Source organism: Sus scrofa, chromosome 6 (assembly GCF_000003025.6).
Source record: "Sus scrofa isolate TJ Tabasco breed Duroc chromosome 6, Sscrofa11.1, whole genome shotgun sequence".
Classification (NCBI taxonomy): Eukaryota; Metazoa; Chordata; class Mammalia; order Artiodactyla; family Suidae; genus Sus; species Sus scrofa.
The window spans coordinates 164,155,185-164,270,903 of NC_010448.4; the positions used below are offsets into that span (position 1 = coordinate 164,155,185).

A 115,719-nucleotide genomic window follows, 5' to 3' on the forward strand; every position below is an offset into this window, starting at 1 on the left:
GACAGGCAGACCTGGGTTAGAATTAGAATTTTACCTCTGTGAGAACTAGCAGTCACAAACACAGTAAACATTCAGTTAACGGAACTATAATGATTGTTTTTATTCATTCTGGCGTTTCAGTTCAGCTCTCACTCCCTCTCTAAATGTTTTCCTGACTCCCCACCTCGCTCTTCTGGAAGGCTCATCTCACCCCCCTCGCACTCTGTACTCGGTGGACGAGCACATGCTTCCTGCTGTGCTGGTTACAGGCCCTCCCCAGACTGCTAACTCGCTGAGGGCAGAAATCTTGTCCGTTCGGAACCTGTCACGGCCCCTGCGGTGAAGAAGGAGCTCTGAGAATGTTTATGGAGGAGAAGCACAGAGGGACTCTCTAGACCCAAGGCAGAGGGCTGCTCGGGGAGGGGGGAATTCTGCTTCTAGGGTGGCTACCTGTCAGGGATTGACTTCAGGACATCTGGGTTCTTTCTGCCTTTGCTGTGTTTTGAAGCTGGGATTTGTTTCAGAAAAGCACACAAAAAGCTGGGAGGTGGGTGCTAGATGGGGGAGAGGCCTTTCCAGATGGGGTCAGTTGAAGAGACAGAGTCAGGTGTCCAGCTGGGCCTTAACTCGTTCGTTCAGTTATTTTAACATGCACTGTTAACTTCACGGTTCTGCACCGGGAGAAGCTGAAGACTTGAGAAATAGGTGGGATTTTGACAGCTGAGCAGGGGACTCTGAAGCATGTGTTCAGCTTGGAGGGAGTAGGGCTGCAGACCTGTGCTCGTTTCAGTGGTTTGAGACAGGGAAAAGGGGAGAATGAATAGAGTGGGCCCTACAAGGTTGAAGCTGGGAGCAAGGAGCTCTCAGCTCTGTTCAGGGACCCGGAACAGGAAGGTGCAGGTCTGTGGGGACAGAAACAACAGACAGGCTGATAGAAACAGCAAAAAAGTGGATGGAAGATGGATCCTGGGCGCCCCTTGGTGGCCACACTGAATAACTACACCTGATACCACCCAGGAACAGCCAGTGCCCAGCTGAGTACCTCCCTTACCTTCTGGACCAGGAGAACCCACTCACCCACCTAGAAAGCCTTGTTGTGTCTGTGTGTGGGGTTGTGTGTCTATGTGTTTGTGTTGCCCAACGATGCAGGTATACAAGTATACGAGCGCATCCATGTGCCTTTGTCTGTGTCTGAGAGTATGTGTATTGGTGCCCGAGACTGGACACATGCGTTTGAGTTGTACGTGCAAGTATGTACTAGGTGCTAGTACCCTAGCATGCATTTGTGTGCACTGGTGCCAGAATGCGCATCTGTATATGTGTGTGTGTATCTGCTGTATGGACTGCGTGTGTCTGAGCGCATGTGTGTGTGTTAGTGTAACTTTTGGGGCCTTGGCTTTCTTTTCTGTTACACATTGAAATAGTTAAGCTCTATAATCTTATTGTTTGTTTAAAGTTTGCTCTTGGATGCAGGCCTGTTCCAGAATAACTAGCAGATGCGAAAAGCATCCATTATGTATTTTTGCAATTAGCCGAAAACCCAGAAACTTTTCTTAAATAACAGACACAATTCTGTGGGTTGCTTATTGCTAAGAGCCACCTCCTCTCCCGGGCTTGCCTGAGCCGGCCCTGGGCCCAGTCTCAGCCCAGGCCAAGCCAAGGAGGGTTTGCAAACTGTCCCTAGTGAGACGGAAAAACCATTAAGAGTTCAGAATAGAACTCAGGGGACAGCTTACAGTGAGGAGGAGAAAGAGGAGGGGTGAGGGGAGGAAGAGCGTGGCCTCCAAAACTGAGAAGCCTTTGTCGCACTGGCTCACCCAACCCAGCAGTCATCCAGCATTCTGGTCTGGACCCAGCTAAACAGACACAGGACAAATCCCCATTCTTTTACTTGTCGCTAAGGTCTGTCCATCGTATTTCCCCACCTTATCTGTGTAAACTCCTGCCTCTGTCTGGTTCCTGTTCTCCCCTCAAGCACTCTCACTGCCCCCTTTGCTCTCGCTGCTTCCCTCTCCTGGAACACACTGCTCCTTCCCCCAGGGCAAGGCGGGCCCCTCTCCACCACCAGCAGCCTTACCAACAGCATGGCTTCGGCTTCGTTGACTACCTATCTCAGGCACTGGGGAGGGGACCTGGGAGGCGGAAACAAAAGCTTGGGGAGATTTCTCAGTATTTGAGGGTTTTTTTGTTTTTTTTTTTTTTGGCTTTTGTCTTTTTTAGGGCCGCACCCACAGCATATGGAGGCTCCCAGGCTAGAGGTCCAATCGGAGCTGTAGCTGCCAGCCTGCACCACAGCCAAGCCACGGGGGATCCGAGCTGCGTCTTCGACCTACACGACAGCTCACGCAACACCAGATCCTTAACCCAGTGAGTGAGGCCAGGGATCGAACCTGCAACCTCATGGTTTCTAGTCAGATTCATTTCCGCTGAGCCACAACGGGAACCCCAGTATTTGAGTTTTCATGTGAAGGCACAGACTCTCATCATGCTCCTGTCTTTCCTTCCCACTTCTAAGGACAGAAAACTGTTCTCTGTAGAGGGTTTCAGGAGGATCCAGAGAATGCGGCTGGGTTCCAGGTGGACTTCAGACTGAGGTAACTACTACTTGAACAGGATGGTCCACGAATAAGAGAATCTCGGGGCTAGAAGACTCTAGCGCCTCGTGCTAAGTAAGCTTCCAGGTTCTGTTTCCTCCAGGGAGGGGGGAACTCATCAGGTCCTTGAGCTGCTCTATTCACTGCTGAGTGGTGCTGACTTTCAGGTCTTCTTGCATTGCCTCTGCTGCCCTTGCTCTGCCCCCAAGCCCACACTGAACACAAGTCCATCTTTCTTCAGAAATCTGGAGAAAGTGGCAGTGGCCCCCTGGGCTTGCCTTAACCTTTTAAGACAGTGGCAGCTGCGAAGTGAGATGAAAACAGCTCTACTATGTCAAGTTGACAACTATTTGACTTCTTTAGTCAGGGGACATTTGCGATTTTCTCAAAGTACTTCTCTTCCCCAAACACATGAGCTTCAGGGATGGCAGGCTAGGCAACTGTTTGATTTGTGAGCTTTCATTAAGGTTGTTATCAATTTGTCAATTCATCATGCACTGAGTATCTATGCTATGCTAGGCACTGTGGATACAAAGACAAAGAAAACATTGGTCCTTTTCCCATAAAGATGCAAGGCTGGGAGTTCCCGTCGTGGCGCAGTGGTTAACGAATCCGACTAGGAACCATGAGGTTGTGGGTTCAATCCCTGGCCTTACTTAGCAGGTTAAGGATCCGGCGTTGCCAGGAGCTGTGGTGTAGGTCACAGACGTGGCTCGGATCCCATGTTGCTGTAGCTCTGGCACAGGCTGGCAGCTTCAGCTCTGATAAGACCCCTAGCCTGGGAACCTCCATATGCCATGGGTGCAGCCCTAGAAAAGCCAAAAAAAAAAAAAAAAAAAAAAGACGCAAGGCTGGGAGTTTTCAATACTGGTTCTGTCCACTCTTAAAAGAATCAATATCAGCATCACCTGAAAATTTAAAAGAAATGCAAATTCTCAGACTGTACCCCAGATCTACTGAACCAGAAACCCTGGGTGTGGGCACAGCAATCTGGGTTTAGCAAGCCCTCCCAATGATTCTGATACACTTGAAAGTTTGAGAACCACTGGTTTAGATTCTCCTGCAGAGCCTTTAAAATCAAATCAGGGAGTTCCCGTGGTGGCTCAGCAGTAATGAACCTGACTAGTATCCATAAGGATATGGGTTCAATCCATGGCCTCTCTCAGTGGGTTAAGAATCCTGCACTGCTGTGAGCTGTCGTCTAGGTCAGACTTGGCTCAGATCCCACGTTGCTGCGGCAGTGGTATGGCCAGCAGCTGCAGCTCTGAATTGATCCCCAGCCTGGGAACTTCCATATGCTGCAGGTGCAGCTCTAAGAAGACAAAAATAAATAAATAAATAATAAATAATTAAATCTGGGGTGGGGCCTGAGGCACTATTTTCTTAAAAATGGTTTAGGAGTTCCCTTCATGGCTCAGCGGTTAACAAACCTGACTAGGATCCATGAGGATGTGGGTTCGATCCCTGGCCTTGCTCAGTGGGTTAAGGATCCAGCACTGCTGTGAGCTGTGGTAAAGGTGAAAGATATGGCTCAAATCTGGCACTGCTGTGGCTGTGGTGTAGGCCGGTGGCTACAGCTCCGACTGGACCCCTAGCCTAAAAATGCCGTCTTTTTATGGCCCTAAAAAGCCAAAAAAAAAAAAAAAAAAAAAAAAAAAGAAAGAAAGAAAGAAAAGAGGGAGAGAGAGAAAGAAAATGCATCTCTATAAAACCAGTATATAACCTAGGGTGACTTGCGCACAACAGCTTTATGCTTTTCACTGCTAACTGCTGGACTGATTCAACATCTTTCCCCTTGGGCTTGGGAAGCCTCTGGAGCCAGGTGGCTGTGAGAGGCCAGTGCCACACACAGCCCTCAAAGGGCTGCAAGGATTTACCAACCAGCAAGGAGACTGATCCAATTCAGGAGCTTTCTTGGAAGTCCATCCTGAGCCTACGGTAGCAACCCTCCCCCCTTCATTTCATAGAAGCTGCTACTAAAAAATCTATTTCTTCCAGGAATCCATCGACAGTGAATTACGTGAGCACTCCCAAAGCTCACACACACAGTTTTTGAATTTTCTCTTTTTAAATGTGGCTATTCAACGAGAGAATACATGTGCTATTTATGCTTGCTTTCACTGTCCAGAAGACTGCTCTATAAGTTTCTTGGGACTGTCTACCACTAGGATTGGGGTGTAGTAAACAACCTCTGCAGATGCTTTTCCTCTGGCTGGTTAGGGCATCAACTGGCAGTGTTAGGAAGTTACATAAAGTTACTTCAAAATATATCACAAAATAAAAAGCAATTGCAGCTGCAAAAACTCACCACCTAGAGAAATGCTGACTTATTACCCTTGTCTCTCTAAATAGTACCAAGTAATTAAGCCCTCTTCTCTCATGCCTGGGTCTTAAGAGGACAAAGTTATGAAAGAAAACCCTCTTTGGATGGCAAGGATCCCAGAAAAGTCTGAGCCCTGGTGACTGCCTGGAGCTGGTATGGCTGAAACAGGTATACATCATAGCCGGAAATTCAGCTTCATCCTTCAGCTCTTCCCAGGATAGGAAAGATGGTGACCTTTGGAACTTAGCTAAGGTCCACAATTAGCATTACATTAAAAAAAAAACCCCTACACCAGAGTTCCCATTGTGGCTCAGTGGGTTAAGGACCTGACATTGTCTCTGTGAGGATATGGGTTCAATCCCTGGCCTCACTCCGTGGGTTAAGGATCCAGCATTGTTGCAGCTGTGGCGCAGGCCTCAGCTGCAGCTCTGATTTGATCCTTAGTCCAGGAAATTCCATATGCTGCAAGTGTGGCCATAAAAAGAAAAAACAAGAAACAACAACAAAAACACTACCACCACAGCAAAAAACAAAACCAAATAACCACACCTTTTCAAAAGAAAGCAGACTTGCATCCAAGAGAGTACTTACACTGAAGTCAGGGATGAAGAAATAAAGGGATGAGTAATTAGGACCAAAGGTAAGTTTTACCTTTTCCTTTGGTACACAATAAATGAACTTTCTTTCACTAAAAAAGACAAAAATAAAAACAAAAAACGCTTACAATTCAGGACTCTTAAGCCGAAGGATGCAGGTGGGCTAGGGAGAAGTGCGACAGCCTCCAGAAGAATGACTAAAGTTAGCCAATGGAGACAACGGAAGGTGCATCCATACTGGAGTGCTGGTTTTAGATAGAATACTTTTGGAAGGCAGAGTATGTGTTCGTAGCACTATGGCTTATACAATTAGTACGTGTTTGCAGATAGGATCAAACCTGTAGGGAAAAAGTGATGACCATGTCTAGCCAATGCTGTCAACCACTATTATTGCCAGCGACCACTGGAATGTCAGACAACCACTTAACTTACATGGACAGAGCCACAAGCCCACCAAAAAACCCCGCTTCCTGAGACACACTGCCTGCTACCAACTTCCCTCTCAAAGAGACAAGAAATTGATGCTGCAGGCTAGTAATGAATTAGGCTACTTGTGTCTCAATCCAGATTTCTTCTTGGAAGAATAGGGTAAAGTCATGCTTTCGGCTTAATTCAAGATGCATAAACATAATACACAGAGCAGAAAATTTTCCTGGATCCTGAAATCCGCCTTTGCCCTGTGAGGACCTACAAGTTAAATATAATGCTTTTTGACTTTCAAGATGCTTGAGAGAATAGAAATCTGAACCAGCAAACAGCAAAGGCCACAGCACGAAATTTATTGGGATTACTTACTATCATACACATCCAACATCACTGAATGAAAATAGTATTACTAGTTTTAAATGAGCAAGCTTCCATTGTGGTCTTTAAAATCAAAAACTTCTTGACGAGCGTATCTTTAATAAGTGGAATGACCAAAAGAGTAAAGTTAGATGTATCTCATCTCAATCAACTCCTAAATTCAATATTGCCAACATGTTTTTCTACTTAAAAAGCAAACAAAAAGCAAAGCCTCATGATTTAGTAATTACTATGTTTCTGGCCTTTTTGCTCTCAAACGCCACGGAAAGATATTTGTTGAAAGGATGCAAAGTACCCAGTTTCAGCAGTCTTCTTAAAAACCTTAAGGTTGCTTTCACAGTATCAGTACAAATATTTAGATTCCCACTGGATGGATTTCTCCACTTATATGAGTAGGAATGTTCTCAAAATCTTAATCCTTGCCCGTGCTTCATGCTACGTACAGCTGTTTGACTGAACTACCAGTAAAAGCCCTCAGTGCTGGCTACATTAAATCACTAGGTAAGAAGTCATTACAACCTCTTCTAAGAAACCAAGACAATCTTAACACGAATTTTAGTGACTGATACGTTACAGCATTTATGGATACTTTGTCTCCTATGGCAAGTACGTTGAAAATTCATAATAAGTGAATTTCATAACACATGTAGGAATAAATGTATTACAAAATAAGAACATCCACAAATTGTCCTCACTATTCCCAGTGACTTTAAGTATAAAATCTAATTATACAAAGTTAAAATTCCTTGCCCAATCTAACCCTGTATACCAAAACAGTGTAAGTGCTGAAAATGAGGAATATTTTAATAAATCTCTTATTAAGAACTTTGGATACCACTTTGTATTAGTAATGGCAGAAAAAGCTAAGAAAGGAAAAAAAAAAAATTCCTCAGAGATTTTTAAAGGAAGAATGTATTTAAGAGAGAATTTCTTTAGACTCTGTAATTTTTCTTTTTTTAAAATTCTGTACCTTTCGATGCTTCAACCTGATGCCAAAAAAAGAATTTACTGAATAAAAGCAGTCAGGAAGGGAATTAAACATTTATAAGATAAATTTATTATTTTTCTGACCAAAGTGCAATGATTTTTAAATCTTAAACAACTATGAAAAAAAAATTCAAGAAAAATAATATACAAATGGGAAATTTAGCCATTAGATTTCTTCTGCTTTGTACTAACCCTATCCTTAGTCTAGAAAACAAACAAACAAAAAAAACCTTTGAAGTATTACCAAAACACTAACCGAATCATTTTACCATCAATCTAATAGGTACATGCATTTCAAGGTTCCCCTGATAGGAATTTTGCTAAGATCAGTGTAATCATTAAGAACACAACACAACAGAGCATAAGGAACACCGATCACCAGATGTGATCTTTGCCCCTCACCCTCAGGTTTATGTCAGAATAAAGCTGACGATTCCTCCAGGCTCTGAACCCCCAGTGCCTCCATCCCAATCCCTGGGAGCAAAGACTATGCCCTGTCACACGGCTTTGTACAGGTTGTAGTAAAACAAAGCCTGCAAGTTTTCTTACTTTTCTGTAGCAAATGGTCAGTCATTTGATAAATACTAAAAACATTTCTAGAAATTCACTTTGTGAGTTTGTTTATCAAACACACTGTGCGAGAACTGACTACACAAGAAGTCGTCCTTGGGAATTTGGTCCACAAATTCACTTTAACAGGTTGGAAATTTAAAACCTGCAAGAGGAAGAAGACGTGGGGAATCCCTAATCCAAACATGTTGTGATTACTAAAGGGATAGACACACATACTAAAAAGTTATGCTCACAGAAGGCACAAACTATGAAAGGGATATTCTTTTTGAATAAAAACAAAGAACTAGCTAATAGTCGTCTTTGTTTAGTGAGCACCATAGCTACGATGAAGTTAGACTTGAATTCACTATCTACTCCTGTGACCAAAATAAAATAAAATAAAACAAAATAAAAACCCTTGACGATAAAAAATTTAATTTGTCTTACTACATACTTTCCAGCCGTTAATTGAGATGTAATTACGAAAGATTAAAATTGCCTTAAAAAGGGATTGTGATAGCAGCTATCAAAGCAATATTCAAGCATGATTTCGAGGATGCTTTCAGATATAGAGTTAGCCTTCTTTGTCAAAAATCTTCACAACTTCATCAAAAACCTGTAAGGGAAAAAAATAAGAATAATACTTTAAAAAGAAGACACTGTTAAAACACCATTTGGATACGTTCCTGTTAAAATTAGTCAATTTTATGTTAAGTTTCAAAATGGATCATTAAAAACCACATTACACTTTCTCAGTTTCATCTATTTTACTTTAGACAATAATATAATATAAATAATACATGTAAAATTATGGACATGTTGCTTCAATATTATTAGTGTTTTTAGGACAAAGCAAACTTCTTGATAGGCTACCAATGATATGATAAAAAGTAAACTGAAGTGGCTTATCTTCCTAGTTCTGCTTCTAAAACACCAGGTTTTCTGGGAGTTCCTGTCATGGTGCAACGGAAATGAATCTGACTAGGAACCATGAGGTTGTGGGTTCGATCCCTGGCCTCGCTCAGTGGGTTAAGGATCCGGCATTGCCGTGAGCTGTGGTGTAGGTCTCAGACGCAGCTCTGATCTGGCATTGCTGTGGCTGTGGTGTAGGCCAGCAGCTACAGCTCTGATTAGACCCCTAGCCTGGGAACCTCCATATGCGTGCGTGCGGCCCTGAAAAGACAAAAGACGTCCCCCACCCTCCAAAATAAATAAATAAAACACTAGGTTTTCTGATGTATTACTTTACCTCTATTGCAAGTGACTATGGATAAAAAACCAAAAATGATTATATGATAAAAAAGGTCCAGAGGGAGATAATTAAGGGAATCGGGGAAAGATAAGGTGAATTTAAAAGACACGAGAAATAGTTGCTGGGCAGTGAGGGCTTGCAAACCACACTACAGAGGCCACTGATCCATGAAGGAAGAGACAAGCACTGAGGCGTGGAAACCCTGCGCCTCTGGAGCGACACACTCTGTGACGAAGTGATGAAAGCAGCCTGGGGCTCTTCAGCTAGATAATCTGCCATTCACATTACAGATTTTTTTTTTTTTTTAAAATGACCATGGTCCAAATCACAGTTCTGAAAATGCCAATTTTCCAGTGCTCAAAAAAAGAAGTTTAGAATTAATAAACCACCCACTTCTGAGAGCTCCCGTCGTGGCTCAGCAGTAACAAATCCAACTAGCATCCAGGAGGATGAAGTGTTCAGTTCCTGGCCTCGTTCAGTGGGTTAAGGATCTGGCACTGCTGTGAGCTGTGGTGTAGGTTGCAGACGCCGCTCTGATCTGGTGTTGCTGTGGCTGCAGTCTAGGCCAGCAGCTCCAGCTCCAATTCAACCCCTAGCCTGGGAACTTCCATATTCCACAGGTTTGGTCCTAAAAAAAAAGCCATTAAAAAAAAAAAAAAAAAAAAAAAAAAAAAAAAAAAACCCACCCACTTCTTAGAAAGAACAAGTCTAAAGTTGTAAAACCCATTTTAGACTCCATTCAAAATGGAGAAGTATACCTGAAACTAATGCAATTCTGTAAATCAACTATATTTCAATTGAAAAAAAAGAGAAAAAAAAGCCTAATTTATCATTCAGTCTCCAGTGCTTTGAGCGTCTTAAAAAGCAACCAACTGGTCATAGTATTTCTTTTTTTTTCTTGCATACCACCCCCCTCCCTACCCAAATCACATTAAAAATTTTTTTAAAGTATAGTTGTTTTAAAATGTTGTGTCCCAAGGTCACATTTTTACTTTACGTTTAGGCAGGCTAGAGAAACTCACTTCATCAACAGATTTAGAAGCATCTATTTTCTTGACTTTCCCCATTTCTTCATATAAGTCAATAATTGGCTTTGTTGACTGAAGATAGGTTTGAATTCTGCAAAAGAAGCAAATATTCCAAGGTTCTAAGTATACTTCTCTCCCTCATGATAGGACAGATCAGGGGACAATATAGAATATGACCCAACCCTTATCACCTTTTTAGACCCAAGCCATCTACATACTTAAGCAGGACATTTTCTTTTGCGGAGCAAAACGGGGCAGGTGTGTAAGCTGCTACTCAAGTTCTAAACTGAGACTGAGGTGGCTAAGAGTAAACACTGCAAAGTACCTCTTTTCCAAGCTCTCTCTGTTGTCATCACTCCTACCACTACTCTTTCCCCTCTCAAGACATCGTTCAATACAGATCTAAAAAGAAATACATCAAAAGTTATTTTAAAAACGACAGGAATTTGCCAGTCTTTTAAACCTTTAAAGAGAATAAACTTTAAAGTGATTAGCAACAAAACCCTGCATTAAACCCAATGTGTCTAACTCACTGATCAACATGCAGAGTTGAAACATGTGGTTCAATTTATATCAACTAGGTTAAATCAGCACAGAGCATTATAAGAATTCATTCATGACTCAGTTTTTCCTGCGTATTTTTTTCAAACCGCAATAAAAAGATGATTTCTATGTGTATGGTTCCATCTAGGATATATTATTAACTTATTAGGTATGAATTATGGGCCTCAAATTTTGTTCCATTTCTGCTTACTTTCTGATAATTCCATAAATATCCAAGTACTTCAGAGTCAACATATTTGCATCTGAATAAAGTATCCCTTGTTAATCATGAATAAACATTCCTTAGTTATAAAGCTGTGGTAACATTCTAAAATTAACTTTGAAGAATAAGTGAAAACATATTTTTGGGGGTTGGAAGAAGAGAGTTACATTTTCAAACAACTCAAGGGCTGCAGCAAGTCTCTCCACCACAAGCACATTTGCAATTCAACCTAGAATAGTCAATTTCCTTCCAGGCAGTACTGGAGATTCTTATTCCTTCAGGCTGTTGGCATTAATTTAATAAAGTTTATATTACAGCTGTCAAACAGAGTCAGGCCTTTTAATTAAATGATTCCGAGGGGAAAAAAAAGATTCAGAGAAATTCATTCAGTTTTCAAAAGTATGTCTGGTGATGTTATGAGAAGTGCCAGAAAGAAGAAGAATGCTTCCTGTTTTTTCAAGATCATCTCACTCTTAGAAGACAAATCAACCATCTTACATGTTTCTTCAAAACAGAAAGTTTTTGGGAGTTCCCCTCATGGCTCGGTGGCAACAAACCTGACTAGGATCCATGAGGACGTGGGTTCGATCCCCAGCCTTGCTCAGTGGGTTAAGGATCCGGCGTTGCCATGAGCTGTGGTGTAGGTAACAGATGCGGCCCAGATCTGGCACTGCTGTGGCTGTGATGTAGGCCGGCAGCTGCAGCTCCAATCTGACCCCTAGTCTGGGAACTCCCATGTGCCACAGGTACGGTCCTGAAAAGTAAATAAAATAAAATGAAATAAAATAGAATGTTTTCCCAACTTCTCAGAATATGTGTTTCTTTTCCAGTCAACAAATCTAAGGCAAGATACTGATTAATAGTGCCTACTTCAGAAGTAACAGTGTAGCTTCATTACTTAACATTACTTATGAGGGAGTTCCCATCATGGCGCAGTGGTTAACGACTCCGACTAGGAACCATGAGGTTGCGGGTTCGGTCCCTGCCCTTGCTCAGTGGGTTAACGGTCCGGCGTTGCCGTGAACTGTGGTGTAGGTCGCAGACGCGGCTCGGATCCTGTGTTGCTGTGGCTCTAGTGTAGGCCGGTGGCTACAGCTCCGATTCAACCCCTAGCCTGGGAACCTCCATATGCCGCGGGAGCGGCCCAAGAAATAGCAAAAAGACAAAAAAAAAAAAAAAAAAAAAAAAAAATTACTTATGAGCTAATTCAAAACAAAACAAATTCTTTTTATTTTGAAAATAAAGCAAATTTTAGGCCTACAAGGTTGCTGATACCAAAGAGCTTTTAATAATTCAACAGTAAGATAGTGCTGTTCTATCCATGCAACTTATCAATTCAAAAAACACTGTTGCCAATATGAAATGTAAATATAAAATAAATCACTTTTTCTCTAATAGTTCACCATCAGCTGTTTGAAGCCCATGTAGGCAGGTGAAGATTTTCATTACCTCATTATTACAGTCAAAAAACAAAACGAAAGATACATCAGCTTTCCCATCCATGGTCTTGTTCCAACCTTGAAGGTTGTCTTGATTTCTTGGAAACCCATCAATTAAGAATTTATTCTTCTGAGCATTGGCCGCCATTGTCTGATCCATTTCCTAAAGAAAAAGGAAGACTTAGGTTCAATACTGCATTAATAAAATGCAATTTTCTTAAGCAGGGTAGTAGCCATATGGTTGTGTTTTATCATTATTCTTTACATCATAAGAATGGAGGGAAAAAAAAAGGAAAGGAAATAATCTCAAATACTAACATGGTTGCCTCAAGCTGGCAGAGCTATGGGTATGTTCCCTTCCCCCATTTTATACACATATACACATAATTTATTTTCTGTAATTTCTAGATTTCCTATAGTAAGCATATATTATTCTGACAAAGTTATAAACAGCAAAAAGAGAAAAATAAGCCTCAACCAATGTCTTTGCTCCAGCCACTCGAGACCCTATCTTGCCTTCCTGTTCCTCCTCCTGAGTCATTCTGCTATGGTAGGAAGTATGCCGCTTCTATAGGTACTCAGTACTCATATTCTCTGCAATGATTCAAGTCCAAGTGCAAAAAAATTTGGACATATGACGACACTGCTAGCATTAACTATTAGTGCAGGAGTCAATACCTTTTTTTTGGTCCTTTCAGGGACGCACCTGCAGCATATGGAAGTTCCCAGGCTAGGGGTTGAATTGGAGCTGAAGCTGCTCACCTACGCCACAATCACAGCACATCTGAGCCTCATCTTTCGACCTACAACACAGCTCATGGCAATGCCAGATCCTCAACCCACTGAGCAGGGACAGGGATCAAACCTGCATCCTCATGGATACTAGTTAGGTTCGTTACTGCTGAGTCACAATGGGAACTCTTTTTTTTTTTTTAATTGAAGCTAATTTAAACCTAAATGCCACTGGCTACCCCCAAACATAGCAAAGAAAACAATACATTCAGAAAGATAGCAAGAGTTGCACATCTCACCGTCCTCTTCCAAAGTCTGAATTTAGGCAGAATGTGGAAATATGTGAATGGGAGATGCGGCTCTCTAACCTCCAAATCCTTGCCACTATCAACCACGTAAGACAAGGGCAGATGCGTAACTCTCTGACAAACTCCAGAGGAGCCTTCATTCCAAACTGACATCCAGTTCCCTCAGACTTTTCTGGTTCTTCAAGAAGAGTAATAGCTGCCAGGACTTCTAATTCCTTTATCTGTGGGCTGGCTTTATCCCAGTATCTAGCCTCTCTGATATGCACAAAACCTTCACAGAATGCTTTTTGGACCCCTGCTATAACACTTCTAACCCAATTATGGTAGCAGAAGATACCTGAAGAGGTGCATGGATATTCTACTCAGTCAACATATATTCATTCAAGGCTATCAGGGAACATGAAGAGCAAGGCCATGGCCCCTTGACCATGTGGGCAACAAAATGTGCTAAGTTCTATATTGAGGTACGCAAGGTTGCTATAATAAAACAAAGCAAGCACAAACTACCTGGGAAACTGCCAGAAAGGGCTTTACCAAAGAGGGGGCTGTAGAGCTGAATCCTGAATAATGAAATGGCAGGCAGAAAGGGATCAAGGTACCCCAAATGGTGCATAAAGGCTCAGAAATGAGGAAACATAACGGAAATAAGTTGGTAGAGGTGAATCTTAGGATGTGTGAAGAGAGTGGTAGGAGACATGATTAAAAAGGAAGTAGGGCCAAAACTAATGAAGAACGTGTTGTAGTTCTTGGGATTTGGTTCTTATTCTACAAGCAACACAGGACCACAGAAATTTTAAGCAATAAGAAGAACCTGTTCACGTCACCTTTAGGAAAAAAAATCACTCTGACTGCACCATGAAGGATGAACTAGGAGGGAACAAAGATGGATTAAAGGCAAAAGACTAATGATAGGGCTCTAGTGAGGGTCCAAGTAAGAAAAAAGAGAATCTGAACTAAGATGAGAGTGGAAGGAAGAGAGGGAGAAAAAGACTAAAGAGAAAGATAAAGAAAGATAACTGAAATGATCTGCTCACTGAACGGACTTGGGAAAATGAAGACGGGGTGGAAAAGCGAGGACGGCACCCTTACTTCTGGCTTGGGCAGCTGGGTAGATGGCAGAACCTTTAACCAGGACAGGAAATAAAGAACGACTACATTTTAGATGATACAGTCAGCCTCTGACTTGTTGATTTGGAGACACTTGTGAGACATTCAGATGGTTGCCTAATAGTGATAAATACAGGTCTGGAGGTAAGAAAAAAAAATTTTGTGTGCTAGAGATTTTGGCATCAATAGCCAAGTGAAAGCCTTGGGCATGGCTAAAACCATCCAGCAAGAAATGTATAAAATAAGAGGAGAACCAAGGATGAAACCCTGAGAAGCATCACTGTTTAAGAAACTTGCATAAGAAGTTATCAAAAGAGGAATAGCAGTCACTGGAGTTCCCGGGCAGCAGAGCGAGTTGGGATCTAGGGTTGTTACTGCTGTGGCAAGGGTTGCTGCTGTGGTGAGAGTTCAAACCCTGGCCTGGGAACTTGTGCGTGCCACAGGCATGGCCAGAAAGAAAGAAAGAGAAGAAAAGAGAGGAAAGAAAGAAGAGAGAGCAGTCATTGAAGAAGGAGAGAATGGAGAGAAATGGTGTCACAGAGAACAAAAGAGCAATGAGTTTCAAAAAGACAGTAAGTTAAATGCTACCAAAAAATGACTGAAAATTACCCCCTAGATTTGACAGAGATCACTGGTAACATCAGCAAGAACAGTTTCAGTGAAGATGGAAATATAATCTCAGTGCAAAGAGCTGAAGATTAGAAAATGAAAAAGTAAAAAAATATAGACTATTCTTTCACAATTAAGCATAAATGGAGAAAGGGCACTAAATCCAGAGAATAAGGAGAAAAGACTTATTTACTCTGAATGGAAGCAGGTTACTCCACTCTCTGAGATGAGAGCTCAGAATGTGTGTGAAGGAGCCATGCTTCATCCTCCCATTTTCTGGTCCCATTCAGAAGCTCTTACCTCTTTTCCATCAGGCTTCAACTATTTCTTGCTATTTCCACACTTGTGTTTCTCCTTCACATTTTTTATATGAGAAAATACCTATTAATGACTATAATCTTGGGGAGTTATCATGCAGATGCAATGAATCTGGGTTTTAGATGGGACCTATTTTAGTTTGACAGCTGTTAGTCTCAGCATTTCACACTGAAGGTAGTGGGCAGCACCAGAAAAGCAACATCAAGACAGAGAACGGCAGAGATTCTGTTGTGGCGCAGCGGAAACGAATCCGCCTAGGAACCATGAGGCTGGGGTTCGATCCCTGGCTCCCGCAGTGGGTTGAGGATCGGTGTTGCCATGAGCGATGGTGTAGGTCGGCTGGGATCCCATGTTGCTGTGGCTCTGGTATGGGCCAACGGCTACAGCTCCAATTGGATCCCTAGCCTGGGAACCTCCATGTGCCGTGGGTGTGGCCCTAAAAAGATAAAAAATAAAATAAAAAAATTAAAAAAAAAAAGACAGAGAATGGCAGCAATGGAGGGAGGGTCACTGGAGGGCGAGAGGGAGGGAGGGGAGAAGGAAGAAAAGAAGAAAGTTTGGAAGAAAACAGAAAAGGGAAAACAAGAGGGGGAGGAAGAGGAGGAGGAGAGGGAGGAGAAAAAGAAGAAACAGAAATAGAAGGAGGGGAGTTCCCGGGTGGCTGGTGGCAACAAATCCAATTAGTGTCCATAAGGACTTGGGTTCGATCCCTGGCCTCGCTCAGTGGGTTAAGGATCTGGCGTTGCCCTGAGCTGTGGTGTAGGTTGCAGACATGGCTCAGACCTGGCGTTGCTGTGGCTGTGGTGTAGGCCGGGGCCCCAGCTCTGATTGGACCCCGAGCCTGGGAACCTCCATGTACTGCTGGTGCAGCCCTAAGAAGGAAAATCAAGAACAGAAATGGAGGGAGGAGGGATTGTCTGCATGTTGGGAAGGGTCAGGTGCACACATTCGAATGTGGAGTCGTAGCTGATCCTAGACCAAGGCAGAGAATGCTTGCTACTTTCCAATCTCTTCCCAGGTGAACGCGGAATTTCCAGTTCCGCCATTCTCAAACACCGTGACCACCTTCCACAGGCAAGAAATTCAACACTCTGATTTTTTTTTATTATTATTATTATTTTATTTTTATTTTTGTCTTTTTGCTATTTCTTGGGCCGCTCCCGCGGCATATGGAGGTTCCCAGGCTAAGGGTCGAATCAGAGCTGTAGCCACCGGCCTACGCCAGAGCCACAGCAACGCGGGATCCGAGCCGTGTCTGCAACCTACACCACAGCTCACGGCAACGCGGGATCCTTAACCCACTGAGCAAGGGCAAGGACCGAACCCGCAACCTCATGGTTCCTAGTCGGGTTCTTAACCATTGCGCCACGACGGGAAGTCCGACACTCTGATTTTTATCATTGCTCACAGGAAAGGGAGAATTAGCATCTCATCTCCTTGTTGGTTGAGATCAGTTGGCATGTACACTCCTTACCCTCCTTAACAAACTGATGGTTATCTCAACTGGCACGATCTTTCCATCTTTAATGTACTTTTCAATCAGTTCGCCATACTGTGAATCGGGGTTCTTCCTTTCATCACGAAGAAGTTCTCCGGCAGAAAGGTGTGTGTAGCCATATTTCTGAAAGAAACAACATATAGGGAAAAAAAATCAACATACATTCAACCCAGTAATAGGACTGTTTTTTTTCCCTTCGTGGTTATTTCTATATTCTAATTTTTCTATGATAAACAAGCTTTGTTTGTATATTAAATAAATAATAAAGAAAAACAGAAAGATTTCATACAATCCAGTCTGCTTAAAAAATGCCGTTAATCTCCATAGGGCATGGTAGCTATAATGTTCACAAATCATGCAATCATTCCAAAACGTATTTAACTATTCAAGGCATTAACAGCTCATTATATTCCTTCACAAACACAAAGTTTAAATATCATTAATAACGGTCAAATAAAAGTCTAACAAAAATCTATGTAATTTAAGATAACCCCCCATCTTACCACGGTTGGCTGTATCCACCTTCCATAGAAACCTTTCCTTCCCTTCCTTACACTCAACGCATGTAAGTAGAACTCATCAGCATTTACACAAGCCCATTCATCTGTTTTGTTCCCTTTCTCACTAAACAGTACAAGTCCTACCCTCTCCATGAAACTAGCCTTCCTGGCCACTCTGGAGAGTGGACACATAATCAAATAGTGTCTTCGACCACTGGTGTCCCTGACGGCTCAGTGGGCTAAGGATCGGGTCACTGCTGTGGCACAGGTTTGTGGCCTGGCCTAGGAACTTCTGCGTGGCAAGGGCAGGGCCAAAAAAAAAATCAAAATGAAAAGAATATCTGTCTCTCAATCTAGGCCAGTGTCTTCCTTACCACTCTCAAAAGTCCATTTCCTACCTCTCTAGCTGTGACTAGGGTGGTCTCATCTGTAAAATGAGAAGAGATACCTATTTTATCATTTAGTCGTGATGATTACATGAGATAATGTATATACATTGCCTACCGAAGAGGCTGAAACATAATAGGGAAAGACATCAATTACTTCCTTGCCATCATGAAGATACTTCTGTAATAATAATCTGGAAGCATTTTTTTTTTTCTTTTTAGGGCCGCACAGCAGCATATGGAAGTTTCCAGGCTAGGGGTCAAATAAGGGCTAAAGCCACAGCCACAGACACAGCCACATGGGATCTGAGCCGCATCTGCAGCCTACGCCACAGCTTGCAGCAACGCCAGATTCTTAACCCACTGAGCAAGGCCAGGGATCAAACCCGAATCCTCATGGATACTAATCAGGTTCCTAACCCACTGAACCACAAGAGGAACTCCTTGGAAGCATTTTTGTGTTATACATACACCATTTTTATTATAAGTGTGTGTGCATATTTCCCTTTAAAAGTTTTGATAGGTCAATCAAAGGGCGTAAGTGAGATCACAGGTACGAGCATACTGTGAAGGTCAGTAGTCTTATGATTATGACGATCATTTTTATTAAGGATTTACAAATGATGTATCAGGCCAGGGCACAGAATAATAGCTGGGCTAAGCCACATAAGATGCGATAGTGTTGTCCTGCCATTTCCCTAGGGCTGCAGTGAGAAAACAATACAGATCTAAGAGACAATTCTGAATACTAAAAAGCTTCTTCCTCCACATGAACTTGCATGTTCCTTTTTATTACATCAAAAGAACTATAAAATCTATTTTCAAAATGCTTTTACTCTCAAATATCAGGGTACTGAGATCTATATTCAATCTTCAGTTACAACAACCATCTCATATCAAATTTTTAAGACTCCCTAAGTGGGTTTTTATTTCATCCACAGTAAGAGTACAATAAATATTTGATAACTTAAGTTTTATCTTTAATTTCAACGTTAGAATTGGAGGTAGCCCACACCCTGCCCCCTCCTTCTAAAACAGAATGTTTCAAGTGTACATTTTATGAAAATTAACTCTCTCAATTACTCAGGCTTTACTGATTTCTCTTTTTTGGATTGTAAAAGCCATGCTTTACCCCTTTTCTATCTTCAAAAATTGTTGGCTAAACTTGTTCTTGTTAATTATAGTAAGCTAAAGTAAGGTAGTCTGCAAAGGAAAACACACTCTAAATAGTTTATTTGCTGACTAAAATTGGATATACAGTTTGACGAGAATAAACAAAAACCATAGTATCGTTCATGTCTCTGTTAGGCACACAGCCCCTTCTATTAGAAGTGATCAAAAGTATTTGGCTGTTGTAACAGGCTTTTAAAAACACTCCCATTATGTACAGAAAATGAAAATACAAAAGTATTTAATCACTTTAATTGTTATTTTAAAATTATTTTCACATCACACCATTTTTAAATGTCTACTTTGATCAACAAGTGTAAGCAAACATTTGAAAAATGGGTGTGGAAAAGACTTTATAAAAAATGAGGTGTGACCGACTTTCCCATTTACCATGTACAATTTTCAAAATACATTTTGCAACTACTGTCCACAAAATTTTATAGCAGCCTCATCTCCCACTGCTTACTTTGGCTCCTGCTTGGAAGTCTATGCTTGCCGGATGCTCTCATCTGGTTCAGAGATTACAGCATATGGTAGTATTGAATAAATGCAGAGACAAACAGTACTAAACAATGGCAAATGCTCAGTCGAACACCAACAACACAGACTGCCTTGGCTGTATGAACATACACATTTAGAAGCCCAGCTAGTGATTTAGAAATTAGTATACACTGTTTCCTGACACTGAAGAGCTCGAATCTGTAAGCTTATGTTACATTAAAATGGGTTTTGGCATACTACTTTTTTTAAAAAAGACTAGTTGCAAACTGTAGACACGTATAGCTGCTATACATTTCTAAAATGACAGTCAAAAAGAGAGAAAACAATCTCATCTGCAAAGTCCAAGGAGACAAAGCACTTAAATAAATATAATCGCATCAAATCTATTCATCTGTCTTTTTCTCCTCCACATTTCATTTTTAAAAATCCTGTATTCACCAGTTACCTTTTTTATACTATAAAGGATCTTGCTGAAGCTTTCCACTTACCACAGAGTTCTTACAACAACAACAAAAATACAACTACCACTTACATACTAGTTACTGTGGTATTTAATACTAGCTAGACTTTAAAGAGCATGTTTTCAAAGCATTCTGCTATCATTAAGTAGTCACTGATGCCAACTGTGAGGAAAGCAAGAATAGATATTTCCCAGGCTTCACCAAATGTTTTCACTTTCTCTGAAATTTCCTAGCAATTAAAATCTAGTGGGTCACTAACTACAGTCTTAAGAGCAACATTCAAACCACAGCAGGTTATAAATACTATAAACTATAATAACTACAATTACAAGCTACTCTTCAACTAAAAATAGTTTTCTAGTGACTAACGCATAAATCCAATTCATTTGCAGTAACTGCCTAAATATCTTACTTTCATTTTCGCCATTAAGAAGTTAAAAAACAACTCAATAACGTCTATGAATCACACACTAAGATTTGGAGGGAGAAAAAAATACACCGTGTTCTCAACAAGTACAGAAGAGCACTCCATGTTACTACAACTAGGCGAATGTTCATAATTTTATGGTCTCAAATCTCAAATCATCTTGATCAACTTTTCTCCCTTCTTAGCAATTTTCTTTCCTTTTTTCTAAATTTAAGTAATGTGGTTCTATGTGGATGAAAACAACAAAAACCATCGAAACCAACACAAAAGCCAAAAAAGAGTTCAAGGTACAAATGATGCATAAACGGCAGGAAGAGATCCAGATGCCAGGCACCTCCTCCTGTGAGTATGGTAATTAGAAAGCAGCTTTCGGACTGCTACTGAGCCTTGCGTTACAGCAGAGATGGCAGATATAAATATATTTTTAAAGCAACTGAGTTAAAACTATTGGATATCCGTTAAATAGTCGGCACATTTACAAAGCATCAAAGACAGTTTATTTTGCATTCTCTGTAAGATTAGTGAATATTAAAAAGAAAATTCTAGAGTTTCCTGGTCGCTCAGCAGGTTAAGGATCCAGCATTGTCACTGCTGTGGCTCAGGTTGCTGCTATGGCCTGGGTTCAATGCCTGGCCTGGGAACCTTTATTTATTTATTTATGGCCACACCCATGCATATGAAATTTCCCAGGCCAGTGACTGAATCTGAGCCGAAGCTATAGCAACACCAGATCCTTTAACCCACTGTGCCAGGCTGGGGATTGAACCTGTGCCTCCGTAGCAACCAGAGCCACGCAGTTGGATTCTTTTTTTTTTTGTCTTTTTGCCATTTCTTGGGCCGATCCCATGGCATATGGAGGTTCCCAGGCTAGGGGTCGAATCAGAGCTGTAGCCACCGGCCTACGCCAGAGCCACAGCAACGCGGGATCTGAGCCACATCTGCAACCTACACCACAGCTCACGGCAACGCCAGTTCCTCAACCCACCGAGCAAGGCCAGGGATTGAACCCGCAACCTCATGGTTCCTAGCCGGATTCGTTAACCACTGAGCCACCGGGCAAGGCCAGGGATCGAACCCGCAACCTCATGGTTCCTAGTTGGATTCGTTAACCACTGAGCCACGTCGGGAACTCTTGCAGTTGGATTCTTAACCCACTGTGCCACAGCATGGCCCCAGGAACTTCTGCATACTGTGGACACAGCCAAAAAAAAAATCTAAATTCTACTTATGTACTGTCAACAATGCACCTTCAGTATAACATCTGGAAATGCTATCCAGAGCCATCCAAACTCATCAATTTGGCACTTGTTGCAAAACAATAGTTTTAGAGCTTATAGCATCCCAGCAACACTTCGTATAAGGTTATCATCTATTTCAAAGGCATTCCCAATAGAACTTTTCCAATTACTGAGATGTCTGATAAGCACTTTGCAGTAACAATAACTTCCAGGCCTAGAGAAATTACTTTTCTTTGACTGTAGAACTGTTACACACTGCCCAGAGGCCTAGAACTGGGCAGCTGTTCAGTGTTCCTTGCCGTTTTACCCACAGAGGGTCAGGAAAAGGGTTTCTCTTCTAACCACCACTATACAGAGGTTAGGAAAGAAAGAAAGGTAGGGAAGAAGGGCGGCAGCCAGGGATGAAGGGAGAGGGGAGGGAAGAGAGGGAGATGGACTATTCAGCGAGGGAAAGACTGAGTAGAATATCTGACAAATTGCTACCGGATTTTCAGTCTCGTTTTTAGCCTGCCCTCTCTCTGATCCAAGTGTGTACGTCACATTTGACCACGCCTATTTAATTACAAATTTACATATTAACTATAAACTATGAAAGTTATAAACTAAGCTAAATCTTTTCTTAGGCAAGAAGCTTTAGCAGACAGACTCCAGATTAACCTGAAGCATATTTCTTTCTCTAATTAAAGAGCGCTATTTTGAAAGGTTACATACAACAAAGGAGAAGATGGATATGATCCATTCAACTGCATATAATTACAGTACTATTTCATTTTCCTCAATGTTTTGCACTTCATAAAAGAAAACCTTAACTCAGGCACTACGTGGAACTTATTTTAAATCCATAAACATTCATTGAGTCTCTGCGAAGTGCCAGGTCATGTGCTAAATCAGGCGAGATAAATAAATAAATCAGGTTATATTCACAAAGCATGCAATAGCGACTTGCATCAAGTCACTTGAGCCCTACTATTAACTACGTCAATTCTTCATATCCGCACTAATTTTTCCCAAGGAATTCAGTCTTTACCAGCACTGTATGCTTGACAAGGAAGTTGATTCCTCAGAGGCAGTGGCAAGAAGGTAGAACAATAAATAAAACTTAAGGAAAGGGTGAGTGGGAAGCCATGAAAAAGACCATTTCTTCATTTGCGTAGGTCTCAATATCCCGCTAACATTTTGCAGAAGCCTTCTCAGAATGCTGAGGATTCTGGCAAGTGATTCATGTACCAAATGGCCCCAATAGCAACTGTGAATTGGAATTTTCACATTCCAATTTTATTCCAGTTTGTCATTTCCAGTATTTTTATTTCTTTTAAGTCACCTCAGCCATTCTGAAACAAGCTGCATTCCCTATACTAGGAAGAGATGGAAGATAGTCAAAGGGGAAGATGAGGCTCAGAAACTTCCAGGGATTCCAGGAGCTGACTGGCAATAATTTGATATTTTCCAACATTAATGGATAGGCACAGAGGTCTCGCTAATCTTAACAAACACGCTTCTGGGAGTTCCAGTTGTGACTCAGTGGATTAAGAACCCAACTTGTATGAGGATGCAGGTTCAATCCCTGGCCTCGCTCAGTGAATTAAAGCTCTGGCATTGCTGTGAGCTGCAGTGTAGATCACAGAGGCAGCTCTGATCCTGCATTGCTATGGCTGTGGCTGTGGCTTAGGCCAGCAGCTGCAGCTCCAATTTGACCCCTAGCCTGAGAACTTTCATATGCCACAGGTGCAGCCATTAAAAAAAAGCCAAAAAAAAAAGAAAAAAAAAAAAAAGAAAAGAAAAAGAAAAACACACATCTGATCTTGTTAATTAAGTGATCAATTCTCATAGTCACCACAGAGCCTATAAGCAAAACACGCTCATGATATTGTTGCAGGTGGTCTAAGAGCCTAGAATTCAGTTAACTCAGTTCCTGTGGGAACACTCAGAGGCTATACATCAAAGCACTCAAATGAAGCCCTAGGCTCTATTTCACCTTATGAAAGAGAGGTTTCTTAGACACTATAAGCAGGTCCAACTGTACTTGTCTCCTATTTTTTACAAAAAGGTAAATAATATTAAAATGAGACTATCATTTACCCAGGGAATATCAAAAGTCATTAAGTCAATAAGCAGTATTACTTGAGAGTGCAATTTGTAAAGAACTTCACTACAAAATAATAATAGCTTAGGTTCTCTTTAAAAACTAGAATTTTTTGGATTTGCCCATCAACACTTGAGAAAAATGGGCAAAGGATACCAAACTCTGAATTCAATAATATATGCAAACATAGCATTTGAGCATCTGCAACATTATCAAACAAATGGAGGTCACATTTAGAGGAACAGAGGATTCAGCAAGGATCAGAACATAAGGAACTTACTAAAGCCACATACTTAGAACACTGAACTAGAAGCTGAGATATAACTAAACTAATCCAGTGTGACTCTAGGAAATTTAGTTATTTAACCTTTCTTAGATCTCAGTTTCTTCATTTGTAAAACAGCAATGTCTATACTACCAGAAATAGTATCTATACTATACTACACCATCGGCCACAGCCAAATATCATTAACTGCTAAAACTGGAAGTGTCTCCCGAAGAACATATTCACACACTCCTAGAAATATGGTCTCCGCTACTAGATTCAAGACCCACCACGAGAACACTCAGACAGGTCAGGGAGAAGTTAGACAAACTCACAGAGGTCTTTCCGGGAGCCAAGCCCAAGCTAATTAGTGGCTAAACTGCAAATAACATACCAATAAAGGAGCAAAGTCAAAGAATAATGACAGAACAATACATGAAAATCTAATTCATTATGCAAATAGCCCCAAAAACACAGGCTCCAAAATTTGGCATCACAGATGTATTTGAGTATACTAAAAAATTTAGGAAACCAAGAATTTATTATCATGCTTACTATTTTCTTACAAACAAAAAGATCAATAGCTTTCCAACCAACCATCAATGGCTAATGAGAAAATACACATTTTTAAATGTCCTATTAAAGTCAAGTACACCTCAATTTTTAAAATCCTATTCAAAACAGTAATAAAAACTTAGGAGTTCCTGTCGTGGCACAGTGGTTAACGAATCTGACTAGGATCCATGAGAATGCAGGTTCGATCCCTGGCCTTACTCAGTGAGTTAAGGATCTGGCATTGCTGTGAGCTGTGGTATAGGTCACAGAGGTGGCTCAGATCTGGTGGTGTTGTGGTTGTGGCATAGGCTGGCGGCTAGAGCTCCAATTCGAGTCCTAGCCCGGGGAACTTGCATATGCCACAGGTGTGGCCCTAAAAAGACAAAAGACAAAAACAAAACAAAACAAAACAAAAAACACCACACAAACCCACAGTAATAAAAACTTAAATATAGGGAGAAATCTAAAACTATTACATAAGAATTATATGCAGAAACTAGAAATACTTAGAATCAACACCATGAAAAGAAAGATTCAATACTGTATATATTTAGGTTTTTTAATTAAAAAAAAATTTTTTTTGGAGGGGTCTTTTTTAGGGCTGCACCCACACCATATGGAAGTTCCCAGGCTAGGGGTCAAATTGGAGCTGCAGCTGCTGGTCTATGCCACGGCCACAGCAACAGAGGATCTGAGCCATGTCTGTGACCTACACTGCATCTCATGGAAATACGGGATCCTTAACCCACTGAGTGGGGCCAGGAATTGAAACCATGTCCTTATGGATACTAGTCGGGTTTGTTACCACTGAGCCACCAAGGGAACTCCTCAATACTGAAAATATTTAAATTTTTTGCAAATTAATCTATAAATTGACTGCAACCTCAATCAAAATTTGACTGGGATTATTCATGTTTTAATGAAACTTGATGAGTTGATTTTCAAGTTTATCAGAAAGAGTAAATATGAGAGAATAGCCAAACTTAAAAATAAAATTAAAAACTACAAATGGGAACTTGTCTTAACAAGTGGCATAAAATATTATGAAGCTATAGTAGTTAAAGCAGTGTGATACTGTACAGACAAATGAAACAATGAAACTCAGCAGAATCTAAAAACAGACCCACCATATAAATTATAATTCAATGAGTAAAAGAGTTATCTAAAAAAAAAAAAATCAATGGGGAAAAGATGAGCTATTTAATAAATGATACTAAACAACTGGCTACCCATCTGGGGAAAAATTAGCCTCTTGCATTATATCATAGACAAAACTTAATTCCACATAAACTAAAGATCTAAAGCAACACAATACAAGGAAACAAACAAACAAAAACCAAACAAAAAAACCCTAGGATAGTACTAAGGAAAAATAATCTTGAAATAGAGAAAAGGCATTTCAAAACAAGAACCAAAACAGCTAAGATTTATGTTTGACCACATAAACAATAAAAACTTCTGAACAAAGAAAGATACCATAAATATTATCAAATGACAAGCAACAGCCTGGGAGAAAATATTTTCACTATACAAAGGTGACAGGATAATATACATTGTATACTAAGAGACCCTTTATTTGTTAATAAAGAAAAAAAGCTCAAAACAAAAATGGGCAAAGGATAAGATCAGAGAAAAGGAAAAAAGAACAGATGCTCAACCTTACTGGCAATCATGAAAATGCAAATTAAAGTGATTTCATTTTTCATCCATCAGATTGATTATAATAAAAAGACTCATATCTGGGTATGGCAAGGATGGGGGTTGGTAAAGGCTGGGTGGTGGGGGAAGACCAGCATCCTGATAGTTTGTGGGAATGTAAATTGGTTCAGACTTTCTTTTTTTTAATGGGCTCACCCGCAGCTATGGAAGTTCCTGGGCCAAGGACTGAATCCCGGCACAGCTGCAGCAATGGTGTATCCACTATGCTGGGCCAGGGATCAAACCCATACCTTCGTAGCCACCCAAGCTGCTGCAGTTGGATTCTTAACCCACTGTGCCACAGCAGAAACTCCCTTCAGACTTTTTAGAGGGCTATTTGACAGTCTATCAGAATTGAAGTTTGCATACCCTTTGGCTCAATAATTCCATTTTTAGGAGTTGTGCTACTGAAACAGTTGCACATATGCACAAAGACATGTACGTGAATGCTTACATCAGTATCATTTGTAAACAGGAAATCTAAATGTCCACCGATACATGAATGGCTGAATAGATTATTGTAATATAATGAATGGAGTAGAGCTATCTCTACGTTCTGATATGGAAAGCTATCCAAGATACACTGTTAAGCAAAAATAAATAAATAAATAAATAAATAAATGGCACAAAACAATAGGCAACGTTCGTTCGCATGCATCTGTGCATGAATTATAAAACGCATCCAGAAAGGACCAGAAAGCCACACATTAAAAAGTTGGTGATTACATAAGAAGCATAGGCTAAGGGTTTTTTTGGTTTTTTTACTTTTGCCTTTTCTAGGGCCACTCCTGCAGCATATGGAGGTTCCCAGGCTAGGGGTCTAATCAGAACTGAAGCCACTGGCCTATGCCAGAGCCACAGCAACACCAGATCCGAGTCTTGTCTTCGACCTACACCACAGCTCAGAGCAACACCAGATCCTTAACCCACTGAGCAAGGCCAGGGATCGAACCTGCAACCTCATGGTTCCTAGTCGGATTTGTTAACCACTGCTCCACGACGGGAACTCCTAGGCTAAGGCTGATTAAAGAAAACTTTCACTTTTTCCTTTACGTACTTTCAAATTATTTGAATGTCGATGTACATGTATACATATAAACATTTTAAAGTTTTAATTTAAAGAAAGCATATATACTGTCTGTATATACATCTCTAAAGGGCAAATATCACAAAGTAAGATTGATGATTTAAGTGTTTTACTAATATTAAATCCTAAGAGAACAGCAAAATAAACAGCTTTACATTAAGAGTAAAAAATCCCTGCATGAAAGACATCATCTGATTTCAAGAAAAAAGGGAAAACAGTACCTGCACAATCACAAACTTATTTAAAATTTAAAGCTAAATCACTGAAGAGAATAGCAGCAAAGATCAGTTCAAATGTTTGGATAAAAATTTCTCTGGAAAGTGATCCATTCCTTAAACAAAGGAGAAACAAAAGTATAAAATAGCAACACAGAGACACACTGCATGGGCATGAAGTCAAGAGTTATAGAAGGAGACAGAAAACAGTCCAGTTTTATAGCCTAGAAACAGATGGAAATTTAGAGACACACTAAGTTGAGAGGATCCAAAAGGCACAGCAGCAAAAGTTTAAAAATAAACATATTTCAGTGAGGCCTTACTCTAGACACTAGAATTCAAAATTACATGCAAGATGTTCTGGAAGTGACACATCCATGGCAGACAATGTACCCAAACTACTTCCAGTCTCCAGAATGACCCCTTGGAGCACCTTCAGCACTTTATTGTGCCAACCTCTCTAAATCAATTTTTTAAGAGGAAATTAATCTTGCTTAGGAAACAGTCGTCTTTATTTTCAGTTCAGTTACCTGTGCTAACAAGAAAAAGTGTGAGGAAAATCAATATTTGCTATAAAAAGCAATATATTTCAAAAAAAACTGGTATAAGATTTACCTTCATGATTATATTTTGTTCAACCTAAAATTAAAGTCAGTCTAGGAATATAAATTTTTGATGGTAAAGCCATTAAATCCTAGGCCAGCCTGGGATTTAATGTTGACCATAGACCACTGTACCTACGTACACAGCGTAGAACAGATTAGAAGGGACTCGTGGTTCTTGATTAGAGTCTAACTTCTTCATACAAAGGAAACATCCTAGAAAGTGGTAAGCTTAAGGGAAATTTTTATGGAAAACTTTCTCTCCTGCCATGACTACTCAACAGGAAGAACGCTGAGGCTGGAAATCATTTTGCAAAATGGGCACCTTCTTCCACCCCACTAGCCTGACTAAATTGGACGCAGTTACGCCCTGGAATCAGTCAAGGAAGTAACAGGAATTTGCTACTCCCGCTCTTTGCTCCCGTCTACCATTATCCTCTCTTCCAGCTCAGCTCTCAGTCCCAGGCATAACACAGACACCAGTTAGACCTCTTTTACAGTTTTGGCCTCACCTTATCAATCTTTCAATCACTGTACCATAGGCAAGAGAAAGCACACTGCATGTTCTAAAGTTCAAGATATTAGACTTCATCACAATTAAAAACCTCTGTGGTTCCAAGGACACTACCAAGAAAATGAAGACAACCCAAGGACAGGAGAAAAATCTCTGTAAATCATTTATCTGGATAAGGGACTTGTTCCAAAAATATACATTAAAAAATGTTACCGCTCAGTAATAAAAAGATAAATAACCCAATTTCTAAAATTACAAAAGAAAATTTTTACAATGCAGTATTCTGGGGGTGCGGAGCATGGAACATCCAAATAGACATTTCTCCAAAGAAGATATACATGTCCAGTAAGTATGGGAAAGTTGCTCAACATCCTTAATCATCAGGGAAATGCAAATCAAAACCACCCATTAGGATGGCTATTTTGAAAAAAATGGCCAATGAGTGAGTACATGAAAGAGGCTCACAGCATTCATTAGTCATTAGGGAAATGCAAATCAAAACCAGATACCAGGAGTCCCCTTCGTGGCTCAGCAATTAATGAATCCAACTAGGATCCTGAGATGTGGGTTCAATCCCTGCCCTTGCTCAGTGGGTTAAGGATCTGGCATTACCGTTAGCTGTGCTGTAGGTCGCAGATGTGGCTCGGATCCCATGTTGCTGTGGCTCTGGTGTAGACCAGCAGCTGTAGCTATGATTCAACCCCTAGCCTGGGAACCTCCATATGCTGCAGGTGCGGCCCTGAAATAGCAAAAAAAAAAAAAAAAAAAAAAAACCCAGATAGCACTGCATACCTAGTAGGGTGGTTAAAATCAAACACAGAATGAGAAGTGCAGGTGAGGATAAAGAAACCACATACTGCTGTGGTTTCACACCGCTGGTAGGAATGTAAAACGGCACAGCTGCTGTGCAAAACAGTTCCTCAACAACTTAAACAGAATTATCATAAGATCCAGCAATTCCACTCCTGGCTATTTACCCCAAAGACTCAAAACAGATGCTGGTACACCAATGGTAACCGCAGCATTACTCACAATAGTGGAAAGATGGAAGCAGCCAGAATCCAACAACAGATGAATGGATAAACAAAATGCAATATATACATACAATGAAACATTATTCAGCCATAAAAAGGAATGAAGTTCTGATACATTTTAACATGGATGAAACTTGAAAACACCCTGAGTGAAAGAGGCTGTACCAAAAGGACAAATATTGCATGATTCCACTTATGTAATGTATTTAAAATAGGCAAATTCAGAGGCACAAAGTAGTTACTAGGGCATGGGAGAAGGGAAGAGCGGGAAATTATTGCCTAATGGTACAGAATTTCTGTTTGGGGTGATGAAGAAGTTTTAGAAAGGTGATGGTTACACAACACTGTGAATGCAATTTATGCTACTGAACTGTACACTTAAAGTGGTCAAAATGGTAAATTTCATGATATATTTACCACAATTTTAAAAAAATAATGTAACATGCAAAGACCACTGAATTATACATTTTATTTATTTATTTATTTACGGGGCTGCACCCGAGGCACACGGAGGTTCCCAGGCTAGGGGTCGAATTGGAGCTACAGCTGCCGGCCTACACCACAGCCACAGCAACGTGGGATCTGAGCCACGTCTGTAACCTACACCACACTCACGGCAATGCTGGATCACTGACCCGCTAAGTGAGGCCAGGGATCAAAGCTGCATCCTTATGGATACTGACGGATTCGTTTCCACAATGGGAACTCCGAATTACACATTTTAAATGGGTAAGTTGTATGGCATATACATTCTTTTTTAAAAAATTCTTTATTTTTTATTTTTTTGTGTCTTTTTAGGACCACATCTGCGGCATATGGAAGTTCCCACACTAGAGGTCGAGTCAAAGCTGTAGCTGCCAGCCTGAGCCATAGCAACGCCAGAGAGACAGACAGACAGACAGACAGACAGGCACACACACACACACACACACACTGGGAACTCCGAATTACACATTTTAAATGGGTAAGTTGTATGGCATATACATTCTTTTTTAAAAAATTTTTTATTTTTTATTTTTTTGTGTCTTTTTAGGACCACATCTGCGGCATATGGAAGTTCCCACTCTAGAGGTCGAGTCAAAGCTGTAGCTGCCAGCCTGAGCCATAGCAACGCCAGAGAGACAGAGAGACAGACAGACAGGCGCGCGCGCACACACACACACACACACACACACACACACACACACACACCCCGGCTCAGGAATTTCCGCATGCCACAGGTGCTGCCAAAAAAAAGAAATGCAATTCCTTGGAGCTCCCATTCACACGACATAGAATGGTAAAGAATGCGCACACATTCACAGTGACTAGGATAATTTACCTCTTGAATGTGACGACATAAGTATACAGTATATTACATCCTATCTAACACAAGTCTCAGGATTCAGATCTGTTTTAGGGCTGGCAAAACCACCTACTTTCAAACCCTCATTTCACCAAAGGGGAAACTAAGATAAGCTGACTTGCCAGTAGCAGAGAGGGAACTGGCTCTTGAACCCAGGTCTCCTGACTCTCAATGACTACTATTCCACAGTGGACCTCTGGGGTAATTCCTAAGTGATAGACATCGAAGTAAACATTCAGCCAGCCTGACTGTCATTGCTTTGTTTGCTTCATTTTTGCCTTTCTCCACTTCTGAAACCATTTCCATTTTCCACTTGCCTCACCCAAAAGTCAAATAAGTAACAAAAGTTTCCGGTTTAAAAACCTAAACTAGGTGTTCCTGTTGTGGCTCAGAGAGTTAAGAAACCCACTAGAATCCATGAGGACATGGGTTCTATCCCTGGCCTTGCTCAGTGGGTTAAGGATCTGGCATTGCCATGAGCTGTGGTGTAGATCACAGATGCAGCTTGGATCCTGCGTTGCTGTGGCTGTGGTGTAGGCTGGCAGCTACAGCTCCGATTCAACCTCTAGCCTGAGAACCTCCATATGCCGAGCAAGGCTGTGGCCCTAAAAAGACAAAAACAAAAACAAAAAAACAACGCCACAAAAAACCCCTAAACTAACCATCAAGTCAATTCCCAATTACATAATAACACCCCAACGTTCGTCACAGCACTATTTATAATAGCCAAGACATGAAAGCAACCTAAATGCCTATCGACAGAAGAATGGATAAAGATGTGGCATACAAAAATATATACAACATAATATTACTCAGCCATAAAAAAAGAATGAAATAATGCCATTTGCAGCAACATGGCTGGACCCAGAGATTATCATACTAAGGGAAATATAAGTCAGAGAAAGACAAGTATTTGATGTCCCTTATACAAAATAACTTATTTACATAAAAAAGAGAATCACAGATTTCAAAATCAAACTTATGGTTACCAAAGGGGAAATGTGGAGGGGAGGGATAAATTAGAAATCTAGGATTAACATATACACACTACCACACATAAAATAGACAATAAGGACCTACTGTATATACAGCAGAGGGAAATCGACTCCATATTGTCATAACCTATATGGGAAAAGAATCCGAGAAAGAATGGATATATATATTCAGATAACTGATTCACTCTTCTGTTCACCAGAAACTAACACAACATTGTAAGTCAACTATACTCCAATACACTTTCTCTTAATTCCCTGAGTTCTCCTGTGACACAGTGGGTTAAGGATCTGACACTGATACGGCAGTAGCTGGGGTGGCTGCTGTGGCATGAATTCCATCCCTGGCCAGGGAATTTCCACATGCTGCAAGAGCAGCCAAAAAAAGAAAAAAAAAAAAAAAAACCCAGTTACATAATAAAACATCTTCTGGGTTGCATCTCTACTTCCAGGAGACCAACAGAAATTCATGTTATTATCTACCTCATCTTTACTTAATTATAAAGGTGAGTCCTATAGGTTAAACACACAGTTTTCCAATGGCAAACACCAATGACCTATGGTCATGGAAGTTCCAAACAGAAAGTGAGCAGGGAAGCAGTCTTCTGTGGACCCCCAAATTAGCCGTATTTAACTGCTTATTGGTATAGGATACCCTAATGATAAATGGGAACCAACTTACGTGTCTTCTGGAGATGACGGATGGAAACCAACCACGAACATATGTTTTGGGGGACTTTCAAAGCAAAAGTTTCAGAGAATGGTAGGTAACAACTGAGGCTTCTTCCTTTACCAAAGTGCTGTTTTGTTGCTTTGTTCACCAGGCAGCATAAAACTCTTGGCAAACAATACATCCAGTCACACCTGTTCTCTATTGAGTTCAAAATGCTCTTATCGCATGTTTAGTCTGTAAAAATGTTCTTAATTTGTCATGTTCAAGTAACTGAAATGTTAGAGTAAATACATTTTCACATGGTAACCGGGCTAAAAAATATTAGCTTTAAAGTTAACAAGAGTGAGTGCGTGTGATCAGGCTAACACGACACAAAGAATAAGATGGTTATTCCTTATCTCCACCCTTCCTCACCTGGTCTAAAAGTCCCTCTACTGGAGTGGCTTTTCTGAAATGCTCTGAATTTCAATTCAGAAAGACAACCGTTAAGATACTGTACTCCTACGGGCCTTTAGGAGGTCTTCAGCGACTGCAATCCTCGCCTAGTAGCATCTTAACTACTGCCTGGTGTTCAGATCAATTACTGTCACAGAATCTTCAACCCAAAGGATGTAAATCAAGTAGATTTCAATGCGAGTAAGGAGAAGAGGAAGAACTGATATTGAAGAGGGATTTTGAGGTAGAGCAGACTTGAGAAGAGGCATCTCGCTTTTTTTTTAATGGCCACACCTGTGACATGTGGCAGTTCCTAAGCCAAGGACTGAATCTGAGCCTCAGCTGCAGCAACATCAGATCCTTTAACCCACAGAGCCAGGGCAGGAATTGAATCCATGGTTCAGCAGCAGTGACCCAAGCTGCTGTAGCTGGATTCTTTTGGCGGGGGGGGGGGGGGGGGGGGGGGTTGTGTCTTTTTTAGGGCCACACCCGCAACATATGGAAGTTCCCAGGCTAGGGGTCAAATCAGAGCTATAGCTGCCGGCCTGCCCCACAGCCACAGCAACGCTGGATCTGAGCCACATTTGCGACCTACACCACAGCTCATGGCAACGCCAGATCCTTAACCCACCAAATGAGGCCAGGTGGAGTCCTCATGGATACTAGCAGGGTTCTTAACCCGCTGAGCCAAGTTGGGAATTCCTACCTCAACCTGCAACTTGAGATTTTTTTTCCCTTCTTCCTACTTTGGAAGCCATACAGTCTGTTTTTAGCGGTTACCCTAGAAATTTAAAACACACACATTAGTTAAGTTTAATGCTATTTTTACTCTCCCCTCATAGAGTACAAATGCCTTAACACACTTAATTCTGTTTTCTATTCAGTTCTGTGTTTTTAGGATTTTAATTCTATATTGACTTTTTTTTTAATCCCCACAAATGACGTGCCAATGTTTCATAACAAATGTTTGTTTAGAATAGTTTGCACACATACCAGTTTCTTTACTAACCATTTATTTTTGTACCTCAGATCTTCCTTCTGAGATCATTTTCCTTCTTGAAGTATATCTTTTAGAAGTTTCTTTAATTAGTATGGGCTTGTGGTTAGGAAATTCTGCTGTTTTCTCTACATGCTGGGTTCTTTTTGTCGGTTCAGGCACCCAGGGTATCATCCTTCAGGAGTTCTGACTTTATGCAGAGCTCACTGATCTGACCCCCAATCCTATTAAGGCCTCAGTCTTTTGCCTCTTTGCCCCACTCTGTGGCCCATGAAATCCCTGGCTCTATAGTCATTTGTGATTTGGGGGCGGAGAAAGTCCCCAGGCAGCCACACCTCTAGCACTCTCTTTCTCCTCTGAATTTGTGCTTTCTTGATTTATCTGAATTTGAGTTACTCCTTTCATTTTTGGCCAGTTCAGTCATGCATCAAAAAACAAGAATAAGAAGAAGTTCCCGTCGTGGCTCAGTGGAAACAAATCTAACTAGTATCCATGAGGACACGGTTTCAATCCATGGCCTCGCTCAGTGGGTTATGGCTCTGGCATTGCCATGAGCTGTGGTGGAGGTTGCAGACGCGGTTCAGATCCAGGGTGGCTATGGCTGTGGAGTAGGCTGGCAGCTACAGCTCTGATTTGATCCCTAGCCTAGGAACTTTCATATGCTGTGGATGTGGCCTTGAAAGACAACAACAACAACAGCAAAACCCTGTTAACTATTATAAAGGACAAAAGCAATACAAACTAATAGGAGCTCCCTTGTGGTACAGTGGGTTAAGGACCTGCCACTGACACTGCGGCAGCTTGGGTCTCTGCTGTGGCATGAGTTCGATCCCTGACCCAAGAACGTCCAGAGGCCAAGGGTGCAGCCAAAAAAAAAAAAAAAAAAAAAAAGAATTACAAACTAGAAGATGTTTTGAAGTGCTCTGAGAGCCCATGATAGAAAAATCTGAACTAAAAAAAATGTGAGGGCTAGTTCTGCTGAGGAAATAATACTTTCACCTCATGGTTCCCCCACTGCATACCCAAGCACTTTGGAGCACAAAAGTACCCTTGGGAACAGAGCAGGTCTTGACAACTCTTAGATACCATGTGGACTATCAGCTCAGGGCCATTTACAATTTCAACTTCAGATCACAGCAGATTCTTTTTGAAGACACATCCTTGTGATGCTGACTTTGTGGTGTGCAGTTGCCATGATAAAAATAAGCACATAAAAATTAACATGGAAAAGGAAATGAGGCTGGAAGTATCCAATCTGATTCCAAGGTGTAAGAAACTGTGCAGCGCCCAGCAGGCATTTATATCCCAATAGTAAGTGACTGTGGTTTCTTGAAATAAAGATGTTCCTTTTTCTTTGACCTTATATGTATTGTTTCCTTACATAGCTAACTAAGTTGTTGAAAAATGCTTGTATTGTTTGGTTCTAATTACTTATATTAGATACTTATTTTGGACTAGGGTGTTTGTGAAAAAAAATTGCTAAAACACCGAGGGCACCATGAATTGGAATGTCTAGGAATCTCTGTACTAAGCCAAGACTGAAAGTTAAGTAGGCATTTCAAACAGCACGCAGTAGAAAGAGCAGCAGCGAAAGACAGCATCCCCACCCTTGAACACATACAGTCTAGTGAGGGAGGCAAAACTAAAAGATAAGCAGTTTCAAAAACAATTTAATGTAAACTTCATAATGTTTGCAAAAATACTTCCTCTTGTCTTGTGAAATTCTATTAACTATGTATCTACCTCCACCCTAAATTGAGAGCCCTTGGAAGCCAGTATCCCCCACAAATAGAACATTTAGGATGCGTTTTCGGGGTCAATCTCACTTACATCGCTTTACTCTCCTTAAGCTTTCCTCAGAACTGAAATCTGTAGAGTCCCCTCTGCAATGGTAACTCTGCCCTAAGTGTTCCCTACCCCTCTACACCTCCTGGCAGCTGCTTCCTTCCTACTGTCCTTCAAACCTGAGCTCCTACCTATCACCACCCCCCAGGAAGCCTTCCCTGACCCACTGAACTGTAAATGTCTTATCTAAATGGTCTATTTGGTCTATTTATGTCATAGGACTCACCATTCTGTCCTGTAGTATAGTCACTGATTAACTCCCACATCTTTCCATTCACTGTAAACTTTTGACAACACAATTGTGTCTTATTTACGTCAACTATCATAGTGCCTAGTTCTCACAAGGTGTTTTCTGAATAAATAACAAGTATGGTGAAACTTTTAGGTCTAATTATACCACTTCACCTTAGTAGACTTCTTGGAAAAAATGAGGACTTTTCTCACAAAAACTTTGAAGAGATTGACAAATCTGCAAAAATTAAAATGACTGATAACCACCCAGCCCTAGTAAAAAATCACATAACTACTGATAGAAATGCAATTAAGTATAATGTTTTTGAAAAGTAATCTGAAAATTATCATGCAAATGAAAAATGCTGGAGTTCCCATTAAGCCTCAGGACATAGCTGAAGCTCCAATTCAGCCCCAAGCCCAGGAACTTTCAAAAAAAAAGCACATTATCTTCTGACCCAGCTATCTCACTTCTAAGAATCTTCCTTGCAAAAATAAAGGCATCCATATGCAATGCTATATTTGTAATGAAGTTTATTGAAAATCCCTGGAAACTACCCTGAATGTCCACTAATAGCAGGCAATGGTTAAAACCATGCTAGGATAACATCCATATTATGGACTATTCTGCAGCTACTAATACAAATGAATTCAGTCTATATGTGTAACAATCTGAGAGGACAGCCATGAGAGTCAATAACAACAGCAAAAAAACCCCAGAATAATCCAGAGTTCCCATAGTGGCTCAGCAGTAAATAACTTGACTAGTATCCATGAGGATTCGGGTTCAATCCCTGGCCTCACTCAGTGCATTAAGGATCCGGTGTTGCTGTGAGCTGTGGTGTAGGTGGCAGACATGGCTTGGATCTGTTGTTGCTGTGGCTGTGGTGTAGGCTGGCAGCTGCAGCTCCGATTCAAGCCCTAGCCGGGGAACTTCCATGTGCTGTGGGTGTGGCTCTAAAAAGACTGGAAACAAAACAAAACAAAACAAACCCAGAATAATTCCATTGAGAAAGGGTTAATACCAGACAGTTAATCCTTGTGACCTCAGGATTAGAGAAGAATAGCATTTCCCAATAATATATATTACTATTGTAACTTGAAATAGAAAGAAAAAAATGAAGTTTTCAAAAGTAAGGATAGTAAATAATCTGAATGTACTCTCCCCTCCTTCAGATCCTTAACAGCAGCAGCAAAACCCCACATTATAATTACATTTAATGAAAGGGTGGTGCTTCAGAAGAGTCAAGAATTCTGTGGACTCTCTTTCACATACAATTTAAACTTTCCTTTAAAAACCAGACCAAACCTCTTACTCCAGTCTATCCCATCAAAAGGACATCCCATCTTTTCTTGGCTGCACCTGCGCATGTAGAAGTTCCTGGGCCAGGGACTGAACCTGTGCCACAGCAGTGGCCCAAGCCACTGCAGTGACAATGCTGGATCCTTAAACCACTATGCCACAAGAGAACTCCCAGAAAGGCTTATTCTTAAGCAAGCTTCATACCCAATGGGTCTTCCTATCTGTTGCTTTGGGGATTTGTAATCAGGAGACTGAAATTTTTAGAATGCTCAGTACATTTTTACAACTATACTAATTATTCACTGAGAGTAAACTGAAGTGTTACATGGGAAATCCGAGTAAGACAAGTTCAGTCTCATTCAGTCACTTCTGGTCCTGAAATTAGGAGCACTAACTGCTACTTGGGCGCCCCCTAGGGACTTAATTTTTTTAAAAATTGTACATCTTCAGGACAAACTGGTGTCTTAGATAAATAAAAGAATATTTATTAATCACCTATCATGTGCCAAGCACAATGTTCAACACTGGAGACAGAAAGATAAACAAAATCAAGTTTCTGATTTCTACATACTTAAAGTCAAACTTTCTAAGGACAGCAGGTAGGATACAAAGTATAAGTTACTCATACAGCTCCTGGAAGAAGTTTTAACACAGAAGATGTTTTTTCTGTGGCTGCTACAGAAAGCAATTTGGCATGGATATAAGCTTCAGCATACTTTGTTCATGTAAGCAAAATGTTCGCCGTCTTTAAAAGGGTAGGTTTAAACATCCCAGCGACAATTGTGGTTGTTATTTTCAGATAAGTTTAGGTCTTGGCACCATAATTTTTCTTGGGCCAAAACAATACAAATATAGCTTAACTTAAAAAATTCAAAAATTGGAGTTCCCGTTATGGCTCAGCGGGTTACAAACCCAACTAGCATCCATGATGATTCGGGTTTAATCCCTGGCCTCGCTCAGTGGGTTACGGATCCGGCATTGCCAGGAGCTGCAGTGTAGGTGGCATATGGCTCAGATCCTGCAGTTTCTGTGGCTGTGGTGTAGACCAGCAGCTGCAGCTCTGATTTGACCCCTAGCCTGAGAACTTCCATATGCTTCAGGTGCGGCCCTAAAAAGCAAAAAAATAAAACAAAAAAATTCAAAATTCAAAAATGACAAGGTATCCCCATCACGATTTTACTAACAAGTTACTTCACAATAACTCTACTCTGAGCATTTAACTCTTTATTTATTGCCCTGATTTAGAAAATGGCTAATTTTCAAAAACAAACGGAGTATGAGAGGACACAGATTTAAAAGAAATTAGCTGGAAAATAAATAAAACTGATAAAGATCAGTTCAAATACATAGACTAAATTCAACTTCAAAGCCTCCCTCAAACCTCTCAAACCTTTCCTTCCCAGTTTACAACACTTTCCGAAGATACTGCATCAACTCGTCTTTCTTCTTTTTTTTTTTTGGTCTTTTTTTGCTATATCTTGGGCCGCTCCCGCGGCATATGGAGATTCCCAGGCTGGGGTCTAATCCGAGCCGTAGCCACCGGCCTACACCAGAGCCACAGCCACTCGGGATCCGAGCCGCGTCTGCAACCTACACCACAGCTCACGGCAACGCCGGATCGTTAACCCACTGAGCAAGGGCAGGGACCGAACCCGCAACCTCATGGTTCCTAGTCGGATTCGTTAACCACTGCGCCACGACGGGAACTCCTTGTCTTTCTTTCTTAAGGTCTGGGAGAACAAGAAGCAGAGGAAGAATTCAGTCAGAAAAAAACAGAAACAAAAACAAGCACCACTTCCCTCTGGTGACACCCTCATCCATAAATGCAATGTCCCAGGACATTAAAGGACCAGATATCTTGGGCTCTGTAGGAGGGCCCAAAGAAGTACTTCTGGCAGCCTGAGCTGGAAATCAATGTGACCTTTTCAAAGAAACAATTCTATTTCAGCCACATTTCAGGTATGCTGTGAGCTAAATTAGCAGGGGTACGATAGTTGGGGAATTATATTGAATTATATTGACTTATATAACTTTTTCCCTACAGAAAAAGATTTAGTTCCAAAAATTACAATCTTTTGGGATTCGGCTTACATTTGCTGGTATAATAAAATGCAAAGAGACTCACAAAGAGGAAAAAAAAACAACCATCTAAGCTTAACTGACCACAAATAGTCCATTGTTTTGTCAGCTAGGAGACAGCAACTACTGAATTATTTACAATTTCAAACTGAGAGATAACAGTTTAAAACAGTTTAAGCTCATATAATTGTTGAAATTTTAAGAACAAGATAAAACATTATAGGATTTCTCATCATGGAAATCTTATAATTGTTAATTAGCAGGTTTAAAATGTTATCAGCCATTATTGAACAAAGTAAAGAATAAACACTACAGAATGTGTAGATTATTTTTAATCCGGTGGAGTAATAGGTATCATTATTATTATTACTATTTTTGTCGTTTTAGGGCCGTACCCACAGCATATGGAGGTTCCCAGGCTAGGGGTCAAATTGGAGCTGCCTATGTCAGAGCCACAGCAACTTGGAATCCCTTGACCTACACCACAGCTCACAGCAACACCAGATCCTTCACCCACTGATCGAGGCCAGGGATCGAACACTCGTCCTCATGGATCCTAGTCGGGTTCGTTAACCGCTGAGCCACGAAGGGAACTCCAGTGATAGGTATTGTTAGTTTGGGTGTGGATGTTTTAAAGTCATGTTATGATTCAGAAATACAATATTTAAGTGCATTCAAATACATCAGCCATAAACCAATTTTTAAAAAGTAATACTACAGTGTACTTCAAAGTAAAAATAACCCGTTTCATAAATTAAGAAAAGTCTAAAATAGAGGAAGAAATCACTTTGGTCTATGTACGTCAGATATTTTACCTCATTTAACATTCACAAATACCATACTAGATAGGTACAATTTCTCCCTTTTAAGAGAGGAACCCAAGCTAAAAGTAACAACTTCTCTGGAACTAAAACGATAGTAAATGGAACAGTCAGGGTTTGAACCCTTATCTGTTTGACTCTAAAGTCTCTTCTCCTTACCCTATTTACATGTAAGAGTTATTAGAATAAAACCCTGAAATCACCCAATTGTCATTTTTCTTTTTAAATGAAAAGAACCAACAAATATGAGGAGAAAAAATATTTATGTTTTTTGGTTGAATTAATTCCACTTATATTCCTAAAAATGTTTAACAATTATAAATACAGCTGTATAACATATGATCAAGTAGATGTTACCATCTGCCTTTTTCTTAATGCTCTTTAGAGAAAAAATATAGGACAAGGATGGATTGTACCAACCTGGGAGAGGAGTAAAATCCCAAAGCTAATAAAAAGTCATATCGTGGAACAGAGGAGGAAATTATTTTAAAAGTTCTGGGTCAAAACTTCTGTTGGTCACGGAGCTCAGAATGATTTTTTGGTATGTTACAAATCACTGGTCACCTCTTGCTTCTAGATACCTTCTGTTTTCCTTCTCTCCCAAACATTGCCCAGGTTCTTCAATAAGCCTTTCATCCATACTGCAGCTAACCGTGTATCTGTTCAAAAATTGTTAACAATTGAACCGGAAACTTTATTATGCTTTGGAGTGGAAAAAAAAAAAAAAGTAACACCATTTTAGAGTTTTGAGAGGCATTTCATATTGAGTTTAAATCTGTGTGCACAGCCTCCATTGTTTTGGAGGGGACAACTAGGACTAGGAGAGAGGAAGTGACCTGGCCACGGACTACGTGTGAGTTGGCAGCCGGGCCAAAGGTTGAAGTTTGATCTCATACTCTACGGCTTTTCCAACTACACGAACCTCTCTACACGAACCTCTACAACTACCTGAGCCTCGGGGCTGCTAGTGATGGGTTCAGAAAGTGCTACAAGCAGCAGATCGAAGAACACCTAACGTAACGCCGTGTCCTCCGGGGCTCCTGTCCAGGGTAAAGACCAGTTAGTTGACGATTAGGACTTTAGAGGGCCTGCGGGAAGGGGTGGGGTGGAAAAACCAGTCTCCGTTTCAGGTAACGCCGGGCGCACCCGGCCTCGAAGCCACATCGACGCTGGTGCCGCCTCCACCCATCCCACAACCGGCGACACACTGACCTCTGCGCGCTCGGGGTCCCTCGAAGCGGACCCTCCCGGGATCCCTCTCCCAGACCATTCTCGAGATGAATCTAGTCCCCAAAATGTAAGGAAAGAGGGCGCAGGAACAAAGCGACCCCAAACGGACCCCCTCCATTCTAGCCGCCCCCAGGCTGGCGGATGCGGACTACCAGTCCCGACATGCCGCGCGCCGGCGGACCCTCGACCACCGCCACGCCGGCGCTGCGCAGGTCACCGGGACTCGTAGTCCGCGGCTCAGGGGAGGTCAGACGGCCGCGCGCAGCGGTACTGACCGGCCCGGCGTCCGGTCAAGCCCAGGGACCCCGCCGGCTGTCCGGGCCTCACCTCGACGATACGGGCGCACTGGGTCCCCTTGCCGGCGCCGGGACCTCCGAGGACGAACACGACCTTCGGCCTCATGAGGCGGTGCGGACAGAGGAAAAGCGGCCGGCGGGTCAGGAGCGGGAAGCTAAGGCCTAGGACGTGCAGCAGCCGGCAGCCGCAGCGGCTCAGCATGCACCTCGGCTTGGTGGCACGCCGAGGGAGCTGACAGCAGCCCGGCAGGCGTAGACGCGGGGCGGGGCGCGGAGAAGGGGGCGGGCTGAGCCGGCGCCCGCCGAGGCCCCGCCGCCGTGGCTGCGCGGCGTCCGCGCCGCGGCCGGAAGGGGCGGGGCTTCCGCTATGCGTCCGTGGGCCGCCCCGCGGCGCCCAGCATTCCCGTCAGCCCGCGTTCTCCCCGCCCCTCTGCTGGCTGATTGGTGCGCTCAGTCCGCGGGCCGTTTGTCCTGCGCCTGGTTGTGTCTGGCCTGAGTTGGCTTCCGGGACGTCACCCACGGGGAGGTAAGATCCATTGTCCCAGCTCGAAGTTGAATTTCCACGGGGCAAGCAGTCATCACATGAATCAGTAAATAAATACAAATAGAAGTATCGGCTTTGAAGGAACAAAACGGAGGAATAACGAGATGATTGCAGTCTGAAGAGGTGATATATGAGCCAAGACTTGAGGATGGGAAGGAGCAGAGCTAGGCAAAGACGGAACTGAGTGTCTCACAGAGAGAGAAGAGGCGTGTGCCAAACCCCTAAAGAAACTCTTAAGAAAGGCCAGTACCCGGCTGATGGCAGATCAGGCCCTTTGATGACTGCAAGAAGTCTGGATTATGTTCTCTTGGCTATGGGAAGCCCTTTGAACTATAACTCCACTTCCCTGCCCCGTGCATTCGGGGAAAAGAAAAGGAGTCCAAGAAATGAGTCTTAGTGACTAGATCTTTAAAAGAGGAGAAGGAGCCTTCTTCAGGAGTCTGGAAAGCAGAGCCGGAAAGATCAGAGGAAAACCAGAAGCATGTGGTTCTTGCTGGACCTGGGGATTGTAGTGGTGTAGACTCCAGTTCACATAGTGAACATTGTTTTAAAAGCAGGTAAGTACGGGGAGTTCCCTTTGTGGCGCAGAAACGAATCCTACTCGTATCCATGAAGATGTGGGTTCAATCCCTGGTCTCCACCAATGGGTTAAGTAAACGATGTTGTCATTAGCCATGGTGTATGTTGCAGATGCGGCTTGGATCCCGAGTTCCCTAGTTGTTGTGGCTGTGGTCTGATTCTACCCCTAGCCTGGGAACTTCCATAATGCGCAGGTGCGGCCCTAAAAAGCAGAGAGAGAGAGAGAGAGAGAGAGAGCAGGTGAGTATGGATAACTTGGATTTGGCAACAAAGAGACTTTGGACTTAGGAACTCTGCATTTTTGTCCAAAGCAGATCATACACTATGTCTATCTAATTTGAAGCCCTATTGAAAATGGAAGCGATAGGAGACGAGAAAATGAAAACAAGAGAGTAAGAATCAAGGCAAAGTTTTATTTAGGATGGGAGAAGGAGCCATGCTGTCTCATGTGGTAGGCCCTAGCCACATGTGGCTATTTAAATTAATTACATTTAAAACAAACATTCAGTTCTTCAGTCACACTAACAGCATTTCAAGCGTTCAGTGGTCACATGTGGAAATTGTATGGGACGGTGCACCTGCAGAACTTTTCTTTCATCACAAAAAGTTGTGTTGGTCAATGCTGTACTGGAGCTTGTGTTTAAGCTGCTAGGGATGATGTGATACAAAGGGAGAGAGGTAACTCCTTGAGAAGAAAAATCAGATGAGCAGATCCAAAGGGCACATGGAGGGCCTGAGATCTTGTACAAGGTCGTACAGAGGAAGACGTTCATTTGTAACAGGAATTACAAGAAGGGCAGAGTTACAGGAAGTTTTGAAGGTAGGAAGGGTTTTCCTATCTGATAACTTTATTTTCTCAGTAAAGAAAGGGAACTATCACCTTAGGAGAAGAGGAAGGGAGGACACCGGGCAATCCCTTGGAGCCAAGCCAGGGAGGCCAGGATTCATCAGAAACACCATGCTACACTGATGCTCAAACATTTAATCCCTCTGCTTGTCTGTGGTGAAAGGCCTGACTCCTAGCATCTTGGTCCGAATTTGTCCCCAAAGAATTAACTTTGCTTTGGCCTCATTTTAGTGCTCCTACTCCTTGAAGGTGACAGAAAAGCCATGAGTTCCACCAAGATGCAAACAATCAGACTTTCAGTATGTCTCAATAAATATGTATTGAATAAATAGCTGTCATCTAGTAGAGGGCCACTCCCTACCTAAACCCATAGATGGATTCCATAGTGAATAAATTTGATTAGCACCTAGTGAATATCCTCTGTGTGCCAAGCATTTAACTTACATTACTTATTTCTTGGACGATAGTCAAAGTTTTAAATAATTAGAACAATGAGAATATTTGTAGAGATTTCTGAGCCAGTATTTGTTGTGTGGGGCATCAATCCTGTTAATTGCTGGGTCATGAAGACGTCCTAGGTGTCCCAGAAGAGAGGAAAAGGACACCCAGAGTTCTCAGGGGAGTAACTATCCAACTCATGTGGAAATAATTCACTTTTCTCCACCAATACAACCTTACCAGTTGTGTGTTGGCTGAACATCAGCCTTGCCTTATAAAATCCTCATAATGCTCTGAAGTTAGTACTCTCATTTTCAGATGGGAAAACAGCCAGGAAGTGAAAGTACTTTGTTCAAGGCCACATAAACAGTAGGTAGCAAAGTCAAATTCAAACTTAGCATGCATAATTTCAAAACATGCTTTCTTTCTATACAGTACTAATCCTTTTCTGAGTTTAAATTAAAGTTCCATACTCATAAATCCCTTCAAAGTAAGTTCTGTTACAGACTAGAAGACTGATCTCAGAAAGATATATAACAAGAGCTATCCTCAAAATCCACTCCTACCCATGTGTGTTTATTTCTCAAGTACATTAGATCTTTGGGGCATGTATTCAATGTATTCCCAGAGTATACCTATCTATGTCCCTTGTGAAATCTCCAGGGGCCTAAGAAGTAGGGCCTTGTCACCATTTATCTGTCCTCTTTATCATAAATTGCCCTTTAGAGCCAGATATCTGTTCCCATACTTTCATTCCCCCCCCCCCTTTTTTTTTTGGGTCTTTTTGCCTGTTCTAGGGCCGCTCCTGTGGCATATGGAGGTTCTCAAGCTTGGGGTTGAATCGGAGCTGTTGCCGCCGGCCTATACCAGAGCCACAGCAATATGGGATCCGAACTATGTCTGCAAGCTACACCACAGCTCACGGCAACGCCAGATCCTTAACCCACTGAGCAAGGCCAGGGATCAAACCCACAACCTCATGGTTCCTAGTCGGATTCGCTAACCACCGCGCCACGATAGGCACTCCCATTTTCCCATTCTTGGCCGCACCTCTTTGCTGGTATATGCTGTTCATTTTTCAGGATTCAGCTCAGATTTCAACTCCTCTGGGAAGCTCTCTAAATTCCCAAGACTGGGTTAAGTGCCCCTCTTTATTCCTCTACACCCACTACCACCACCGTTCCTCTACACCCTCTTACTCCTTACTGGGTCCCCTGTTTACTTCTCTTGTAGCACTGTGGAATATTGTGTATTTCCATAGTGGATTTAGAGCTCCTTGAGGGAACAGACAAAGTCTGATTACTCTTTATCCAGAATAACTATGTGTTACTGTTACATGACTTACTCTCTGAAGGGAACTCCAGGGTCCTTGGAAGATTTAGAATATAATATATGACTGGGAGTTCCCTTCGTGGCTCAGTGGTTAACGAACCTGACTAGGATCCATGAGAATGCGGGTTCAATCCCTGGATTCACTCAGTGCGTTAAGTATCAGTTGCGGTGAGCTGTGGTGTAGGCCGCAGACGTGGTGTGGATCCCACGTGGCTGTGGTGTAGGCTGGTGGCTGCAGCTTTGATTTGACCCCTAGCCTGGGAACCTCCATATGCTGTGGGTGCACCCCTAAGAAGCAAAACAAAACAAAACAAAACAGAATATATAACTGGGTTGCTGCCACTCAAGTTCTATCTACAATGGTCTTTGGCAACTGCTCCATTGTAATTCCAGAAATATCTTTCTTGAGTATACCTAGGAAATGGTTTCTAGGGTCAGTTGGGTGCTGTAGCAAAGACAGGGGGCATGCAGGTGGCATAGGTGGGTGGGGAGCAGGTCATATGCTTTGCATTCAAGTGTTCACAGGTGTCTATTATATTGTTGTCTATTTCCGGAAGGGAATGTTTAGCCCATTACATAACCTCATGCTTAATGGAGTTTCTGAGATGAAGAGTCCTGTTACTTAGATTTGCATGGTTATTGCCATAATGCTTTATCAAAGGACCTTTTATCAAAATTCAAAGAGCATTGGTTAAAGGAAACATAGTCTTTTCAAAGCTGATGTACCAAATCTGGCAACAGACAATACACCTACCCTCCTGGGAGTGACTCTGGCAGCTGAGCTTACTCCATACAACAGAATAGCAGGCTGACCAGTGAAAGGAGCTTCCAGCATCTTTGCCTATTAACTTTGCAGGCCTAGGTAGTTTAGTCATACCTACAGTTTCCTTGTTTGCAAAATCAGGATGACGGTAAAAAAAAAAAAAAACCAGCTTAGCCAGTACTTACAGAGAATTTACCAATGTGTCTTATTTGATTGTTCTACTCTTTACTCCATACGATCCAAGCTCTAAAAAAATAAGTAAAAAAAATAAGTCAACATGACACATAAATTGTATTGTTACCTCTCCCAAGAGGTTTGAGTCTCAAAGGAATTTTGCATAAATTGACAGAGTAACAATCCCCCTTAAAAATATGATGTTCCCTAAAAGCAAAGCTGCATTGTTTTTAAAAAGCAGCAGTCCAGCTTAGCTTAGAAGTGTAAACAGAGAAAAGGAAAGTTTCGTGTTTGGAGAAATTTAGTAAATAAGGGCAGAACTGGTAACTGATTCCAACTTCCCTGTTCCTGGTGATAACAGTAGTTCTTTAGTTCACATGACTGGCCTATTAGCAGGCAATTCAGGGTTTATAACACTGAACACTTACCAGGTTTAATCATAAACACCATGTCACATGGTCAGGGACTAAAAGGGAATAAGGAAAAATGAAAACAACTGATGTGTTAGGATGTAGAATTTTGGTTTAATTTTTCCCTTTACATTTTTTTTCTTTGTAGCCTGTTTGTGCAAGAAATTCATACTTTTTTAAAAAATGTGACATACTAGAAATGGCCCTCTGTGAAGCAAATTAAAGTGCTTAGAAATTTGAAAAATAAGGAGTTCCTGTTGAGGCTCAGTGGGTTAGTAACCTGACTAGTACCCATGAGGACGTGGGTTTGATCCCTGCCCCCACTCAGTGGGTTAAGAATCCGAAGTTGCCGTGAGCTAGGGCACAGGTTGCAGACATGGCTCAGATCTGGTGTTGCTGTGGCTGTGGCCAGCAGCTGTAGCTCCAATTCGACCCCTAGCCTGGGAACTTCCATATCCCGCACCTACAGCCCTAAAAATTAGAAAGAAGGAGAGAGTGGGAGGGAGGAAGGAAGAAAGAAAAAAGAAATTTGAAAAATAAGACTGGCAGCTTTTCTCTGTAGGGGTCGATATCTATAGCAATTCCATGGTGTGTTGAAATGACAAATATATATAAACAGGGGTCAAAGAATAGCACAGTATATATTCAATATCTATAGCAATTCCATGGTGTGTTGAAATGACAAATATATATAAACAGGGGTCAAAGAATAGCACAGTATATATTCAATATCTATAGCAATTCCATGGTGTGTTGAAATGACAAATATATATAAACAGGGGTCAAAGAATAGCACAGTATATATTCAGTCTATTTAAACTGGTCTACAATCTAACAGTAATTCATATTTGCTTTGGATAATTACTTCTTATTACCCCACCTATAAAAGTGTGCCTTCCTCATTTTATGCTTGTCATGTCCTTCAAATTCCCCACACTATCTAGCACAAAGCTTAATGTGTAGTAGGTCCTTTGTAGATTTTATTTCACTAAGCTTATTTTCTTTCTCTCTCTCTCTCTTTTTTTTGCTTTCTAGGACCGTACCCATGGCATATTGGCACATGGAGGTTTCCAGGCTAGGGGCTGAATCAAAGCTATAGCTGCCGGCCTACCCCACAGCCACAGCAACGCAGGATCTGAGCCGCGTCTGCGACCTACACCACAGCTCACGGCAATACCAGATCCTTAACCCACTGAGCAAGGCCAGGGATCAAACCCACATCCTCATGGTTCTTGGTCGGATTCCTTTCCGCTGCACCATGATGGAAACTCCAAGCTTATTCTCTTCTTAATTTAACAAATCATGCCCTTGATCTTGATGTACGTACACTTTATTACAGCAGTGCGTTGCCCATTTATTAGCACTGCCAATGTGCTGATAATATAAGGGCAGTCTTTTAACTTTCACACTCATTATGCATTAACTTTTTTTAATGATAACGTGAAACATGCCAAGGAGGAAAATCAATCTTAGGGAGTTTAAATGGCAGAACTGGGGTGTTCCTGTCATGGCTTGGCACGTTAAGAACTCAGCTAGTATCCATGAAGATGAGAGTTTCATCCCTGGCCTCACTCAGTCTGTTATGGATCCAGTGTTGCTGTGAGCTGTGGTGTAGGTTGTAGATGTGGCTTGGATCTGGCATTGCTGTGGCTCTGGGGTAGGCTGGCAGCTCCAATTCGACCCCAGCCTGGGAAATTCCATATGCCGCAGGTACGGCCCTGAAAAGAAAAACAAAGGATTTAAATGGCAGAATTGGGGCCAGATCCCCAAAGCCAATGCTTGTTATGTTATACTATAATTAAAAAAAATTTTTTTAATATCTAAGGAAAAGCACTTCAGACTTCTCTCGGTTTCCTCCCTCCCTCCCTTCCCCTTCTTTCTTCCTTCCTTTCTTTCACCTTGGATTGGGAACATTTTATTCATGCAACTATTTAGGGAAAATAATGCCTGGGGCCCAACCATCTTGGTTACATCAGATGCTATTACTATTTATGATAAATCTATTCAGCATAATATCTAACCAGCTTTAACCTAGCATCATTTTCAGCATCACTACTCCCCATTTTAGCATAAATACATTTTCATATTACTATTAGACTAGGACTAAATGTTCCATAACTCAGCAAGTAATCTTGCTTATTGTTTTGATGCTTGGCTTTCCCTCCCCCTCCACTCCAGTAATAGGTTTGTCCACTTTGCTCTCACCTCCATTAATATGTAGTATCCTGGGCAAAGGCAAGTTTTCCCATATCCCCCATTCTTGTCAAAACCAAGGCATCTTCATTAAAAACCTTATTAAAGATTTTCCCACAATAGTTAGTAAAAACCTTCACTCAGTTATAATTATCATGATGCCTTTTAAATTCAAACAGGTTATAATGAAAGGCAATTCATTCAAAATTATTTAATTACAAGACTGGATAATTGAAAAAGAATTCTCCACGAATACTTAGTTTGAGCTAGGAAGTAATATTCTGGTTAACAAGTTATGGCTCTAGGACAATGACATGATTAAACAGAACTGGCTTGAATCTTATAGGTGCATTAATCTATATTTGATGTTGGTTCAGAAGTCTGTTTACAAATCAATTTCAAAATTAAATATAATCCTTCCTGATTTTTCTTTCCATGTCCATAAAATGAAGTGCTTTTCCTTATCACCAGTTTTTCTCACAACAGACCAGTAAATCTCACGCACTAGCCCTTAGGAACGTCACAGCAATCTGGCCTCTCAGAAAAGCCAAGTTTTCTTAAATATGAGTCTGAGTCATTCCAATCCAAAAATGGAGCCAGTGGAGTTCCCACTGTGGCTCAGCAGGTTAAGGACCTGACCTTGTCTCTGTGAGGATGCAGGTTTGATCCCTGGCCTTGCTCCAGTTAAGGATCTGGCATTTCTGCAAGTTGCACTGTAGGTCCCAGATGTGGCTTGGATCAGGTGTTGCCATGGCTGTAGCATAGCCCACAGCTGCAGCTCCAGTTCATCCGCTGGCATGGGACCTTCTATATGCTGCAGGTGCGGCCGTAAAAAGGAAAACAAAAAACAAAAAAGGAATCAGAAGTTATTTTTCATTCAATTCAAAAAATACCTACTCAGTGCATAGCATTTAATGTATATCCTGCTTAGAAATCTACTACTAATAAAATGCTTAATTGAAGTCTGGTATTTGAATTATTATTAACCAAAAAGGAGGTATTTTATCTTGTTATTGTTCAAAAAATTAGCACATGCTTCAACTCTCCACTTACCCTTTCCTTTCTTCTTTTTAACAGACTTCGTTCTTAGGAACCATTTTATATTAGCAGAAAAATTGAGAATATAGTACAGAGTTCCCTTATAACCCCCCCCCAGTTTCACCTATTTTTAACATTTATTATGGTACATTGGTTACAATTAACTATCCAATATTGGTCATTATCATTAAAGTGTATAGCTTTTTGTTTGGTTTGTTTGTTTGTTTTAGATTTTCTCAGTTTTTAACAAAGGCTCAGTCTTCTGTTCCATGATCCCAAGCATGATACCACATTACATTTAGTTGACATCTCTCTTCAGGCTTCTCCTAGCTAGTTTCTCAGACTTTCCTTGTTCTGATAACCTTGACAGCTCTGACAAGTACAATTCAGGTATTTAATAAGATTCCCCACTATTGAAATGTGTGTGATGTTTTTCTCAGGGTAAGTCTGGGTTTATAGGTTATTGGAAGGAAGACCACAGAGGTGAAGTGCCATTTTCATCACAGCATATGAATTATATATACTATCAGGATGACTTTTAACGTTGGCTTTGATCACCTGGCTGAAGTACTGTTGGTCAGCTTTCTCCACTGCAAAGTTACTCTTTCTCCCGCTCCTTTACATACTAAACACTTTGGGAGGATGTCATTATATCCAGCCTCCACTTAAGGAGTAGAGAGTTTTGTGTTAGACCTGCCCCTTCCTTTTTTTTCTTAATTTATATCATCTTACATTACTCTTTCAGATATTTTAAAATAGTTCTTAAAAAACCCATAAGTCATGAGGGGCCCATGCAAAGTCCTTTTCTTTTACCTCCTAAATTCAATGTGTAATCAAATCCTGTTGAGTTTGCCCTCAACATGCATAAAGAATCCAACTACCTCTTACCACTTCCATTGCTACATTCTGGTTCAAGTCATCAATCTCTCCCTTAGGTTATTGCAGCAACCTTCTAACTGGTCTTGTTGCTGCCTTTGCCCCCTGCAATTTTATTCTCTATCTGGCAACCATAGTGATCCTTTTAAAATCAAAAATCGTATCTTGTCAGTTCCCTACTTAAAATCTTCCAGTGGCTTCCTATATAGCTCAAGAGTGCAGCTAAGGAGTTCCCATTGTGGTTCAGCAATAATGAACCCGACTAGTATCAATGAGGACAGTTTGATCCCTGGCCTTGCTCAGTGGGTTAAGGAACCGGCATTGCCATGTAGGTTGCAGATACCACTCAGATCTGGCACGGCAGTGGCTGTGGCACAGGCCGGCAGCTGCCACTCCGATTTGACCCCTAGCCTGGGAACTTGCATGTGCCCCCGATGCAGCCCTAAAAAAGACCCCCAGAAAAGAGTGCAGCTAAGTCTTGTAATGCCCTATGTGATCTGCCAACACCTCTCCTCAACCTCTGTCAACCTGACATTCTTATAACTCATTTTGCTCAGCACATACTGGCCTCCTGCTCTTCCTTGAAGATGCCAGGAAACTCCCACCCCAAGGCCTTTGCACTTAATGTAAACTTTGGCAGCCATCAAAGTGTGCCACTTGGATCTCTCTCCAGAAGGAACTTGCCAATTAGCTGCAGAGTACACTTGGCTGACAGCCTCTTAGGACCTTCCAAATCTGCCTTAACTTTGGCACCTGCTCTTTGTGGGAAGCCCCAGGCAATGACAGAGGAGCAAGAGTTCTAGCCATTTCTGCCTAATGTGGGACTCCTCTAATGGACCCTCTTTGCTCCAGAGTTCCCCACTGGCTCAGCCAACTTTGTCAGACATGCATCACTGTCTGAGGCTCTTCTTGCTCTCACACCAGAACTGAGGACTCACTATCATTTCTCTTAAACTGTGTGCCTTAGAGTCTAGGAATTTTTCCAGGAAAGCAGAGAATGACACTATGGAGCATATATTTCTTGGCTGGTTTGATACATTTTTCAGGATGGTATTTTCACTCTATCAAAAGGATGGACACATTCAGAACAAGACAGCCTGCAAATGCAGCTCAGACTTGAAGATAGTTCCATATTGCTCAGGAAACTAACAAAATCTAGAGAAAAGTAAGTGACATTTTGTATCTGGACTCTGCACTTAGTAGCTGTGTGATATTTTACTTCCTCTCCCTTGTTCAATAGGGGTAGTAATACCTATTTTGGCTGTTAGGACCGTCATATAAGATAATGGTGGCAGAGAAGGCTCAATTACAAATAATACTTCTGGAGACAACTATAAATAATCACACTAATATTAATGCAATATGCCATATATATAATACTAATACCATCTATAATCCCAATATTAGTTGTAGAGATAGGTATAAATGGCTTAAGTCACGTTTTCTTCTGCTCGAACAGGAAGAAATTATTTTAAAATCTTATGTTATTGAGAGGACCCTTCATAGGAAAGGAACTGGGAGAAATCTACCTCCCGGCTCTTTCTGTCCGTTCAAAGGGTTTGGTTCGCTTCTAGTAGCCTAGTGACGGTCGGGGGAGCAGGCACTTCCGGCTTCCTCTGCCATACTCATCAGCTAAGCTGGACTTTTCAGTGCGCGTGCGCACGACCCGCCCCACCCCGGAACTTAACCGTTGGCGTAATTGAACTGTTTAAATCCTCGGGAACCTGCTCCTGGGGAGCGGGAGGCGCACTCATTTCTCCACGGAGGCTTGGGATTGGTCGGGAGCGCACCGATACGGAGCGCTGATTGGCTGGCGCATAAGAACGTCCCGGCGACCACGCGTGACGCTTCCAGCACCGCCTCTGCTCACTGACGGGTGGGTTTCTGACCAGTGAGCAGGCGTGGCGCGGTCTTCGGTTTCACGAGATTGTGTTTGCCGCCCTGGTTCCCGCGACCCCAACGTCCCAGAGGCGGGGCGAAGTCGGCGGAGGCACTTCTTGGAGCCGACGTCTGTTCTGGCCCAACAAACAAACCTCGACTCCGCGGAGGTTGTGGTGAGTGGGGCTTTGTGCTTCGCTTCCCCCGAGGGGCGGCGGCGGGTCTGGGGAAGAAGGGTGGGCAACATTCAGGGCCTTGGAGTAGATTCCGCCCTCTGGGAACCTGGACTGCTGCAGTGAAGGGAAACAAGTGGGAGAAATAAATTAAGCGGACCACGAATTCCTTGGGAATCGTTTGTACTTAGGTGTGTGAACGAGGTTTGTAGTTGATACCGTGCCATTTAAAGTTTTTACTGTGAAAACTTGATGGAAGCCCTGTACACTTGGACAGCTATATAGTGAGTAATCAGTGAACGTTTGAATTCAAGTTCGTGGTCTACTGGAGGTAACCTATAAACAAGAAAGTGTGAAAGTTCTGTGTATGTGAACACAGGCGGTAGTAACTCCACCGTGGTGTCTAGGAGATGGTTTCACAGGGGAGTTGACATTCGGGTTGGATTGTGAAGGACGGTGGAGATTTACCAGGGCATTCCGAGTAAAGGGGACCTCCAGCGTGCGAAGATGCTCAAACTCTGAAACTGCGAGCCGTTCACTTTGTAGTGGCAGGATGAATAAGGGATAAGGTTGGAGTAATAGGATGGGGCCATGTCGTGAAAGTCATTTATTCTACATATAAAGAAGAGTTCTTTTTAAGCAGGAGAATAACTTGATCAGATTTATATGGAGGTACCCTTCTACCCGTACTGTGGTGACATTTAAGAAAATCTGGTGGGACCTGATGAAGTCAAGAACCAAGGTGGTGGGGGTGTAAAGACAGAATCTGTATGGGTGAAGAGGGAAGAAGGAGAGTTAAGGATGACTTAATGGTTTTCATTTGATACACAGTGATGCCATTATCCAGGGAGAATATGTTTTGCTAGGTATGGGTGTTGTGTGGGTTTGTTTTTTTTGTTTGTTTTGTTTTTTTGCCATTTATCTTTTTTATTTAACAAGGGTGTTATGTGGTTTTAGTTTCACTAGCTTTAACTGCTTGTGCATTACTCTCAAAATAAACTATCTCATATGGATTTTTTATTTTTATTTTTTTTTGTCTTTTTTTTTTTTGCTATTTCTTGGACCGCTCCCGCGGCATATGGAGGTTCCCAGGCTAGGGGTCTAATCGGAGCTGTAGCTACTGGCCTACGCCAGAGCCACAGCAACGTGGGATCCGAGCCGTGTCTGCAACCTACACCACAGCTCACGGCAACGCCGGATCGTTAACCCACTGAGCAAGGGCAGGGACCGAACCCGCAACCTCATGGTTCCTAGTCGGATTCGTTAACCACTGCGCCACGACGGGAACTCCTCATATGGATTTTTTAAAATAAGAAATAGATCAACATTCTTTAATGCGTAAAGGAAGAATAGACAAATATGTGTTTTAAGGCTCTTGTTTAATGAAGAAAAATGGCACTTATTACCCCCTAGGATTACAAATGTCAATCTGAATATTGTTATCCATGACCACCAAGTGGCACAGAAGATCTTTTGAGTTTAAAACATGCATTCTGTAAAAACCAGGTGAAGTCCAGATACCTCCAAGAGGGAGTTTTTGTTTTTGTTTTTTATTATAGTTGATTTACAATGTTCTGCCATATTCTGCTGTACAGCAAAGTGACCTGATTATACATATATATACATTCTTTTTCTCATGTTTTCTTCCATCATGTTCCATCACAAGTAATTGAATATAGTTCCCTGTGCTATACACCTCATTAGGACTTCATTGCTTATCCACTCCAAATACAATAATTTGCATGCCAAGAGGGAGTTTTTAAGTCAGCCTAATAAAAGGCACTTTCAATAGGATTTTGTTCTTGTAAATATTTCTAGCTTTTGAGTTTTAACTTAAAAAATTCTTCTAAATGACTTATGTACTGGGATGAGTAACTCTTTCCTTCCTTATCTGGCTTCAAACTATTCTTTTTTGCTAGAATTGAAATAGAATGTACAGGGCCTAAGGATTAACTCTAAGATTTAATAAAAGAACATAAATACTGAAACTGTGAAGAAAGGGCTTTGAGGTCTGAATTTTGCCGGAGTATTATTTAGATGGAGGTGGATAGTGGGCATTTAGAAATATGGGCTTGAAACTCAGAGGAGAGACGGAAGCTGAAAGTTTGCTATATACGGATAGGTGTGGAAGCAATGGGAGTGGAAGAGATTCCCTGGGGAGGGCACATGGAGCCAAAAAAAGAACACTGACTTTTCACTGATACAGGTAAGTTTGTGGGGAAATAGGTATGTGTCTTCCATCTCCACGGGATTGAAGATTTGTTGGCTTTATTATAGACCCAATAAGTATCTAGCCAAATTGTCCTATTTGCTGTTTTGTGGTCTTCTATTATGAGGCTTTTGGTTAAAATCTCATGTAATAAATACAGCTTTCCCTACCCAGCTCACTAAGTTAACACAAGGATCTTAGGGGCAGAATCTGTGCTTTCCTTGGTGAATAGATATATTGGTAGGTTTTGCTGCCCAGAATAAACATTAATTTATAGGCCGAGTAAAGTATAGAAATGATCAGAATCCACAAACACTTTATCTTATTAATCTGTGGGTGAAGACACTTCGTGTAAATACCCTAATTTTGCCTATTTTTTTGTTGATATGTGGTTTAATCATCTTTTTATTTTTTGTTTTCTATCACTCATTAATAATATTCTCTTTACTTCTTTAGGATCCTGAGCATATGAAATTGAATAAATCCTTCACTAATCATCATGGAGCCTACATATCCTCTTGCCGGACCCCAGATGAATAACAGGTATGGAAATATTTTTACAAATTTTTTTTCACAGCTACTCACATAACTCAGGAAGGTAGGTTGAAATAGAGGGAAGAAATCATCTTTAGAATCAGGAAAATCTGGGTCCATATTCCAGCTCTACCACTTATTAGGTAGATGACCTTGATCACGTTAATAAAGTGCTCAAAGCCTCATTTTCCTCATCTGTAAATTGGGGATAGTACTCTGTCTTATTTATTTATTTTTTTTTCAGTTTTATTGGAATATAGTTGATTTACAAAGTTATGTTAATTTCAAGCATACAGCAAAGTAAATCGGTTATATATCTATCCATTCCTTCTCAGATTCTTTTCCCATATAGGTTATTACACAGTATTGATAAATTTCCCTGTGCTGTACAGTAGGTCCTTGTTACCTATCTTTTTTTTTTTTTTTTTGTCTTTTTTTGCCATTTCTTGGGCCCCTCCCACGGCATATGGAGGTTCCCAGACTAGGGGTCCAATTGGAGCTGCAGCTGCCGGCCTACGCCAGAGCCACAGCAACGCGGGATCCGAGCCGCGTCTGCAACCTACACCACAGCTCACGGCAACGCCGGATCGTTAACCCACTGAGCAAGGGCAGGGACCGAACCCGCCACCTCATGGTTCCTAGTCGGATTCGTTAACCACTGTGCCACGACGGGAACTCCCCTATCTATTTTATATATAGTGTATATATATCAGTCCCAACCCCCTGATGTATCCCTCCCCCCAACATTTCCCCTTTGGTAAACCTGAGTTTGGTTTTGAAATCTTTCAGTCAGTTTATGTTTTGTAAGTTCTATAATATCATTTTTATTAGCCTCCACGTACTAGTGATCTCATATGATATTTGTCTTTGTCTGACTTACCTCACTTAATGTGATAATTTCTAGGTCCATCCATGTTGCTGCAAAAGGCAGTATTTCATGCTTTTTTATGACTGAGTAATAATCCATTGTATATATGTACCGTATCTTCTTTATCCAATCCTCTATTGATAGACATTTAGGTTGCTTCCACGTCTTGACTATTGTAAATAGTGCTGCAGTGAACAGTGGGGTGCATTTATCTTTTTGAATTATGGTTTTCTCCAGATATATGCCCAAGAGTGGGATTGGTGGATCACATGGTAGTTTTATATTTAGTTTTTAAGGAACCTCCATGCTGTTCTCCATTGTGGGTTGCACCAGCTTATGTTCCCACCAATAGTGTAGGAGGGTTCCCTTTTCTCCACACCCTCTCCAGCATTTGTTGTTGGTTGACTTTTTGATGATGGCCATTCTGACTGATGAGAGTTGATACTTCATTGTAATTTTGATTTGCATTTCTCTAATCATTGGCAATGTTGAGCGCCTGTTCATGTGCTTTTTGGCCGTCTGTTTTCTTTGAAGAAATATCTGTTTAAATCTTCTGACCAATTTTTAATTGGATTGTTTGCTTTTTTGATGTACGAGATGTTTGCTGTATGAGATGTTTGTATATTTTGGAGATTAATCCCATGTTAGTCGCTTCGTCTGCAAAGATTTTCTTCCCATTCTGTAGGTTGTTTTTTCGTTTTGTTAATGGATTCATGGTAAACTCTATCTAACAGAAGATTATTGTCAAGGGATTACTAAACTGGAGAATTCCCTTGTGGTGCAGCAGATTAAGAATCTGGTATTGTCACTGCAGCAGCTTTGTTGCTTTGTTTCATTCCCTACGCTGGGAACTTCCACATGCTGCAGACGAGGCCCAAAGATAAGTAAAGAAATAAACAGACAAATAAATAAATAAATAAAAAGAAAGAAATTGGATGAGTTTAAGCTGTGGCACAGTGAGTTAAGGATCTGGCATTGTCTCTGGAGTCTGTGGCTGCATGGTTTCAATCCCTGGCTCAGTGTAGTGGGTTAAGGATCTGTTGTTGCTGCAGCTGCGGCTCTAATTCTATCCCTGACCTGGGAACTTCCACATGCCCTGAATGCAGAAAGGGAGGGAGGAGGGAGGGAAGGAAGGAAAGAAAGAAAGAAAGGAGAGAAAATAAACTTAAAGAAGATTCTGTACCTGGCCTGGGAACTTCCATATGCTGTGAATGCAGCCATAAAGAAAGAAAGGAAGGAGGGAGGAAGAAAAAGAAAGAGAAGAAAAGAAACTTTAAAAAAAAAAAAAAAAAAAAAGGAGTTCCCGTCGTGGTGCAGTGGTTAACGAATCCGACTAGGAACCATGAGGTTGCGGGTTCGGTCCCTGCCCTTGCTCAGTGGGTTAACGATCTGGCGTTGCCGTGAGCTGTGGTGTAGGTCGCAGACGCGGCTCGGATCCCGCGTTGCTGTGGCTCTGGCGTAGGCCGGTGGCTACAGCTCCGATTCAACCCCTAGCCTGGGAACCTCCATATGCCGCGGGAGCAGCCCAAGAAATAGCAACAACAGCAACGACAACAACAACAGACAAAAAGACAAAAAAGACAAAAAAAAAAAAAAAAAAAAAGATTACTAAAGGGTTTGGAACATAGTAGGTACTCAGTAAATATTAGGCTCATTTCCTCCTTCCTTTATTTTAGTTTCACAGCGAGTCTTCTTATTGATAAAAAAAAAAATAGTATCTGAACTTTCGAGGCTAAAGAGCACATACATATTTATTTACATCCTAGACAGATGGGAAAGTGGTTGAGTTCTTTCCCTCTTCTTCTAAACCCTAATTCCTTGATGGGAAAAATTTCGCATTGGATGTAAAGTTTCCTAAATGTCCCTAAGCCTTTTCCCACTTATGTGGTGTAGGAAGGAGGAGCTTGCCACCTGTCTCCTAATTTTCTCAATCTGTCAATACTTTGAAGACCAGGCAAATTGGCTTGTGTTATTTGGCTCTTTGAATCATTTATTGTTCTTTTTTTCCCCAGAGAAGAACAATTAATGCTGACATGTGAATTTTTTTTTTCTAGACTAGAATTGCATCCATGAATTACCTTTATTCTGTGTTATTTTTCTTTGTGCCAGATGTTCTTGATGAAGACAATGGGAAACACGACCCGAAGAGACTATCACATTCCTGTTGCTGAATTTTGGCCCTTCTGTTCTATCTTATTGCCACCTCTTATTTGAAAAATTGTCAAACTCTGTTCTTCTGTTTTTTAATCTTGTTATTGGGTCACATTCATTCCTTACATTCTAGGGAAGATAATATATTCATATGATTTAAACTGATTATTCCTGGTATATTCAACTCTAGTTTTTTTTTTTTCTTCTTTTTTTTTTTAATTCATTTGTTGAACTTTGGTTTTCAGTAATCTATTGGCTTTAGGACAGCAGTTTTGGATTATTTTTGGTTACAGACCGCTCTGAATATCTGGTAGCCTTGAATCTCATTCCTTAAGAAAAAGTACTTTTATACATAAACTTGCAAAATTTTGCACCCAGTTTCAGGGTATTTGTGTCTCTCGTACTTCTAAAATCTACCTGTATATCTCAGGTTAAGAAAAAGACTTAAGAGCAGCATTTATTGAACTCTTGCTCTGCCAGGTTTTATGCTCAGCACTTTGCATACGTTGCTCTTATTTAATCCTCACAAAAGGCCCATGAGGTGTAGGTCCTATTATTTTTCCCCTCTTTTTTGGTTGTTAAATGAGGAAACTAGCTGGAGAGCTTAACCAACCTGAAGTTATACATTTGTTAAGTGATATAGCCAGGATTTAAATCTGAAATGATTTCTACTCTGCACTGCAGGGAAGTAAACCCAAAGTAGTGTAGGTTGGGCTTTATAAACGAACTGAGGACTACTGGGAGCAAAAAGAAATAGCTCACTTGGAGCACTTATAATAAGCCAGGAATTTTTTAAAGCATTTTACATATATTGACTCATGTAATATTTAATATAACTCTACTAGGAGATACTGATGTTACCCTAACAGCTGAGGAAACTGAGGCACAGAGATATTAAATAACGTGATCAAGGTCACACAGCCAGCAAATTTAAAAGCCGTGTGTCAAACCTAAGCAGTTGATTTCTAGGCTTTGCATTTAACCCCTGTACCATACTGCCTCTTACCAATTAGCAAATAATACAGAGACATAGATAAACTAATAGTTTGTCACTTACTAGCTTTGTGACATTGAACAAACTTCTTAATCTCAGACTGTTTTCATTTCAAAAAAAGAGAGCTTAAAAATCCTTCTTTTAGATATTATGAGCTTAAATCAGGTAAGGATTTGAAAGCACATAGCTAAGAATGTAGTTGATCCAGACTTGGAACCCAGGCTCTAAAGCACTACATCATTCAGCTTCTAGAAGTATAAGCTTTGAAATTGGCCATACTTAGATTCAAATCCCAGTTCTGCTACGTAACTCCTGTATCAAGTTATAAAAGTTACAGTTTGTTAGCAGTTAACTGGTGGCTCAGTGGGCTAAGGATCTGGCATTGTCTCTGCTGTGGCTTGGGTCACCACTGCTGTAGCATGGGCTTGATCACTGCCCTGGGAACTGCTGTATGCTGCAGGCATGGCCAAAAAAAAAAAAAAAAAAAAAAAAAATACAGTTTGTAAATAAAATAAAATAAAATAAAATAAAAATAAAGGAGTTCCTGTCGTGGCGCAGTGGTTAACGAATCTGACTAGGAACCATGAGGTTGCGGGTTTGATCCCTGCCCTTGTTCAGTGGGTTAAGGATCCGGTGTTGCCGTGAGCTGTGGTGTAGGTCACAGATCCCGTGTTGCTGTGGCTCTGGCGTAGGCTGGTGGCTACAGCTCTGATTGGACTCCTAGCCTGGGAACCTCCACATGCCGCAGGAGCGGCCCAAGAAATGGCAAAAAGACAAAAAAAAAAAAAAAAAAAAAAAAAAAGTTATAGTTTGTTATCTATAAAGGGAACAATAAGGTGTTTCGGAATAGTTTTAGTGAGAACTATTGTATATGTAAGGTGTCTAGTAGGATGCTTGGTGCACAGGAGATCAGTAAACTGGAGCCGGTATTTTAGTTGAGAAACTTTATCAGATAATACATGAAAGCAAGGTCTAGAACAAGATGTCCTTAGTTCATGATTATGACGAATATTCTTTCAATTTAGCTATTTTGAAGTCCACCACCATGCAAGGGCACTGTCGGAGGTAGCTCACTGTCAGGGCTTTCTTGCTTTAATGCATGAAACTTGAGCTGATAGCTATTTTCTCACAGTCCTTTTTTTTAACAATAATTTTTAATTTTTAAAATTTATTTATTTAGGCCACACCCACAGCATGTGGAAATTCCTTGGCCAGGGATCAAACCCGTGCCACAGCTGAAACCTGCACCACAGCTGCTGCAATGCCAGATCCTTAACCCACACACCATGCGGGAACTTCCTCCCAGTCTTTCCTTTCCATTGTCGTTTTCTTATTGTAGTTTGCTCATGTTACCCACTTATGTAAAATTAAAACTTTGTGATGGTTCCCTATATAATTTAACATTGAAACCTTGCTTTACGTTGCCAGTATGATCTTTGTTGAGGAATTAATGGTGTTCTTTTTATGTTTCAATTATTCTGTGATAGGGCCCAGGATAGCAAATTTGGAAACACTGAAAAGCTTTTGTGCTTTTCATAATTTTTAGGTATTTTTGAGAAATTAGTTCAGAAGGACAAATTTTTTTTTCTTGTTACATCTGCACCTGTGGCATATGGAGGTTCCTAGGCTAGGGACTGAATCAGAGCTGCAGCTGCTGGCCTACACCACAGCCACAGCAACAGCAGATCCAAGCCGCATCTGCAACCTGTGCTGCAGCTTGCAGCAACACTGGATCCCTAACCCACTGAGTGAGGCTGGGGATCAAACCCGCATCTTCACAGACTCTGTGTCAGGTTCCTAACCCAGTGAGCCACAACAGGAACTCCCAGGAGGACAGATATTAATTTTAAATTTGTTTATGTATTTATTTTTAATTATTTTATTTCAAAATGGGATGTTTTTTGCTTTTTAGGGTTGCATGTGCAGCATATGGAGATTCCCAGGGTAGGGGTCGAATCTGAGCTACAGCTGCTGGCCTACAGCACAGCCATAGCAACATCAGATACAAGCCATGTCTGCAGTCCACACCACAACTCATGGCAATGCTGGATGCTTAAACAAATCCTAGTCAGATTTGTTTCTATTGCTCCACAACAGGAACTCCATTAATTTTAAATTTAAATTCATGGTGTATACTCATTTTTCTGTCACTTAAGGAAGATTTTATAGGATTGCTACTCCCAATTCTTTTTTTAAAAGCTTGTGTGTATGTAATTTATATATGCATAGGGGAAAAAGGATAGAAAGAAGCCATACCTAAATTTTGAACACTTAATTCTCTTGATTTTTCTTTTCTTTTTACTTCTTAAAAATATTTTTCAAGTCTTTAAAATTACAAAAGTAATCTGAAAAGCCCTATCATTTAAAGGTATCATTTCTTGTACCTTTCTGTTGTATGTTTGTCATTGTACTTTAATTTAAAAATATTTTTTTTAAAGGTTTTCTTCAAGCAGAATGGTGCCTTTCTATTTTCCTCCATCAAAATGTGCACTTTGGAATTCAATGCCAATTGGAGATTTCATCTACTTACATCTCAATTACTACAGGTATAAAATGTTTCTCTTTTCAAATCCAACCAGTATAAATAGAAGTGAGAAGAATGTATAAGGCAAGGTTGATTACTATGAGTAATTTTTTTTTTTTAAATCTTTTCAATTCAGGAGCTCTTCTCAGACAATATTCTTTCTACTGCTTCATAAATCTCTTCCTTACGCTTTTGAGAAGTAATCTTAAGTTCATAGTTAAAATATTCTGCAAATCTAAAGTTCTAAGTGTTATAGAAATTCGAAAGAGACAAAGTATAATACAAACTGAAATTTTTTTTTCCCTTCTTTTTCATGCTGCACTTGCGGCATATGGAAGTTCCCAGGCTAGGGGTCGAATCGGAGCTGCAGCTGCCAGCCTATTCCACAGACACAGCAACTTGGGATCTGAGTCTCGTCTTTGACCTACCCCATAGCTGATGGCAACGTCAGATCCTTAACCCACTGAGTGAGGCCAGGAATAGAACCCACATCCCCACAGATACTAGTCAGGTTCATTAACACTGAGCCACGAGGGGAATGCCTGAAAGAGGGTTTTGTTTTGTTTTTGTTTTTGTTTTTGTTTACTTATTTTTTAATTTATTTTTATCAGTTCAGCATGGTGTCTTTGTAAGTCATTGAGAAGATTGAACTGATTTTTAGTGGATAGACCATATTAGAAGGAATATAAAATATTATGGTTATGGCCAAGTATGTAAAAGACATGGAAGCTTATGTTTATAATAATAGAAAATTGATATCCATTGAGATTTTATATATAAGAGAGTTAACTTGTTAAAAGCAGAGTTCTTTTGTTTGTTTGCTTTTTTAGGGCCACACCCATGGTATATGGAGGTTCCCAGGTCTAATCAGAGCTACAGCTGCTGGCCACGCCAGATCTAATCAGAGCCACAGCCACAGCCACGCCAGATCTGAGCCTCGTCTGCAACCTATACCACAGCTCATGGCAACACTGGATCGTTAACCCACTGATTGAGGCCAGGGATCAAACCCACAACCTCATGGTTCCTAGTTGGATTTGTGTCCGCTGCACTGCAATGGGAACTCCAAAAGCAGAGTTCTAAGAAAGTTGAATCATAGTGAGGAGAATGCAGAGCCAGCCTAGATATGAGGTTTTTTTTTTTTTTTTTTTTTTTTTTTTTTTTTTTTTTTTCCGAAATCTAAGCAGTGTAGATTTAATACCATAGTGGTTTAAGATGGTATGACTGGAGTCAGACTTCCTAGAGGGTCAGATCCTCATTTATCTTCTCTTACGTGACCTCAGTGAAGTAGCCAAGGCTCACTTTCCTTATTTATAAAATAAGGATAATGATACTTGTTTGATAGTACCCTTCTAAGAACTGTAAAGCAGCAGTTGGCACAGTGCCTGGGCATAGGAGGTATTTAGTAAATGTTAGCTCTTATAAGGGCTTGAAATAGTGTAGCAGTGCCAAGACCAAGAGGAAGGAATGAAACAAGGTATTTTGAAGAAACATTTTACAGCATTTGATGGTCAACTGATTAAAAGAACCAAAGGAAAACAGAAGTCAAAAAAGCATTTGAGTTCTAAATCATTTGGCAGAGAAGGATGGATGGCATCATTGACAAAAGCAGAGAGTGCCTTATGGAAGTTCAATGAAATATTTGCTAGACCTGTTCATTCTTTTCTCTCCGTGTCTGTTAATCTATATTTTCTATTTTCTGTTTCCTGTTATTATCTTCTGTGCTACACAAGTAATTTCTTTGTTCTTCAACTCTCCTCATTTTCTCTTTAGCTGTGCTTAGTTGCCATCTAACCTGTTCATTTAGGTTTTGTTAAAGTAGTAGTATACTACACATCTGAAAGGTTGATTATAACATATACACAGTTGATAGAATAATGAACATTTGTGTACCTAATCCCAGTTGATTAGGTAATTCATTAAGTTTTTAGCGGATTATATTTTTATTTCTATAAGTTTTTTGTAGTTCTTTTTCAAATGTGCCTTACCTTTTTTTGGGGGGTGGGGGGGCGCACCCATGTGGTATATGGAGGTTCCCAGGCTAGGGGTCTAATCGGAGCTACAGCTGCTGGCCTACATCACAGCCACAGCAACACCAGATCCGAGCTGCATCTGCGACCTACACCACAGCTCACGGCAATGCCAGATCCTTAACCCACTGAACAAGGGCAGGGATCAAACCCGAAACCTCAAGGTTCCTAGTTGGCTTCGTTTCTGCTGTGCCATGATGGGAACTCCTGTCTCACCTTTTTTATAGTATCTTCCTTGCTCATATTTTGGATTCCCTTTTGTATTTCTTTAAACACTTGAATTGCATTTATTTATATTCTATATTCAGTAATACTGGTATCTGAAGTTCATAGACAGGATATAAACAAACGGATGTGACTACTTCAGGTAAACTTCACTTACAGAAACAAGAGATCTCAGAGCTCCTTGATCCTTGTTCTGGTTTGTAAAACTAAGCATGTGTCTAGAGAACAGCTACACCTTCAGCGTCTGCATATTGCAGTTCTGCCTCCTAGGTAGCCCTCCTTACCCCTTGCCTTTGACCTTAGGATTTCCCAACAGTGACCTTTCTATGCTTCTTAGGCAGCCTTTCATGGAAGGAGAGTTTTTAGGATATCAGATCCATGTTCATAAGACTTGTTATTTTTCAGAAATCCAAAGCTCGCGGTAACGGAAAAGGCCATCCGACTTGCTTGTCGTCATGCTAAGCAGAATAAGAAAAAGTTGCCATGCTTTTTACTTGGTTCTCTCACGGTAGATGAAGGTAATATACTCTAAGGTTATTTTTATGACCATACTAGAGTTTATGTTTACTGTTTCTGCCAATTATTGTAATATACTTTGTGCTTATTTTCTTTGCTGTATTCCAAGGTTATAAAAATGAGTAAAAGTTGACACTACCCATCACAGATGTTACAGTCTGGTCAGGTGTGTGTGTGTGTGTGTCATTTTTTAAAATAATTGTTTAGTGTACTCTTAGTATGCACAAAATGCTTCCCTATAATCTAGGCTTGCTTGGTTGATTTCACATTTCAAAATTGGCATGCATGCTATTTAGTAACTGCAGTTTTTGTCTTTCAGATGAAGAGAGTGTGACATTGACAATAGATCGTTTTGATCCTGGTCGAGAAGTACCTGAGTGCTTAGAGAGAATCCCTACTGCTTCTCTTCCTGGGGACTTTGTGGTTCCTTGCAAAATTCATACCCAAGGACTTTGTTCAAGAGAAATGATAGTTCACAGTTCAGATGACTTCAATTCAGCTTTTAAGGTGAGATTTGTTGATAGTATTATTATTCTTAATACAACACAAGAATCCAGCTATGTGTGTGCTGTGTTGTATTTTAATAAACCCATTTTTAATGGGCATTTACGAGAATTTCTAACTAAATGATTATTGACCTAAAATGCAATTAAATATGGTTTCTGAGGGCAGAAATCCTAGGAAGGTAATATGGGTGGCATTCTAGAACAGGAAGCAGTGTGACCAAGATGGCAAAGTACAAATTTATGCTTAGGGTGACATTAAGGGTAGAGATTTTTGCTGGACTTGTGGACAGTCAGACTTGAGTATTAGTCTGTCTAGATTATACAGAGCATTGTCTCCTGGGCTAAGAAATTTGAACTTTTTCAACTGGGCCGTGTTTTTCATTGGAAATTTCTGAAAAGCAGCAGTCAGAATAGTTAGGCCATTACAGCCACCGGGTGTGTATTAGCCTGTCATAGGGTGGGGGCAGAGGCTAGAAAGGACACTAGGCATGAGCAGCTAGAGAGAAAGAACTAACTTGACAGTCTGGGATATTAAGAAAAGAATCAAAAAGGAATGGACTTTAGATTCTCTAAATTAAATGACAAGACTGAGTCACAGTTAATTTATGTCCCTTTTACCCATATAATAAATATATACTGGAAGGGGAGTTCCCGTCGTGGCGCAGTGGTTGACGAATCCGACTAGGAACCATGAGGTTGCGGGTTCGGTCCCTGCCCTTGCTCAGTGGGTTAACGATCCGGCGTTGCCCTGAGCTGTGGTGTAGGTTGCAGGCGCGGCTCGGATCCCACGTTGCTGTGGCTCTGGTGTGGGCCGGTGGCTACAGCTCCAATTCAGCCCCTAGCCTGGGAACCTCCATATGCCGCGGGAGCGGCCCAAGAAATAGCAACAACAACAACAACAAAAAAGAGAGACAAAAGACAAAAAAAAAAAAAAAAGAAAAAACAAAAGAAAAAATATATACTGGAAGGGACTTTCTAGTAAGGATTTAAAATGCTGCCGGGACATAGAGGTTAGAAATATGTCATGGAGCTTGGAACAGTAAATCTTATTTGCTTTAAGATAAATACTCATGGACCCTTTTGGTCATGTGGAAGAAATAGGAGAATTGAAATGTTACAAATCAGAAACTTGTAATTTTGTTAGTGCAATGTATATATGCATATATGTGCCAACATGAAATAAACCCTTTAGAGATATGGACAGATTTCTAAGTTTGAAAATAATTGTATAATATTGATTCTTCAGGCTCTGCAGCACCATGTCTGTAGCAAAGATTCCTTGGATTGTGGTAAATTGCTCTCCCTAAGAGTTCATATCACTTCCAAGGAGAGTTTGGACAGTGTGGATTTTGACTTGGATTGGGCAGCAGTAACTCTAGCAAATACCTTTAAATGCACACCTGTGAAGCCCATCCCCATTATTCCAACAGCTCTGGCAAGAAACTTGAGCAGTGATCTGAGTATTTCTCAAGTTCAAGGTACCTATAAATATGGGTAAGTAAAAGACCTATTTATCCACAGTTTTAAATATTGGTCACATTAGTATACTTTAATGTTATTCACATAATATGAAGGTGGAGTTTCCCCACGTTGCTGAAGCAGCATCCTCTCCCTAGCTTCCTCTCGTCATTCTTAGTTTCTTAGGAAATGTAAGCCAAATTGCTTGCTTTCTGATTCTCAGCAGGGCCGCTTCCCTGAATCCTCATCCACTTTTTTTACCCATTGTCTACTGAGCTAACTTAGACAATATAAGCACCCTCTGCTTTAAAGTCTAAGCATTTTGCTTCTGGCTTCCTTTCCCACTGACTCCACCCTAGTTCCTGTTAGGTCCTGAAAATGTTTGCCTATGTACACTCAACTCAAAAGTTTGTCTTCCACAAGTGCCTCTTTCAAAGAGGATAATAAAGGATTTTCTTTTCGCTGGAGGTGGGGGGGGGGTCCCTGGAATAGCAGGAAAATTCTCACATGCTGATCAGAGCACCTTTGTGTTTGGAGTGGCACAAAGGAAAAGGGGTTGCTATATTCCAAAATCATGGAATGGTCAAAGGTGGTAGTGATCAAAAAATGTTTGAATTAAGTTGAACATTGAATTCTTGGAGTAATGAAGTGCTTCTCGATTGGGACACAGGAGTTTGTGTTAAAATTAATTTATTTTCCTTAGTACCGATGTCCATTTGGTCATGAAGCAGGAATTTACCTTCCTTTGTGACCTCTTGGCGTGCTAGTAGTAACCCAGGATGTTCAATATTCTAGCTAATCTAATTGCCTGTCCCTTTGCCCCTTTCTACCTTGAATGATTTAATTTGTGACATTTGCCTTTTTCTTTGACTGCAGTCATATGTTTACCCTAATATTTATTAGGATCCATTATGGAATAGATGTTGTGTTAGACACTGGCATTGAGTACATTAAAAAACCATACTTAACTATATGTCCGTTAAGTGTATTAACATGTGAACGTGATGGGGGTCAATATAATGAGGTCCACATACAGTGCAGAGGAAGCAGGAGGGCGTTTCTAAATTGTCTGGGAAAATCACGGGAACTTGGAGCTGGTTTTCTTAAAGAATAGGAATTTATCAGGGGGTCAGGGCAGAAGAGCTCTCAGAGTAGGTGTAAGTGTCATTGTTTTTTTGTTGTTTGCTTTTTTTAAGTATCATTGTTGATGCATAAATCTGCCAACTCAGGCTTAATCATCCTCGCGCGTGGTTTGAAAGCGTCATCATCTTTGTGTTTTAGGTTACTATAGCAATAAAGCACATCCTCAGTGATACTGTGAAGACTTTATGTCACCAATGGCATTGTTTTCACTTTTGTGTTTTAAAGTCATAACAATAAAATTTACTCTGGACCGTATACTAAATTCATATCCTTAAAACTTATTGTCAGTAATGAGTGTATTAACAAAGTATAAATGTAATATATAGTCTCCTTTCAGGGAAGAGTGAGCTTTGGGTTCTATCATGATGGTTCCAAAATTCTTGGACAGTGGTTGCAGGAATGTAGCTGGGGGAAGGCTGACTAGGCCTCACCTCATTCGGCCTGGTTCAGTGAGAAGCCACGCACAGCTGCTGCCGTCTTGTCAAGTCATCTGGATGCCCGAACACTTCCAGCAACAGGAAATTCACTTCTCCCAAGGAAACCTATGTGGTTCTGAAATTGTCAGCCTTGATGTTTAATACTTTTGATTTTTTAACGTTGACACTTTTAGAGCTAATTTTTTTTAAAAAAAAAGGTGTATAATCTTCAGTGACCACTTTAATAGAAACTTGAAGGTATTAAATCTCTTCGGACTCTTCCTCAAAATTCCTGGAGTCTTTCTACAGTTTGAACTGCTTTCTTTGAGTATATGTGTATATGAGAGAAATTATTCATTTAAACCATCTCCTCTGCCTAAAATGGGCTTCTTCAGCACTCAGATTATGCCTTTTAGGTAAAAGTACATATTTCCAATTGTTTTTACACGAATGTCTTCTGTTTAGATATCTTACCATGGATGAAACACGCAAATTGTTACTTTTGCTGGAATCTGATCCCAAGGTTTACTCTCTACCATTAGTGGGAATGTAAGTGTTGCATTATTTTTGAAAATGTTTTCAGCCGCATGTATATTCAAATGTGTATGATAAGCATGTGAATCATTAGCACTATGAGTATATAATTAATACTTGGATCACCTTATAAAGCCATGAAGGCCAGTGATGCTTAAGCTTTCTTATTTTAATAGCAGAATCAGTTAAACAAGATTTTGTCCAATCTTAGGAAGAACTCCAGAATAGGAAACAAAGCTGAATTCTTCTGGTTGAAGTTGAAGCCTTAGAGCCCCGCTTCTTCAACCTTCTTCACTACCCCCTGTCCTTAAGGCACCTTGAAGAACCCAGGGCTCAGAATTTCTAACACTGTTTAAAATTCACTGCCAGGCAGTTTTGCAGAAATTCTCTTTAGTGCTAATGGTTATCTCTTAAGAGTTAGTGGTTAATGACATTTAGACAGATGATTCAGTCAAAAATTTATATTCATTCAGTATTTATTGAGTGCTTATCCTATGCATAGTATTATGTTTCATACTGTGTTGGGATTTAAAGCTGCTCAGGGAATTTATAATTAAAGTGAGGTGATAAAATATTCAAATATTCACACTTAGATAAATAATGAAACATGATTTACTAGGTAATAAACAATTTAGACAGTGAACAAACAATATTACTGTTTATAAGAGAGATGATAGAGAAGGCGAACTTGAGCTAGACCTTTAAGTATGTGGATAATAGAAGAGAGGATTGATGGGAAAGGGGACTCGTGTGTGGCGATAGTAGGTGCAGAGTTAAAAAATGAGAGTGCACAAAAGTTCCGTGGACCATGAAATCTATTCACAGTCTGTTTGCTATGGTCCTGGTAGTGGCTATGTCTTATTGCTGCTAAGTAAGTATCTATTAAGAGCTTTCTCTGTTTCAGGCTACCTATGTATGTTATAGAATTTAATTCTCTCAATAACACTATAATTTTAGCCTTTTAACCTATTCTTCCCTCATTCCACCTATTCTTTCCAGTGCAGGCTAACTGACTGATTCCTGTTTTCACCTCTATTGTTAGTGGTTTTCTCTCCCACTATTTTGCCATCATTTCGAGTAGAAGAGGACAAAAAGTAGCTTGCTTTTTCTGTACCTCTCTATAGTTATAGCTGTATCTATATTCTCCCTGTTAATTATCAGCATGGTCTAATGTTCATATATTTCGTATTTATGAGCCTTTTAATCTATTCCTCGTGAATGCTAAGAATCTCGGCCACATTACCTTGAGAAGAACATAACCTAAAGTAAGTTAAGAACTAGTTTGTAAATGACTATAGCTTTAATTTCTATTTTCTGTTTTAGTTGGCTGTCTGGAATTATACATGTTTATAGTCCTCACGTGTGGGCTTGCTGCTTGCGATACACGTTCAATTCTTCTATTCAAGAAAGGCAAGTGATTTTTTTTTTTCTGTAGGGTTTTTCGGTTCTTGGCATGTGCAAGTTCCTGGGCCAAATATTTACAAACCAGAAGAACCGCACACTAAGAGAAACAAATCTTATATTAAATGGGAATAAAACCAGACAAAAACGGTGATGAACTGTACTTGGAAACATGAAGGGGTTCACTTGCTAAATGCTAGTGCTGTGGTACAAAGGGTACACTTTGTAGGAGTGGAAAAAAACCCTGGAGACATCTGTCTACCCTAGCTAGCATCCTGTTTTCTAACAAAGAGTGAGGTGACTGAAAATGAGGCTGCATTTGTTACAAGTGTTTTATGAAGTTGCACAGTCTACTGATAACACAGTACCCTGGGAAACACTTGAGAGATGAGATGTTTAATGTTCTTCTTAGAACTAAAGCACAAGCATTGGAACTAATGGGGAAACTATTTCTAACCTCAGCTCTTCATTTAATTTTATTATTTTGTCCATTTGCCTCTTACCTTCTTTACCTATCAAATGAAAATTCCAGAGTCTGTTTCTGTCTGCCTTGGTGGCTATAATACACTTTAAAAAAAAAACTTTATTGTAACCATGTTAGACCAGTAGTTAGGAGGACATGGAGATTCTGTTAGAACATCAGCATTTGTTCCATCTTCATTTCTATTTCCTCAATTAGAAATGCTTAATTTAACAGAATCTTCAGAGCCCCAGAGGAGGAAGAAGGCTGCGATGATGAATAAAATATGTCTGCGCAGGGAAAGCCAATCCCCTGGCCCTGCCAAAAACCAAAAAAACAAAAAAACCCTTTATTGTAAATCCGCAATAATAAAAATTCTTTTAAAATTTCAACGAAAAATAAGTTTCTTGAAAATGCAGTATACAGGTACCTAGTAATAACTCTGATAAATACATAAAGATTCATAATAAAATAAGTTTCTTCCAGCCCATTTCCCCAGACCCTATCCCCAGAGGCAATCACTATTAACGGAGTATCTTGTGCTTCCTTCCTGAAATACCAATTCATAGACAGATATCACCCTCCCCTGGCCTGTAAGAATTAAATCACAGATGGGACGACATTGTTCTCCCTTTCCTCTGTCGCTTTTTGCTTTCCAACAGTATTCCTTGGAGATCATTACTAAATCTTGGCACATACAGTTTTATACGTATTTTAAAAACTACTTGTTTTGCTTGCAGACAGCTTTGTGTGGACATCTTTATGTGCATAGACTAGTATATTTGTAGGATAAATTCCAAAAAGAAATTTATAATAATAATTATTATTAATAGTTTATTAAATAAAATTTCTGGCTCACATAGTATCTAATTTTAAATTTTGGTAGATATTGCTAATACACCCTTCAAAGACTGCCAGTTTGTAATCTTTCCAACAGTGAGAATGCCTGTGTCCTCTATCCCCTCACTAACACCATGCAACAAATATTTTTTGAGCACGTACTATGTTCTAAGTGTTATTCATGATACTGGGAATAAGCAGTAAACAAAGACCCTGTGGAGATAGGCAATAAGCAGAAAAAATAAGTAACATAAATTTCAGAGTGATGAGTGCTATAGAGAAAAATAAGCAGGGGAAGTAGATGCTGCGTGTGGACGGTAGTGGCGGATAGGGTTGCAGTTTTAAAATAGGACAGTCAGGCAGGCTGCCTGAGGTGAGGGCGAAAGGCCTCCCAGACAGAGGATACATTAAGTGCTAAGGGTGTGGAGGAAAGGTCACTTTGCATCTTCAAGGAACAGCAAGTCTGCAGCAGCTAGGCAGAATGAGGACCCTGAGAACAGCAGGACCTCAGAGAGGTAACTGGAAGGCCGTTACTAGACATTTGATCTGACAGATGAAAAACGGCCTTTTCCAGTGGTTTCATGACCTCCTAATTGTGTCTCTTGCCATTATTCCATTGGATTGTGCATCTTTTTCACATTGCTTTGTAAGAGTTTTCTCTTTTTCACTCGTGTGTGTGTGTGTGTATAATGTAAACTACATAGAGAAATTTGCGTTTATGTTATACGCTGCAAAAATTTTATATATGTAATGGAAATATATACTACAAAAATATAAGTGCATAGGTATATCTGTATATATATGTATGGGTAGATGGCAAAATTGTCTTTCCCTCAGATTGTCATTTCATTTACCTTTGGTTAATGATATTTTTCCCAAATAGACTTATCAATCTTTTTTTTTTTTTTTGCTTACAAAGGATTTATATTGAAATAAAAATCTCATGTTTTTCCTTTCTATATTTTATTGTAATTATAAAATGAAATTAGTTTTATTTGCAACAAAAGAGAAATTAAATAGTCATTTTAACATATTAGTACAATTAAATTTTATTATCAATGACTGGTCTTACTTATGATAGTAAATTCTTGGTAAAGTTCATTTTAAAGTTCTCTCTCTTAGTCTAAAGCATTAGGCAATTTCTCTGATACCTGAACTCTTTAATTACTGCCAACCTTTGAACCAGGGGAGCAGCAGCAGTGCTTAGCATATCTTAGGTTGGTACTTTGCTGGATTCTGAGCAGTGGTCTTGTCTGACCCTAGAGAGAAAAATTGAGGAGAATAGACATTCTGTCTCCTAAACCTCCACTGCTTTGTTTTTTTTAATAGTGTAATGTATCCCCCCCCCTTTTTTTTTTCTTTGTCTTTTTAGGGCCGTACTTGCGGCATGTGGAGGTTCCCAGGGTAGGGGTCGAATCAGAGCTGTAGCTGCTGGCCAATGGCACAGCAACGCTGGATCTGAGCCATGTCTGCAACCTACACCACAGCTTAACGGCAACACTGGATCCGTAACCCACTGAGCAAGGCCAGGGATCGAACCTGTGTCCTCATGGATATAGTTGGGTTCATTAACCACTGAGCCATGACAGGAACGCCCTCAAATTATTTTTCATTCGGCATTTTACAAAGTAGGGACAACTACTAAAAATATTTTTATATAGTCGATTTAGTGTATTTTAAGGACTCTTGAATACTTTACAATTATTTGTTGATTCATGTAGTGAATGATAAAATGAATGTTCACTTTATCAGTATTTATAGTAGTGAAATACAAATAATTTAAATACCGTTTTTTAGAGGTCTAAGTGAATTAATAAAAGCACATCTATAGGAGTTCCCATCGTGGCTCAGCAGAAACAAATCTGACTAGTATCCATGAGGGCACAGATTCAATCCCTGGCCTTGCTCAGTGGGTAAAGGATCTGTCATTGCTGTGGCTGTGGTGAAGGCCTGCAGCTGTAGCTCCAATTCAACCCCTAGCCTGGGAACCTTCATATACCGCCAGTGTGGCTCTAAAAAGACAAAAGACAAAAAAGCATATCTATAAATTTTAATACTGGATTGTCACAACAAAAGAATAAGGAGGTCTGAGGTATAATATGGAAAGAAATCCAAGATAGTCAAATAAGAAATAACAAATGCAGATAGTGTGTATAGTATGGCATCATTTTTGTTAAATTCTATAAAATGTTTGCATGTGCCTAGGGAAAATTCTGAAAATATATACACTAAACTGGCGAGGGGGTGGGATGTTTTACATTTTCTATTTTATACATTCCTGTTTTTGTTTGAAGTATTTATAAGGAATATTTTATAACAAAATATATTTTAAAAATTAAAAAATAAACATGAATTTGCTCCACTTTTCTTCCAAAAATTGGACTGTTTAGCCTATTAACTAGATTGAGAGACTCACATAGAAATCTTTGAGTGTACTCTTGTTATTCTCAGCAAATATTAACTAACTGGCATTTCTTTCATTCAGGGTTTTTTCAGAATCTGGAGGTTTCATTATAGTTCTTTATTCTGTGACACATAAGGATCCCGAGTTTTATGAATGCCTACCTAGTGATGGCAGGTTATCTGACCTTCGATTCCAGCTTCTAACCAGCAAGGAAACGTTACATCTTTTCAAGGTAAGTGATCCAGTTGCCTGGCACATTAATGACTATTGAGGGTTGCATGTTGGCCTTTTAAACCCAACGGTCTTTACCCTTTAAAGTAGTTGTCAAACTATTTGGCTTTCTTTTATTTATAATCAGTTAATGAATATTAACTTCATTCATTTACGGTTAATTTTGTTTTATAAAGTTTATGCCGTATTTCCAGAATGAAATTCTAATACAGGATCAAAGACTATATCAAGAATTTTATATATTTAATTTTATGATATTGAGAGTTAATTTTTGACCTTGTGTTTTCTTTGCCCTGACTCTTATTTTTTAAATGTATTAGTTTAACAAAGAGTTTCTTATATTTAAAAGTCAGTGTCAGAGTTCTGGTTGTGGCTCAGCAGAAACAAACCTGATTAGTATCCATGAGGATGCAGGTTTGATCCTTGGCCTTGCTTGGTGGGTTGAGGATCCGGGGTTACAGATGTGGCTTGGATCCCGCATTGCTGTGGCTATGGTGTAGGCTGGCAGCTACAGCTCCCATTCAACCCCTAGCCTAGAAACTTCCACATGTCACAGGTACGGCCCTAAAAAGCAAAACAAAACAAAATGTCAGTGTCTATACAGAGGGCAGACAGGCACATGAAAAGATACTCAACATTGCTAATTATTAGAGAAATGCAAATCGAAACTACAGTAATTTCTGTATAATTATTAGAGAAATGCAAATCAAAACTACAATGCAAATCAAAACTACACCTCACACTTGTCAGAATGGCCATCGTCAAACAGTCTTCAAATAGGAATCACCTGGTGTCTTAGCAGGTTAAGGATCCAGCATTGTCATTGCTATGGCTTGTATCGCAGCTGTGGTGCAGGTTCAACCCTTAGCCTTGGAACTTCTGTATGCCACAGGCACAGCTAAAAGAAGAAAAAATTCTGCAAATAATAAATGCTGGAGAGGGTGTGGAGAAAAGAAAACCCTCTTACACTGTTGGTGGGAATATAATTTGGTGCAAGACTGTGAACAACAGTATGGAGGTTCCTTAAAAAACTAAAAATAAAACTACCATATGACCCAATAATCCCACTCCTGGGTATATATCTAGATAAAACTTTAATTTGAAAAGATACACACACCCCAATGTTCATAGCAGCACTATTTACAATAGCCAAGACAGGGAAGCAACCTAAGTGTCCATTGAAAGATGAATGGATAAAGAAGTGGTAAATATACAATGGAATATTACTCAGCCATAAAAAAGAATGAAATAGTGCTACTTGCAACAACATGGATGGACCTAGAGATTATCATACTAAGTGAAGTAAATCATGCATAGAAAAACAAATATGATATCACTTAAGTGTAGAATCTAAAAAGATACAGGAGTTCCTGTCGTGGCGCAGTGGTTAAGAACCCGACTAGGAACCAACCATGAGGTTGCGGGTTCGGTCCCTGCCCTTGCTCAGTGGGTTAAGGATCCGGCGTTGCCGTGAGCTGTGGTGTAGGTTGCAGACTTGGCTCGGATCCCCAGTTGCTGTGGCTCTGGCATAGGCTGGTGGCTACAGCTCCGATTTCGACCCCTAGCCTGGGAACCTCCATATGCCGTGAGAGCAGCTCAAGAAATGGCAAAAAGACAAAAAAAAAGATACAGATCAGAAATAGACTCAAAGACATAGAAAACAAATTTATGGTTACCAAAAGGGAAAGTGTTGTGGGGGGGGACAAATTAGGAATTTTGGATTAACAGATGCTACTATTAAATAGCACAGGAAACTATATTCAGTATCTTGTAATAACCTATAATAGAGAAGAACCTGAAAAATTATATATATATAAACCGAACTTTGCTGTACACCTGAAACATTGTAACTCAGCTGTACATCAATAAGTAAGTAAATAAATAAATTTAAAAATGGATTCCTGAAAAAAAAGTCATTGTCTAATGCGTACATAACCCTAGGAATCAGAATAGATTGTTTGTTATATCTTTTTCTTTCTTTCATTCTTTTTTTGCTTTATAGGGCCACACCTGTGGCATATGGAGGTTCCCTGGCTAGGGGTCAAATCAGAGCTGCAGCTGCCGGCCTACACCACAGCCACAGCAATGCAGGATCCGAGCCACGTCTGTGACCTATACCACAGCTCATGGCAATGCCAGATCTGAGCGAGACCAGGGATTGAACCTACAATCTAATGGTTCCTAGTTGGATTCGTTTCTGATGCACCACGATGGGAACTCCAATTGTTATATCTAAGAAAATACATAAAAATTCATTTGGGTGATTGTCACAGAAAGAGTAAATCTTTCAAACCCTAAGTGTCATTATGTGAAAATGTTCTAAGGACACTTTTCAGTAAGACCAATAATAAAACAAAATTCTGTATTTTATTACAAAAATATTGAACCTCTTTAAATAACCATGTGTTTCCACTAAGATCTTATTTTGTGCCTTCTTTAGTTTCATTTCTGGGCTGTATCAATTCATAAATCATATTTTTATATTATAGTTATAAACAAAAATATATATATAAATATTTTATATTTTAGTTATAAAAGACAAAGTTATTTTAATTGAGTCCCTGTTTATTAAGTAATTTAGGTAGTAAAAGTAATTAAGTTTTCATGTTCATTTATGTAGTAGGAGATGGATAATTTCTTTTTGTCTTTTTGCTATTTCTTTGGGCTGCTCCCGCGGCATATGGAGGTTCCCAGGCTAGGGGTCAAATCGGAGCTGTAGTCTCCGGCCTACGCCAGAGCCACAGCAACGCGGGATCCGAGCCACGTCTGCAACCTACACCACAGCTCACGGCAACGCTGGATCCTTAACCCACTGAGCAAGGGCAGGGACCGAACCCGTAACCTCATGGTTCCTAGTCGGGTTCGTTAACCACTGCGCCACAACGGGAACTCCGGATAATTTCTTTTTAAAGGTTACAGAAAAATAGAGCTACCATGTGATTCAGCAATTCCGCTTCTGAGTATTTATCTGCAGGAAATGAAAGCACCAACTCAAAAAGCTAACTGCACCCACATGTTAATTGCAGCATTATTTACAATAGCCAAGACATTAAGACAACCTTAGTGTCCATAGATGGATGAATGGAAAAGAAAATGTGATGTGTATATATTTTTAAATTTTAGTTCATGTAATAGAGTACTGTTCATCCACGAAAAGAAGGAAACCCTGCTATTTGTGGCAACATAGACGGACCTTGAAGGCATTGTGCCAAGTGAAATACAGCAGAGAAAGACAAATATCATACGACCTCATTAATATGTGGAATAGAGAGAAGTTTAAACATTTCATTGAACTCTTAGACACAGAGAACAGATTGATGGTTTACAAGAGGCATGGAGAGTGGGGGTTGAGGATGGCAGAAATGGCCAGAAGTGGTCGGAAGGTACAAACTTAGAGTTGTAAATAAGTCAAGGGGAAATGAGGTGCAGCGTGGTGACTATAATTAATAATGCTGCTTTGTGTATTTGAAAGTTCTTATCGTAAGAAAAAATATCACTCTTTATGGTGATGGATGTTAACTAGACTAATTGTGTGTATTCCATAGTATATACAAATATTGAATCATTGTGTTGTACACCTGAAAGTAATGTGTCAATTATATCTCAATTTTAAAGGTGGTTTTTAAAAAAAAGGTTACAAGGAGTTCCCTGGTGGCTCAGCGGGCTGAATCCAGCATTGTCACTGCTGTGGCTTGAGTCAGTGCTGTGGCACAGATTCCATGCCTGGCCCTGGAACTTCCACGTGAAGGTTACAGTTATAGATATCAGAGGTCCCCTTCCCCCCCAACATTTCAGAGCTACTTTTCATCTAAATAGAATTCTGTTGTGTTTAAGTCACATCTCAAAGTATGACCTACTTTATTTCAGAATATTGAATCTTCTGACAAAAAACCAGTCTATTTTGAACTGAGTGCTGAAGACCGAAATGCAGAAAGAGAATTTTTCAACAAGGTTTCCAAGAATCTTTCAGTTAAGAGGTAAAAGACATTTTTATTATTATGCGTACTTTTTATTACATTCATTACTTTTTGATTAAAGTAACTCCCCAATTATTTCTGAGGAAACTATTTGTAAATCTTATGTACCATAAGTGTCTTTGCTTTAAGTGCATTCCTTCATGCTCTGAAGTTGGATGATAATTTTTTTTTTTTTTTTTTTTTGCTATTTCTTTGGGCCGCTCCCGCGGCATATGGAGGTTCCCAGGCTAGGGGTTGAATCGGAGCTGTAGCCATCGGCCTACGCCAGAGCCACAGCAACGCGAGATCTGAGCCAAGTCTGCAACCTACACCACAGCTCACGGCAACGCCGGATCGTTAACCCACTGAGCAAGGGCAGGGACCAAACCCGCAACCTCATGGTTCCTAGTCGGATTCGTTAACCGCTGCGCCACGACGGGAACTCCAGAAGTTGGATGATAATTTTAATGAAGTGACAACTCTAATATGATTCTCATTTGAGTTGACTTATTATGTAGGGAAACAAAAGTATTTGTCAAGAAATTACCTTGTGGAGTTCCTGTTGTGGCTCAGTGAAAACGAATCTGACTAGTATCCACGAGGGTGCAGGTTCAATCCCTGGCCTTGCTTAGTGGATTAAGGATCTTGCGTTGCCATGAGCTGAGGTGAGGGGTGCAGATGTAGCTTGGATCCACGTTACTGTGGCTGTGGCGTGGGCTGGCAGCTGCAGCTCTGATTTGACCCCTAGACTGGGAACTTCCACATGCCACACCTGTGGCCCTAAAAAGGAAAAAAAAAAAGAAAAAGAAATTATCTTGCTTAAGGAGAAGCATCCTGTTTTTGTTTAGTTTGCCTTCTGTTCTTCCCTTCCTTGTAGTTTTAAACCTAGGCCTATCAGATAAACTACTGTAAAACAAACAAACAAAGCCTCTACCTAAAAGAAGAAAACTGAAAGCAAATGAACTCGGAGAATATTAAACAATGGCTTGTGACTTTGGGGGTCCATATATATCTTTTGTAACAAAGTAGATAGTCCCTTGTTTTAGAGTTCTTCAGAGAAACAGAACTGACAGGGTGTATATTCATAGAGCGCAAGAGAGATCTGTTTTCAGGAATTGACTCATGCAGTTGTGAAAGCTTGGCAAGTCCAGAATCTGCAGGGTAGGTCGTCAGGCTGGAGAGCGTTGCAGGTAGAGTCCAAAGGTGGTCTGCTGGCAGAATTTCCACTTCTTGGGCAGGTCCGTCTTTGTTCTGTTCATTAAGGCCTTCAGCTGATTGGAGAAGACCTACCCACATTATGTAGGATAATATGCATTACTTAGAGTGTATTGATTTAAATGTTAATCTCATCTTAAAAAATACCTTCACAGAAACATCTAGAATAATGTTTGACCAAATATCTGGCTACTGTGGCTTCACCAACTTGACACATAAAATTAACCCTTGATATCCCTATTCCAGCTTTCTCATTTATTCTTCTCTGTGCCAGGTAATGTGCTAAGAGCTGGGGATATGGTAGTATGAAAACAGATGCAGGCATGATCCCTTTCCTCATGCAGTCAGTTCAGTACTGGAGTGCTGAATATTCTCCGTGGTACAGAAGTCCATTAATTTAAGTAATATTTACCAAGTATTTAGTAACATTTAAAAGTTACTTTGAAGTGGTGATTTATGCTTTGATTCTGTGGTTCAGAAACTATTGTTATTTCTAACTTGCACTAACAGCTGATTTGTACTTTTCTCAACTTTTTGACTATAACCTTAACCTGTCTCTGGGCTTCCTTAATACTGTCTGTTTTGGACTTGTGGTTGCCAAGATGGGGGTAGAGGATGGAGAGGGAAGGATTAGGAGTTTGGAATTAGCAGGTGCAAACTATATAGAATGGATAAACAAGCTCCTACTGTATAGCGCAGGGAACTATACTCAGTAGCCTTTGACAAGCTATAGTGGAAAAGAATATGAAAAGGAATATACATATTGTAACAATTACTTTACTGTACAGTAGAAATAAACACATTGTAAATCAACTATACATCAATATAATTAAAAAAGGTAAAATTAAAATTCTATCTGTTTTATATCTCACGTGAGAAACAAACAGGTATAAGGTTCATTATATATTACTGCAGTGATTGAGGAGGATAGCTTAATCTTTTTAAAATAGCATTCATTTATCTCTCCTTAAAACTTGATTGTAAGGAGTTCCCATTGTGGCTCAGCTGGTTATGAACTCAACTAGTATCCATGAGGATGTGGGTTCAATCCCTGGCTTCACTCAGTGAGTTAAGAATCTGGTGTTGCCAGGAGCTGGGGTGTAGGTCGAAGATGCTGCTCAGATCCTGAGTTGCTGTGGCTGTGGCATAGGCCTGCAGCTGCAGGTCTGATTAGACCCCTAGCCTGGGAATTTCCATACGCCATGGGTGCGGCCCTAAAAAGCAAAAAAAAAAAAAAAAATACCCAAAACTTGATTGTATAGGTGGAAGTTAACTATGATGTAATTTTAAAATAAGTGCCAACTAATATACCAACTAATTATAGAGGCTGCGTAACATAATTGTGAGTTCATGTTATAAGACATCTGTTGTGTTCAAGTTCAGCTTATAAGCATCTGTGAAATAGGAATCATGACTATATCTATTAGTTTCCTATTGCTGTTCTAATAAAATAACACAAACTTGGTGACTTCAAACAACACAAATGTATTGTCTTCTAGTTCTCGAGATTAGAAGTCCAAAATGGGCCTTTGGGGCAAAGTGGTGGTAGGGCTTCCGTTTCTTCTGAAAACTTCAGTGGCAAATCATTTTTTTGCCTTCCCCAGCTTCTAGAGGCCACCTGCATTCCTTGTCTGGTGGTCACTTACTCCATCTAGCATAGCATCCTCAAGTCCCTCTGATCTCTGCTCCTGTTCTCACATCTCCTTCTCTGACTCTGACCCTCTTACCTCCATCCTATAAGGACCTGGATAGTCTAGGAGAATATCCATATCTCAAGATCCTTATCTTTTTTTTTTTTTAGTCTTTTGAGGACTGCACTCAAGGCACATAGAGGTTCCCAGGCTATGGGTCTAATCGGAGCTGTTGCTGCTGGCCTATGCCACAGCCACAGCAATGCCAGATCCAAGCCGTGTCTGTGACCTACACACAGCTCACAGCAATGCCGGATCCTTAACCCACTGAGCGAGGCCAGGGATTGAACCCGCCACCTCATGGTTCCTAGTCGGATTCATTTCCACTGTGCCAGGATGGGAACTCCTCGAGAATGTTACCTTAACCACATCTGCAAACTCCCATTTTCTTTTTATGCTAACATGTTCACAGGTCCTGGGGATTAAAAAGATGTCTGAAGAATACTCTCTTCATCTTTGGGCATTTTTAAGTTATCCTGGAAACAGGCTAGGTCACCAGAAAACTATATTCTTAGAGATTTGCAGGAACACCTTAACCATCTTAAGTTTTAAGGCTTTATTCAAGATTTTATTGAATGTTAATGGGAGAAAAAGCCAAATAAAGAGGACACTTGCAATTTCGTTAATATTGTTTTAAAAAAAAAACCTTGGAGTTTCCTCATGGCTCAGTGGGCTGAGGATCTGGCAGTATCACTGCTTTGGCTCTGGTTGCAGCTGTGGCGTGGGCTTGATCCCTGGCTGTGGAACTTCCGTGTGCTGTGCAGCCAAAGGCGAGAAAGAAGAAAAACCTTGTCTGTTTTCAACTCTGATCAAAGTTTTAACAAGGGTCAATCATTTTTAGATTTAAGTAAAGTGTTTGTCTCTCCTAGAGAACTGGTATGATAATTATTACAGTGTTACTTTTTTTTTTGCCTTGGATACCAAAAAAGCTCAGAAATGGATTTTATTGCTTAGTGTCAGAAATTTTATGTGTGTGTGTGTGTATGTTTATCATAAGTATATAGATATTAATTCCTTGCCACAAACTCAGGTGTACAAAAAAAATGTAACTTTTTTTCTTTTTAAAAGTAATCGAATTTAGGAGTTCCCTGGTGGCACTGCAAGTTAAGGATCCAGTGTTGTCACTGCTGTGGCTTGATACTTGGCCCAGGAACTTCCGCATGCCATAGGTGTAACCAAAAAAAGTAATTGAACTTCTGTTTTGAGCCCCAGTTCATTATACTCAGTTATAGAAACCGAATCTCAGTCAGTTTTAAGTCTGTTTATTCTCTTTCCTCTGAGATTTTATGCAATTTAGGGGGAATTAATGCTGTGCTACTACTGGTAATATAGGGGGTTGTGATTGTCATCCATCCACACTGCCTCTGCTGGGGTGTTTTCATTTGCATCGGTCTTTGGCAGTAGAGTTGTGTTGGTTCCTGCTGACCTCCTTACCCTGTTCAGGTCCCTGGTTCTGTGTCATGTCCATGCTGCACTGAGATACATGGAATATCCTTCTTTTTTTTTTTTTTTTTTGTCTTTTTACCATTTCTTGGGCTGCTCCTGTGACATATGGAGGTTCCCGGGCTAGGGGTCAAATCGGAGCTGTAGCCACCGGCCTACACTAGAGCCACAGCAACGCGGGATCCGAGCCGAATCTGCGACCTACACCACAGCTCAGGGCAATGCCGGATCCTTAACCCACTGAGCAAGGCCAGGGATCGAAGCTGCAGCCTCATGGTTCCTAGTCAGATTCGTTAACCATTGCGCCACTACGGGAGCTCCGGAATATCCTTCTGTATGTTCCATGTCATTCTTGGGAGAGCCCTGTGGGATTGTTTTCGTTGCAGCCCCTTGGCATAGAAAGAACTCTGTGTTTACGTCTCCGGACTAGCCAGGTTTGGGACAGAGCTCTCTTCTGCTGTCCGGTCTTCCAAATCTACCTGGGGGTTTTTGTTGTTTTCCTTTCTAGGGAGGGAGACAGGATGCAGGACTCTTTCTTAGGGATTCCATTAATGTCTAAGCTCCCTTAGCTTCTTTCTGGCTTCACTTTTGTCTTCCCTACCTCATCTTATTGAGAATTTGTTTAGGATGCAAAAAAATCTGATAGTCTTCCAAACTTTAGTCTTAAACTTTAATTTCAGCTTTTGAAATTCAGTGCTAGCACTCAAAATTTTTTGCATTCTACTGGGGCATGGCATCTGTGACACAATGACTATGACAAACTAAATGGAAGGAAGTACTTCAATTAATGGCTCAAAAGTATTTTCCCATTATAGGTATAAGTACATAGGGAAATTAATTCCTTACTTGAATTTCCTTTTTAACATAGTGAGTTTTTAATGCAGTGTGTTTACTGCTTGACTGTACATCTGTATCATCAAATGATAAATTTTTTTGTGTCTTTTTAGGGCCACACCCATGGCATATGGAGGTTCCTCAGCTAGGGATCGAATATGAGCTGTAGCAGCTGGCCTTCACCACAGCCATAGCAACTCGGGATCCAGGCCACATCTGCGACCTACACCGCAGCAACGCCAGATCCTTAACACACTGAGTGAGGGCAGGAATCGAACCCACGTCCTCATGGATACATCATTAACCACTGAGCCACGGTGGGAACTCTTCATGATAAATTTTTTGATGGCAAACTCTGTATCTTATTTTCTCATCCTCAAAGTGGTTAATCAGAAAATGCTCAATACCTGTTGATTTCTTTTGACATTGAGAATAACTGGGTTAGACTTGCTAGTATCAGGCAAAGGAGGTAGCTTATTAAGCACGAGTCTTACTGGCCCAGCTTTCCTGGCCAACTGACAGTGGCCTGAAACATAAAATAATTTGTGGTTGTCAGACACTAAATTAAATGATCCAGATACTATGGTGACTTTTTAAGGGACTTTCCAGTTTCAAAGGGAAAGAACAAGTGAACACTAGATTACTAAAGATTTAATTTTTCTCCTATACTTTATAGATCTTCGCAGAAGGTATCTCCAGGGAAAATGCCAATAAATGATCATGACTCTGGTGTTGAAGACGAAGATGTTTCTCCAAGACCAATTCCTAGTCCTCATCCAGCGAGTCAGAAGGTATCACTAATCTTATAAAGAGCTCGTCTGTCTGGCTAGAAACCTCAAAGTCTCTTCCTGTTAAAGCACTCAGTAATATAATTATTATATGTGTTAATACTTACACATATGTATAAAAAGCACATATAATTGTTATTCCAGAGAAAACTGAGGTACAGATTGGTTAAACTACCTCTCCAGGATTATACAACTAGTAAGTAGTAAAGCTGTAATTTAAGAGACTTGGCTCCAGAATCCGGTGCTTTTATTTAACCCATTTACACTGAACACTTTATACTATCACCAGAGCTTGACTTTGACTCTGTTTCTTGCAGCATGTGTAAGTTCCCAGGCCAGGGATTGAACCCTCGCTGCAACAGTGACCCAAGCCACTGCTGTGACAATGCCGGATCCTTAATCCACTGCGCCACAGGAGAACTCCTTGACTTTTTTTTTCCAAAAGGCCACACCTGTGGCATATGGAAGTTCCCAGGCTAGGGTTTGAATCAGAGCTGTAGCTAAAGCCTACGCCACAACTACAGCCACCTGGGAACCGAACCACATTTGTGACCTACACAGCGGCTTACAGCAAGGCCAGGGATCACACCTGCATCCTCATGGACACTGTGTTGGGTTCTTAACCCACTGAGCCACAGCAGGAACTCCCTTGATTATGATTGTTTTTACCATTTTCTAAGAAAATATTATACTTACTTTTGGAGATTGCTAATAACCCCGCCATAATTTTCTTATCACAGCCAACCAGTGGGCTATTTTAGATTTGTTGTGTCTTAATTGCACTGATTACTTATTAGAAGAAAAGAGAGTGGGAAAGTTTTTTTTTAATTAATGTTATGACCAAATTCACCACAGTGAGTATTTTGTTTGCTCTTTTCTGTCCTCTTCCAACTCTTTTAGTTTGTATCAGTAAAAGAATAATGATGAATAATTTCGCATAGTAGAAAAATATTCTGGAATACTCATTTGAGGACCCTTTTTTATTTAAAGTGTAGAAACATTATTTGTTAGTAGTTGTTGACACATCCTGTCTGTGATAATTTTTCTGAAGAGAGAGGTTTAAAAAACTATTATAAAATAGTTCCCCATATTGTGTTCTGCGATTTAAGTAGCATTAATCACTGTTCTCTTTTTTTTTGTCTTTTTGCCTTTTCGTAGGCCACTCCCATGGCATATGGAGGTTCCCAGGCTAGGGCTCTAATTGGAGCTGTAGCCACCGGCCTACGCCAGAGCCACGGCAACACTGGATCCTTAACCCACTGAGCAAGGCCAGGGATCAAACCCGCAACCTCATCGTTCCTGGTCGGGTTTGTTAACCACTGCGCCATGACAGGAACTCCTAGTCACTGTTCTAATGAAAGGAGTTTCATCATTAAATAAGTTTGTGAGGGCAAGGACCGTGTTTATTTTGCTCGCAATTGCATTCCTATTGCTAGCACATAGAATGTGCCCAGAGAATGTCAACTGTCTAAATAAAGAATAAATACTTTTAAACACTTAACTGGGTATAATTTGGGAAGTAGTAGTCTAAGGAAAATGAAGCATATATCATTCTCCTAAAAGGTACTTTTTCCTCTTTCATTTCTTTCCCATTTATAGGTTTCTAAGATCCAGCCATCAGTTCCTGAACTTTCACTCGTGTTGGATAGCAATTTCATAGAATCAAAGCCTGTGCCTAACCCACTGGAGATGGTGAATAATGAAAATCCTCCTTTGTTGACAAACCATTCTGAACACTTGGAGCCACCACAACCCCAGCTTTATGGTGAAAAACACAACCCAGAAGCTGAAGCCGAAGAGCCTTCCTTGAGAGGGCTATCAAATCAGCTGAACCAGGACACTGCTCCCTTGAGACACTGCAAAGTAAGACAGCCGTCTACCTCTAGGAAAGGAAGCCCACATATCAGGAACAGTGTTAAACCATCTTCTCTTAATGCACCATCTCCTGATGTATCTGAACAGCTTCAAACAGTTTCTGCTGGAAATGTACACAAAGAAGAGCATCCTATAAGATCCTCCACTGTTAATTCCAGGCAGTCTTCTCTCGCCTCACAGTCTCACCCACACAATTTTGTTTTTTCACCCCATAACTTAGGAAGAGCAATGGAGCCTCAGATACCTACTCCCCCCCCACCATCTTACTATTCCACAAATGTTTGCGGTTGTTGTCAGCATCATGGCCCTGTTCCATATAGCCCAGTAAATTCTTGGCAAGGAATGAGTACAGCAGGATCCGTTCAAGACCTCCAGTCTGAAGCCCTTCAGAAGCAGGCATTATTTCATCCAGGTGGCTGTCCAGCTCGGTACCATAATGTATTCTATTCAAGTAGTCCTGTAGCCTTGAGACCTCAGGGAAACATGGGGGGTTGTTCTCCCCACAGCAATGTAGAACCATCGCCTGTGGCAAGACTACCTTCACGCATGGACTCATGTAACCCGTGGCCTTGTGCAGTCTGCTTGCACACACCCAAGACTGCATCAGATGATGGAATGATGGGACTGTCTCCAGATGCATATAGGTTCATCACAGAGCAAGACAGACAGCTGAGACTACTTCAGGCACAGGTTTGCTAGCTTTCTTAGTTCTGTTAAATTCTTTTTTGCTTTTTAGGGCCGACCCCTCGGCATATGGAGGTTTCTAGGCCAGGGGTTGAATCAGAGCTACAGCCACCAGCTTATGCTAGATCTGAGCTGTGTCTGCAGCCTACACCACAGCTTATGATAATGCCAGATCCTTAACCCACTGAGCGAGGCCAGGGATTGAACCTGCGTCCTCATGGATCCTAGTCAGATTTGTTTCTGTTAAATTCTTGGTATTAATATGATTTCTTTAAAATAACTGACATCTCTGCAATAATTACAGTTTATGGAGTAGCATTGTAGAATATCAGAACTATATACATTTTTATAGAACTATTTTTTTCTGCATAGGATTCTCTTATAATGTACAACGAAAGTTCTAATTGGTATTCTGTTGATTATTTCAACAGTTTGAAGTTTCTGTATTGCAAATAGTGCAGCAATGAACACCTTTAACAGTTGCATCTTCCTATGTATGTGCACGTGTCTCTGTAGCATAGATCCCTACAGGTAAAATTATGAAGTCAAAGAGAACAGATTTTCTAGGCCACACTCTCAACCTGTGGAAGTTCTAGAGCCAGGCATCAAACCTGAACCACAGCAGTGACAATGCTGGATCCTTAACCCCCTCCACCACAAGAGAATTCTGAGACCATACATTTTAAAAGTTCAAAGATAACCAGACTTGTTCCTCTCCTAATATTCAAAGTCTCATTTTGGTGTAGTGGTTAAGGGAGTGGGCTCCTTGGGTTCTAATCCAGTTTTAGTGTGACATACGTTATGCAGTCTTGTACTTTATATGTCTGACTTAATTTTTCTCATCGACAAGGTAGGAATACACATGAGTGTTAGGAGTTCTAGGACTGAATGAGTTACTAGGCAAGGGCTTAAAATAGAGCCTGGCATGTAGTTAGTGCTCAGTAAATGTGAACTACTACTATGATTTTCATTATCATTATTGTCTGAGCTAATGACATCACTTCTTACCATGTTGCACAAGGCCAAAATCCTAGGCATGAAAAACCCAGGCTTCTACTCTCTAGATGTGTCTAGATGTATTTACTTTCTAAATGTTACTTTCTAGATGTTTTTTTTAACCATCTTTCTCCCTCCAGCCCTAATGCAAACCATTGTTTTCTCTTTTGCATACATGCTGCTTCAGTACTGTTCCCTCATGTTTCCTGCAGTTGAAAACACCAGAGCCATTCTTTTTAAAGCTCAAGTCAGATCATATGGGTCCTGCTTAAAACTCAATGGTTTTCTATTGCGATTGGAATGAAGTCAGAATTCTTTGCCCTGACCCTCTCTGGGCCCCGCTTCCCGGCCTACGCCCTCTCCTGTCTTACCTCTTGCCGCTGTCTTCCATGTTCACCACATCTCAGCTGCCGTCAGTCGTGTAGGTTTTGGTCTTCAGAAACACGAACATGTTTCTACTTTGGATACTGAAGCTTCCTTTGCTTGAAACATTCTTTTAATTCTAATGGCCAGCTCTTTCTCATCATTCAGATCTTAATTACAAGGTTTTGTTTTTGTTTTTTGTCGGTAGGGAGTTCTAGGAAAGGCACTTACAATATTCATCACTGTCTTCTTTAGCACCTTGAATAGCACTTCATTTAAAATAGCTGTTTAGTACATATTTTGTAACTTGAATGCATGAAGAAGGCCACCAGAAAGATTATACCAATGTAACACTCCAAAACAGTTTTCCCACATATTAGGCATCTTAAATTATTATTAGTCTTGTTAATAGAAACTTATTATATTATAAATAAGATTGATCATTTTATTATTTATTAGCCATTTGTATTTTCTTTCTATAAAGTCATTTACCTATTTTTCCATTAAGTCCTTTTTTAATCAATTTATAAGTGCTTGGTTTTTTTGTTTTGTTGTTTTTGTTTTTGTTTTTGTCTTTTTGCCTTTTCTAGGGCCACACCCGTGGAATATGGAGGTTCCCAGGCTAGGGGTCTAATTGAAGTTGTCGCCTCCGGCGACAGCTACAACCACAGCAACACGGGATCCAAGCCGCGTCCGCAACCTACACCACAGCTCACGGCAACGCCAGATCCACTGAGCAAGGCCAGGGATCCAACCCGCAGCCTCATGGTTCCTAGTCGGATTTGCTAGCCACTGAGCCATGATGGGAACTCCCTATAAGTGCTTGTTGTGTATTAAGGAAATTGGTTACCATCTATCTCAATGTGTTATTTTTTACAGTTTGTCTTGTGTTTTGTGTTTCAACCATTTGTTTTGTACAGAACATTCCAGTTTAGACATAATTAGATTTATCAGTCATTTTCCTTTTGGGTTTTGTATTATGTTTAGAAAAGGCTCTTCCCTTTTAAGATTATAAAAGTTTATTCATCCTCCTTCCCTCCCTTTCCAGGGTTACCTTTGTTGCTTTATTTTATTTTGATATATGAAATAAAAGAATTCTCTCTCTCTATTTTTTTTTTTTTTTTTTTTTGCTTTTTAGGGCCACACGCACAACATGTGGAAGTTCTCAGGCTAGAGGGGTTGAATTGGAGCTGTAGTTCCTGGCCACCGCCACAGGCACAGCAGGTCAGGATCCAAGCCATGTCTGTGACCTACACCATAGCTCATGACAACGCCAAATACTCAACTACTGAGTGAGGCCAGAGATGCAAACCTGCATCCTCATGGATATTAGTCGTGTTTGTTAAGGCTGAGTCACAATGGGAACGCTGAGATTTTTCTCTTTTTAATTCTCAGACAACTGGTCCCATCTATTTACTGAATAATATATCTTTTGTTAGTGATTTGGAAGTGTATTTTTTATTGTATAACTAAAGTGTCATGCATTTACATCTGTTTCTGTACCATATTCTCTGTTGATCTGCCTATCTATTCCAGCCCCACTACCGTTTGCTTTGATCACTATAGCTTTGTAATATATCTTTTATTGCGTGTGTCCTATGTGATCTAAACTTCACTTTTCTCACCTCTAAATTGGGAGCAATGATTGATCTTATTTGCAGATTTGAAGATCGAATATACACGTTCAATATATATCTGAAGGTTGTGTATATATATGTGTGTACACACACACACATACATATCTGTCTAGTGCTTAGTGTAGGACAAGGCTATAGTAAACATTCAACAAATTACAACTATTTTATTTACCTTAGTCTTCATAATACCTTAGTTTAGGGAAGTAGTGTTTAAAAAGGAAGGCTTTTCTACTCCTAGATGTATCTACATGTACACAAATAGTCATAGCAACATTATTTATAACAGGCAAAAGTGAAAACAGTCCAAAGTCCACCAGCTGATGAAGGGATGAAGACACTATGATGTAATTTGTGTAATTCAGTCGTCAAAAGGAATAAGTACTGACGATGGATACTGTAGCACAGATGAACTTTGAAAACATTTCACTAAGTGAAAGAAGAAGATATAAGGCTTTGTATTGTTTGGTTCCATCTATATCAGATGTCCAGAGCAGGCAAGTCTGTAGAGACAGAAAAGAGATCAGTGGTTGCCAGAGGCTAGATCTGGGGCCATACAGAGGAACAGCTAGTGGCTACAGAGTTTTTGGTGGGAGTTGATGAAAATGCTGAAGAATTTGGTGGTGATGGACACAACCTTTGTGACTGTGCTGAAAACCACGGAGTTGTATACTTTAAAGGGATCAAGTTTATGGTATGTAAATTATATCTCAATTTGAAAAGGAGGAGAGGAAGCTTATGTTGTTTGAACCTCAGCTTTGCTACTTGTTAGTTGTGACCTGGGCAAGTAACTTTATTTTCAGTGCCTCAAAAGTTTTTTTCTCTGTAAAGTGTGTTTAATAGTAATATGTTCTCACATGTTGCTGTAAAAATCATACATAAAATCTCTTATTATGCTGTCGCATAATCATGAAACACTCAGATATTGTCATTAATATTTCCAGTTTCAGCATGACCAAACATGGGCCATTCTAGTTTACCTTTATAAGAAGAATGAAATTAAAGTATACCTGCTATCTTACTTTTGAGTTGCAAGTGAAATAGGAATAAAATGTTCATGTTAAGTGCTAACATTGAGGCTTTTTTACCCAAGTGTCAGTTTGTGAATGCTAATCTAAACTCCTGTATGTTTTTACTTTTCAATTTCTGTGCCCACTTATGTGATTCTTAATAACTAATGAAAATGATTTTCTGCGTTGAGTAAATTACATGGCTTGATCTAATTGAAATGTGAGAAAACATAGTTAAAAGTTCTAAAAAAAAAAAAAGTTCTTTATAACTGGGGCACTTTGTAATTCATTGTTAAACTCTTCTGCCAATTTGGTTGATGACTTCACTGTCAGTTTAAAGTATGCTTCTAATCGATACAGATCCAGCGTTTGTTGGAAGCGCAGTCTCTGCAGCCGTGTTCCCCTAAGACAACCACCGCTGAAGACACCGGGCAAGCTGCAAGACAAATGGAGGTGGTTTCCATGGAAGCACAGTCTCCGTCTGCTTTACACATGAGGAAAAGTGTGAGCATTGCCGTGAGCACAGGTAATTTCATTTCTTAAGTTTGTGCTTGGTACAAATAGAACTAAAACCAAAGTGATGAGAGTGTAACATTAAGTCTTTGTGTAATTTGATTCTTTTTGAAATAAAACTATACGTGGAAACAGGTAAGAAGAAAGCACATAACATAATATATTGTTTGTTTCTGCTACTGTCCCAGGCTGGACCCATTTCTAATGAGAGAAGTCATTTGCAGTTTGAGGGATCGGGGAAGGTTTCCTCTACGCAGTGGTATCCATTCTGGGCCTTGAAAGGAGTGTAGGATCTTGGTGGAATTGAGAGATGGCAGAACAGATTGGGTAGAGAAAGTATTATGGGCTCAGTGACAGAACCCAGGGTTCTGAGATATCTCAGGATTCTACACGTTACTGTGTTAGGAGAACCTTTGCTGTGTTTCCCACAAAGCCGTGTCTGCTTCGTTTGGTAAGCAAGACTGAAGACCTTTTAAAAAATCAACTAATAATATAAAAGTATATTTATATGAATATTATAAATGACATCTTAGATGAGATCCTCCAGAACATCTTTGTGTTTTCAGTGTCTGGCAAGATGCCTTGTATGAAGAGTGGTGGTGATAAAAATGCGGAGGAAGGAGAATGGGTTAAAGGATCTGGTGTTGCCATAGCTGTGGCTCGAATTCAGTCCCTGGCCTGAGAACTTACACATGCTGCAGGTGCAGCCATAAAGTAAATATAAAAAACCAAAAGGGCTGAGGAGGAAGGAAAAAAATTAGTTAAAAAATAAGCATGAGGAGGAAGAACCATGTACAAGGTTAATGTGATTTGAAAACCAGTTGGATGCGGTAGTTGGAAGAGGGAGAATTCAAGTTCCTCCAACTAAATGCAGTGTGGTTATCCTAGACTGGCTCTTGGAAGAGAAAAGGACATTAGGGGAAAAACTGGTGAAATCCAGGTTTGTTTGTTTTTTTTTTTTTTTTTGGCCACTTCACAGTATATGGAAGTTCCTGGGCTAGTGATTGAATCTGACCTACAGCTGCAGCCTGTGCTGCCGTTGCAGCAACACTGGATCCTTTAACCCGTTGCACTGGGCCAGGAGTCGAACCCATGCCTCCAAGCCACCGAAGCTGCTACAGTCGAATTCTTAACCCACTGCACCACAGCAAGAACTCCTTGCGAAATCCAAGCAGAGTCAGGAGTTTTAGGTAATGGTGATGTATCAGTACTGGTTGCTTGATTGTGAAAAATGTACCTCGGTAGTGCAAGATGGGACATCGGGGAACACTGGGTGGGTAGTTACAGTAACTCTGTTTTATCTTCTCTATAGATCTAGAATTATCCCCAAGTTAAAAGTTCATTAAAGATGGAAATAAAAGTTACTCCAAAATTTTGAGCCCAGATGACAGGAGGCAAGTTGGAGAAGCAGAGGGGGGGAGATGTGTTCCATCTCAGTATGTTGGGATTGGGCTACTTTGGGGAATGCAAATAATAGTACTCAAATGTCAGAAGGGTGGAGGCGGATTCATGACCTGAGACTGGCGAATGGCAGATGAAGGTTGGAGCCTGGAGAAGAAAAATTTCAGAGAAAGAAGACAGATTTCTATATTCTTTTTTTTTTTTTTTTTTTTTTTTTTTTTTTTTTTTTTTGTCTTTTTTAGGGCTGAATCTGTGGCATATGGAAGTTCCCAGGCTGGGGGGGTCAGATCGGAGCTGCAGCTGCCAGCCTGTGCCACAGCCACAGCAACGTGGGATTGACCTACGCCACAGCTCATGGCAACGCCGGATCCCTAACCCACTGAGCGAGGCCAGGGATCAGGCCTGCAGCCTCATGGATACTAGTCGAGTTCGTTACTGCTGAGCCACCACGGGAACTCCAGATGTCTACATTCTTTATCTGAACCCGTGTATTATCTAAACTATCTGTGTAGAGAGGACCAAAGAGGGAGGGAGCAAGACCCTCATGTACGTTTGTAAGTCAAATTCAGGTACTGGCTAAGATTCTTTGGCTGCAAGTAACATAAACCACTTTGAACTAATTTAAGCAAGAAAGAGGAATTGACTGGGGAGATTATGGGGATGTTTCATGAAAACCAAGGCCAGAAACGGGATTGGACTTCAGGAAAAAAACTATAGAGTTAGAAACTGCAAAGCCGCTGGGCTACCCAGTTATTCTACTCTATCTAAAGTTTGCATCGCTGTATATTTTGAAATACAATTCACCCAGAGCTCCAAAGTTTTTGTGTTGTAAAGTTCTACCCAATACACAAACCAGGTTATGGTTCCTCAGTCCCTGTTTGAAATTGCAGAGATCCTGAATGGTCTAGTTTGGATTAGGTTTTAATCCCTGGTTGAAGGCTAAGGAGGTTGCGAAGCACATCATAGGGACATAGCTGCTGGAGTCCCATCTTTGTTAACTGCAGGGGTGACAGTTTCTTAGGTAAGTGTGTGTATGTGTGTTGTAGAAAGGTAGTGGTAAAGGAGTATTATGAGATAAAAAGACCAAAAAGTGGTTTCCTTCAATGTTCTCTTGTAAAATCCTCTACTTACTCTATTGCAATTGCCTATCATCTGTATCTATCACTAGACTGTAAGCTTTGGGGATTTGGAATAGTGCCTTATTGACACTGTATCTCATTACCTAACATGATGCCTCAGTCTTAATGTGTGTTGAATAAATGAAAACTGAATGAAATCATCCCTATGTTTGAACTGATATTCTGAAATTATTTCAAACAAGTTTTCAGGCATGATGCATAGAATTCAAATACTTTGAAATCTCATAGATTCGTATTTGGAGCTATTACACATATGCAGAAAAATTATTATATAGTCAAGTTGATGCTCAAATTAGAAACAGTTTTGACTAGAATTTAGTCTTTCATTTTAACTGTTTCTTTAAATCATTTATGTTTAGCCGTATTTCCCCAATTGTGGGATGCATATTACTCAGATTCGACAGATGATTTGGGGTAGAATAAAGATAACTATTCTGTATTTTATAGATATATTTATTATGAGTTTTAGAAAAAATTAACTAGCACATAAAATCTGTGATATCACAGGAATGATGAGGCTAGGTAAAAGTAAAGTGAGTTGATTTAAAGAAAATTGACTCAGCAAATAATACATGCAAATGGTTCTGTAGATAATTGTGGAAGTGATCCATAAAGTGTGGGAAACATTTAATTTTTAAGTACTTGTCTAATATTGCGTATGTCTGGTACATCTCTAACATGGTCTCATAAATATTTATTTAAGGGTCAAAATCAGAGAGCCTAGGGATTTATATTTTATATATTTTCTGATGTTTTCCAGAATAGCAGTTTACAAAACACATTTACACCCCATACTATATTCAGAGCCTTGGCAGGTAAAACACATCATTTGAGAGCCACACCTCTTGAAGAGGCAGGACTTAAAATGTCCTTTTCCCTTTGTACCCAGTTTTCTCCCTTCCCACCCTTCACTTACCTCTTCATGGCATGTCTGAGAAAATATAATCTGAAAACAGCTCTAGGTAATTGTGTTAATATAGCTAGTGTTATTTGAAAGTTGGCAGAGGATTATTTTTACAATCGAGCATTTGTTTCAGTATCTGGTCAATCATTTAACCTCCAGGCGCCAGCTTGTTTTGGAATGCCGCAGGCGACGGTCAAGAGCCTGAATCTCAGCTGAGGCAGGATGATACCAAGATTTCCAGTGAGGACATGAATTTTTCTGTTGATATTAATAATGAAGTCACAAGTACTCCAGGTAGTGCATCTTCATTAAAAGCAGTTGATATTCCCAGTTTTGAAGAGAGCAACGATGCTGTGGAAGAAGAATTTAATCAGCAACTTTCTGTATCCAAGTAAGGACTCTTTGATTCACAATTCATCCTTTTTTTTTCTTTTTAAATTCTAATATTCTTATGGTATTCTAACTGAGAAACTATTTAGTTTGGTTCTGTTCTTCTTTTTAGTTGTTTTGTTTTGTTTTGTTTTTTTTGTAGGGGGTACTTTTTAGGCCACACCCATGGCATATGGACATACCCAGGCTAGGGGTCGAACCTGAGCTGCAGCTACTGGCCTACACCAGGGCCATAGCAATGCAGGATCCAAGCTGCGTCTGCGACCTACATTGCAGTTTGCAGCAATGCTGGATCCTTAACCCACTGAGCGAGACCAGGGATGGAACCTGAGTCCTCATGGATACTAGTGGGATTTGTTACCACTGAGCCGTGATGGTGAACTCCTCTTCTTTTTTTAGCTTTAACTTTTGCTTTCTAGTTTAGATACTAAGGCAGTTATTTTAAAATTATTGAAAATACAATTTAGTGGAGTGATTAAGAGAATGGTGCCAGACTGCCTTGATTCAGATCATAGCAGTGTGACCCTGGGCAGGTCTCATAATTCCTGAATGACTCTATTTTCTTCTCTATAAATGGAGATAATAAGAGAACCTATCTCAAGATTATTATAAGGATTAAATTAGTTAATGTATGTAAAGCGCATAGAAAAATACCAGAATTAGTACTTAACTATTGCCATCATTTAGCTAAATATAGAATAAGGCAAACTCAGTAACTGACATGGACTCTCCTTAAAAATATTTTGCAAATGTTTGTATGATAAAAATCCTGCTCAGTGCAGATACTTTCCCAAAAAGCCATAAAATCTCTAAAGGCTGGATTTCTGCCTCTGCATATGAGTTTTGGTATTTTCATTAAAGTGAAACTGGTTAACATGGTTGAAGATAAAGATTAAATTTGATATTTAGGAATCAAGGGGATAGCAGCTGCAGGTGAAGAAAACTGGCAATTACGGATTACCCACTATGTTTATCTGGTGCTGTGCTAGGCACTTTGTATCGCCTTTAATCCTGTCTCATCTTTTTCAACCCAGGGAGGTGGGTATCGTTTTCCCATTTTATGGATAAGAAAACTGAGGCCCAGAGGCCTCAGAAATTTGCCCCAGACCTGCTAAAAACAGATAACTGTGTTATAAATGAGAATATATGTGACACAAGAGTTAAAGGAGATGCTAATGGGGGTTAGAAGCAAGAGAACAAATCCAGTTAGGGTTTTAGAACATCATAGAGGAAGAGTCCCTGAACAGTAGGTAGGATTTGGATAAGGGTGTGCCAGTTTAAAGGCATTAGAACAGTAATTCTTGGCTCCATGGCATTGAAAATACCAGTAAATTTGGGCCCTTCTCCAGTTCAGAATCTCTGAAGGGAGAAGTCCAAACAGTTATACGTTTTCTAAAACTTTACAAGTGATACTGATGTGTAGCCAAGATTGAAAACTACTGACTTGCAGATAAAATTTATAGCAGAATTGAGAGTATTAGTATTGTTAGTAACCCATTTTGTTCAGAATATTAAATAAAACGGCACTGAAAGAGATTGGGTGAAAAGCCAACTCGACTACCAAATTTCAGAGAACTTTGATTGGCAGAATAAGGAATTGTGTTTCTTTTGTTTGTTTTTTGGTTTTGGGGGGGGGGTTTGTTTGTTTTTGTTTTTTTCTTTTTGCCATTTCTTGGGCTGCTCTCGCGGCATATGGAGGTTCCCAGGCTAGGGGTCAAATCGGAGCTGTAGCTGCTGGCCTACACCACAGCCACAGCAACTTGGGATCCGAGCCGCATCTGCAACCTACACCACAGCTCACGACAACGCCGGATCCTCAACCCACTGAGCAAGGCCAGGGATCAAACCCGCAACCTCAGGGTCCTAGTCGATTCGTCAACCACTGAGCCATGACGGGAACTCCCAGGAATTGTGTTTGTTTAATAAACCATTTAAGTTTTTGCTTTTTTGATGTTGTTGTAAAACAAAATAACATGAAATTTACCATCTTAGCCATTTTTATGCAGCCTCTCAAGATGGGATGCTGTATAGCATCACTAAGAGCTAAAAATACAAACCAGAATGCTGCTAAGTCTCACCTCTTTCTTCCAAAGTTACTGCACCTCAGATATACATTAGATACCTTGATAACTAACACATTAAATATGTCTTTTCAAGCAGCTCTTCTCCTCTTGTGAGAAAAGAACCTGATGTGCCTGTGTTCTTTTCGAATCCCCTGCTGTCAGAGAGCATCAGCATGTGTTTCCAGAGTGGGCCAGCAGAGGGTGCCACTAATAGCTCTGCACCATCAGGGGAATCCAAAACTGAGCAAGTAGTGCAACTCTTGCCTTGTCAACCCTCAGATAACCAGGAAATACTCCAGGATGTGTTGGTAAGAAAACAGAAAGCATTTCCTCTTTCGTGAGATGGTTATTTAGTTTAGGGTGTACTAGTTAAGCCTTTCCTATCTTTAAACTGATTGCAACCTTGATGTAAAAAGATTTTTCCCAAATTAATGATAAATCATTTTTTTTAGCTTTTCATAAATTGCGATAACCTAAATTCAGTAATTCACTGTAAGCCAGTCATCAGATACTCAGCCACAAAAAAAAAGCATTATTTTACTTTTTTTTTTTTTTTAAGGTCACACCCGCAGCATGTAGAAGTGCCCAGGCTAGGAGTTGAATCGGAGCTGTAGCTGCCAGGCTACACCACAGCCACAGCAACACCAGATCCGAGCTGCATCTGTGACCTACACCACAGCTCATGGCAGCGCTGGATCTTTAACCCACCGGGCAAGGCCAGGGATCAAACCTTTGTTCTCATGGATCCTAATCAGGTTCATTACCACTGAGCCAAGAGGGGAACTCCCAAAAGCCTTATTTAATTTAATTAATTTATTTATTTTTATTTATTTTTGCTCTTTAGGGCTGCACCCATGCCATATGGAGGTTCCCAGGCTAGGGGTTGAATTAGAGCTACAGTTGCCGGCCTATGCCACAGCCACAGCAACATCAGATCCAAGCCACATCTGTGACCTACACCACAGCTCACAGCAATGCTGGATCCTTAACCCCCTGAGAGATGCCAAGGATCAAACCTGCAACCTCATCATTCCTAGTCAGGTTCATTTCCACTGCACCATGACAGGAACTCCACAAAAGCCTTATTTTAAAAATATGTTACATGACATTATGTTAAATTCAAAATAAAGTTAGGACTGGAAAAAACAAGCAAGAGTTGCAGGAAATTTGAAAATTGGAAAGTAGTATCATATTTATGATAATATTTACTGATTTCAGTTCAGATAAGCAGATTTTTGTTGAATACTTAGTTTAAGAAAATGAACTGAGTAAAATGGATTATAAAGATGAATGTGAGTCTCTGCCTTTGAAAAATTTATAGGAAATAGCACATGGATACCAGTAACAGTTATAGGATAGGCTGAGAAGTGCCATAAGCAAAGGCAAGACACAATAAAAAAGGAGTAATTCTGGTTGGAGAAAATAGTCATCTTGGAAAAGTTAGAGTGTGAACTGAGACTTGAAGGTCAAATGACTGTGGCCGTCACTTACAGTCAAATTGTAGACTTTGGAACATTTAATTTTTCCGTTTATAATTGAAGGCTAATTAAACATACTTCATACGGCTCTAGGTATTCGGTTAACACCTATTTGTTGTTTGCTTGCTAGGTCCTAGACTGGTGTTAGTTGTCTGCTCAGGAATGAAATATGCTTTGATGTCAGGAAGGCAGAGATAGTGACACAGGTTATTCTCATTCAAAGAAAGAAAAGAGAGGAGTCAAATTCTGAAATGAACATAGACGTAATTTATAACTCTGAAATAATTACCATTTTTCAAATGAAAGCACAATTTTCAACGTTTGTTTATGGAGAATTTACTATAAATCCTTGAGAACACTTGAAATATTACTCAATTGATTTTAAATCTGTTGGTTTTAAAATGAACAGGTTCTGAACAAACATTCTGAGTTTTCTCTAGGATCTGATGAAATCATTTCTTCATTAGGATGGGCTTCTTTTATAAAAACTCCATAAAATTTAGCGAATGTACTACTTAATACTTTGTAGAACTTGGCAGGATAATATTTTGCTCTTCCCTAGCGTTATTAACTGCTGTTATTTGGCTTTTTTGTTTCCTAAGACTTTAGTGACTTTTCAAATAGATCCTTTTTCTTTTTTCATTAGGGTCAAGGGAACCACCCATTAAATAACTCCCCCGAAGAAACTGAGCAGCCGTCAGCCAAAGCAGTAATTATCAGTCACGAATGCACCAGAACCCAGAATGTTTACCATACAAAGAAAAAAAAACATGATTCAGGACTGGTGGACAAAGATTGTGTTCTTAATGCAACCCTTAAACAACTAAGAAGCCTTGGAGTAAAAATTGACTCTCCCACTAAAGTGAAGACAAATGCACATAAAGTGGATCATGCCAGGTGAGTTTAAACTTTGTTTTAAAAAATTAAAAAAATTTAAATGTATTGTAGCTGTCTCATGAGGAAAGGTATGAGCTTGCCACTCAATTCAATTGATTCATTATTTATTCAGGGCCTACTGTATATGTGGTGAATAAGAGACTGTCTCTATGCTTTAGATTTTTCATTTTAGCAGAAAGGTGGATTATATGCCTAAGTAATTTGAAAAATATTGAGGGGTATCGCCTGTGTAAAGACGTCAACAAAATGCCATGGGAGGAGTTCCCACTGTGGCACAGTGGGTTAAGGATGCAACATTGCCACAGCTGTGGCTTGGATTCCATCCCTGGCCCAGGCACTTCCATATGCTGCGGTTGCAGCCAACAAAAACAAAAACAAACAAAATGCCATGGAAGTCTTAGAGGAAGAGAAATGAGCCTTTACTCATTTTTGGTGACTGGAAAATTTTTCCTGGAGGTGGGAGGGTCTGTGCCAGTTGCTGAATTCTGCTGATGCCGTCTAAAAAGCAAAAACATTCCTTTTTGTAGAAGTATGTTTTGAAGAATCTAGTTGTATGAGCCTTACTTACGTTCATCATTTCCACCTGGCCGTATTTTTCTGTTCAGATTCCTCTTCCTCAAAGATCGCCTCGACACACACTTGTTTTTAAAGAGGATAAAATCTGGAAATTATGTTAGAAGGCTACTGTGTTTTCTGTTAATTATTTTTTATGATGGTTTTTTTTTTTTTACAAAACTAATACATTCTTATGATTTTAAAAAATACCAAATAATACGCAAGAATATCATATAAAATGCAAAAGCCCCTACTTCCTAAATTCCTCAGTCCGACTCCTCTAGGTTATTTCTCTTAACTGCTTCTTGGACATTCTCTAGACGTGCCCTGTGGATATTCAAGTATATATCTGAGTGACGAGTGTTGGGATTTGGGCTTTTTGATGAACATATCTTAGATGCATTTCTTTATAAGTATAGGTAATTCTTCCTCATGCGTTTAAACAGCTGCATAATATTCTGTTGTGCCCGTGTACTATAATATAGTGAATCCCAGTTCTCTATTAATGGACTTCTCGTAGGCTGAATCTCTAAATCTCAAACAATGCTAAGTGAACATCCTTCTGCAGGTACTTGTACACGTCTTTGTAGGATAAATTCCTAGAAGCAGGCAGGATCAGAGAAAGTTGTGGTGGATGTTGCCTTTGCCCACCAAAAGAGTGGTACCACTTTATATTCCTACCACCAGTGTAGGAGAGTGAAGTTAGTTAGCATTTTGAAGGTTTTATTTTAAAACTCTGAGAGGGAGGCTCTACCACATCTGCTGGAGAGCGCAGATCCCCTCTGTGTGTGTGGGGCCTTATACTCTGGTATGGCTGCTTGTGGGAGTCGTTTAAGTAGTATGTTTCTTCATAGTGGCCACCCTGTTTTAAAAGTTGTGAAACAATGAAATGAATAAAGTTTCAGCATACAGTAAACCTGATTCAGTTTTTAAATGCCTAGAATAAAATGGAAAGTAAAGCTTTTTTGATATGTCAGTGTGGGGTAGTCAGGTTGTTTTAATCAAAATTGTTTCTCTCGTGGAGTTTCTGCTGTGGTTCAGTGAGTTAAGAATCCTACTGTGGCAGCTCGGGTCACTGCACAGATGCAGGTTCAATCCCTGCCCTGATGCAGTGGGTTAAAGGATCCAGCATCACTGCAGCTGCAGCCTAGGTCACAGCTGCAACTTGGATTCAGTCCCTGACCCGGGAACTTCCATACGCCTCAGGAAGGTAGTCCATACTTTAAAAAAAAAAAAGATTGTTCTGTTCTCTTTTTGAAAGACAATTTATATTATAAATGTGTACTATAAAAATAATACATGCTCAGGGTAGGAATTTTAGAGAAATGAAGACTATGTCGTCTGAACTAATAACACCCAAAGAAAATTAGGAAACATAGTTGTGGTTTTGCTATATACATAATTCGGGGATTTTTTTCTTTACTTGCCATTATAAATTAATTTTCATTTAATATTTTGGGATACTCCCATTTTAAAAATCCACTTATCTATGTGAGTTGAAAAATTCATAGATAGGATTTGAGTTTCATGTAAGATGATTTTCTCAGGAAGTGAAAGTTGATGTGAAAAAAGTGTTTTCAGTTCAAAGCACTATGTTAAATTATTTTCTTAGAGGGGTGACCTGGCTAAAATTTTATAAAATCATAATGCTATTTTCACAAGAAAACTTTTTAAAGTTATATTTTGTGGTATAAATTGTTGTGTAAAATCTTATAGAGTTTTGGGGAATTCCTGTTGTGGCTCAGTGTTAAGAACCCGACATAGCGTCCATGAGGATGTGGGTTTGATCCCTGGCCTCCCTCAGTAGGTTAGGGATCTGGTATTGCCGTAAGCTACTGTATGGGTCACAGAAGCAGCTCAGCGGCACCTCCAGTTCAGCCCCTAGCCTGGGAACTTCCAGATGCCACATGTGCAGCCATAAAAAGAAAAATAATTTTTTTTTTTTTTTTTTTTTTGTCTTTTTCCATTTCTTGGGCTGCTCCCACAGCCTATGGAGGTTCCCAGGCTAAGGGTCGAATCGGAGCTGTAGCCACTAGCCTACACCAGAGCCACAGCAACGCGGGATCCGACCCGCGTCTGCGACCTACACCACAGCTCATGGCAAAGCCAGATCCTTAACCCACTGAGCAAGGGCAGGGATCGAACCCGCAACCTCATGGTTCCTAGTCGGATTCGTTAACCTCTGCACCACGACGGGAACTCCAAGAAAAATAATTTTTTAAAATAAAATATGGTAGAGCTTTGGAAATAGAGTGTGTGATATTTGTTTTGTTTCCATTCTCAAAATAATATGTTTATTTTCAGAACCTTGGAAAATTTAGAAAAAACAGACAAGGAGAAAACCCATTTTTATACCAACCAACCTCATTTATTATTAAAAATTTGCTTTTGTATTTCCTTTAATTTTTCTAAAGTAATTTTAATAGCAGCCATTTATTGAGTGTTCGTAATGTGAGGAACTGTGTTAAAAGTCTTAAGCACATTATTTCAGTTAATCTTTGCCATCATCTGTGTGATAGATACCTTTTTATAACTGTTGAGGAAATTAAGTACCGGTTTGCTCAAGGCCCCACACCTGTCATTTTGTCTTTTTAGGGCCGAACCCGTGGCACATGGAAGTTCCCAGGCTTAGGGGTCAAATCAGAGCTGTAGCTGCCAGCCCACGCCACGGCCACAGCAATGCCAGATCTAAGCCGCGTCTATGACCTACATACACCACAGCTCATGGCAATGCCAGATCCTTAACCCACTGAGCGAGGCCAGGGATCGAACCTGCGTCCTCACTGATACCAATCAGATTCATTTCCACTGAGCCATGATGGGAACAACCCCAACACTTGTAATTTTTTTTTTCTTTTTTGTCTTTTGTCTTGGGCCGCGCCTGTGGTCTATGGAAGTTCCCAGGCCAGGGGTCGAGTCGGAGCTGTAGCTGCTGGTCTGTGACCTACACCACAGCTCACCACAACGCTGGATCCTTAACCCACTGGGTGAGGCCAGGGATTGAACCCACATCCTCATGGGTACTAGTCAGGTTTGTTAACCACTGAGCCACGATGGGACCTCCCCACACCTGTAATTTTAAACATACTTTTCTAATTCCAAAGTCCGTAGTTTGGGGGGGGGTTAGTTTGGGGTTTTTTTGTAATGTTTTGCTCTGTGCTTATTGCTTGTTTAATTTTTTTTGGTGAGGATCTTATGGTGGTGTATATAATATGCTGCTTTGTGGGAGTTTTTTGGTTTGGTTTTTTTTTTTTTTGGTTTTTTTTTTTGGCTGCCCCTGTGGCAAGTGGAAGTTCCTGGGCCAGGGATTGAACCCAAGCCATAGCAGCAAAACCACTGAATCCTTAACCCATTGAGCTACAGAGGAACCCCCTGCTTTGTGTTCTGACTATATTGTATATACCTCCTAAATATTTGGTTTTGGTTTTGCGTTGGCAAATAAACATTTTTTCCAACTTGTAGCACTTTCTAAGCCTCATCTTTAATGGGGATATAATAAACCAGTAAGTGGGATATAGTATTTGTTTACCTGGTCTTTCCCCTCTTGTCAGAACTGAGTCAAATGGTTTTCAGTTTCTTACTGTTTTTTTTGTTTTGTTTTGTTTTTTGCTTTTTCGGGCCACACCTTTGCCACATGGAGTTCCCAGGCCACGAAGGAATGGAATTGAAGCTGTAGCTGCCAGCCTATGCCATAGTCACAGCAATGCCAGATCTGAGCCGTGTCTGTGACCTACACCCTAGCCCATGGCAGCGCCAGATCCTTAACCCACTGAGTGAGGCCGGGGATCAAACCCCTGTCCTTAGGAATACTAATCGGGTTCATAACCCACTGAGCCACAATGGGAACTCCTGTTGCTGTTTCAAATATTACTATGATAAACATCTTTTTCCAAAGATTGCATTTTTTAGGTTTAGGATTATTTTCTTTAGAAATGGAAAGACTAAGTCAAAATGTAGGAATATTTAAGACTGTTACTACATTGCTTTCCGAAAAAGTAAGATCTCACTCATTTTATTTCAATAAATATGTAATGAGCTTCTACTCTGAGCCAGCTATGAGAAATATCCTGGCATACAAGATAACACAGGAAAGACATCTTTCCCTTTATAGAGCTTACAGTTCAGTGGAGAAGACACACAGATAGTCAGTTATCATGTGCTCTGATACCTGCTGGGAAAGGAAGGACAGGGTGCTATGGGCGCCCATGGGAGAGGTACCTAACACTAGCACCATTTTCATACTCTGTTATAATTACCCTGTATTAAAATCGCCAGTGATCAAGATTGTGCTAATTTAGACCCCCAAAACTTAAATTACCTTTATATTTTATTGATTATTAATAGGTTCTATATATTATTGTGATTAGAAATGAAGTTGCTCTGAAACTATTTTTCTTTCACATAGAAGTTAGATTTTTTTTCCGATAATCTTAGGCTGAGAGGAGATTCCAAGTGTAAGACTTTCTCAAGCCTACCTAATTGGTTCACATTGTTTCACAGTTTATCTTGAAACTATAAGTTTTTTTTGGTATAATCTCCTACCATCCTCTACCAAATTCCAGTTTACCCAGCACTGGCATTTGCCAAGTTCCTTGCTGTTACTTTTACCTGGGATGCTCTTTGTCATCTTTCTACTTGACAGAAGCCTCCTTATCCTTCAGAGCTGAACCCAGATATCACCTCCTTTGTCAGTGTTTCCTGGAGCCCTCCCCAGAATATTGATACTTTGTGCTCTCAGAATATGCTGTTTCTAATAGATTATATAACGTGTTCGTATGATAGCCTCTCCAGCAAGATTGTGCGTTTTATCAACCTCTGAATCCTCATTGCCTCTACACACTTAGTGGGCCTTCCTGGACTGCTAAATGAATGAAATCCTGAAGTTTACAATGAATGCCTTATTTTTTTATTGTCAGTATTTATGGCCTTGTATTGTTATCTTTTAACACCTGTTGGTATAATGTAACTGATGTGCTAAAAGTTCATAAGATGGTTGTTTAGAATTTAAGACACATTTTTCCTCTAGTGTTTAAATTATAGTTTAGTGGTCCAGAAAAATAATGAAAGTAATCTTTATGATCCTTATAATGCCTATTGGTGTAGTGCTGTAAACCAGCCAGCCTTGGTCAGTGTACCTGTGTGAAAACTTAACTTCACATTCCAGTTCTGGACTCCAGAGGCATGATATTCTCCACCAGAAGAGTAGCTGAGACAGGGAAGATTTCCTTTCTGCTTTCCTGTTCCTTAACAGTGCAGAGATTAAGAAGGCCCAAAAGCAGGAAAACAGACATACCTAGAAATTATAGAGAAGGTGAAGGACTGGCAGCAGCCTCCACAAGCATATTCCCAATTGGAGCGACCTTTTGAATTCAAAACATTCTTAAGAGAAAAAAAAATCAAACAGATCTTAGGCAGTCTTTCTGGTTGTTTTCTTGCTCTGTACTTGAAAACTCTGCCTTCTCTAGCTGAAAACCCTATGTAGGATAAGTAGGAGATAACTAATCAGGATTGAACCAGGACAATAAATCACGGTTGGTTTTTCTCTTTAAGTAAGTTGGAATAATTCCCTTAATCGTTGGCACCTGACTCTCATATTCGGGCATAAATGGACTCTCATCATCCTTCTGCTACTACACATGTAATGGGATTCTAACATAGTATATCTGTGATCAAGACTTTTAGGATTTGATTAGTGGAGCGGCCTCTATTTGCTTTTCATCTTAATTACCCTAGTGTTTATATGCATTGGTTCTGAGTATTACTGATTTATGTTGTTTTCAAAGAAATGGTGTCCCCCCCAGCCCCCAGTTTGAAACTAGCTGTGTTAGACAAAGAAACTTGAAAAACCTTCTAAACTGATATTGATTGCATTCATAGATTTATGTAGATTTTTTAAATCATTCTATAAAAGATCTATTATTACTCAGCCATTAAAAAAAAGAATGAAGTCATGCTACTTGCAGCAATATGGGTGGCCCTAGAGATTATCATGTTAAGTGAAGAAAGTCAGGCAGAGGCAGATATCACATGATATCACCTCATATGTGGAATCTTTAAAAATGATGCAAATGAACTTATTTATAAAACAGAATTAGACTCAGAGACATGGTTACTAAAGGGGCCAGCAGGGCTTCGGGGGTGAGGATAAATTAGCAGTTTGGGGTTAAGAGATACACACTACTGTATATCAGATAGATAAACAACAGGCACCTACTCTGCAGCACGGGGAGCCAGATTCAATATCTTGTAGCGACCTGTAATGGAAACGAATCTGAGAAAGATACATGAGTGTGTATGTATAACTGAATCATTTTGTTGTACACCTGAAACTAATGCAACACTGTGAATTAACTATAACTTCAGCTTTTAAAAAATGCTTTTTTAAAAAAATCTAATTCAAATTAGATTCCTTTTTCTAAATAATTTGTTTTTAATCAGAAGCTTTTATTTGCCTTTTCCTGTTATTTACATGAATATTATCTTATTATGTTTATGTATATTTTAATATGTACAAGTCTTCTATTTAATATGCAGATTGCTTGTAATTTTGAGGAAATAGGCAAAGAAAGTAGAAAATAGAAGATATTATCACTATGAATATATCATAAAAGATAGTATCTAGATAGGTTGATAGTATCTCTTCCATCTTATTTACTCCAAAGCAGTAAATACCAAGGTTAAGGACAAGTTCCAAGGTGGTTATAAAGACCAGCATTATTGAGCACACCCTTCCGTTGTTTGGTGATGACATCACTGGTTTCAGGGAATATTAATGGTTGAAGATAGTTTCTTCAAAGTTTCAGGTATTTATGAGAATGAAACTACCTGATAGTTATTATGATTTTGTAGGGGTAGGGATGCAGACAGTGGCTGCATAATATAAAAAACAGCTGAATTTCTTCATTGGATGATACAGAAAGTCAGAGCATATCCTTTCACTAGAATATAATAATAGTAATATATATATATTAATACACAGAGGACTCTAATTTTTAGGGAACAGAAAAACTTTAAAGAGCAACATACAAGTTGCTGAGAACAGTATAGTGAAACAGTGGTTATAGAGCCCCAGGGAGTAAGGCAGACCCGGCCTCAGTTTGCCGGTTACTAGCTGTTCAACTTGGGGAAATTAGTTAAAAACCTCTATTCCGGAGTTGTCATCATGGCGCAGTGGTTAACGAATCCGACTAAGAACCATGAGGTTGTGGGTTTGATCCCTGGCTTTGCTCAGTGGGTTAAGGATCCGGCGTTGCCGGGAGCTGTGGTGTAGGTTGCAGACGCGGCTCAGATCCTGCATTGTTGTGGCTCTGGCGTAGGCTGGTGGCTACAGCTCCAATTCGACCCCTAGCCTGGGACCCTCCATATGCCGCGGGAGCAGCCCTAGAAAAGGCAAAAAGACAAAAAAAAAAAAAAAAAAAAACTCTATTCCTTAGTTTTCTCAACTGTAAAATAAAGATAGTGATAATACCTATTTTATTCATTCAGTAAATATTTATTGAGTGCCTTTATTGAACCCTGTGCCAGGCACTGTGCCAGGCACCAAGGATACTGCAGTGGCAGGAGAAACAGACAGAAAATCCCTTGCCCTCATGGGCTTTCACCGAAGGAGCTAGACCGTCAAAAGAAATGTAGGTTAAATATATACCCATAAGTGCCAAAGAGAAAACAGAAAAGTAGGGGGAGGGACATGTGAAGTCTTGGAGTGGAAAATAAGTTGAAATACTTGATAGGAACCACCTCCCAGAGAAAGGTTTCTTGGAAGAAAACATGTTTAGCAAAATCCCTGGCACATAATAAAGCATCAGTGAAAATTAAGAGCCATTAGTGTACACGTGGAATACAGGAAAAGGCAAGTCAGTTAATGACTACCACTGAGGCAACGCCAGCCGAAGTGAGTGTGGATTATATCTAATGGAAGAAAATGAGTGTATACGTATGCACAAACACACGTGTCCATATCCAGATATTGGTTGATGTTTTTCATTCATCACAAATGAAATATTTTCAGGAGTTCCTGTCATGGCACAGCGGTTAACAAATCTGATTAGGAACCATGAGGTTTCAGGTTCGATCCCTGGCACTGCTCAGTGGGTTAAGGATCTGGTGTTGCCGTGAGCTGTGGTGTAGGTCACAGACGCGGCTCGGATCTGGCGTTGCTGTGGCTCTGGCATGGGCTGGCAGCTACAGCTCCGATTAGATTCCTAGCCTAGGAACCTCCATATGCTGCGGGAGCGGCCCTAGAAAAGGCAAAAAGACAATAAGATAAGAGAAAATAAATAAAATAAAATAAATATATAAAAAAGAAATATTTTCAACTCTGAACAGTGTAATATTCTGAGCTGCTCTAACAAAGCTTGTAGTAGTATATTATCTCAATTGTGTTTTCTGTGTGATTTTGCTTTTGCTTTACTTTTTCAGTATTAAAGAGCTTTACATTTGAGGGTCTTATGTTTGATCTTAACACCATAATTAATGTATAAATTTAGGAAAATTAATCTGTGTTCCACTCTCAGTCTTTGACTCATGGATTACCTTCTAGGTTGTCGTATTTATCCCTTGAATGTATCTGGATCATCAAGACTTAGATGTCTGAGCACCCAGATGAAAAACAGCACCAAGCTTAGAGCTGAAGACTTCTGTTCCGCTCATAGAACGGAACACGTTGACAGTAGCACTGTGCTAGACAGTGCTCACAGTAAGATAGTGACGGCCTGCCCTGTTCTGTCTTTCAGTGTGTTGGCGCGCATCAGCCCAGAAGCGGTGATCTCGGGACTAAACTACATGTCCTTTGCTAATGTTGGCGTGAGCGGCGTAAGCCCCAACGGTGTGGATTTGAGCATGGAGGCAAATGCTATAGCTCTGAAATATTTAAATGAAAATCAGCTGTCACAACTGTCTCTCGCTCGATCCAACCAAAACAACGGTGACTCATCTTTGAGTCTTCTGCATATTAATACAGACCGAAGCACAGTGGGGCTCAGTTTAATTTCGCCAAGCAACATGTCATTTGCAACCAAAAAATATATGAAGAGATACGGACTCCTACAAAGCAGTGACAATAGTGAAGATGAAGAGGAGCCTCCAGACAAGGCAGATAGCAAGAGTGAACATTTGGTGAATCAGAACCTTACCTGCATAGCTGAACAACTTGACTGTCAGAGAGCGCCTCCGAGGAATGCTTGTGAAGTAAGTAATGGCTGCGCCTGTGCTTCCGTGGGTTCCCACACAGAGATGCCAGTATTGAGAAATATTACAAATGAAGTTGTTCAGCCAAAAGCAACACAGCAGTGGAACGAAAAACCTGCCTTCTTGTTAAAGAACTTTAAACCGAGTCCTGCAGTGAACCTCCGAACTGGAAAAGCAGAGTTTACCCAACATCCTGAGAAAGAAAATGTAAGGGATACTCCAGTTTTTCCTGAAAGTTTGAAACCTCCTGAAACTCTAAAACAAATGAACAGTATGAATTCAGTAGGGACCTTCTTAGACGTGAAGCGTCTCAGACAGTTGCCAAAATTGTTTTAACCCTGTAACTCTCTGCCCTCCTGATAGGAGGATGGGATGTCTCCTGAAGATACTTAGGAAAACCAGAGCCTTTTGATAAATTTTGGAATTCTCAATCCTTTAGGGACCATTCCATTTCTTGGTAGCAGCTGATGGCAAAGAGCTGAACAAGTGACCTGATTGTCTATGAGATGGCTGGCTAGTAGGAGGGCTAAGTGCTGTTTTTTCAAATAGGACTGTTCAGCTTCACAGGACGTTTTAAAAAAAAAAATTCCTGACATCAGTTATTTCAACAAATTTGGATAAGCAGATACTATCCAGCTCTGAATCTGAATTGATCTTTTATACTGTACATTTTGAAAAGTCTGTCTGTTCTCCTAGCATTTTGTATCTCTGCATCTACCCAGTATCACCTAAAAGAACATAAAAGTTATCATGACTCTGACTAAATTAGCTAAATCAACCCTTATTGAATTTAAGGGGAAAGTTTTTTTTTTTTAAATAACTTAAGATCTTTTATACATGGAGTATGTATGTCCTCTTAATTAAGATGTGTATTTGTTAAATTCTGTGGAAGTAAAACATTTGCACTCTGGTGGGTTGATGTTACTGTAGCATTTTCAACATAGAGCACTGGCTCTCACAGAATAAGCAAACTATGGTGTGTGAGTGTGTTTTATAAACTTTGTTTTTCAAATGTTTTGATATTTTTTAATGGAACTTAATAAAAATGTCTACACTGACTACTTTCCTTTGTCCTCAGCTATAGCATATCCTTCTCCACTTTTTAAAAAAGCTGTTTAGACTCCCCCCAAATTATAAAAATGGTAACAGTTCAGGGGTACCCCTCATCCAGCAACCCCCAATGATAATACCTTACATAACCATAGTAAATGATCAAAACCAAGAAGTCGACATTGGGTACAATATTAGTAACTAAACCACAGACCTTTGAGGTTTCACAAGCTCCTCCACTCATTTATTTGCTTTTTGGTCTATAACTGGGAACTTTTATCGCTATAGATTTGCATAACCCACCACCACAATCAGCATACAGAACGGTTCCCTCACCACAACGAAACTCTCTAGTGCTGCTCTTTTAAAATACAGCCTCTCTCCAGCCCTAACTCCTGACAGCCAATGATCTGTTCTCCATCACTGGAGTTTTGTACATGGAATCGTAGTATGTAACTTCTTGAGGTCCGTCCAACTTGTCGAGTGTACCAATAGTTGCGCCCTCCCCACCTCCTTTTTTGACCACACCCATATAGAAGTTCCCAGGCCAGAAAAAAAATTTTTTCCAATGGTTATTTCTGAATATATATGAAAAAAAAATCCTTCTTGAGAGGGAAAGCTCTTCTGCTGAAGTTAAATGTCGTTGCCTCATATCAACATTTGTTATGTAGGAGTTCCTTGTGGCTCAGTGGGTTAAGGATCTGGCGTTGTAACTGCAGCAGTTCTGGTCATTGCAGTGGTGAGGGTTTGATCTCTAGTCCGGGAACTTCCACATGCTGTGAGCACAGTCAAAAAAAAAAAAGGTAAATGGGTAAGAAATGGGTTTGGGGTCTCTAACTACTTTCCAGCCTAGCCGGAGCCTTCTGAGTTAATAATCTGATGGAACAATTTGTAGTTAGCCGGCTGAAGTGTGGTGACACGATGGCTTTCTGCTGTCCCCTGCTGGAGCCAGGGGCCAGTTGGTGCACATTTCCCTGTGGTGGTGGCTCTTTCCCGTTAAAATCAAGGCATAGAAATGGCACTGATGGTGATTTTCTCTGTTTACCTTTGTTCACATGGACCTTGTTTGGGGCTTCAGTTGTTTTAATAAATATTGTAAAAACCCACTCAGGTATCATTGGAGTAAATTCTTAAGTAACAGAATTGTCATCGCCACTTCGTGTGCTCTAACTTTAGCCCTATTTCACTCAAGAAATGAGTGTAAGTACAATTTATATTGCATATTATTACAAAAAAAAAAAAAACCTGAGAGAATGCTAGCAAGTTAGCTGCAGCCTCATTAACTATATATACCATTATCCCTGGGAACCCTGTAATTTTCACACCAAACAAGAAGCTTTCTGAACAATAAAAACTGAACCTGAGGCTTTTTAGGCAAAATCTAATTCTATCATTTCTGTTACCACATCTAATTTAAGGCCTCTGACAAGACACTTCAGCAATTTTGGGCACTGGAGTTAGACTTCAGATTAATTCAACCAAAATTGTCTCCTACTAAATATGTGTCCAGAGAAGAGGGACCATTACTGAAGCCTCTCTAGAAAGTTCTCTACAAAGAACTGTTTTTTCTCTAAGAAGAGGAAGTTATTCGGCAAGTTGGTATCGCTAATAGCTTTTCAGCATCATTGGAAAAAGCATTAATCCTGGGAAAATCAGATTGAAAGACTTTTGGGGCTGATTGCCTCTAACTTTGGCTGAATTATTTTTCTTTCATCTGGTCCCAGAGCATACTGTTTATAGATACATGGGTGCTGCTTCAAATGGAATAGGGAAACGATGGGGCTTCTTATTACCTGCCTCTTAGTCGAGGTCCTGGCCAGGTGGCACCCTCGCCCCCTTCATCAAATGTCCCTTCACTCAACCTGTGAGCCCCTTGCTGTTCCCCTTACGGTATATTCACTTGTCTTCTGTCTTGCCCTGCGTGTGCTAAGCTCCACAGAAGTGGATGTAGACATGTTACACGTAAGCCTTGCTTTTGCCAGCTCTCAAGACTCTAGGGAGAACAGAGACACACTGGAAACAGTCCTACAGCAGTACGAGACAGTGTATGATGAAAAGCCACACGAGTGATCCAGACTAAGGAGCCACAGCAGTGTAATCAAGACAGCTTCCATCTTTTAAAGACTTACAGGGTGCTGTGCCGAGCACTTGACATGTCATCGATCATTTGAGCCTCCTGGCCGACCCCAGCAGGTGATTGTCATCCTCATGGCTGAGGGACTGGCCTTCGGGAAGGCACCAACCTAAATAAGTTGTTACCAGAGATTCAAGCTCAAGCTCCTATTAAGCCACCGAGAAATGCAACTTCTCTGAGGCTTGACGAATTCAGGAAGAGCTTCCTCAAGACACACATCTGGAGCTGAGTGAATGATTTTTTTTTTTTTCCTGACCTTTTTAGGGCCACACCCTCAGCACATGGAGGTTCCCAGGCTAGGGGTGGAATCGGAGTTGTAGCCACTGGCCTACACCATAGCCACAGCAACGCCAGATCCAAGCCGCCTCTGCGAGCTACACCACAGCTCACAGCAATGCTGGATCCTTAACCCACTGAGTGAGGCCAGGGATCAAACCTGTGTCCTCATGGATGCTAGTCAGATGCATTTCCCTGAGCCACGATGGGAACTCCTGAATGAGTGATTTTGAACACTACCGTCAATGCTGTTTCCAATGAGCACTGTCCTCCAAGCTGCCCGGCCCTATTTTCCCCCAAAGAACTCCCCTTGCTCTTCAGCCAAGACCAGAAACTACTGTTCTTTAAGTCAAGAGCCCTGATGTAGGCAACCCCAGCTCTGATAATGTTCAAGAGTTCATTGCTTGTACATCATGGGCCTCCTACTGCAAGGGCTCTGAGAAATTAGAGAAACAAAAGATGCGTCTGTGCCCTTGTTTGCTAGCTCTCAGTCATGACCGCAGAACCTTTCCTAGCTCCTAGATTGACTGGGAGAATTTTATGCCTGCAAAATAAATGTCATGATAATAACTCAGCTCTGCGGACTGCTTCACACCCTTGGAAGGGCTTTCCTGCACATTTCCTCATACAATCCTCAACGATCAAAACCCACCTGGAGCATGTACGGCAGACAGCATCGACCTCTTTCTATAGACGATGAGACACAGATAAAGTATAACTGGGCTGAGGTCGCACATTTGTGGTGAACAGCCGGGTCCTTCCAGCTCAGCCACAGCCATTCCCTCCCTTCTTCGTCTCCCCACCAGCACCTTTTTACGCCTCGTCCTCCAGCAAGTGTCCTTGACTCGGCTGGGCTCTGCGCTGGATGCCACGCATAAGGCCATGAACAAGACTGTCTCGCCCTGTAGATCTCATCCAACGGGGAGGCATATGCAAACATTAGCAATGCAAGGAGGCCAGGGCTTACAGTCACCCTATACGACATATGGGGATATTAAGAGAAGCGGCTGCGTGGAGGGTTATTCTGAGAATGTTCCAGATTTTTCCAGAATCTTTCAGGAGCAGTATGGAAGAGAAGGGGAAGCGATGCGATATTTCTGATGGAACAGCTTGTTGGAAAGCCTGGAGATAGGAATAAGTTCAGCATTGGAGGAGGCGACTGGAGGCAGGAAACCAAAGATAGGAAAGGGGAAAAATACACAAATAGAATGAACACCAAGGGAGTTCCTAGGTGACTCAGCAGGTTAAGGATATGGGGTTGTCACTGCTGTGGCACAGCTGGAAAAAAAAAAAAAAAAGAGAGAGAGAGTCAGCAGCAGTCGGGTTCCTCTCATTTCTCTGCTTCAAATTCTGTGACTCCGGGCAAGTCCCCTCATATCACTAGGCTTTAATTTCCCAATCTGTGAGGTGAAAGGATTAGCCATGTATCTCTAACATTCTGTGTGTGCGAAACGTTGATGCGGAACTAGGTGTGAGGAGTGGTTTCTAAGTCAGAGGCAGGAAAGGGACAAGCACTGAATTGGGCCTTGAAGGATGTTGAAGGATTTCCACAGTCATTGATGAAGAAAAGGAGATTTCCCTACTTTCAATATTGTCTAATATATTTAGCAATTTAAAAAGAAAAAGAGACCTCCGTTCTCACCCCCAGAATGTTGAGTAATAATATCTGTTGCTAGAGATACCAACATGGTTTTCTCTAGCTCTGAATTAAACCTCCCCTGATTTAAAGGAGCTCAAACTCCAGTGTGGCAGAAAACATCGAACCCATGACAAGAGGCTTCAGAGTAGGCGAGGGGCTTGGGTGACGTCCTCTCTCCTCTCCGCTCTCCCAGCCCGTGCTGTTTAGGTCCCAGAAAACATCCTCACAGGAAATCCTGCTTTCCCACCTCCTGGTAAGAGACTGAACTCCAGGAAAAGGATGGATTTGGGGGAAGCCCTGTGTCCTGCCTCTTCGCAGGAGGTCTGGGACCAGGAGGACAAGAGGAACTCATTAAAAACACAATGGAAAAGATGACGTCAGGGAGTCAAGGGTGGCAGAGCCGTCGGACCCTCAGAAAACACTGGGTCCTGACTGCACAAATGAGGACACTGGGGCCCAAAGAAAAGGGACTTGCTCGAGTTCCCATAGCTCAGGAAGCGCAGCACTCAGGCTGCAAGTGAGGACTCCAGCCTCCCAGCCCCGACTGTCTGTTACCTGCTGTGATGTGTGAATCGGTCACTCAGGTACCAAGCAGTCAATCTAGCCCTCCCTTTATACCGGGAAGGAAAAAATAGCCTGCGTACAAATGCACACGTGCACACGCTCACACACACACATACACACTCCAATTGCTCCTTTTCTGTCCACACCCTCCACAGGTTCAAAGCCCTAAGAACCCTTTAAAATGCAGCTTAAAAGCTCTGCCACTCCACAGCCCCTCCCTACCCTGCAGGAAATGCCCAGAATCTTCTTGTGGAAGCGATTTTTTCCCTCTTTGGACTTCTCCTTACCCTCTCTCTGGTCCCCCTTTTGTTCTCTTCCAGATGTTTACAGCCAGCTTGTATGTCGCTCGTGAGTACCCACGGCCCAGAGCTTCTTGTCGGCTTGGACCATATACGATTCTCTTGTCCAAGGAAGAGTCGGGGGACAAGTTCTGCTGAAAGTCCGCACTCCGTCTGAGGCCTTGTGCTGCTAAACCGT

At 40.6% G+C, this 115,719-nt stretch overlaps 2 protein-coding genes across 12 annotated transcripts; one reads left to right on the plus strand and one right to left on the minus strand.

Annotated features, from left to right (window-relative positions):
- CMPK1 (cytidine/uridine monophosphate kinase 1) lies at positions 6,255 to 42,245 on the minus strand. Its single transcript, XM_003128011.6, has 6 exons — positions 41,907 to 42,245; positions 16,869 to 17,015; positions 12,331 to 12,483; positions 10,441 to 10,517; positions 10,110 to 10,206; positions 6,255 to 8,451 (listed from the first exon to the last, which is right to left on the minus strand). Exons 1-6 carry the CDS (start codon positions 42,075 to 42,077, stop codon positions 8,410 to 8,412), a joined length of 687 nt encoding a protein of 228 aa, XP_003128059.3. The 5' UTR covers positions 42,078 to 42,245; the 3' UTR covers positions 6,255 to 8,409.
- On the plus strand, positions 42,327 to 111,431 carry STIL (SCL/TAL1 interrupting locus). 11 transcript variants are annotated; one of them, XM_021096689.1, is made up of 18 exons: positions 42,327 to 42,976; positions 43,110 to 43,238; positions 55,786 to 55,872; positions 62,315 to 62,422; positions 65,061 to 65,173; positions 65,491 to 65,678; positions 66,924 to 67,171; positions 69,160 to 69,243; positions 70,552 to 70,638; positions 74,415 to 74,565; positions 78,432 to 78,541; positions 84,380 to 84,494; positions 86,091 to 87,056; positions 91,414 to 91,579; positions 95,170 to 95,401; positions 97,561 to 97,771; positions 99,588 to 99,838; positions 109,126 to 111,431. In XM_021096689.1, exons 3-18 carry the CDS (start codon positions 55,829 to 55,831, stop codon positions 109,913 to 109,915), a joined length of 3,864 nt encoding a protein of 1,287 aa, XP_020952348.1. In that variant the 5' UTR covers positions 42,327 to 42,976; positions 43,110 to 43,238; positions 55,786 to 55,828; the 3' UTR covers positions 109,916 to 111,431. The 11 variants fall into 11 exon arrangements, with proteins under 11 accessions (XP_020952348.1, XP_020952354.1, XP_020952346.1 ...); XM_021096695.1 differs by having other exon boundaries at positions 42,341 to 42,976; positions 108,933 to 110,656; XM_021096685.1 differs by lacking the exons at positions 42,327 to 42,976; positions 43,110 to 43,238 and adding exons at positions 52,936 to 53,123; positions 55,243 to 55,326 and having other exon boundaries at positions 97,558 to 97,771.

Bases quoted from the DNA above. Each gene is read 5' to 3' on its own strand.
- STIL (XM_021096687.1), top strand. From the start codon at position 55,829: ATGGAGCCTACATATCCTCTTGCCGGACCCCAGATGAATAACAG. The intron at 55,873-62,314 runs GTATGGAAATAT...TTTTTTTTAAAG, and splicing joins GGACCCCAGATGAATAACAG to GTTTTCTTCAAGCAGAATGG. The intron at 84,495-86,090 runs GTATCACTAATC...TCCCATTTATAG, and splicing joins CTCATCCAGCGAGTCAGAAG to GTTTCTAAGATCCAGCCATC.
- CMPK1 (XM_003128011.6), bottom strand. From the start codon at position 42,077: ATGCTGAGCCGCTGCGGCTGCCGGCTGCTGCACGTCCTAGGCCTTAGC. The intron at 17,016-41,906 runs GTGAGGCCCGGA...TGTTTCTTTCAG, and splicing joins AGTGCGCCCGTATCGTCGAG to AAATATGGCTACACACACCT. The intron at 12,484-16,868 runs GTAAGGAGTGTA...CTTTTTCTTTAG, and splicing joins CCATCAGTTTGTTAAGGAGG to GAAATGGATCAGACAATGGC.